Source organism: Acanthopagrus latus, chromosome 23, assembly GCF_904848185.1.
Source record: "Acanthopagrus latus isolate v.2019 chromosome 23, fAcaLat1.1, whole genome shotgun sequence".
Classification (NCBI taxonomy): domain Eukaryota; kingdom Metazoa; phylum Chordata; class Actinopteri; order Spariformes; family Sparidae; genus Acanthopagrus; species Acanthopagrus latus.
The window spans coordinates 5,364,608-5,483,122 of record NC_051061.1 but is presented as its reverse complement, the minus strand read 5'-3'; the positions used below and the strand labels follow the sequence as shown (position 1 = coordinate 5,483,122).

The 118,515-nt window shown below is 43.7% G+C and overlaps 9 protein-coding genes and 1 long non-coding RNA gene across 16 annotated transcripts; 7 read left to right on the top strand and 3 right to left on the bottom strand.

The window, feature by feature from the left end:
• Positions 1-3,986: 3,986 nt before the first annotated feature.
• On the top strand, positions 3,987-12,098 carry tom1 (target of myb1 membrane trafficking protein). 5 transcript variants are annotated; one of them, XM_037090160.1, is made up of 16 exons: positions 3,987-4,182; positions 5,806-5,890; positions 6,032-6,110; positions 6,215-6,364; positions 6,488-6,622; positions 6,726-6,860; positions 7,022-7,138; positions 7,341-7,471; positions 7,555-7,597; positions 7,717-7,834; positions 7,933-7,996; positions 8,702-8,771; positions 9,167-9,232; positions 9,713-9,784; positions 10,457-10,496; positions 11,242-12,098. In XM_037090160.1, the coding sequence occupies exons 1-16, from the start codon at positions 4,131-4,133 to the stop codon at positions 11,334-11,336; spliced, it is 1,452 nt and encodes a 483-aa protein (XP_036946055.1). In that variant the 5' UTR covers positions 3,987-4,130; the 3' UTR covers positions 11,337-12,098. The 5 variants fall into 5 exon arrangements, with proteins under 5 accessions (XP_036946055.1, XP_036946054.1, XP_036946058.1 ...); XM_037090159.1 differs by having other exon boundaries at positions 3,988-4,182; positions 7,338-7,471; XM_037090163.1 differs by lacking the exon at positions 6,726-6,860 and having other exon boundaries at positions 3,988-4,182.
• Positions 12,099-12,957: 859 nt separating this feature from the next.
• Positions 12,958-18,898, top strand: gcat (glycine C-acetyltransferase). Its single transcript, XM_037089964.1, has 9 exons — positions 12,958-13,254; positions 13,990-14,120; positions 14,231-14,332; positions 14,421-14,567; positions 15,612-15,766; positions 16,236-16,318; positions 16,544-16,715; positions 17,514-17,635; positions 18,101-18,898. The coding sequence occupies exons 1-9, from the start codon at positions 13,041-13,043 to the stop codon at positions 18,250-18,252; spliced, it is 1,278 nt and encodes a 425-aa protein (XP_036945859.1). The 5' UTR covers positions 12,958-13,040; the 3' UTR covers positions 18,253-18,898.
• Positions 18,899-19,763: 865 nt separating this feature from the next.
• mcm5 (minichromosome maintenance complex component 5) lies at positions 19,764-25,310 on the top strand. Its single transcript, XM_037089960.1, has 16 exons — positions 19,764-20,086; positions 21,080-21,206; positions 21,289-21,417; positions 21,510-21,682; positions 21,778-21,933; positions 22,042-22,211; positions 22,305-22,476; positions 22,568-22,679; positions 22,773-22,916; positions 23,004-23,069; positions 23,157-23,333; positions 23,423-23,535; positions 23,627-23,755; positions 23,850-23,992; positions 24,511-24,638; positions 24,928-25,310. Exons 1-16 carry the CDS (start codon positions 19,914-19,916, stop codon positions 25,027-25,029), a joined length of 2,214 nt encoding a protein of 737 aa, XP_036945855.1. The 5' UTR covers positions 19,764-19,913; the 3' UTR covers positions 25,030-25,310.
• A 55-nt stretch (positions 25,311-25,365) lies between these two features.
• On the bottom strand, positions 25,366-27,253 carry hmox1a (heme oxygenase 1a). Its single transcript, XM_037089968.1, has 6 exons — positions 27,148-27,253; positions 27,013-27,066; positions 26,804-26,915; positions 26,492-26,707; positions 26,120-26,392; positions 25,366-25,689 (listed from the first exon to the last, which is right to left on the bottom strand). Exons 2-6 carry the CDS (start codon positions 27,051-27,053, stop codon positions 25,531-25,533), a joined length of 801 nt encoding a protein of 266 aa, XP_036945863.1. The 5' UTR covers positions 27,054-27,066; positions 27,148-27,253; the 3' UTR covers positions 25,366-25,530.
• A 1,960-nt stretch (positions 27,254-29,213) lies between these two features.
• On the top strand, positions 29,214-37,801 carry foxred2 (FAD-dependent oxidoreductase domain containing 2). Its single transcript, XM_037089961.1, has 10 exons — positions 29,214-29,380; positions 31,034-31,260; positions 31,364-31,669; positions 31,753-32,004; positions 32,776-33,087; positions 33,217-33,383; positions 33,563-33,728; positions 34,414-34,640; positions 34,727-34,897; positions 36,975-37,801. Exons 2-10 carry the CDS (start codon positions 31,037-31,039, stop codon positions 37,205-37,207), a joined length of 2,058 nt encoding a protein of 685 aa, XP_036945856.1. The 5' UTR covers positions 29,214-29,380; positions 31,034-31,036; the 3' UTR covers positions 37,208-37,801.
• Positions 37,802-37,955: 154 nt separating this feature from the next.
• Positions 37,956-59,470, top strand: ankrd54 (ankyrin repeat domain 54). 2 transcript variants are annotated; one of them, XR_005073024.1, is made up of 9 exons: positions 37,956-38,670; positions 39,177-39,224; positions 39,325-39,423; positions 39,755-39,826; positions 40,081-40,128; positions 41,288-41,412; positions 41,521-41,628; positions 41,808-42,409; positions 59,454-59,470. XR_005073024.1 is itself a non-coding variant. In XM_037089966.1 (8 exons), the coding sequence occupies exons 1-8, from the start codon at positions 38,280-38,282 to the stop codon at positions 41,880-41,882; spliced, it is 966 nt and encodes a 321-aa protein (XP_036945861.1). In that variant the 5' UTR covers positions 37,956-38,279; the 3' UTR covers positions 41,883-43,662. The 2 variants fall into 2 exon arrangements, 1 of the variants encoding a protein (XP_036945861.1); XM_037089966.1 differs by lacking the exon at positions 59,454-59,470 and having other exon boundaries at positions 41,808-43,662.
• hmgxb4a (HMG box domain containing 4a) lies at positions 43,820-48,597 on the top strand. Of its 2 annotated transcripts, none has more exons than XM_037089962.1 (13): positions 43,820-43,929; positions 44,658-44,762; positions 44,870-45,006; positions 45,168-45,243; positions 45,341-45,928; positions 46,023-46,226; positions 46,353-46,531; positions 46,705-46,786; positions 46,880-46,944; positions 47,047-47,143; positions 47,262-47,425; positions 47,566-47,688; positions 47,891-48,597. In XM_037089962.1, the coding sequence occupies exons 2-13, from the start codon at positions 44,726-44,728 to the stop codon at positions 47,933-47,935; spliced, it is 1,797 nt and encodes a 598-aa protein (XP_036945857.1). In that variant the 5' UTR covers positions 43,820-43,929; positions 44,658-44,725; the 3' UTR covers positions 47,936-48,597. The 2 variants fall into 2 exon arrangements, with proteins under 2 accessions (XP_036945857.1, XP_036945858.1); XM_037089963.1 differs by lacking the exon at positions 43,820-43,929 and adding an exon at positions 43,965-44,130.
• si:dkeyp-69e1.8 (uncharacterized protein LOC100001340 homolog) lies at positions 49,430-54,230 on the top strand. The gene is made up of 3 exons (XM_037089965.1): positions 49,430-49,640; positions 50,034-50,182; positions 51,866-54,230. The coding sequence occupies exons 1-3, from the start codon at positions 49,622-49,624 to the stop codon at positions 52,706-52,708; spliced, it is 1,011 nt and encodes a 336-aa protein (XP_036945860.1). The 5' UTR covers positions 49,430-49,621; the 3' UTR covers positions 52,709-54,230.
• Positions 54,640-59,304, bottom strand: LOC119014623. The gene is made up of 3 exons (XR_005073025.1): positions 58,664-59,304; positions 58,350-58,509; positions 54,640-54,739 (listed from the first exon to the last, which is right to left on the bottom strand). It is a non-coding gene; the product is annotated as an uncharacterized LOC119014623 (long non-coding RNA).
• An 18,854-nt stretch (positions 59,471-78,324) lies between the features above and the next one.
• On the bottom strand, positions 78,325-79,662 carry zgc:162612 (forkhead box transcription factor). Its single transcript, XM_037089265.1, has one exon. It carries the CDS (start codon positions 79,518-79,520, stop codon positions 78,573-78,575), a length of 948 nt encoding a protein of 315 aa, XP_036945160.1. The 5' UTR covers positions 79,521-79,662; the 3' UTR covers positions 78,325-78,572.
• Positions 79,663-118,515: the final 38,853 nt, after the last annotated feature.

The following is a 118,515-nucleotide window of genomic DNA, read 5'->3' as shown; positions in this document are numbered from 1 at the left end:
GAGACGTGCACTCTTCCTCCCTGTGCTGTTGTGTCGCCATGCAAGTGTTATTTCATTCACCAGTTAAACACCAGATTCCTGCAGCCTCTCACACGACCAGTACGGATCTTTGAGAGAACGAGAGAGTTGCTCAGGTGTAACAGTGAGAAACTGAAGAACTAATGATTCTAAAAGTCTCGATAGGTTTATCCTTGAATGCTTATTGTAAATAACTCTACCCAAAATATGATTGGTGTCAGATGTCCAGCATGTGTCCGCTGCTGTCTCACAGCAAAAGACTCAGATTTGACCCACAGTTGCCAGCTCTTGAATTGCACAGAATCCGTTTATGTTTTCCAGTTGATGTTTATCAAATTGGCTGCGATGATGCCATCGCCTGTGACATTTCAGCCTATTGGATGAACACCACGCCGACATTTCCACTTCTGCAGGTGGCATGCTGGGTATTATTCATAGCTCTGAAAATATGATAATAAAGCTTGCAGAAAAAAATAAAAAATAAAACATCTTCGTTATTCCTACTAAGACTGTGACAACACGGGAGTGATAAACATGGTCATTTCTGTTTATGACTGAGTCAGTTTGCCCGCTTTATTATGAAAGCCTTCACCGGAAGTGTCCACATGCTATAATGTTAGTTTTAACGCTTGTGCAGGTCAGACTGGTTCATTAGAAAGCTGTGACTGAAACTGTTCTTTGTTAATGTAGTTATGACCAGTACGTGTGTTTTTTTTCTTTTTCTTATTTATATTGACAGCGCCATACTAAAACTTTCAAAATAAAACAACGTGGCAATATAATCACAGAGGAAGTATTGTTGAGCTGTTTATTTGAATGCATCACACAGACGCTTTAGACTGTATAAAATGTAAGCTATGAACACAGGCTCTATTAACATTAGTGTAAACACCCATATTATTACATTGCACTAACAATATGCACTATTATTATCAGTGTCCATAATAATAACAACAATAATAACAGGTAACATATATATCTGTAGTATTCCTACTGAAATGTTAATTGATCATTACATGCATCCTCACACAGTAGCGTAGCAACCACTGTGGTAAACAGACCATATATGCTGCAGCCTTACTGCACAGACAGTACTGATGCTGTTACCGAAGCACAACTATGAAACCATTGCTCACAAGATTAAAAAAGATATTTCATTGCCGTAACCTCAAGCAAGCTGGATTTTTCTTGCGCTGTGGGGAGATCAAACGGTGAACTTTATCAGAGGAAACACGTCTCTATCTTGAGGGAAAGGACGTTATCCGCAATTACAAACCAACCGCATCTTCATCTGCCCTGTGATCACCCACATAAGCAGCGTACGGTTCTGTTTTAATGGGCACAGCTGTATCATCTCTGCTGGTGTAAACACACGAGTGGGTTGTGCATCAGCGGGGACAGGAGAAAGTATATTCTCTGTTGCGTACTGGGCGGTGAGTCACTGCGTCTGAGTCACACATCCACATCACGGCTTTGATCAGACACAAATGTGCCTCCCCACTGTGATTGACAGTTACATTTGAGAAAGTAAAGCGCCTATTATTTCTTGGCAGCTGTAAATGCCGCGGAGGGTGACAATTAGTGATGGAGATAAAACTTCAGGGGCCTTCAAGTTCAGAAGGGAGTGTTTGTTTAGTGTAAGCAGGGCGAGAATGACCTACCTGCCTGAGGCAAAAATAGAGCTACTAACTTTTAACCCCTGCTGGTTTCACTTTGTTTACAATGACAGAGCACAATACTCAAAATACAATGGAGGTTTTGACACAGAAACCCACATGACAAAGCTTCAAGTTCAGGTAAGAAATCAGGAGCCGCCCTGAAGCCCTCTTCATCAGCTTGTTCTGAGCACTGATGTGGTATCTTCCAAATCAAACTGTCAAGTAAATAAGTTCAGACCAGTTGACACAGGGGACCCGGACTCTTGAGGATCTGGGAAAGCTGCTGACTTTGCCTAGACGGGAATAGGGGAGTCAGCAGCAGAAAGCTCTGGGTGGACAACAAGATATTGTGAAATGTGAAATCAAACAGTGCACCCATGTGGCTGAGAACCACACAACACAAGCATTGAGATATGAGGAAAACACCATGAAGGATTGGTTTTGCATATTAAAAAATGATTATTTGCACAAAGAGAGAGAGAGAGAGAGAAAAATCTCTCTATTGACAGTAATAAGATCAACTGAATGAGACTGAGGTGTTTTATGGGGATCATGTGATATTTTTAAGAGCTCCTGAACAAGTGGACTTTATGAGACATCTTTGTCAAGAAATGTTTTTTTCCCCCCCAACAACAAAAAGTAAATCATAAAACAAAAACAAACTTAACAGTATTTAATTGCCTTCACACTTCATGACTTTACCTGGGTTTGTGAGAATATATTTACCCATACGCTCTTGCATAACCTATATAACATGAAACCTAATAGTGCAAGCTCAGTTTGTTAACCACATCAGTACTTTCTACATTGTAGGTGTTAATACGGCCATAACTAACTATTCTTTTACAATTAATCACTAAGACTAAAAAATGTAATAAGAAAAAACAAAAACAAAGACAATCTAAAACATCTCAATCAGCTCATCACAATCTCCCGGAGCTCAACCTGGCCACTTCAAATAGCTTCTTTTGTCCGAACAATAGTCAAAAACCCAAAGACTCTTCATTTATTCTCACACATGACAAAGAAAGACAGCAAATCCTTATGTTTGAGTGGCTTGAACCTATTGCTTAGTAAGGACAATAAGGGTGTAGAGGGGGAAAAAACGTTATTTAAGCAGTTGTCATTGTTTTTTTTACACAGCATGGGGCCGGTGGGGGCGCCATGCAAACAATGAGGATCTGTCTCATTGGGGGTAAAACAAATGAATATAGGCTAAGCAGTATTATGTCTCCGCTGTCATATAGTTCAGCCAGAGTCTAAAAACATATAGCCTACATTTGAAATACAGTATGACAGCATGGGCTTACACTCACTATAGTTGACACACACTGATCAGGCATAACATTATAACCACCTGCCTAATATAGTATTGGTCCCCCTTTTGCTGCCCAAACAGCCCTGACTCGTCGACACATGGACACCACTAGACCCCTGAAGGTGTTCTGTAGTATCTGGTACTAAGATGTCAGCAGCAGATCCTATAAGTCACCGCCTCCGCCGGCTAGCCAATCCCCATCAGACCAGGCCACCTTCTTCCATTGCTCCGCAGTCCAGTTCTGATGCTGACGTGCCCATTGTTGGTGCTTTCGGCGGTGTGGACAGGGGTCAGCATGGGCACCCCGACTGGTCTGCGGCTATGCAACACCCTTACGCAACGAACTGCAATGCACTGTGTATCCTGACACCTCTCCATCAGAACCAGCATCAACTTCTTCAGCAATTTGAGCAACAGAAGCTCAGCTGTTGGACCAGACCACACGGGCCAACCATCGCTCCCCCAGTGCATCAATGACCCAGTCACCGTTTCACCACTGTTCCTTCGTTGACCACTTTTTGATGGATACTGACCACTGCAGACTGGGAAATACCAGTCTGCAGTGGTCGGTATCTATCAAAAGTGGTCCTGCAGTTTTACAGTTTTTGAAATGCTCTGACTCAATTGTCCAGCCATCGCAATTTGGCCCTTGTCAAACAAGCTCCTATCCTCTATGTTTGCCCATTTGTCCTGCTTCCAGCACATCAGCTTTGAGGAGAACAGGCTCACTTGCTGCCTAATATATCCCACTTACTAACAGGTGCCATGACGAAGATTAAATCAGTATTATTCACTTTTTCGCCTGTCAGAGGTCACAGCGTTATGCCTGATGTAGGTGTGTATACAGACAGGTCTGACATCCTGGGAGCACTTTCTTCCCCGGCAGTGAGTGCAGAGATGCCGAGTGCCTGTGTGTGGTGCAGTTACAGCGCCTATGGACCGTGTGCGCTGACTGCGGGCTGCTTTCCCTTTAAAGTGTGACGCAGCTCAACTGGTGCCCCACTTTGTTGTGTGAGCAGCAGCAGCGGCAGCAGCAGCAGCAGCAGCAGGAGGAGGAGCGGGGCTTGTCGTAGCATACGGCTCTGCTGCCCGGGGACGTCGGCGCACTCGCTGGGCCCTCACTCACCGCTCTCAACATGGAGTTCTTACTGGGGAATCCGTTCAGCACGCCGGTGGGACAGCTGATAGGTGAGCCGTGGTGTGACCGACATAAACCACATCTTTTATAACCAAATTTATCCCAGGCAACCTCTCGCTGGAGTCGTGACGCCTCGGACACTCTTCATCCCCCGTCGAGCCGCCGCTTGGTTTTTATCGTTAACAGGGTTTTTAGTGTTTGTTTTTAACTGCGCGACAAAACGCGTACAATAACGTCAATTCATTAAAAATAGTAAATCCAAGATATATTTATTAAGACTGACAGAGTAGGTTGCGGTTTGACTGACGCGTCCGCCCTACAATGATTCGGCAGCGAGGCGGGACTTGGGTGCAGTGACGCTGAGTTGATTGGCTTTTTACCGTGTCCGTGGAAGCTGCCAATAGCTGGGCGGGACACGAGCGGCCGACATCCTCCTGACCTAAATTAAGACGCATATGCGGCTGTAGCCTGATGGCTGCACATGAGCCCCCATTGACTGATGGAAAACTGACAGTGAGGGATTAAAACAATAGATAAGCAGATTTATTTGTGGCAGACGCAGTGTTACTCAAACTAAATCAATTCTGTATCAATAAATGAAATGTATTTACACCTGTTTTTTTAAACTAAAAACGGTAGATTTCACTCTGGAAAGGATTCAGGTTCAAAACAGCTATGTCCATGAACTTGGACACAACGCAGACCAACTGTAGATCGTCAGACACTTGGCCATTTAGGTATTTATGCACATGACTTGTTGGTTGATAGCCATCTTCAACTATTTTACTGATTTGAAAAGCCCTGTACACATACTGATTGTTTAATTGAAACTAAAAAGATATAACATATCATCTTGTACCTGTAGAAAAACAGCTGAAGTGGCAGAAATTGTGTTCAGTTCATGATCATTGATCAAAGCCATAGATAACCTTTTACTGAAACTGACATTATGAATAACTGATAACAATAAAGTTGTTTTTGCATTGGTCTAATTTGGTGACGTTAAGAAATCTGGTCTCAGCAGGTTTATTATTCAAGGCAAATAAAAATGGACAGCCTTTTTTCAAATGTAGTTAAAGTATGTTGTCCACCGTCCATAGACTTAGTTTTGACATTTCTGGATTAAGCATGTTTTCTATGTAACACTACGATGAAGCCAAATCATCAGTATACTGAAAAAGCTTAAAATGAACTGCAGATTTCATATCTATTGCATATGTTAGGATGCATAAGGGTAGCATAACATTGATTGCTGTTGACTGATCCTTTATTTTGTTTGTCAGAACATACAGTATACTGTGAACTATGATTAGTACATCTTCAGGAGCATTTTAAGCCCATCACCAGAGCCATCTCGTCCACATAACAAAAAATCTCACATCAGTCATTTGTTTAGTTCTATCTTGTATGTACATCAGGAGGTGTCAGGGTCCTAAGATTGATCCCTGCGGAACGCTACACACCAAAATTTATTCGTCAGGGTCAGAAAGTTAAGTAAAAGTGTACTGTGAGGTAATGTTTGTCCAATTTAGACAAAGTTGTTATTTATTTTATGAGAAACATGTACTAAGCATTGACAAAATCACAATCATTAAGGCAAAAGCTATAAGATAAAATCCTGACTAAACATCACTCATATTACTCAGCAGCAAATGCTCACTTATTTTTCACAGAGAGTGCGACCAGCTCCAGTCTGCCATCAGAAGACTGGGCTCTCAACATGGAGATCTGTGACATGATCAACTGTGCAGAGGAAGGGTGTGTACAGTGTGTGTGTGTGTGTGTGTGTGTGTGTGTGTGTGTGTGTGTGTGTGTGTGTCTGTTATCTGTTGCCATCAATAACAAACTAGTCCTCTGGAGGAATCATGCCCGTGACTGTTGAAAATTCTCTGGTTACAGACCTAAAGACGCAGTCAGAGCCATAAAGAAAAGGATTGTGGGGAACAAGAACTTCAAGGAGGTCATGCTGGCGCTCACTGTGAGTGTTGTTCACTCTGTTGACTATTTTGTGTTCCCATTACTTGGTTTGAGTGGTGAAGTGTAGCTCTTCTGCTAACACCCCACATCTCCTTCTGATGTCAGGTCCTAGAAACTTGTGTGAAGAACTGCGGCTACAGGTTTCACATCCTGGTGACGACGCGTGATTTTGTAGAGGGGGTTCTGGTCCGGTCGATCATCCCGAGAAACAACCCTCCATTAGTCCTGCATGACAGAGTGCTCAGTATTATACAGGTAAAATAAAACAGGCACATTGCACGTCTGGCAACAGAAGTACAATGGAAAACAAACTAGGTTGTTGTCTTGGCGTTGTCGCATTGCTTGACAATCTGGCATTCATCTGCATCTCTTTTCAAGGCGTGGGCCGATGCATTCCGCAGCTCACCTGACCTGACAGGTGTGGTGTCTGTGTATGAAGATCTAAGAAGGAAAGGTCTTGAGTTCCCCGTGACAGAACTGGATGGTTACTCACCCGTCCAAGCCCCACAGAAGGTACAAACACTGCTGGTGTGCTCACTTTTAATAATTCTGGTGCTGCCTGTCATCTCTGTCGGTCATTTTCCTTTCGGGGCATTTCTGTACCTTTGCTTACCAGACTTTGCCTGGGAACGGGCCTGCTGTCACTACTCTGCCTGCTGTGGTTCTTCCTTCCAAACCTCCGCTCAACCCACCCCAGACTTCTGAGTTCAAACTGGCCCTAGAGGGAACCACTGCCTTCACTCCCAGCCAGGTGATGGCCCGGCTTTTATTTCAGCTGTCTCACCACTCCTTTTTGCATTTGTGTCTCTCAATTGAATTTCTCGCCTCCAGCACTCATGAAATCAATACGTGGCTTTGCACAGAGTTACCACAGCTGTGTGTTCATTTCTGGCCTGTTACTGATATTTCCAGATTAAAAAGCTGAAGAACGAGCTGGGAGTGGTGCGAAGCAACCTGACCATGATGTCAGACATGATGAGTCAGCTGGATCCTGTCACAGTAAAACAAGCAGACATGGAGCTACTGGAGGTAAAAAAAAAAAAAAAAATTAAAAAAGAAAGAAGAAAAGATGGGTTTTTTCACATGAAGCATGAGAAAATTACTTCCATCCATTCGTTCTGAGTAACAAGTGTGTTACCCTTAACTGATCTCGTACGTTATACATTTTGCGTTGCATCTACCCCCTCAATCCCCCACCCACACATTCTTTGTCTGATTGTGTCATTAGCAGTTATACACAGTTTGTAAGGAAATGCAGGAGAGGATAGTGAAGATGGTCCCCAGACTCAGTGAGGAGAAGCTGATTGAAGAGTTGCTGGCAACTAACGATGAGATGAACACTGCCTTTACTCGCTACCAGAGGTTAACTTCACTTATTTTTGTTATGTAATTATATTATTAGAGAGCTATTTCATGATAACATACGCTTGTTTTGCTGCTTAAAGGTTTGAAAGACGAATAGCAAACGGTCCAAATGCAACACAGAAGGTAAAGACCATTAAAATCATTTTTGAAGTGGGTTTTATTCTAACTTCACAACTCAACATTAAGAAATGTATGAAATGGTTGCACTGTGGGCTTTTAATCTATTGCTCTTTGTCTCTCAGAGCCACTCATACGTCAACCTCACAGACCTCGATTTGACAGGTGCTGCGTCACTTACCAACAACATCTCACGCAGCCAGTCAAGAGCTGAGAGCTTGTCCAGCCAGATGGCAAGACTCAGTAAGTACTGCGACAGTCACACGTACTTACACACTGAGCATGTGCAGCGCTGTAGTTTTATTCTACATTTTCTGAACTTGTGGCTGTTCTTCCTGCAGGTACAAGTGAATCAGACGACACATTATCACAGAAAATAAATGTCTCAACTCAACAAAGACCAAGGTACAGGAACGCTACAAACAGAAGTTTGAATGACTCTGGAGACTTCCACAGTAAACATGGTTGCAAAGCCTGTACTTTTCTGGTATAACTGAAACAGTGATTTGCATCGAGAGTACATGCAAAGTAGTCAGCAAGCGATCCGAGAAGTTTAAACTAAAAGCAATGAAGAAGCAGTTGACAGATGATGATGATGATAATAACGAAAAGTTAATAGAGGTAGCTAGAATATGAATAAATGGTGAGCTAAAGTAATTTGTCAATGGTCAGAATATACATAGCAGTACATTATCATTACACAGTAAATGCAAACTTAACCAAACCACATTAAAATGGAACTTTTGACAAATTGTTAATTGTTAATAATACCCTCTTATAGTGGTAAATAATGAATACCATTTGTTCATATGGAACATGGTGGTGTTAATAAAAGGCACTTGAGTCCATCTGTGGGCGTCAGATATTAAAGGGTTAGAAATGTTTGAGTAAAATGGAACGTGAAGCAAATTGTGCTCATTTTTCATAACACAGTGTTACAGTTACAGCCTTACAGAGCCGTCACGCAGCTCTCTTACGAGCAAATTCTCAGGAATAGCATTTGGAAAGATGATCTTTGTAAGTGCCAGTATATCACTGTGTGTTATGATGATATGTTATGTTAGCAGCTTACGTGGCAGTTAACCAACATGCAAATGTTGTGTTTTTCAGCGAGCAGAGTGAAGTTGCAGTGGACGGCCTGGCTCAAGCTCTGGACAGCAGGCTACTAAACACTGGAACGGTAAGCAAACATGCCGTCTAATTCAGGTTCCGCACGGTTTAACAGGATTAGTCACAATAATTATCACATCATTTGTGATGCGACCTGAGGGACTACTGGAAAATTCAGCGTGAAACTTGTGTATTTGGCTTTCGATCAGTTTCTAGCTTTGGAATGAAAACTCCAATGTGTGACAGAGTATCAAGCACACTGAACTGATCTTCATGGTATTGTACAGAATGTCTTAATTGTATTAGTTAAAGGAAGGCATTGAGGGGGCTCGCTGTCAGTGAGTTTAATTAGTTTAGTCAAGAATAAGTACAGAATTACCTGGTCTATAAAAGGCTCTGTGGTTGAGTAAACGTGTCTGTTGCTTTGTCTTCTCCTTCTGAATGAACTCTCTGTCTGTGATGAAGGATGGCAGCCCAGCCTCCACCTGCAGCTCCTCACCTAAGTTAGATTGGATGATTAAAAGGGGAATGGTGGGTTTGTTTCTGAAAATGTGTCCTCATCGGTTTTTCATCGGTTCACCTATCCACAACCTCTGTCTCTTTGTGTTTACCTGGGAGGTTTACTTTACTTTAATTACCTTTGCTTTGGTCTGGATTGCTTTTGTTTGGATCCATTTTTCGGGTTCAGTGTTTGATGTATTGAGTTACAACACATTGGTTTGCATGCTATTTTTAAATATATGGCGAAGATAAATAGTTTTTTGGTTTCTTTTTAGTTTACTTTTGTGCCTACACCCACAGCCGAGGCATGACGCCGTTTGGTCCGCACTGTCCTGATATGCTGCATTGTTTTCATATCTGTCGTACTTTGTGGTTTGCTTGTTGTCGTTTTATTTTATTTTTTTTTTGGTGGTTTGGTTGTTTGAGACCCTTTGTTACATTTTCACAAAGTTTAACCAGTCTTTATATTTTATCGCACTGACCACACTGATGCTCTGCTTTCTTTCTTAGATTCCTATCACCCAGTCTAACCAGCCCGATGTAATGGATGATATTGAGAAGTGGCTAGCATTGGATGATGAGGTAAATGGCTGGATTACTTAATTTAGTCTAAAACACAAAAGTATACTAACTGTATTGTATTGTTTTAATGCTGGACTTGTTTCCTGTTCATTTTTTATTCAGTGAAGGATCATTCTGGTCAATGTGTAATTGACTTTTGAGTTTCACTAGTTTAGGTAACCCAAAGTTCTGCTGCTTAGCACAAACTCAAACCAAAGCACGTTTCTACAGTTGAACCTGAAAACGGAACTATTATATTTATACTGCCTACATGACAAATTCTGATTGTAAGTGGATGTAAGCGGATGTAAGTGTCAGTACTCTGGCTCTGGCTGCCAAGTTTCATGATTTCATGTTTCCTTCAGGATGAATTGTAATGACTTTGGTAATGCCGTCACTTTTCATCTAGCACCATCATTGTGTCAAAATTTCAATTTGGCCACTGCTTCGGTTGAGCCCGAGCTGTAATTTATGTTTAATGCTAATTAGCAAATGTCAGCGTATTGTAGTGCTCTACTAAGATGGCAGACAATGTAAACATATTATTTGTGTGTCAAAAATATCAAGTAATAAATGTTAGTCTAAACTATTCAAAATGTATATTGTATATCGACACAAAGGTATCCTTTAACCGTATTGTCTTGTATCTGCCCACATATGTCATGCAAAATATGTCTGTTCTGTTTGACACAGTATGATGACTTTGAGGACTCAGACGGTGTGACCAGTGAAGGTGAGAGTCCTTACAGTTCACTTTCTCTTCAAGATGAGCACCATTTATTAGCCATTATTTCACTTGGCCTTTATTAACCCCTGCAGCATCAGAAGAGCTGTAGAATGTCATATAGCTAGTGCACACAGCTAGTGGTGACTTTTAAAATTATACTTGGAACTACAGGGTTTTTTTTTTTCTTCATTAAACTCTAATTTCTACGTATCAGTCTCATATCTGCTGCTGGATACTTCTGCATTTGACCTGCAGATGGCACTAGAGGCCTAACTGGACATGTAGTGCCACATGTCACTTCTCTTTAGACCTATTCATTGATAGACAGCTGCCATATTTTTGTTTTTATGTGACAGAACAAATGAAATAATTCCACTGAATAATCAGTCAAGTGCTATTTTACACTGGAACTACTAAGTCCGCTCAACCAATAATTCCCCATTGAGGAATTACTGAGTCAGCTTTTATGTGAAAACTTGTTTGCAAGCTTGCATTGAGGTCTAAACAGTGAGATAAAACTGATGGTGCTGATGATAAGGCACTTGAATTCATCTGACACAAAATTGGATTTAATTTTAAGGTCGTACCTTTAGAATAGTCTCATCTGGTATTTTTCTCTTTATTGTTGATACCCACACCCTTTCATAAACTCCCAACACTGTTTGCATTTTGCTACTTCCTTATCTCATTTCGTAGATTTAATCTAGATAGCTGTGGTTTTATCTCATCTAATCCTTCTCTCCTTCTGCAGAGTTTGACAAGTTTCTGGCAGAAAGAGCAAAAGCGGCCGACCGCCTGCCGTCGCTGAGAGCCTCCTCACAGGATAACAACCACTCCGAGTCTTAAGCTGCACTTTAAACCTGCCAAACTAACACTAGTCCTGAAGCTCCTGCGCCTTCGGCTGAAAAGTGGAGATTTTAGATCAATGGTTGAATGGCACATATGACATGGGAATTACTGCCCATATATGAAGAAGGACATCGTGGCTTTGTATACTGCTTTTACTTGGGAGAAAAGGTGTTTGGTTTTTTAACTGATAAGAAATAATTTTATTTCATGTGAGATGAAGGTTTTTACTTGACATTGTTATAAGTGTTTGTCCATGTGTGGAATGCAAACATTTGCACATTTTATATGGTTACATTCCTGCTGTTGAATGAGAGAGAGGATATTGTTACAAAAACAAATTTTGCAACTTTAGGTTATATGTTATATTGCTGATATATATGTTGTCATCTGAATGATGATGGGTTGCAGATAAATGTCCCTGTTAACGTAGCAAACACTGCAAACTTGTATGTCAGCCTTCTGCATTAAGGAACGCTTTGATACCTCACATCGCTGTTGTTGTAGGATGTCAAAGAAATCTTAATGAGGTTTCCCTCCAACATTCCTGTGTGAAGAAGTCTTACTTGAAATTTAACAGGAAGTCCTGACAGATTGCTGTCATACATTAAACTAAAACGATTAACTGGAAGTCTGGCTGTTATTATTGTAACCTCACAGTGCAGAACATTTTAAGGTTTATTGCTGTATAATCACATTCATGGCTTTGCAGGTGTGTGACCCCTGCAAATCTTTTTAATTCCTGTCTGTTGTGAATTAAATTTGACTCAAATTTCTGTTTTTATTAAATGAAAAATTAGATTTCTAAAGGTGCAATATGTAGCTTTTTTATTTAATTGAAACTCAGCTTTTTCTGATAAACAAAATAACATACTTAAACTTGAAGAAAGTATATATTTTTACCCATATTTAAGAAACCCAACTGTACACCTTCTGAGTCCAAGGACCACTGAGTCCGTCACACCTCATGGCTTAGAACATCTTTTTTTGGTGGCTGTTTTGGTGGAATAAGCATTTGGGGCTCAAGATCAGATTTGATTACATAAGATTTGATTTGATTTATTTACAAAATTGTCTGGGTAGTTTTGCATCGCTCACCAGCCAGAAAACAATGGTGATCTACTGAGTGGCTGGAAGCGTTTGAACAGTAACTTGTGGTTTGGCAGTTGGACAAAAAAAATGGTTAATTTTGCATCATGTGAGCACAACTAATGAAACAATTCACAAAATCACATTACCTCTATGAAAGTATGTGAGTTTAGGTTCTGTTGTAACCTGTAGTCACAATCTCTCTTTGTTTAAAGGGTGCCAGAGGGTAACCAGGGTCAGTGTGTGAGAAGGAGAAAGAAGGACACTCAGGTGTAATGGTACATTCCTATGGACATTTTATTTTTGTATTCATCTATTTATTTATTACAGTTAAAGGTGAAGTATTTTTTAAAGGAAAGAGAACTACAGGGAAGTCAAACATTGTGGCACTAACATTAGGCAACATATTATTACCAAAGTGAATGTGACACAGTAAGCAAATACTCCCTGAAATCTGATTGGACTAAACAAGCCACCTGGCAAATACCCTGATCTCTGATTGGCCTACCACGCGTACGCCTACACTTGTTGCGTGACGCAACCACGCCTCGCCCCCTGGTCTTTACGCTCGGCTCTGCTGCACGTTTGGTACCTCGAGCACACGGATTCGCAGTCATGTCTCTCGGGAAAGCTGTCAGGAGTTTGGTGAGGCCGGCCCGGGTCGTCCTGCGACCCTCGGCCTCGAGCCGGAGCTACGCCGCTGTCGCCGAAGCCAGAGCGGTGCTGGAGGGCGAGCTCGACGGTATCCGAGCCGCGGGGACGTGGAAAGCGGAGAGAATCATTACGTCCAAGCAGGGTCCTCAAATCAACGTGGACGGCAGTCAGAGCAGTGAGTGGTGCCGGGTTACAGTGACAGGGAATACAAATAGGTGGTGGCAAGGAGACCCATGTTTCCTCAAACGCACCACGGAGTACTGTGTTTGTCAGTTGGCGCTCTGCTGTGATGTTATCTGTGGGCTGAACTTGACTTATACATTAACTAAAGTCAAATATATGTTTCAAGCTCATGCCAAACAAGTCCGAACAGTATTACATTGGATATAAAAGGCTCATTATTAACAGTACGCAGTTATACATTCGGCTGTGATGATAAAAGGCAAAGAAAACGCAATTAGATTTGTAATGAATTCAAACATGGCCACAATAGCTGCTAATCTCTGGCCTGTTTGCTGTTCTGCCACTGTTTACTCTTTAGGCTGAACCTGAGCCACAGTTTGACTCTGCTCATTTATGAATGGCCTGCTGCCTTTAAGTCATAACCTCTCTTGTGTGAAAGTGACTGTTCAGTTCATGTGGATGCTAACATCCCAGTTCATTGTTTTTTTTTCTGTTGGTCTTTGTTGTCCAAAAACTACACACAGAATTACTGTTGCAGGCTTGAAGTTGCTGACAGTAGCCATTACTGCTCTTGAGCTGGAAAGTTTTATGACAGACTAGTGTTTTTTTTTTTTTTTTTAACTTTTAAGATGTCCTGTTCTCCACCCAAACTCTCTCTCTCTCTCTCTCTCTCTCTCTCTCTCTCTCTCTCTCTCTCTCTCTCTCTCTCTCTCTCTCTCTCTCTCAGGAATATTGAATTTCTGTGCCAACAACTACCTGGGGCTGTCTAGTCATCCAGAGGTGGTGCAGGCGGGGATCGACGCTCTCAAGACCTATGGTGCTGGACTGAGCTCTGTCAGATTCATCTGTGGCACACAGGTACGGTGAATGACCACTTCACTGCCCAATCAGCCGACTAACACACGGATAAGAATTGTACAGCTAATTGGGATGTGATTGGGGTTAATGAGTTGACTCTGTCTTTGTAGGACCTGCACAAAAACCTGGAGCAGAAGCTCGCAGAGTTTCACGAGAGGGAGGACTGCATCCTCTACGCTAGCTGTTTTGATGCCAACGCTGGACTGTTTGAGGTACGTCTTTGCACCCTACTGTCTCCTGCAGACCGGAAGGATTCCCTCTATTAGGATCCAATAAAGAATCATTCTACTCTTGTACCAGGTTCTGCTGGGCCCAGATGACGCAGTGCTGTCTGACGAGCTGAACCATGCCTCCATCATTGATGGGATCCGTCTGTGCCGAGCGAAGAGGCTGCGCTACAAACACATGGACCTCAGTGATCTGGAGAACAAGCTCAAAGAGTCCCAGGTGTGTGTGTGTGTGTTGTTTCCTAATGTTTTTTTTTTTACTTTTATGCTTTATTGATGTGTATTTAATTAACACTTGCTGCTGATATAATATCTAAATATTTCTAAGGTGCAATATGTAATAATTGGTTAATTCCTGTCAAAAATCCTACTCAAAACAAATAGGGGATAACATATCACCAAAGTACTGAATCTACTCTATGCTTGTTAGCTCAGTTAGCCATGCAGTTAGAGGTTTGGACTGGGATCTATGGGACCGCAGGAGTGTTAGACTGGGACAGAGCCGGGATACTCGGTTAGCATGCTAACTTCAGTTGATATCTCTGCATTACAGTACAAAGAGAGAATGTCAACACTGCTGATTAGTTACTCTGTTGATGATGATATGTCATGTTCTCCATCATGTCCAGAGTGACAATGAAATACTGAAACATGTTAGCAGTGTTAAGGTACCATTTCTTGCAGAGAGTTGTTGACCGTATGTAGTTTGAGTTTTTCCAGATTGCCTTTTGTCCTTGTGGCGCTCGTATTAGCATTATATCAAATATGTAGCCATCAAGCGCATACTGAAAAACTCTTTCACCTGAATCTCCTTTCAAACAAGTAAACCGGTTTATGCTGTGCAGGAACAAAATGATTGAAAGGATTAGGGAACAGTAAACTGTATTCGGAGGAAGGCAGAACCAAAACTGACTATGGCTCAAAGTCATGGGAAAACATGTTTTTTGGTTTTTTTTTCCGTAATTTGGGGTGAATCGACTTTTTTGAAATTCCTCTTTCCTGTATCAAGTGAAGCAACCAAGAACCTGATACTGGTAAGACATGTCAGCAATAATGATAAACACTCGCCACATTATTCCTCATCTGAGACAGCATTTTTTTGGACTCAGAGTTCACTGAGGTCGATCTCAAAGCATGTCCATTTGAGTTTCATGGCGCATTAACCCCATAATTCTGTGAGTCAGGGTCAGGGAAGGGTTACAGTATTGATTAGACTGTGACAGGACCTCCACTGATGAGCAGGACTCTGTTTTGTCCTCCTCAGTCATCTCGTATGCGCCTTGTGGTGACAGACGGAGTCTTCTCCATGGATGGAGACGTGGCTCCTTTAAAAGGAATCTGTGACCTGGCCGAGCAGTACGGAGCCATGGTGTTTATAGATGAGTGCCACGCCACCGGCTTCCTGGGGGCTCGGGGCAGGTGGGTGAGATGCTGATGGACCCAGAAATAAAATAAAGATGTATTGCCTTTTAATTTAGCTTGTCAACCTCCTTTCTTTCCTTTTTCTAAGACTCATTGGTTGATTAGTATTGAATAAGACTATTAAACCTGTCAAAGTTGAACATGTTTAAACCTTTAACAGTTACAAGCAGGTTTACATGATACTGCTGTGCTTTCAGCTGCTGACTCAAGGCGTCATCAATATCAGTTAAAACATCTTAAACACTGAATCACTTTTTTGTTCACTGATAGTAATGATAACGACCAGGTGTTGAAAATTATGATAACTTTAAAATTATTTCAGTGTTATGAAATTTTGTTGGTTTTGTAACAGTGTCTTTTGTTGATGCGGCCAGTAGGTGTCGCCAAAATGAGAAGTCCTGCACACCTGCATGAGTTAAGTCAGCTGTGTCTCTAAACTAATGGCACTCTTGTCTGTGGTTGACAGAGGAACAGATGAGCTCCTGGGAGTGATGGACAGGGTTCACATTGTAAACTCCACCCTGGGTAAAGCCCTGGGAGGAGCAGCTGGTATGTCTCCATCCCTCCCATCATTTTGATAAAACACAAGTTGTACAAATAAAACTTTCCCAATTTCCAATCTTTATGCTAAGCTAACTGTCTCCTAATGTTTCTTTTATTCTCATCTGACTCTCAGCAAGACAGTGTTGAACAGTTGTTTTAACAGATTACTGTTACAGTATTAATACAATGCCAATTCAGCCTTCTTCTGTTTTGTTAAACATTCTCTCTCAGGCGGCTACACAGTTGGTCCTAAGCCTCTCATCGACCTGCTGAGGCAGCGCTCGCGGCCCTACCTGTTCTCCAACTCCCTCCCCCCTCCAGTGGTGGGCTGCGCCACCAAGGCTGTGGAGCTGCTGCTCGCATCTAATGAGATTGCACAGAGCATGACGGCCAAAACCATGAGGTGCGTTCATTCTATGGAGTAGCCAAGGTCATCTGCAATTCTATAAAAAAAAAAGAAAAATTGAAAAGTAAACTTTTTTATGCATATCATGTCAATATTTTGACCTTGTCAGCATCATAGTTCTGAATCAGGACCTACACCCCGAAAAAAAACATTTTCTAGGGAACAGATAAGCCTTTGATAGAGCAGACAAGCCTTTGACCAAACAGATAAGCCTTTTTCTTAAATTTTCAAAAATCTACATGAATTATATTTGCTGATGGAAATGAAACAGCAAACACCCAGGAGGGGGAACAGTGCTGCATCTCAGTCTAATGAATAGGAATGCAACGTTAAAAGTCAAAGGGATGTTCCTGCTGCTGTCCCCGAGCCAAAATCTGAAGATTGAATCGCCAACAAAGTCTCATAATTTATGACTCGAAGAAAAACGTATCTTGGTGTTCTTGAACAGTAACCACATGAGCTAATATTAGCACAGGCAGCACGGTTGGTAAATGGATGCATTTCCCATCTTGTTTCTCAACCTTGTGCAGTAACGCCCACATGCTGCCTTTAGGCCATGTTATGCAATGGTGAGATACATTCTACACAAAGTACACATACATGCAGTGCACATGGTAGCTCACCAAATATTAAAGAAAAAACAAAGGCAGCCTTAGCTATTTTTTACCTTTGATGTCACTGGTATGGCTCTCAGTTGTACCCAAGGGACAAGAACACAAGCCTCTGCCTGCTGTGTTAATTATGCTGTCTTGTAATATTGAGACTAATAATTTTCTCTCTCTGCTGTCCAATCAGGTTCAGGAACAATATGACACAGGCCGGCTTCACCATCGCAGGCTCGGCTCACCCCATCTGTCCTGTGATGCTGGGCGATGCTCGGCTGGCCTCTCTGATGTCTGATGATATGCTGAAGCTTGGTGAGACCGCAGTGAAGACACGATGCTGATTGAAATGCATAATGGAATTAGCCACATTTACACCAACCCTTTTCAGTCAGCTGTACTCTCCCTGTGTCCTGATTTGACTGAACCACACTACATCTACACTGAGTAGTAAGATCAGTGCATTAGCTCTGGTTAGATAAAGAGTGGTACTTGTACCCCAGGCTCCTCCAAAAGCTTTTACACTCCTCATCTCTGATGTGCTTTTAAGGGGTTGGAAAGCCCTCCATAATGGTAGAGAGGATATGGTTTCTAGGTCACAAGAACAGAAAGGACAGGCGGAAGAACAAGTTAGCAGAATAAAAAGCTTCCCAAATATTGTGCCAAATGGGCTAGCTTTGTCTCGCCTGAGGGATCAGATGAGCCTGAATCAGCTGATGACTCCACGCATGTTTCACATTATTTGACACTTAACATTTTGCACGTCTCTTCTCTCCACAGGAGTGTACGTGATCGGATTCTCCTACCCAGTGGTACCAAAGGGCAAAGCCAGAATCCGCGTTCAGATCTCAGCCGCCCACACAGACGAAGACATCGACCAGTGCGTCGATGCTTTCATCCAGACCGGCAGAAAACATGGAGTCATCTCATGAGCAGGACAAAGAAGCAGGAATCGGAAGGATTCAGCGATCAGCGTGAATCACTGAACGACGTTCAGTCGCTTGTTCTTGCGGATCGATCAGCCCGTTACCTAGGAGACCTATGAGTGATGTTGATGGAAATATTAGTTACATTATTAGGTCAGCGGAGATGAATGTTGTTGTTGTTTGCTAGCTGAATAAAGCGCTTTTGCTAACATTTATAGATGTTTGTATTTTGGCAAAAATGACTGTTAACAAAACTTATTATCAGCAGATTTACTTTGATGATTGTGGGAATAATCTTAATATCTTTAGTCATGCAGTCAGTCATGACCTCACAGTATCAGCATTGATTAGAATCAACATTCAACCCATTTCAAAACTAGTGAAAGAACTGTGGCTCTTTGTTAATGTTTACTAGTGAGAGATATTGTGAGTCATGAGGGAAAACCTGCTCCTTCACAAACTCTGACACTACGGGCTTTAATGATGTTTCAGCAGCCAAAGGTCATGTGCTCTCTCTGAGTACACGCTCTCCCCAGGAGGAGAGCTGCTTTGCCTTTTTTCCCCTCAGGACATACAATAGCACATTTGCAGATTGTTGATATGCAGTAGTGTAAAATACAGTGTCAAATATTAAATTCTCTCAACTCAGAAATGCATGTTGCTTTTGTTTTACTTCACTTGGATGTTTGAGTGTCAGGCTGCAGGATGTCATACACTAGAAGCTTGTTTTGACATTTCACTGCTCAATTTCCTCCGTGCTCACCTTAAATCTCAGCTACGATGCGTGTTTGCAAGCGGGACATCACCACTAAATTGGAAGGAAATGGGGGTTCAGCAGAAAACTTACAAGAGTGGCATTTGAAATCCTCCAGTGCACATACAGAGAATGGAGCTTTCAGAAAAGTAAGGCAGATATTGTGTAAGTCACCTTTTAGATCTGAATATTTTGATGCAAGGGAAGGTATGTCTTCACAAAACATTCATATAAAACTATTTTTAATGCATCATAAAACATGCCTGGAGGGTTTTGTGAAAATGGTACCATATTGGTGGAAAGCTTTGTTAGTTTTGATCAGCAGTATCTATGGTCACCCCACCTATTATTAGTCATCAAAGAAATATGATGCATAGAAGCCTCTGAAACTGACCTATTTCACTGTTGGTGAACTAAACTATGTCCATTGTAAATACAGATAAATCCTTCCAGACAGAAAGCTCCTCTAAAAACATCATTAACATTTGATAAATATGATAAAAACGTGTTTTTGTTCAGCTGTGGTCGCAGTTTGCACTTTAATCTGCTCCTGTATTCATTCCTCTTTGTTGCCCCGTCCTGCCCCTCGTGCTTCTCCTCCTCCTCCTCCTCCTCTTGTCTTTTTCGCGCCATCACTGCTCACTAGTTCCACCTCTAAATCAAGCACACTCCTCCGTGAAACCGCTTCGACCAATAGCGACGGGCGCTCGTCGCTCCCGGCCAATCAGAGGACGGGAGAGGGGCGCTGCGAGGAGCGAGTCGCGGGAAACGGACAGGAAGGAGTTGAGTTTTTGCCGCGAAACAGTCACCGGGAGCAGCTGCGTGTGTGTGCACACAGAGAGTTTTCCTGTTGACCCAGAGAGAAAACCAGTCCGCAGTTATCCAGACTCTCTGTCCTCCGGCCTGCTTCAGGATGTCTGGCTTCGACGACCCGGGAGTGTACTACAGCGACAGCTTCGGAGGAGGAGAGGGGCCCGGCGCGGATGAAGGCGGACAGAAGAGGACCCACATCAAGAAGCGGTTCCGTGAGTTCCTCCGCCAGTTCAGAGTGGGGACCGACCGGACCGGGTTCACTTATAAATACAGGTGAGCGAGTTGATCACGACCGGAGCAGGACTGTGTGAAGGTGACTGTGGTGAGGAGGAGCTGAGGCTTATCAGCTATGTAGAAACACAAAAGAAGTGGGTGCCTGTAATCTGAGAGCTTGTGGGTGAGCCTCGTGAACAGACGCTGATATCAAAGGGACATTCAGAGAGTTTTCCATATAAAGTTTGTTCATCTTTAGCTGTACTGCTCAGCCTGTGGAAATAACTTTTTATAATGTGGATCTGAAGGGAGATTTAGCAAATTAGAAAAAAATGACCCTGATGATGTCATCAAGGTCATCACAATGACCAGTTTTACTGTGTTACACATTTTGGACTGTGGATTATTTGGGAGCAAGGGGGGTCTGAATGTCTAAAGGCTGTTGAGTTGCATGATGGGAAATGTAGTGCATCTGGAACTCGACCTGCACTAGCTAGAATACCCCCGTTTCCTACACTTCTATTGTGACCATCATGTCTTCAGTCAGTGTGAGACAGGAAGTCACTCCAGTGTACCTGTTTAGCTGACAGCAGCTCACCGATCTGGCATTAAGATGGTCATCAACTAATACTCGGTCTGCAGCGAAGTTATTTTACCTGCAGAAGTTTAGTTTATAAAATGTCAGAAAAAATTGGTTGATCTGTGTTTCCAAAAGACCCAGATGATGTCCTCACATGTGCTGTTTTGTCCAAAGTCCAAGGATATGCATTTTGTAGTCACAGAGGAGTAAAGAACCCAGAAAATATTCACATTTAAGTAGCTGCAGTCTGTTTTTCTCCAAAAAATTGTAATGAATTCAGTGGTTGACGGCTAATTGTTGATGCTCCAACTAGTACAGTGTCAGCAGTATGTGTGATGTGTTTCTCCCTATTTCTCCATAATCTTTGCTTCATGGTCAGTTAACTCACTTGCTTGTTTGTCTTGTGGATGTGCTAGCAATAGTGCTGCAATGCCACATTTATATATTTACTCTCTGTTTGTCTTTTAAATTAGAGATGAGCTCAAGAGACACTACACCCTGGGGGAGTACTGGGTGGAGGTGGAGATGGAGGACCTCGCCAGCTTTGACGAGGATCTGTCGGACTGCCTCTACAAGCTGCCCACCGAGAACCTGCCGCTGGTGAGTCTGAGACTAACCTTCACCTGAATCTGAAGCTGTCAGCTGGCTCGGTCCCCCGGTAACAATTTGGTCTCATTTGCAGCTGGAGGAAGCCGCTAAGGATGTAGCCGATGAAGTGACCCGTCCCCGACCGGTAGGGGAGGAGACGGTCCAGGATATCCAGGTCATGCTGAAGAGCGACGCACATCACACCTCCATCCGCGGCCTCAAGGTACCTGCAGTGCACACCTCTATTCTGTGTCGCGCTCTCTTCGTTGTCGTCGACTATTTGATCTCATCTTGGCGTTCCCTCCCCCTCCGCAGTCCGAGCAGGTGTCTCGCCTGGTGAAGGTGCACGGCATCATCATCTCGGCCACGGCTGTGAAGGCGAAGGCCACCAAGGTGTGTCTGCAGTGTCGCGGCTGCCGCGGCGTCATCAACAACATCCAGCTGCCTCCCGGCCTGCAGGGCTACGCTCTGCCGCGCAAGTGCAACAAGTGAGTGCGACATCTGTAACTCGGCAGGTCTGACTGGGTCACGCTGTTTAGTTTTGTTTTTTCTATCGCATCCAACAACTTTTCTCTCCCCTCAGTGATAATCCCGGAAGGGTGAAGTGTCCCGTGGATCCTTACTTCATCATCCCCGACCGCTGCGCTTGCGTCGACTTCCAGACGCTCCGGCTGCAGGAGTCTCCAGACGCCGTGCCTCATGGAGAGATGCCGCGCCACCTGCAGCTCTACTCTGACCGGTGAGGAGCTCATTGTCAGCGAGATCTAATAAATTCAATTTTTTTCTTCTCGCTGCTCATTAAAAAAAAACGTTTCTAATCAGCTTCACCTCCTCCTCCTCCCCTCAGGTACCTGTGTGACCGTGTGGTCCCAGGCAACAGAGTGACCATCATGGGTATCTACTCCATCAAGAAGGTGGCTGCTGCGAAGGCCAAAGGGAGAGAGAAGAGTGCCGGCGTGGGCATTCGTGCGTCCTACCTGCGGGTGGTCGGCATCCAGATGGACACAGAAGGGGCAGGTAAAGATCAGCGTCTTCATTAAAACACACAGCGTGTAGAAGGAGAGTTACAGGACTTGGTTTGATGGGGGTTTTTTTTTTTCCTCCTTCCAGGTCGTGGTGCCACTGGCTCAGTGTCTCCACAGGAAGAGGAGGAGCTGAGAGCTCTGGCTGCCACTCCTAACGTCTACGCCTCTCTGGCGCGCTCCTTGGCTCCGTCCATCTACGGCAGCGACGATCTGAAAAAGGCCATCACCTGTCTGTTGTTCGGAGGCTCGAGGAAGAGGTGGGGCTGTCAGATTTGATCACAGCACAGATGAGTGTGCTACTTGTCCTCACACGTGTAGCATCTCTTATTTTTTTCCTGTCTTTTTCAGGCTGCCCGATGGTCTCACCCGCAGGGGGGACATCAACCTGCTCATGCTGGGAGATCCAGGCACAGCCAAGTCTCAGCTGCTCAAGTTTGTGGAGAGATGCTCGCCTATCGGGGTAGATACTTATTCTCCTTGGTTGATGGAAGTGTTACTGCAGTCCCTTTTTTAATGCTAGCATTCTAACTGAGCCTTCATTATGTGCCGTCAGGTTTACACCTCAGGTAAGGGCAGCAGTGCAGCTGGTCTGACTGCCTCCGTGTTGAGGGACCCCGCCACCCGTGGATTCATCATGGAGGGAGGAGCCATGGTGCTGGCCGACGGAGGAGTCGTCTGCATCGACGAGTTCGACAAGGTACAAGAATTCTGTGTCGCGGGAGACCCGTGTTCATCTGAATTTGTCTCCCGGGGTTAAAAACAAACCTGCCTTTTTGTTGTTCAGATGCGAGAGGACGACAGAGTGGCCATCCACGAAGCCATGGAGCAGCAGACCATCTCCATCGCCAAGGTATCAGCCACATCTGTAAAACCCGATTCTGTCACTGCGCTAACGCAGCCGACAGAGCAGAAACTGACATCTTGACTCCCCCTGCAGGCCGGCATCACCACCACCCTGAACTCCCGCTGCTCAGTGCTGGCTGCAGCTAACTCCGTGTTTGGCCGCTGGGACGACACAAAGGGGGAGGACAACATCGACTTCATGCCCACCATTTTGTCCCGTTTTGATATGATCTTCATCATTAAAGACCAACACGACCAGCAGAGGGACATGGTAAGGAGGAGCGTGACTGACTGGCTGACTTTAAATCATTGACAGTGAGTGGAAAAACTGGATGATAATGAATATTCTGGTGTTTGCAGACCCTGGCTCGCCACGTGATGAACGTTCACCTGAGCGCTCAGACGCAGACGGAGGGCGTCGAGGGCGAGATTCCGCTGGCCACCTTCAAGAAATACATCGCCTACGCCAGAGCGTGAGTTTGCGGCAGAAACGAGACTCTTTCCTTTCTCTCGTTCACTTACTCTTGTGTGCTCATTAGCGTGACTTTGCCTGAATGTTCGCAGTAAGTGTGGCCCTCGGCTGTCTGCTGCCGCTGCGGAGAAGCTGAAGAACAGATACGTGGTGATGAGGAGCGGAGCAAAGGAGCACGAAAGGGAGACGGACAAGAGGCCCTCCATCCCCATCACCGTCAGGTACATTTTATAAGCCGTCTCTGACATATACACATTTAGCTCTAATACCAGTTTTTGGTGCCCAAGCTAATCAGTGCTCTCTCTGCTCCATCAGGCAGCTGGAGGCCATCGTGCGTATCGCGGAGTCGCTGGCCAAGATGAAGCTGCAGGCCGTGGCCGGAGAGGAGGAGGTGGACGAGGCCCTCAGACTCTTCCAGGTCTCCACACTGGACGCCGCTCTGTCCGGCAGCCTCTCAGGTGTGTGTTGGCGTGCAGAGATTGCGACGGTTCTTGAACACACTAGCATCTCGGGTAGTTTGATTTTAGTCCGTTGGCAAGTGAAACTACGTAGATGAGTGTCTGCAGCGTGCTGGCTCAAAGTAAGAATCACTGCTGTTGCCGTGGTTTTTAAAATCTACAGGTCGTCAACGTCAGTGTCTCCCAACCAGCGATACATAGACACCAAAGGGTGCTTCTGTAGGTGCAAGGGAGATGGTCAACACAAAAAAAAGACAATAAATGATGGCTAATAGTACTGTAATGAATAAATGGCTAAAATGGTGGTCTGTGGGTTACACATCAGCACCCACATGGCTAATTTAAGATAATGGATAAATGGTTAGAACTGTATAAACGGCTGAAACTGTTGACTATAAGGTAAAAATAAAGGTTCCTGTCCACCCTGAATGTATACTCTCGGTTCAGCACGCTTTTTGACTGGACAATAATCAATGTTGTTTTTAAACTTTTCTCCGACTACACTGTGTTTTTTATAGGAGTGGAGGGCTTCACTTCTGCGGAGGACCAGGAAATGATCTCGCGCATTGAGAAGCAGATGAAGAGACGCTTCGCCATCGGCTCCCAGGTGTCCGAGCACAGCATCGTCGGAGACTTCACCAAACAGGTCAGTGTGACCAAATCAGAGTAGAGGGTTACATGCTCCCCCATACACAGGTTTAAAGCCATCATTCATTTTATGTAGTATATTTAGTGGCATGTGTGTCCATTGAGTCACAAGGGAAAAACGGGGTCTTTACCGCTCACATAACACAGAAAAACTTGTAAAGCAATATTTACATTGGCATCATGGCTTGTGTGACTATCACCCTTAAGGTGAGCCAGTATCATTAAAAAAAGACAGTTTTCTATCTACTTCTATAAGTAATCTCTCCGGTTTGTTCCTCCTGTTGCAGAAATATCCGGAGCACGCCATCTACAAAGTCCTCCACCTGATGCTGAGGCGGGGCGAGCTGCAGCACCGCATGCAGAGGAAAGTGCTCTACAGAGTCAAGTAGAGCCCACGGCGCTCCAGCATGTATACATATTGTCATTGTAAATAGTTTTTGGTCTGCTCCTTTTTGTGGCGCTCTGTGACAGCCGATGGAATCATTTCTGATCCAAGTCCTGGTGAAAACTGTTTGATTGCTACAGGATCTGGATTTAGAGCTGATTAATGCATCAGAATTTATACAAAAAATGATTTAGAAAAAAAAAACTGTTTAGGGTGTCTCTGTTACACAAAGATGTTATCACTTGTCCACATGATGTGTAAAGAATTAAAGTATTTGAAATCCTCTTCGGTCTTACAGGTTTTCATGTGCGACACAAGGACGAGTTAAGGAGACGTTGTGTTCACAGTGTAGCGTCGTTTAATGAAGTTCATACAAATTACAACAAGTCAAGAGAATCACTGTGTCAGCTGTGATCAAACATTTAGTCTTGATTTCATCTGTTGCGTCAGGCGATCAGTAAAGTGCTGCTAGTGCGGATCGATTGCAGGTGCCGGTGATAAAATCCTACAGGGCGTACATCCCCACGCCAAGGGTGGTCAGGGCGACGCACAGTCCCACGGTGAAATGCATGATGGGCAAGGACGGGAACACGGACGTTTTGCTCTCCGACTGGTCGGCCGGCTGTGCTGTGATGCTCAACATTTTCTGCAAGTCATCAAAAACCTGCAGGAAGAGGCAGAAGGAGGAGTTGCTTACACTGCATGTATTAGAAACGTTCACTTCCTCTTTCTGTCAGTTTCAGTGTGGGTTTTTCTTTTCTTTCTAGAAACTCTTGATGGCATTATTGGTCACTTGACGACACAGTAAAGGTGCACTACACTGTTTTAGATACATTTTAATCAATCAGAAAGGCCAAATAAACCAACCCTCTTTGTTTCCATGAAGCACAACATGATTTCATATGGTTTTACTTTGTTTATATGTGGCGGACCCTGCCACTTTTTTAGCTTCAGACGGTGTTCTGGGATCTTATTTTCTTCCGAGAACAGCTTCTTTATTCAGTTATGGGAAACAAAAAATTTGAGTTTTTATTTCTTCTCCAAAACCACAGAGTGCCCCTTTAAATCAGCCCGTCGACCCCCTCCACTCTCACCTGGATGTTGAGCTCGAAGGCGTCCACGGCCTCCTGCAGCGCCGCCTTCCTCTGCTCCTCCGTCAGCTCGATGCTGTTCATCCTGCTCCGGTACAGCTGCTTGAAGCGGTTGGGGCTGCTCACGCCGGGGAAGGAGAAAAAGGAAAGCCCCTCTTTGCTGCTCAGCCCCAGAGATTTCTGGGTAATCTTCCCCAGCACCTGACCTCCGGATAGATCGCCCAGATAACGGGTGTAGGCGTGGGCCACCAGCAGCTCCGGGCTCTCTCTGCCAATCTGAAATATTTTGGAGTTTTTTTTTTTTGAAACACTGTAATTTCCCACAGAGCCAACGCAGAAAGTGACTTTTAATATCATGACTTCCTCTTTGCTCACCTTGCGTAGTCTCTGTTCATATCTGTGTGTGGCTGCAGGGACGATCACCCTCTTCCTCCAGTCTGAACCAAAGAAATGCTCCAGGTCTCTCTCCAGGGACTCCAGGCGGGCGAGTTCCTGAGGGAAGTATATTGGTGCAACGGCTGGATGGGAGGAATTCCTGTCCAGCTCCTCCTCCAGCACCTTGTAGATCTCATAGAGGGAGCACAACAGGACCTGAGGAAAGCATAAACGTAATTAAACACTATTCAGGACAACATACATAGAGCCCATAAATGTGCTGACTGGAGGGCGTTGGTGTGTGGAGTTCACCTTGTACTGTGGCAGAGTGATCTGGCCCTTCTGGTAGCTCAGCATCAGCTGTGTGTTCTCAGCTCGGACGTGGTTGTCCTTCGTGGCTGCTTTGATCTGCTCTGATAGATCACTGGCGGCAAAAAATAAGGACAGAATGAATCAGAAGAAACTTTTAAAGCACAAAACATGCAGTTCTTTGAAAAGTCTTTGAAAGAATCAGTCAGTACCTGCCAACGTCTCCTGTGTCATTCTTCCTGGCACTCTTCATGGTCTCCACCTGACTGCAATGAATCGACTTGGTTTAATTAAACAGTTTTAATGTGAATAAGAATGTGTATAGAATATGAATATACATAACATACCTGTGATGAACTGCAGTCTTTATGCTGATCGGTCCTCTGGCGGTCGTCACTCGGCTGAGTTAAGGCTCTGCTGTGGCCTCTCAGCTCCGTCCTGACTCTTTTATACAGGCTGGATGTGCCCAAAGGGGAAGTGTGACTGCTGAGTCACATCACTCAGAGCACTGAGGCTTAGCATGACAGAGCACATGAGTGACTGCAGTCGACAAATCTGAAAACATGACAGGGCAGAAATAAACAGCTCTGTTGGAGCCAGGATTTGTACTCATTCTGATAAAAGACTGCTCAACGGTGAAATGTAACGCAGTGCGTCTACTCGAGTACTGTGGTCAAGTTCAACTTTGAGCTACTAGATTCATTTCATACTTTCCTCCACTTTTCAACCACGTTTTTTTGTTTTGTTTTGTTTGTTTAGCTGTCACTCAAACTCAGATCATATGAGTTAGTTACATATGACGCAGTCTGATCCCAAGTGGAGTACATAGACGAGCATGGAGTAGCTAAATTAGACACTTACTTAGTATGTAATGAAGATACAATGCTGGATTATATGAATAGAAAATAAATGTTTATTTAGACTGTAAGATTGTAATATGACTAACCTAAAATAACAGTGAGTAACACTAACATGCATAGTAACATGTGGTGACTGTGGAAAGGACTGTTTCATGACAATTTAAATATTAATACTAAAAAAAAGTCATATCTTGAAAATGTGCATGTGTGCTTGCAGCTGAAAACTTGCAGCTGAGACAGTGAAAATTGTTTGAATACAGAAACAGCTGTGGTGAGTTATGAATACTAAAAGAAGCTGAAGTGGGAGTAGAGGTGGACGTGCTGAGGGAAGCACACGTTTCAGTTTAAAGGAGCTCTGTGCAACAACTTTTGGAGTGACTCAGATTTTCATGCGACCGCCCAAAAAGGATGTGACTCTGCATGTTTTTGAGTGCCTCGACTCAGTACATCTCTCTGCTGCGGAACAGAATCAGGGCCAGGGCTGAGAGAACAACATGAGTGGAGGACATTTTTTTTTTTCGTTATGCACTTTCAGAAAAAAGTCGAAATGCCGAGAATAAAGTCAACTCTCCTGGTCCCTCAAACCCAGTCAGGAGAGCAACTGACAGCTGTGTGAGCTGCCGGAGCATCTGGTCTGATTCGTTACTACATCCTCTCAATTCCAGCTGGCACAGATGCGGCACACCTCTGCCATGGTCGTGTGGTTTTTCCTTCTAGATAGAGTTTTCGACACAGTCTCTCCAAAGACCTAATACTGACAACTACACTGTGTTAACGAGCTAAAAGAGAAATAATGTCTTTGTTACTGAAACTAAACTCTGAAGCACAGTTTCACCACTTCATCTGCACAAGGCGTTTTGTTGAGGCCGTCATGCACGTTGTTTGATGCAGTCTCAAAAGGTCGACTGTAATCTTGACATGTCGGATTTATTCTTGACATTTAGACTTTTTTCCTGAAGCGCACGATGAAAACAACAACAACAAAAAACTCCCTCCTGATAATACTCCATATTAATACTAATACTCTTCCAGTGTCGTCGCTGCACCAACAGTGGCTAACTTTAGTTTAGGAACAGAGTCCGCTAACAGAAACTACCAACCGGCTGAAAGAAGCGGATGTTACCTTTAAAGCCACTAAAGCTGAGGATGGTAGCTTAATCACAGAGTGACATCACTGGAGGCAATTTCTCAGATTACATTCAGCCTCTAAAGGATTTCTATGACTTTTTTTTACACATATGCAGCAGTACTCCCCCAAACCTTTTAATACATTTAATGTGTAAAATTGGTGGAGTTACCCTTTAAGTTGAAAAAAAAAAATGAAAAAAGAAATGGTGCACAATAATCACAACAACTATACTGTGCTTACTGATGACCAAGTTATTGTGATTATTGTCCACCTTTTCTTTTTATTATTATTAAATCATTACTTTTTAATAACCCCTTCTAGCCTACTGTATTCTATGATGTTCTCTAGCCACGCCCCCTTATGCAAGCAGCCCTCCATTGGGTTTTTGTTCCCGGGGAGGGGAGGGGGTTGAGCTTGTGGATTTTCCAAGGGGATCGCACACAGACGCACACTCACACACACACACACACACGCTACGACGAGCCTGGAACATGCCGAGCAGTAAACATGTAGGAGTCTCCACAGGTCTGCTGCGTGCCGAGCCCCAGATGTTGCTCGCCAGGGATCGACTGATGTAAAAAGGAAACAAAGGTACCGTGGTAACCTCCATGTTGTTGTGTCCCGTTGTGTCACATCTGGTTTCGGCGGGCGATGGCAGCCGCCGCATCCCCGGCACGGCGTTCCAACGTCGGCCGAAGAGTTCGCGGAGCGCCGGGGAGGTGAAGGAGGAGGGGGGAGGTGGAGGGGGGTTACCGTCCGGAGCTCAGCCCGCTGACTTTACTCACATTTCACATCGGTGAACTACCAGTGGACGAGTTAGCTGTTTGTTAGTCACCTTTTAGTGAATCACTCGGGATGGATTTATAACATGGAGTCTGTCTGCAAGCAGAGCGCCGAGCACAGCAGCTAGACAATGTGCTGCCAGTTGCCTAATGGCCCAGATGCCCAGACAGGCAGAAGTAAAGTGAGGAGAGAGAAAAAAAACCTGTGTTGTAACAGAATGATCAGACAGTTTATGAACCAGAAAACACAACTGGATGAGTAAATGTTGACATATTCTAACCAGAATGTTTCCAAGAAGTTGCTCTCAATGTTTTAAAAAAGAGAAAAAATATACAATTATAAATTAAAGTACAGATTGGCAACAAGATTTAAAGTGAACAGAGACAGCTCAACACAAACATGTAACTATGATGTGAGCACACTGAGTGTGAAGGAACTCAGAATCGGAAATACTTTATTGAAATCGCCTGTGTTACAGTTGCCCCCATTCTAAAGTCTGAGAAACTAAAAACTATACTTAAGCAAGAATAATACAAATATAAGAAATGTACATTCTACTGGAAATGTGTGTTTGTATGTGTGTGTCTATATATATATATATATATATATATATATATATATATATATATATATATATATATATATATATATATAGTGTAATAAATAATGTTACAGTTAAATGAGTCAGTGTTTATGAATAACTACTAAAAGTGGAACAGTGAACAGTGGTGCAGAGAATGCTGGACTGAATACTGAATAAGTGATGTAATAGATAGAGTAACATAAGTCTATACACAGGTCTGTTTATACTGTACTGCATGCATGGATGGACACCTTACTGTACCCATACCAGCCACACATGCTGCTCTGACCATGATATTAACGGGTATAAGAAAGCTACTAATTCAACAACATGGTGCAGTGGTGTTGAACTGGACTGTGTCATAGTGAGAGGTATTTGTCGCTTCACTTATCTGCAGTTTGGTGGAATATATAATAACATATTGGTGTACATTTGCAGCAGCTATTGGCATTCCCAACCATGATATTTATATGCACATGTTAAAGAAGTGTGTGTTCAAACTATTGGATATATTTCTGTCTTGTTTTTTTTATTTGGGCGCCCCCTCAGCCACTCCTGAGGTAGAAGCTGTTCTTCAAGTAAAAATGACATCGCATATAATATAAAACATTAAAAAGCACAAGGAATCAAAACAAATGCACCAAGAAAACATGAATTCAACATAATATGATTTATTATATAATAATATGTAATATATATGTTTGGTCATTTTGCCTTATATCCCCAAATTGTATGTCTTAGCAGCAGAATGTTAAAAGCAGTCAAGGTTTTTATAGTACTACAATATTCTAAATGTAATGTGGATTTTAATTATGTATATATTTTCTCCTGATTATTACTGACACACCTTTATCTTACTGGCTCTTGTCTCTTAACAGGTTATGGATTCGAGCTCTCCTTGTTTAATCCTCCTCATCCTGATTGGCTGTGTTGAATGCTCCTTTGAAAACCACCACCATCTCCACCACAATGGCACCCGCCGCTATGATTACTGTGTTCTTGGAGCCGGGCCTGCGGGGCTGCAGATGGGGTATTTCCTCTCCAAGGCTAAAAGAGACTACATCATCCTGGAGAGGAACTCAGGGCCGGGCAGCTTCTTTAACAAGTAGGAGACATTCTCAAAGCATCTCGAGAAAAATTGCACTTGCCTTTCCTCCCGATTGACCCGTGACACATGCTTCCTCTGCTCTGTTTGTTGGTGTGATCAGGTATCCCAGGCACAGAAAGCTCATCAGCATTAATAAGATCCACACGGGGAGGCAGAACCGAGAGTTCAACCTGCGCCATGACTGGAACTCACTGCTGAGCGACAAACCTGACCTCCTGTTCCAGAGAGTGAGCGGTGAGTTTTACCCTCCAGCTGATGCCTTCCCGCTCTATCTGTCCATGTATGTGAAGGAGCTCGGGCTGAAGGTCCAGTACGGCGTGGACATCGGGAGGATCAGGGCTGTGCCGTCAGCCGCTGGCAGGAGCTACATCCTGACTGATCAGCACGCATCGGACTACACATGCAGGTATTTTCAGAGCCAGGGGTGAGCATTTCACGTTTGTCTGGGTTGTGGATGCATCACGTTGTACCCGTTTCTCTCGCCCTCAGCGTCCTCCTGGTAGCCACGGGGTTGTGGGTCCCTCAGAAGGTAGAGTTCGTCGGTTCTGACCTGGTTGAGGGCTACGAGTCCATCTCCACTAATCCCGAGGACTACAGGAACCAGGCCGTACTCATTCTGGGCAAGGGGAACTCGGCTTTTGAAACAGCCCAGAGCATCATGGGAAGAGCGAGTCGGGTGCACATGCTCAGCTCCAGCCCCGTTCGACTGGCGTGGCAAACGCATTACGTTGGAGACCTCAGGTAGTGCTTTCCTTTTCTTGTCAGTCTGTGATTCTGCTGTAGGCCTCTTTCAGTGGCTCCCAACCTGGATTGTTTTTCTTTAGATGTAGCTGTGACAGCGCTGTTAGATTAATTCCAGTAACCAGTAACACCATCAGTCATGCTCCTGATGCACTTATTTAAACTAAACTATTCCAACTATTTTTTCATAAGGCTATGTTTAGCTAACTGTTTCTACCATGTATTCATTAAGTTTCACCAACCGCTTAAACCATTTATTAATTAGGCACTGTAAGCTAACTGTTTTAACCACTTATTTATTTGTTTACTTTAAGCTAACTGTTTCTACCATTTATTGATTAGGCTACTTTAAGCTAACTGTTTCAAACATTTATTGATTAGGCTACTTTAAGCTAACTGTTTCAAACATTTATTAATTAGGCTACTTCAGCTAACTATTTCAACTTTTTATCCATCAATTTTAACTTACTGTTAAAACTTTTCTCCTCGCTTGCTAGCTAGTAAGCTACTTTGACACTTAATACCACAGTTTGAACATGTGGTGTTAAATTATTAGAGCTTGGCTTGTATTTTTCCAAATCAGTCGAGTTTCTCCACATTTCCAAGCTCTCCCTGGAAACTGCAGAAGCACCTAGTGGGTACAGTGACCCCGTAATCAGACATTAATGTTCCGCAGTGATTACTGGCATAAGTCAATCTCACCAGCTGTTCTGTATCAAAGTAATCAGCACTGTACACCTAACTAAACATACGTTTTTTTTTGTATTTCAGAGCTGTTAATAATGAGCTCATAGACACATATCAGCTCAAGTCCCTCGACGGGTTGGTGGAGGCACGGCTGGAGAAAATAGTTATCGCTCAACGAAAGGAGAACGGCGTGAGGAGATCAGGTGGAAGGAAGACGGAGAGGAAGGGGCAGCTGTATGTGACTTTAAACAAGTACACACAGGAAGAGAAGAACAGCTCTGACGTGACAGGAGAAGAACTGCCAGGGTACCACATCGACAACTTCTCCATGCGAAAGCCTTACGACCGCGTGATTCGATGCCTTGGATTCAGATTCAACTTCAGCATATTTGACAGGTAATACATTTTGACTTACTGCATCGCCTCAAAATCTGCGTGTTAATGACAAATGATGTTCTATCCACTGAATCCTCTTGTATCTAATACCATTAATGTTCATGTTTCTTGAAAATCGAATCTCCCTAGCTCTAGCTGTCCCCCGAACAGTGAAAATGCCAAAGGGAGGTTGCCGGGGGTGACAGCCTGGTATGAAGGAAAGGACACCCCTGGCTTGTTTGTGCTGGGAACTGCTGCTCACTCCAGAGACTACCGCTCATCTGCTGGCGGCTTCGTCCATGGGTTCCGTTACACAGGTGATGGTCTAATTACAAATGCAGAGCATGCAGTTGAAAACACAAATATGTGGACCACAGTAGCAGTGGCAGTAGGAATGCAGATTATTGTAGTTTGACAGTCGTGCAGTCCCTTTGTGTCAATTTGAGATGTATTCGAGGTGATATTTAAATAACCTGTTCGTATTTTTCTGCCACAGCTAGAGCTGTACATCATGTACTTGAACAGCGTTACCATAGCAACTGGTGGCCATCGACTAAACTGTTGACAACGCAGCTTCAGTCCTGGATTCTAAAGCGGGTCGGCGAGGCCTCTGGGCCGTACCAAATGTTCGAGGTGCTGGGGGATGTGATACTTCTTCGAGGGTAAGTAGATGTTATTTTGTCATCATGAGTCAGAACTTTTTCCAACTGTGCTCATTTGTTGATGAGATCTACCCACTGTCCCTTTAAAGTTACATGTCCTGGTGAAGTGCTGTGGCCCAGCAGTTTGTTTTGACTGCTCCTGGTGAGATGTAGTTGCTCCTAAATGCCCCGGTGCTGCCCAGGGACTCCCTCTCTGCTGGTTTTGTCCAAAACACCTTTGAATGGATGTGGCCACTGGCCAGGAGGCATTACACACTAAAACCAACTTAACTGGCTCCTTTTAATTAATGTGAAAGGGCAGTGTACAGATGCCAAGGGAGCTAAATCCTCAGTGAGAAGTCTTGACAGAATACATCTGCTTTATAAAAGCATCATTCTCCAGAATCACCTATCAAGTGTTTCTCTGTCAGGACATTTATTTGACCTACTTTAGCGTAATGATGTGTGTATGAGGGACATCTCAAAATAAGAATTGTTTGAACTGCAATATTAGGTTATTAATTCATTCTGTGAAGTACTTATCACTGCCTGTGTATAGTCAATACATAGAATGCTGTCCTTCACAGGCATTAATTATGATGCATTAAATGATTGAATTACTGACTTTTTACACAGTAACAAGAGAACCCATTAATCCCGATATGCTCATCATATGTTGGTCCTATCTTCTCTCATTGACTCGAAGCTCCCACTGTGAATATATGGAAGAGTTTCCAATCCAGGCTTTGCCTCAGTTCTCCTCTCTCTCGGGCCATGAGATCTCCAGCCATGGACTGATTGTCCTGGTCATGCAGTATGGGAAGAACAAGATAGACTATCTGGGTCGGGGCAGGGCTCAAACAGACTGGACCAAAGCTTGGAAGTCTAACTTTCTGCACCCTGTTTTATACTACTATGACAAACTTCCTACAGGTGAGTAGAAATGCTGCAGTTGTTAAGTAAATTTACTTCTTATGAATAAAATTGCTGCTGTTTTACAAAATGAACTTTTTTTCCAGAGGAAGAAATGAAGCTGCGTCCCCACGGCTGGCCTTTACCGAGGCCCAAGGCAATTCATCACATGGTTGAGGACTTCCTCACGGAATGGGAAGGTCCAATCTCCCACATCCAGCCGCTGCGGCGCTTCCTGGAGCACTGTGTGCAGACTGACCTCAGGGCCTTCTATGCAGGTAAAGTTGCATCTTGTTCCTGATCTGTTTCTAGCTCTAAAGTGAGGAGAATAAAATGTTACAGAATACACGTTCACATAACAGTTTCCACATTTATTTATTTTTATATGTATTAAGTTTGTATTTCATTATTAAAACGGTGAAGGTTGTCCAACCCAACCAGGTACAACACATGTATTAGTCATTTACAGCCTCCGTACAAAGGCAGGTAAGAGTAACTACAGAAATAATACAGAGGTAGATGTTTTCAAACTGGCCTCCAAACCGTATAACAGAGAGAAGTTGTTATGCCTTTACAATAAGCATTACTTCACCTCTGCTTAAAAGGCATTGTTTCCTCTTGCTGTGTCTGCCGTGCGTGATATGCACTGATAGGTTTAAAAAAAAATCAGTCTTGGGATGTGGACAAGCAGGTTTGCAGGGGTGGGAAAATAAAAATCAGCAATAATTACCCTCAAATGAATTAAATCTAAAATAGCAAGGGCCTGTTTTGAAAATGTCAGAATCAGAATCAGAATCAGAAAAAGCTTTATTGCCAAGTACGATTTTACACATACGAGGAACTTGTTGTGGAGATGTTGGTGCATGCATCAAATAACTATTAAGTGAAAATATAACAAATTAACAATATAAACTATTTAAAGAATAGAAAATATAACAAATTAACAATATAAACTATTTTAAAAAGTAGAAAATATAACTATACAATATAAATATATATATACACACAATCTGTTTTTTGGGTAAAAGGATAAAAGGAGCAGACCAGCTGGCAGTGAACAATTACAAGAAATGATGTGCAAATGAAAATGCGCAAATGGATAGGAAGTTCAAGCTGAGCGTTAATGTAACGCATAAAGTTATGGTGCTGTCAGTGTGACAGTAGAGTCAGAGGTAGAGGTGGAGTGTGAGGAGTGTCAGGGGGGATTCAGGCCTTGTTGATAAGGCTGACAGCAGACGGGAAGAAACTGTTCTTGTGGCGTGAGGTTTTGGTCCTGATGGACCGCAGCCTCCTGCCAGAGGGGAGTGTCTCAAAGAGTTTGTGACCGGGATGGGAGGGATCAGCAAAATGCGCACCAACACACACCGAGGCAGCCGTCCGCGGCGCCATCTTGATGTTAGATCAGGAGTAGAACGTACAGGTATGTATGTTAAAGTGCAGGGACTAAAAGTAAAGAGTTGTCAGAAAAAGAAATACTCAAGAAAGATACAGATACCTGAAGTATGTGTACTTTGTTGCTTGCCATCTCATCTTTTAATAAAACTAAATGCACCAAATAACATGGATTCAAATATAGAGTCAAAAGCTAAGTCGGCAGTTACTGTTCCTCTGCCATGTTAATGATGAGATTTAGCTTCTGCCCCATGAGACAGGCAAGTTTGGAATTACCAGGACATCTGTTCAATTCATTTGATGTTTTTCAATCAGAAAAAATATATTTACATTGACTTTTAGATGGGACTTATGGTGACTATCTCTTCAGGTAGCTTGATATAGCTCTCTTGTTGTGGCTGAGTGGCTGCTGGTGCCTCTGTGGAGCTCTGTGACTGTATGTTTTTCACTGATATTATATTTTAAATAGCATATTAATAATCATATATGGTAAAAAAGGTGTCGAATCTCATTCTGGTCCGAACAAACGTGCCGACTGTACACTGGCAGTGTGTATGTTCCCACGGTGCTGTGAAAAGGTCAGGCCAAAAGAAAAATGCTGCCAAACAACAAAGTGAACCAGGAAATACAAGATATAATAGGCCACATTAGTCATGACTCCAACATCCTTGTTGACGAGCTCGTATCAGTTAAAGCTGAAGATGAGAGGAGATGAAGTGCCCACATTTAATAAACCGGGTAACTTTTCTGTACATTGACCCACACAGTCATGAAATCCCTTCTATAACATGATAACTACATCTTCTTTTCTGTCTGCCACTGTATTCAAATAAGCACGATTAGGATTCAGTTGCAGATTTCTATCAGTTTTACCCCGACTCTGAATCTCCGGGCAGGCGACTGACGAGGACATCGCTGACCGTGGTAGTCTGATTCATTGCTGTGTTCTCTCGTGTCTTTTAGAATCATGTTTCCGTGCATCCCTCACCCATCGCACGCCGCCGCTGTTTTGTCAGCAAGGATACTTGAAGCAGCAGGGCCTCTCCCACAACGGTCAGCTGCGGCAGCACGTTCTCGATGCTGGACTGACGCCCACTGAGCAAGATGCAGGAAAATCCGGGGCCGACCCCACTTTTCCCAACTACCTGGCACAAGCTGGAGCCTCTGTGTCTTCAGGACTGAAAATTGACTTCTGATTGTTTTTGAGTGTGTTAAAGCAATGCCTATGATGCTGTTTAAGTCCCTCAGACTTGCTACCTCCTGCACCCATTATAAATGCCTCTTCAAGCCCAAATATGTTTGGTATGCCACCCTGCAGATCAGTGGATCCCTGACCTGTTAGGCTTCTGACTCCTTTGAATTGAGCATTTATTCTTGCAATCACCTCGTCACTTGATGAAAATATCGAACACTTTACTATTTTAGCCAAAGAGAGATTTCCCTCCCTTTATTTTAATTTTTTGAGGGTAAAATAAGGTAAGATTATCCAGTAATGCATAAAAAAACAAGGCATACATTAGAGGAAAGTGAGTAAATATGCATATTTCCTATTCTGGACCCACATATTTCATTATCATGGTAACTACTGTTTATCCCTGGAGAGGTACCTTGTCATTTAAAAGCTTCCTTCTTGTTTCCTCACAAAATATTTATATATATTATTATATACAATTTTCATATCATGGAAATCTATATTAAATAAGGCTATATTGGTGGAGGGTTACTGAATGATTATGCATTACACATTTTACACGATGTTACCGAAATAAACATACATTACATAAAAAAAAGATAGATGAAGTCTTTCTTTCGTTCTCATCTGATATACGCATGCGTAGTGCAATCTAACAATTGGGGCTGTTTGATTGGCTACACGTTTGCGTAGATCCTATTGGACGGTAACTAATGAACAACACAGTATCTGATTGGTCGTGGCCGCTCTGGGGCTGTTGACTGCACAATGGGTGTGACTCTTACTACTCCAGTACGATGAAATGGAAAATGTGAAATAGGGGACATTTTGGTGCCGTGAAAGAAGAGTGCTGACAAAATACTGCAAATTACCCGGGCTGGAAAGATTCTAATGGGGGAGTTTGAGAGCTGACGTGCCGTGCAATGACCCCAGGCGACGCTGACGGAGCGGATACCGTATTCAAAGTGGATTCCCGATATTAATGACGGCTGTTTCCTTTTTGCTTTGGCTGGAGCAGCGAGGACCGTGTGCAGCGAGTGTAGTATAAACACAGCATCCATATGTCACGATAAAGTATGGACGGCTGGAGCCCAATCGTTGCAACAGCCTCGGACAATGACCGCTCCAGCTCCGAGGGGGAGTACATGCTGGAGCCCGGAGCCGAAGACGGGACCCAGGAGGCGGTGGACGGAGAGCAGCGGGGTAACGTGGAGGGGATGGACGACGGGGGTACAGCCGCCGTCGGGTTCGGGATAAGCGGCACCGGGGAGGGAAAGGTGGTGTTGGGTCGAGTGGGACAGAGGGACGACAAGGAACTCAGGTACCTGCACTTGTTGTGGGAGCCGGGACGAGCCGAGCTTGGCTCCGGTGTGGTGGCGAGCAAGCTGGGGAAGATGACGGGGAGCAGGGCCAGGCGGCAGCACAGGGTGGTGCGGAACCTCGGTCCTATTGGCAAAGATATTTATGGTAAGGGGCTGTTATATTGTGTGTTAATGCGTAAAGTAAACAAAGGTGTGTGTGTGTGTGTGTGTGTGTGTGTGTGTGTGTGTGTGTGTGTTTGTATAGCTAGGCGTTTGTTATATTTGTAAGTTCAGCTTCAAAAATCCATGCTAACTTTTGTAATAACGTAGTTTTTATTGGTATCTCAATTTGTTTATGTGACGTCATGCTAGGTGTATGAGAACGTGGTGCTTTTTTTTTTTTTTTTTTACAATATTAAGGGTAAGCTACCTTTTAACGGACAGGTAAAGGTGATGAAGGTCTGTCACAGTGTAATGCAGCCAGTCAGCTCCAGTGTCCCCTCTTAATATCACTGCCATGTGTCTGTTCAACAAGTACCTCTCTGTAAAGTTGAGCTGGTGTTCTTGTGACTGATGCCTTTGTTGATCTGACGCCATGCAACCTGACCGTCCTTCAGTCATAAAGCTGAATTTACATACCTGTTGGTCACTTTGAATGTTTTATCTCCACAGCTGTGAAAAGACTGAGGGAGGCGGCCAACAGCAACGACATTGACACAGGTACGGGCCGTGATGGGATGCAATGAAACCGCCTCACACGTGGGGTGAGTTAAGGATGATTTGTGGCTGTGTTTTGCTAATAAAAGCTGTGTTCTTCCAGTCCGAAAGCTCCTGCAAGATGACATTGACCCGTGTGCAGCCGATGACAAGGGAAGGACAGCCCTCCATTTCTCTTCCTGCAATGGCAATGAGAGCATCGGTAGGTTGGTGATAAGAACGGGATGACAGTATCATGGGAAATTATGTACAATGCAGCTGGATGGTTGGAGAGAGAGCATCATGCAGTTTGAAGATTAGGGTGTAAGCCACCATGCTAGCTGCAGTCCATCCGGTTCTAGCATCACTGAATGATGAAGATATTAGTCAAGCAGTCATGCACTTCCCACATTTAAATTAGAACCATAGATTTAGTCCTTCCTTGGTGAAGTTATTGTTTTCAATTGCAGCAGTTGTACTTCCTACACTTCCCGTCATCGCAACTGCATTTTAGAAGATATCCTTGTTTCAAATATCTCTTTTTATGACCGTAGTGCAACTGTTGCTGAGCCACGGCGCTGACCCCAACCAGCGAGACAGTCTGGGCAATACCCCCCTACATCTGGGTAAGAGAAAACAATCGCCATGCTGTGAAACTTGTAGCGCTGTGGTCAGTATTGCATGTGAGTGTGGTTTCACTTTGACACATAAGAGTGCAGCTGCTTGACGCTCACATGCGTTTAAATGATCAGGTATACTGCAGAATAAGATGAAGCAACATTTCAGTGAAGTTTTCTTTCCCATGCAACAAGTGTTTTAAGGCAGTTCTGTTCTTGTGTTTTGTGTTGCAACGTGCCCATTTTACCTTGTGTCTCTGCAGCGGCCTGTACCAACCATGTGCCTGTGATCACCACATTGCTGAGAGGAGGTGAGACCACTGTAGTGTTGGAATACTTTGTGTATACATGTTTCACAGTCTTCCATTACAGGAGAGCTCTTTTGAGTTAGTTGAAAATAAAGTGGAGCAATTATTCTTTTCACTTTGGAGTTATGCATTTAAACACTGAGCATAGGTGTAAAGCGTAATGCATAAAGGAGGGTAATCCTTTGCACCAAATTTCCAAAACAGACTTCTCATGTAAGGTTACCCTACCTGTGCCATGGTGTCTTGCCAAAAACTTGCCAAGAACCCAGGATACTTTTTAAAAGTAAGTTTTAAGTTTTAAAATTTTTAATGATTCAAAATTACATTTTAAAAAATGCAGGCCACAACAAGCACTGATTGAGAATGGTGATTAAACATTTGAGATGCTTTTTTTTTTTTTTCAGTGTCCTAGTATATATTCCGATTGGATGTCAGCCAATCAGAAAAAAACTTCTTCTGTGGCTCTGGTAAAATTCCAATAACTCCCGATTCCCTGCGCGGCTTACAAAAGACAGACGTTTGCTTTAAAGTAAATTATAACACTCCCGTCAAAATATTGTTCAGGTGCAGGACTGTAACCACATAATGTTCTGGAGCTAGTCTATATGTTACACTTTAAAAATACATTTATATTTCAAAAGATTTTGAATGATGTTCCTAATTTATAACATCACTGAGTCACCCATCAGAGTCAAAGAAACAGTATGGAACCTCTTTTACCTTAAATTGACAACTCCAAAATCATGTTGATGGTTCAGTGTCTTGTAGTAGAGTGAACGGCGTCTCTGTCTCAGCCACCCCATCACTTGTTTTTGCACTTTTACCCTCAGAGAGAGTGTGGGATCACAGCATTAGATACGTTTACTTCAACCTAAGTTTTCAATTTAAAACATTGTTAGGACGTAATGAGTGTTGTTTTTGTAGTTAGCACCTATGTTACAGCTGACAAAATATTACAGACCTGGGATTTCTACTTGCGACAGCGGTGTTGTACTCAAACTGTGGGGGTTGCCTGATTTCACCAAAAAACAATTTCAACATGGTGTTGCTTTAATAAACTCCATAGAGTATGATTGTTGTTCAGTAACAGTTGACAATCTATTGAGACCACTTAATAAATATGTGTTACTCAGAGATTTGTGCTGTTATTGTCTCTGTTAAGGAGCCCGTGTGGACGCCCTCGACCGCGCTGGAAGGACCCCTCTGCATCTGGCGCGCTCCAAGCTTAATATTCTGCAGGAGGGAGATTCACGCAGCTTAGAAACCCTGAGAGGGGAAGTCACACAGGTAGATAATTAACTTGCCTGGCTTAGTGAGTCAAGACTCTGGGGTTTTGGATGGATCCAAATTGTTGTAGGAATGCTGAAGGTTTTTATGCCCGACTTTCCCTTTCAGATCATTCAAATGCTGAGGGAATACCTGAATTTAATGGGTCAGAGTGAAGCTAAAGAGAGGCTGGAGCATATTTCCACACGGCTGCAGCACACACGCACCAAAGAGCAGGTGAGACCCACATACTCACTTTTAATGTTTATCAGATTGACATGCATAAAAACAGAAACGTAGGTGAAAGTAAATTTAAATGTGTGTTTTTAGACTTGCATGCAATAAATATGTAATTGTAATTTCACTGTAATTAATTAATACATGGTTGTATGTATTTTTTCTTTTTTTTTCTTCAGGTGGACGAGGTGACAGATTTGTTGGCCAGTTTTACATCACTCAGTTTACAGAAACAGAATTTGGGGGATAGGTAGTGTATAGGGGAAGTGTACAGAGAGCTGAAGTCCTGCTCCTTCTAAAAGGAAGTTTCTGCTCCAGTTACCTTGGCAGGACGAGCAAACGCTAAACTATATTGCTGGGAGGTTTTCTGTCCATATTCCAAATTAAATATTTATCTGCGGAGCTCCTGCACCGGAAAGTAAGACTTAATCACCTTATCATCTCAACCAAGAAAAGATGATGAGCATCCTGTTAGCATTTACATCTCTGATGAGGTTTTGATAGTGTTACTGCGGCTTAGACCAATTTGCTTAAAATGCTCACAAATATGTTGTTGGTTAGAATGAAAAGCTGCCCAAATTCTAAAGCCAATTACTGTTTTGTGGTAGGTATTCCTTTAGCCTATGGACAGATCACACATAAGCTCTTCGGAAAAATTATGAAAGTAACCCCTAAGGGAAAAATATACAGGAAGAAAATCCTGAGGTCAAGTGGGACCTCGGCTCTCTACCGTGTGTGTGTGTGTGTGTGTGTGTGTGTGTGTGTGTGTGTGTGTGTGTGTGTGAGAAAAAGAGAATATGGCCTTTTTCACACAGAGACTCTGCATTATGGCTGCAACGAATGCTCGCCTTTATGCCGCCTTTGTTTGTTCGCACTGAACCCAAGCCGTTCCAGTGTGTCTTTTCACACAGGACTGCAGGAATCAAAATAGGCATGACGTACACATCATGACAGCGTGTTCTCTCGGTTTCCACCTGTTAATCTAAACATGTATCGGCTGACTCTTTTATACATTTTGATGCAGTTATAATATGTCGTGATTGAGATCCTGGCCCACCATGTGTCCCGGAAAATGACATGGTAACGTTTTTTGCTCTAAATTGCATAATGACATTATCGCCATCAGTAGATAAGGGACCATGTCCGGCTTACACTCGTGGGGAGGGCTGACTGTTTTTCAATACAAGTCGCCAGAGACATTAACTACAACAACACAATAGTGGAAAGCGACAAAGACATGGTCAGTTAAAGTTATTTGCTCTAAATTGCATCACATAATCACTGGCATCCAACTGCGGGAATTGCCTGGCTCTGCTGCCAGGGATAGACCCTGTTTTTCAGGCAGAAATGTCCCACTGACAAGAGTCAGTAGGACAGACAGGATGACAGAGGCTTTTCCATGTATGGATATTTTTGTCCTCATAAGTTGCCAAAGACACTACCAGTTACCACATTACTGTTTGGTCCTGTAATGTTGCTTTGTGGGTTGAAGTGTTGGACATTTCTCTTTTATTTGTTTAGTGAAGGATCTGTTAAGTTGTCAATCTGTGAACAACATAAGGCCGACACCCTTATTCTGCGCTACCAGCCTTTCCATTCACACAGACGTCGGCTGCGGCTCTGATACTACCTCCGGAGGCGGATCAGAGCAACAGCGAAACTGTCCACCCTCTCCGCATCGGAAACTTGAAAGGCAGAGTATTGGCATATGATTACCGCATTGTAAGGGCAGTGTGAATGGGGCTATTGTGAGTGTGTGTTTGTGTGTGTGGGTCACATAGTGTGCTGATATCATGTTCTTTGCCTGCCATCATTTGCTAAGTTCTGAGATAATTATGAGAAAATTCTCCAAAACGATTAAACAGTTTTCACTGTTGTATTTTCTGTTTTCTTATCAACAGCATCTTGGTATCTTGTTGCCTTCATTTCTTGTACTGCATGTTATGTTTGTATGTGAACTGTACTGTAAAACATGATTTGGCTGTCTTTGGAAATGGATGTATGTGAATCAATAAATCAGTATGTTTGGCTATATTTGTGAAATGTAGTCTTTCATGAATGGTGAATTAATATACTTATTTACTATCAACATATTCAGTGAGAGGGCCCTGGGCAGTTGTATCTTGGATAGTAGGATCGGAGTTAGCGAATGTGCTGCTAATATGGCTACGTTTCCTCTGCTGATCCTGCACGCTGATTGGCTGTATTACCAAAGCCCCTCCCCTGCGTGGACACGTATTGTTGTATTGCCGATAATAAAAGATGGCGGCCGGACCCGCGTAAATTGGAGACCCCATAGAGGTAGTAATATCTAATAAACACATTTTTTTTCTCTCCTCCTGGTCTTCGTGAACTACACATGCTACCACCCACATGGGAGGAAGACATGAGCAGAGTTGAATGCATGTAGACCACAGTGTTATGTGCATTTGAGGCGACCGCGGCCTGGCTGTGGGTGAAAGCCTCGGCCTTTCCTCGCCCGGCTTCACCGGCGAGCTGAGGGTACGCGCGGCGAGACGGATTCGGGTGCTGGAAATGTTGGGAAAGCTAGGGACTCCAACTAAATGGAGAGGGGGTGTGTTTGTGTATCTTTATGAAAGTAGGCGGGAATTTGTTTTGCTATCAGGTTATCGTACTCCAATGTAGATGACGGAGAACTTTGTTTATTATTGTAATATAACGCAAGTGGCACTTTTCGCGAGGAAGCAGCCAAACATGGAGCACTTCTCCACTTTGAGTCGCGTTATGTGAAGCTTACCTGCAGATCCAGTGCTGCTTAGCCTGCTCAGTACAGGACTTAGCATGATTACTTGTAGCATTATAGTAACTAAGTACCTGTTAAAGTGTAATTACCTTGTTTTTGATGGAAACGTGTGATGAGATGCGGGAAAATGGCCAAGCTTTTTACTTCATTGTCATTGTGTTGCATTGAACTGATCTCAGTTGTTTTCACCAGAATGAATAATTTCTATTTTCGTCACTTTAAACTGCATTTAAATTTTTTTTTTCTCTTGGGGTTGACATTACAGGTCAGTATCCTGCCTAATGTTGTCAGTGACAGACTGTGACAGCTATACGTGTTGACAAAGGAGGGGCCATGGCTTTTGAGGAGATCAAGAGTAAAGGAGGAATGGGTAATGGCATGTGAAGTGCATGTAATTGCATTTCCGATGTACAGGCTTGGTTAATCCCAATTTTGCTTTTGAAGCTAGGATTATAAATTGCATTTCGTGTGTTCTAGATATGGGGATGGAAGGAGACAGGGGCCTTGTGGCTGGTCGCAGCCAGAGAGAGAAGAGGAGGTCATACAAGGACCTGTTAAGGGAGGAAGAAGAGATCGCTGCTCAGGTCCGAAAGTCTTCCAAGAAACGGCCTAAGGTGAGATTTCACTCTGCATTAGCCTGACATTATGGAAATGATATCACAGAAAGCTTCAAGATATTATGCTGCTGATCATGTTGTTATTACACATTTGAATATGTTAGACATATGTGTCTGTGAATTTGTTAATTGAAAATATTTTTGTCATTCCAAATCAGGATTCAGAGCTTTTTATGCTTGGAGGGGAGTCACACAAGAAGAAGAAGAAACATAGTGATGACTACTATTACAGAGGTGAGAATGTTGATATGTTGTAATGAACATATGTTGTCACAAAGGATGACACTGCATTTGTATTTATCTATCTTTTCCTTTATCGTCCCTGTGTCAGACCACGATGGTTCAGGTCCACCTCCCCACAAGAAAAAGCACAAGTCTGCAGACCGCTCCCCTACTCTCTCCTCCCCGTCCTCCTCCCACCCGACAGATACAGCGATGGGTCTCCTGCAGGCTATCACCTCTCCTCTGGCCACAGGTTCAGACCCCAGTCCCCACTTGCACAAGAAGCCCTCGTACCCCTCCTTCTCATCGCACTCTTCCAAGGACCGCAAACGAGAGAACAGCAGCGGTGGTGGAAGCAAAGGGAGCCAATCCTTCTCTCACTCCCGCCCCATGTCCTCATCGTCATCCTCCTCCAAGAAGCACTCCTCGTCCTCCTCCAAGTCGTCCCTTTTCCACGGCGGAGCTCCCAAAGAGGAGCCCTTGACGTTGCGTGAGGCGGATGGCCTGAAGATGAAGCTCATCATGTCGCCAGAGAAAGAGGAGGGAGAGAGCTTCCCGTTCACGCCCCACTCTTCCAAAGGAAGTGTGAAGAAAGAGAAGGATAGAGACAGGTTGCAGATGTCAAAGATGCCCAAGAAGAAACTGCAGCAGAGTCGAGATCCGCTGCCTGTAGTGGGGAAGGAGGTGGAGGTGGAAGGTAGGATTGCCCTAAATTGGATTCCATGTAGTGTAGCTATTATTGGTGCGCCTGGTTTTTATTGATATCCACTGTTGTGTTCTCTTTCATACAGGCCATTATGGAGGTGGCATGGGGGATGACAGCTCCTCGTCTGGGGGTGAACTTGAGGCTGGCGAGCTGGTTATAGATGATTCGTACACACACCTGTCAAAAAAGAAGAAGAAGAGCAAAAAGAGCAAGAAGAAAAAAGACAAAGAGAAAGACAGAGACAAGGAGAAGAGTGGAAAGGACAAGAAGCACAGCAAAGGATTTAGTGGTGAGTTTACTGTTTGCTGACATCTTGTAGTTGTACCGAAAAATTGATTTTACTGATCCATGAGCTGATTGTGTCCATAGAATAGTTGATTACCACTGTTTTGTCCTTGAATGTCACTCTCACCAGACTCATCTAGAGGCCACAGCCACTCCCACCCCACTGTCACTCACAGCGCTGTTGGTCCAATGTATGCCATGGGCACACCCGTCCCTCCACACCACCATCAAGGCAGTGATGGAGTGACAGAGAAGAAGAAGAAGAAAGAGGAGAAAGACAGAGAAAAGCATGACAAGGGAAAAGACAAGGTATGATACTGCTCAGTCTTATTTCTTGTAAAAGTCAACCTGGAAAAATGAGGTTTGAGTGCCAGAGATCTGAAGTAATACTTCAGTCACTCCTGCAGATGCTGCCTTTGGAGTTAAATAAAGATAAAAGTGCATTCTGCATTATTGGTGTTTTTTTCTTTGTCCCCTTTTAGCCCAAGAAGAAGAACACATCAGCGTACCAGGTGTTTTGTAAGGAGTACAGAGTCAACATAAATGCTGAACAGCCCGGACTAGGTGGGTAGCACTAAGCACTGATTAGCGTATCAGGCTCTTAAATATCACCAAAATACAAATTTTAAACAATATGCTTTTGTGTCTAATCCGCAGTGTTTGGTGAGCTAAGCAAGAAGTTGGCAGAGGTGTGGAAGGCGATGCCCGAGAAAGACAAATTAGTATGTTTTTGCCTTACTTGTAATTAGTCCTGGTCAAGCTTTTGAGTATCACTGTTTGTGCTTTCAGTTGTGGTGGTTCAATAACTGTTGTGTGTTCTGCAGGTTTGGAGGCAGAAAGCTCAGTATCTGCAGCACAAACAGAACAAAGCTGAGGCCACCACAGTCAAACACAAGAGCGCCAGTGAGACCAAAAGCAAAGGTAACGTTGAGCGTAATATGAAGGTTTGCAAATCACTGATGAAGATTTACTGATTCTCAACTCCTCATCCTCTCACTACTGATTTCCGTTGTCTCTCAATTATGTTTCGTCATGACAGTTGTAGGAACAGCAACAGGGATGGTGTCACCAAACAGAGCGCCCAGCACAGTGTCCCTATCCCCGGCTCGAGTACCAGATGTGGATCCCATTGATGCAGCAGCTCACCTGCAGCTCCTGGGAGAGTCCCTGTCTCTGATTGGGCATCGGCTACAGGAAACAGAGGTACGTTTCAACAGGCATGCATGCACATACTGTGTTTACAGGCCAGTTTACAGTGTGTCTGTGTTTTAAGTGTAATACAGAGATGTTTCATGACATTGCACTGGAATTTGACTCATGTGACTGATGTTTCTTTGTGTTAGGGGATGGTGGCAGTGTCCGGGAGTCTGTCTGTCCTTCTGGACTCCATCTTATGTGCGCTGGGACCACTGACCTGTCTCACAGCACAGATACCACAGTTAAACGGATGCCCTCGAAACGTCCTGGTATAGTATAAGCATATATAATTAATGTTTGAATTATATAACTGTGGGTGTTTTCAGCTTTAGAACTTGTCTACCTCACAATAATAATAATAGCAAGTTTCCTCTGTATAGACTACATTTTCTTTGCACACATTCAGGTGTTGTATATGTAAACCAGTGCCATTTTCTGACAAAACGCTCTCTCTCGCTCTTCTTCCGTCAGTCGAATACATTGGACAACATTGCCTACATCATGCCTGGGCTGTGAGTGAAGACGGAGTGATTTGCAAGTCAACATGTTTGGCAGGAGTGACCCTTGGACTTTAATTTAAGCCACTGCTTGGCATCTGAAAACCAGATATTTCTAGCGTCAACTTGTTTTTAAAGTATTTTTTTAAAGACCTTGTTCTCTTAATTTTCTAATTGTTATATTTTTAAAGGAAACATTTTACTGAACACGTTAATCCTTTCTTGGCATGTCAGCTTAGTTTTACTGTTACTGTGCAGTGTGCAGTTGTATGATTGAGTGTATGCTTGTATGTACAATATTGAATGTATGTGTTTATTTAGCTGTGAAGTGGGACTGACTGTTGGTGTAAGAGATGGATGACTGTTCTTTTTTTTTAAAAAGGAAATGTACAGGAACATTTAAGTCGTTGACTTTTGGTCGTCATCATCAACATAATGTAATATATTTGGCACCTGCTAAGTTTTTCTTTTACCATGTAACAAGTGCTGCCATGCCTTACTGTTTTTTACATTTGATATTTTGCTGTGCATACAGTGTTTAGATTTTGACTGTACTGTAGAATTTCAAAAGTGATCAAAAACACCTTTAGGTGCTACCTTGTTGTAATCAGGAGCTGTTTAAACGAATCAGTGTCGGACATTTAACGAAATGGCAGCATTAAATTATGACCTGTTCCCTAATTCAGCTTCTGCGCTTTTATTAGCCATGTTAGCAGCTTGGCTGTGGGGATCAAAATGCTGGTTGGTAGTTTCATCCCTTTTGGTGCACACTAAAGTGTTTCACCAACTATCTGGATGGATCACCGTGTCATTTTATAGACATACTTGGTGGTCAGAGGTTGAATAGCTGCTGACTCCTTTCCTCTCCAGTCTGTGTCATGGTAATTATCAAATGTTTGCAGGCTTACATGCCCAATTTAGAATATGGTTAACATCGGCATGTAGAATTGTTATTCTTTAGCTCATAATGCAGCCTTAGTACAGCTAACAGAGCTGCTAGCATGGTTGTACAGTCTGGTGTCATGTCTTCAGTGGTCCAAAGTACATTTACACAAGAACTATCAGCTTTAGTTACTGCTTACTTGCCAGACAAAACAAACAAAGCTTATAAAATATGTTTTGGTATAAATAAAAGAAGGAAATTGGCTACTACTTTCTTAATTGTCAAAATTTAATTTTTCTGGTTAAAACATTTCATGGTGCATTTTTGGGAAATCTTGGAAATACTGTCACATTTCTCATCAAAGTTCACAATAAGCTTCACCCCAACCAACTATAACAGAGAAGTGCTCCTCTTAGACCGATGCTAAGGTCATAATGTAATGCTACATTAGCCTCGGGGCCACTTCACTGAAGAGGCTACTTTGAATATCTAAGTACATTTTCCTCGTTTCGGGATGACATACATTGACTCTAAGAGAACATTTTCAACGTAGCTATTTATTTGTTACGTATCCGTGTGTTTGCTGCGTGCTCGGAATTTATCATACTGCAATATGAAGTATAACTGAACACAAGTGGACTGGAAAGTAAAGAAAAGTGTTGAGTCACTTCAGGGTCCGCGCGCCTCTGCTTTAGCGGCCCCACAGCAGCCCTGAGTCCAGAGCAGCGGGGACAGACCGGGCTGAGTCAGCCCGCAGGAACCAGGAAGTCAACCCATCCCTGGTTCAGCAGTAAACACGTACAGCAGCGAGCAGGAGCAGTCATGTCAGCTTCACAACCAGGTAGGCTGGCAAGTCTCTATAACATGTCGTTTTTAATAGCTGTGTTTGTGAGGTTTATATATAAGAGGAGATAAAGTCAGGAGGGGCGGTTCTCATCTGCGTGTTGTCGGTATGCGGTGCGGACTGAGGGGGGAGAGCAGCTGCAAAGGGCGCTGCCACAGTTTGGAAGCGTGATGGTGCCATGATAGCGTTTATATCTTCTGACAGCTGTCACCAAGCAGAGAGCACAACACTTTTACATGCGTGACACAAGAATTATCATGATAAAATGACACCATTGCGTTTGAAAACTTCCTTAAACACACATACACATAGCACGCCTCCTGTAGCAACATGGAGCTGGATCCACAGCTGTTCTCATGTCTCCACCGCTGGGTGTCTCCTCTCGGGCAGAGCTGAGGCTGGTGGTGCTCGGCCGGACGGGGGCAGGGAAGGCGTCAGCGGTCTCCGCCATCCTGGGCCTGCAGGACACCCAGCAGGGCCCAGAAGCCGCCGTCACCCAGGAGTGCAGCAAACACAGAGGAGAGGCTGCAGGCAGGCAGGTAGGGGTGAAATGCACACAGCACAAGGCTTTATGGCTCCAGGGAGAAGGTATTTCTTTAAAACTCTTCTTTTAAGGTTCTTTTTAAAGTTAACCTCTAGAATATGAAGCAGCAAAGGCAAGGGAATATCAAAAGATACATAATAATTAAGTGTAAAGGGGCATTACATAGTGAAACTCAAAGTTTTTGCTAAGGATAAAGAATCTGATTTTTTTTTTTTACATAAGAGAATAAACAAGCTGTTCTCAGCGGAAAATAAGGCCCGCAGAACACTGTTGTAAGTTAGAAAGGTGGCAGGGTCTGCCACACGTAAACAAAGTAAAACAGAATGAAATTGTGTTCTTTACGGTCAGTTTGTGTGTTCATTTTATTCAGTCATGGAAACAAAGAGAGTTTGATTATTTAGTCTGTTCAGACACTCCTCTGATTCACATGTCTTTCCCAGTAGTGCACTTCTATAATCCAAGTATCACACAGTTTATTGTCATCATCAAGTTAATATGCCACAACATTCACTTCATCCCTTATCCAAGGATGTAATCTTTAGTGGAGGGTTCTTAGTTCATGCTGATTTAGCATCACCTGTGGTTGCTGGTGGTAACACTATAATCATAATGATGATACATTTCCCTGAGGTCTGCTTACAGTTGCATGTTTATCAATCTCTGTCTAACATTCAAAAGAACACTAAAAAAACATGTTGTTTATAACTCTGGATAGCTCTGCCAACACAAACGTGCCTGTTTTAAAACTCTCGTAGTGCTCTTGGGACCGGCTGTTTCACGGCCTCAGGTTACATCATACGCACCTTTAATGTGCGCTTGCGCAATCTCTTGTCTACCAAATTTAATTCAGTAAGTGCGTGCATCATTTCCTGTGGATCATGTGCGCATTTCCAGACCAGCACAGGAATGCTGGACCCTACTGCTAACTATACAAACTGAGTAAAGTAATACAAACTGCTATATAGAGAGGTAACTAAAGAGTGTAAACTAATTCAGAATAAAGGACAACACAATTTCATTCTGTTTCACTTTGTTTATATGTGGCGGACCCAGCCACCTTTCTAGCTTCAAACAGTGTCCTGGAACCTTATGAGAATAGCTTGTTTATTCTCTAATTCAAAAATACTTGTATTTTTACCTCATTGATATTAAAAATATATTAAAACAACAAAACAACTTTAATAAAGGCTCATAATGTCCAAATCACATCTCATGAATGGGAAAAGTAATGTTTCTGCATATTAATACATGTTCTTGTTTTCATGATTAATAGGTGATTGACATTTATCTTTAGACAAAGACAAAAGTTAGTAAATTAAATATATACACATATTTTTATATACATACTTGCTTCCATCCACATACTTCAGCCCTTGTTCAGGCATGAAACAAGCTCAGAGACACACCTTACCTGTGCAAAGGGGTCACCTGAAAGGTTAATGACTGCAAAAATACAAGAAAAACATGAAATATGAGACCTGACAAAAACAACTGACATGTAAATATACGTGTAATGTAACCTGACTGCTCCAGCAGTCAGCAAAAGTGAAAAAAAAACAAAAAAACCCCCCCAGAAATACAACACTATTCTGTGACAGTGACAATCATTTGTAGCATTAACATGCCTCAAAAGCAAGAAAAACAACCTTCATTTGATGCTTGTGTCACTCCTCTACAGGTGGTGGTAGTCTCGAGTCCAGCCTGGTTCGACTCACACTGCGACCCAGCAGAAAGAAGAAGACACATATCTTCCTTTATCTCCTTATCCACTCCTGGTCCACATGCCTTCCTGCTGTGTGTCCCTGTGAACCAGCCAGCTGATGGAGAGGCCAAGGCGCTGGATGTCCTGACGGAGCTGTTCGGCCCCTCCGCGGTCAGAACGCACACCATCATACTCTTCACCCACACCGAGGAGCTGGACGAGGACGAGAGGCTGGAGGATTACCTCGTGGCCTGGCGGAAGGACCTCGGGGAGCTGGTGGAGAGATGCGGCGACCGCTACCACACCCTGGAGACCTGCAGCGGAGGAGCGGCGGTGGGGAAACTTGTGGAGGAGCTGCTGGAGAAGGTGGAGCAGGCTGTGGCGGAGAGCGGGACGCAACACTTCAGCTGCCCTCTGTACCAGGAGGCCGAGGAGAGAGTGAGGGGAAGGCAGGTGGAGATGGTGAGGCAGAGGAGAGGAAAGGAGGAGTCCCCACCGGAGGACGACGTGACAGAGGAGGAAATGGAAGCAGCACGGGAGGAGGCGGAGATGAGCGTCGATGACCTGGATGTGGATGTGGATAGGATCTTCCCCTCCGCCGGCGTCTCTCCTTCCTCCGCCGCTCCCTCGTTTCTGTGGGTCTTGTGGGAGAAGCTGACGTGCTGGACCAAGTGGCTGCCCTCCTTTGTGAGAAGGGAGGCCCTGCTGGGAGCCCTGGTGGGCCTGTTTGTGGGAGGGCCATTCGGAGGTATGATGGGGGCCACTGTGGGATCGGTGGCTACTGAGGTGAAGAGAAGACACACACAGAAAACTAAATGAGGGATAGTCTGGTGTTTATGCATTAGGTTGCACTTTAAAGTCCTTCCACTGTATTCAGCACACCCACCAGTGTATTCCTGAGCTATTAGCTTGCCAGCTAGCAATTCCTGAAACAATATTTATGTTTGACCACCAAGCACCAGTTTTCTACTTCTAGATGTGCACCACTTTCTAGTGAAGCAAGCTGTATGAACTGTATTATCTAATGGCTTGTTAATAATTAATAAAGCATGCTTCATAGATCAGTAATAAGTCTTTATTAGAGCAACAGATGGGTTGCCAGGTTTGAAAATCCCTTTTGGCTGGTGTGTAAGTTCCTCTAGCTCTTTTCAGTTAGCTTAGTTATTCATCTTGACAGCTGAACTTATTCGGAACATGTTCTAAATGCAAATGATTAATCAAGTCGTGTTCTGCTACAGTGCTCCATTATGTCCGCAGATGTCAACCTGCTATTTTGGGTTTTTGGCCACTTGGGAGCAGCAGAAACAAGCTTTGTAAAACACCCCACTGACATTACACCGTCCTTTATGGTGATAATACAAACTTGTCAGTGAGCTGTCACCTTTTTTAACTGACCATAGACGAGGGTTAGGGTCTTTTTTTTTTTTTTTTTTTTTTTGCTTTAAAGCTGCTGTCAGTGATATTTTTATTACAATAATTGTTAAATAGCTCTTTATTCTGACATTAATCACTGTCAGTGTTGGGTCAGTGACCTTTGTCTCTCCTTATACAGTAGAAGAGAAAAGATATTTTCTGCTATCCCCGCCCACTTTATCCAATCAGGACAGAGATCTCCACAGGGAGGCGCTCCTGTCTGCTTGTGAAAGTGCAGAGTTTGCTGCTGTGTCATCTGCATCATAAAACACCATCAGCGTTTCGATCAGTTGCCTATAAACCCTGCTTTACTATGCAAATTCAAGTTGTCTGTTTCCTCTTATCTGGCCATCTGATTAACACGGGTCCAGATTAACTCCCGGTTTTAGCTCTACACCAACCTGTGAGAGGGAACCAATAGAATAAAGTTGGGGGTCCGGAAATAAACTAAAAAACAAAACAATGGGCTGAAAAACACTAAACAAAGCTCCACAGAGCTGAGAGGAACTGCTGAAACAGGCAATACTTGTGTGTGGGTTTGTCATTATTAGAAAGCTCTTTCACATAAAAGTGGAGAGTTTATCCACTGCTAAAAATTATCGAGTAACTAAAAACTAAAACTGTACACCAGCCAAAAAGACTCTTCAGAACATGGCAACACACAAGTTGTCCTTATAGGCGGGTTATTAGATCTGTAAGTACACAATACATTATTTATCAACCACTGAAATCTTATCAGTATCAACCTTTCAAACCTATTTTAGACTGTTTACAAAGTGGAAAAAAAACTTTTATAAAGAGGTAATACCATGAAGCATCCACAGGGGGGAGCCATTGACCCTTACATCAGAGTTTACACGTATGAGCTGAATTGAAAGATAATTATTTACTGCCTCCCAAGCAAATAAAAGCTGGTGTTTTAAGTACATTCCACTGTTTTTTTTTCTTTCCTTCTTTCTTCTCCGAGATGTTTTAATTCTAGAAAGCAGATTTTTGGAAAAATGCGTCTTAATTTAAAAGTGCCCAGCATTCACTAAAAGCAGGTCTCTGAGCATGTGAATTTAGTGATTTTTTTTTTTGTTTTTTTTTGTGCGTTGCAGTCTGAAGTCAGTGGACAAAGTTAGCTGTGGTGCAGAAAACAACGGTGCGGGACTGGTGCTGCGTTTAAACTCAGCCGAGGCTGTAAGGCAGCCGCCTCTCTCTCTCTCTCTCTCTCTCCCAGGCTCTGTCCTCCTTCACACACAATGGCAGGTTATGGCTTTGACATTGATGTAATTGATACTCTGCTAAAACCGTCAGTCATAACCCATCCTTACATCTCTCTTCCCTTGTCGCTGTCTCTCTCTCTCTCTCTCTCTCTCTCTCTCTCTAAACTGCCGCCGGCTCTGCCTCAGGAACAGCTAGGCGTTTCCGAATGTGGGTGGTCCGGCGGCCGGGCTGGGAGGGAGGGAGGGGAGGCAGAGAGAGAGAGAGGGAGAGAGAGAGAGAATTAGCCCAGCGCTCATGTTTCCCAAAAAGAGAGTGGAGGGGAGGGAGAGACACGAGAAAGAGAGAGTTGGGAGAGAGTGAGTGAGAAGCAGTGAATGCCAGGGAGAGGAGAGAGAGAGAGAGAGAGAGAGAGAGAGAGAGAGGGAGTCAAAGGCAGAGAATAAGCTTTTGGGACTACATCTGTCTTCCAGATGTGGCCTCCACAGTTGTCTGAAACAGGGGGGGAAAAAGGTTTTAAAAGTAAAGGAAAATTAGTGCTAAACAGTTTTTTATTGTCAGGGATTACACATACAGTATAGGCTACAGTATACAGTGCCGGTTTAACAATCCACCAGCCGGGATATGCTGCTTTTTTTTCTTCTTCTCTCTCTCTTTATGAAACTGCAGTGAAACGGCACACTGGCCCCCTTGAAGTTAATGTATATGAGAGAACACCTGTCCAAATATTATTCAGTCTTAGCGGATACACATCGCTTATGAAGACGGGAGGGAGAAGCGATAGAGTCGGCATTACAGGGAGAAATTAATGAGAATTTCTTTGGAGGTGAATTTGTTTCTTCAGGAGGAGACGGGACGCGAAAAGTATCCTGAGATCAGGAGTAGCACAGATCTGAGGCCAGCAGAAAGAGAAAAGAGTGTCGGCAGCAGCCAATATCAGTTCTGGAAGATGAGACACCATCAGGACGGAGGGAGAGAGAGAGAGAAGGGAAAAAAAAGGGAGTTGATTTGTGCCTGTGTGTATAAGCAGAGCCAAAATCTGAACAAACATGTGAGGGAATCACCAGTGAGCCACCATTAACACACAGGCTGTAACTCCTGCTCCTCTCCCTCGCAGCAAAAATGTTGTTCCAGGGGCCTTTGTGGTCCCTCGCCGGATTGGAGGGGCCGTCCACTGTGAGGACGTGGACGCCGCAATATTTTTCTGTTATCATCGCGCCCTATGGGCTGGAAAAGACAGCGAACCAAAGGAAAATAAACAAGATGACACAGTTTTTCCTTAACAGCACAGGGGCCGTTTCCTCTCGCTGCTGGTTTTACATGGACATCACACTTTATCATTGCGTGCCTTCACACTGATGATAGTTCTGGACATTTTTTTCTTTTTCTTTTTTTTTTTTACTGACTTTGAGCATTCATTATTTCTCATCTGTGCATTTAAACTCAATTTTTGAATCAGTTTGATTAATTCAAACAAGTCAGAACTGTTAAGAACTCCTAACAAAAGAGCAGAATCAGGACTTTTTAAGTAGTAAAAGGACAATAATATGCTCCAAGTTATCTCATAATTTGAAAAAATGATTTGCAATTGATTTATAATTTTTAGACATTTAAATTGTGCTGAAAATTGCAGCAGTATGTTAAGTTAGGAATGCAGCAGTTGCAAGAATAAACTGCGTGCACCAAACGGGTAGAACTGAAGGCACCGAGATCCACGAGAGAGAAATTAAAATAACCCACGAACGCCACAGAGATCAAATGTATAATATTCACCCTCGCAATCCGAGCGGACTTAGTTAACAGTGTGACCTCAGGCAGCGGTCTTCATATCTGATCCCAGGCTGTCAGGGTTGTGCCAGCAGGGCTGAGGCGGCGGTGTCCAACAGCCGACTCTCTGCTCCTCCGTCTGGGTGTGCTCGCTGTGAGCCCTCTCATCTTTTTCCCATTAGTGCTGTTTTCATGGCGTGAGCGTGTGTGGCTGCAATTGTTTATGAAGCAATGCTTGCCCCATCCGACCGTGTGTTTGTGTACATCTGTCTGTCTGTCTGTGCGTGTGTGTGTGTGTGTGTGTTTCCAACATGGATTTATATGACAAATTGCTGAGGATGTCATAGAAAACAAAATACAATGAAAGTATGACTCATTGTATTTATTATTTACTTAGTGTAGTTATTGTACTCCACAAGAAGTCATAAATAAATTGTCCAAATGTATTTGAAAATAATTGTTAATACTTAGAGAGTCAGAATATTTTTAGACATACACCTCTTCAGCACCGTTAGAAGAAGTGAGGTGCTCTTAATAAACACCAGTCATGTTCCAAATCTGTGCTTATGAACTAATGTCAAACTGGATGATATTTAAGACTGTGAACTATATAACCAGGGATATTGTTTCATACAGTTTGGATGTCAGCTTGGTTCTGTCCAGTTTGCATTGTAACTAGTAGCAGTATAGATGTCAGATGTCAGCTCCTCAGCTTGATCTCAGAAGTGTCCAAACCTTTAAACAAACCTAAAACTTTAAAATGGACCACAGGCCAAACACACACACACCTCCTGTATTGTGATGTTAAGCTGCAAAATGGTACGATATAGAAGCCCTGAGAGGAAAGTGTGATTTAACTTTTCTCTCCTGTGTTGATGACTTAAGGAACAATTGACAGAATAATCTCTGGCTCTCATGGTTTCAGTAGTTGTTGGACCCCGATTTCCTTTAATTGACTTCCTGCACACATAAATAATCATAATTAGGGGCCCTACATATTTAAATAGCATTTTAGCTCACAATAAAACCAACATTATCAGCAATTCCTTTTATAGTTTATATTATTATTATTATTATTATTATTATTATTATTATTATTATTATTATTATTATTTATTTCTCTCTGTAGAATGTAGAATCAGTCCTCACTGTGGGTCATCTTTGTCCCACAGGCCCCACTTTGAGCAGCCCTGATGTCACCATCTTTTGACCATTCATCTATTACTTTTAACTACTTCACCTGTTCATCTGTTAATATTAACTAACTTTTAATAACTTATCCAGACAGTTTCAACCATTTAGCCATTTTTTAAAATGATACTAATGTTTTTTACGGTTTTACTTTTACTGTATTATTTATTTATTTATTTTAGATTTCAACCGTTTTCAACCACCTTTTAAATAGGCTAATAATAATCAATAATCTTGAACTTTTGGCTTATATTTTCAATAATCAGCCATTACTTATAGCTAACTTATTCAGCTATTTATCCTTAACTTTTTAAGCCAAAAGCACTGTGTAAATTTGTTGAAGATAATAGATTTTAACCACTTAAACATTACTTTTAAGCTAAAACTTATATTTAAGTGGTTGAAAGTGCTCACTAAAGGTTTTAGCAAGCGTTTACAACCATTTGTACATTACTTTAAAGCTAAAACTAATGTATATGTGGTTGAAAATGCTAACTAAAACTTTTAGCAAACACTTTTAACTATTGCTTAAAAACTGCTTTTAGAAAATGATTTTAAAAACCACTTGTCCTCTTCTTCGGGCTAACTTCATATTAGCCGCCTCTGCTAGCTCGCTAACTGGTTTTCCCAGCATGCAGCCTGTGGTGTTGAGTGTCGCAGCTGCCTCAGTACATCCTTTAATTCAATCATAAATTCAAAACAGTTGACTGATTTACAATCGATCCTCAGACCCTGAGGAAACTGGGGAAGAAGCCCCTGGAGTACACATTCTTGTGTTTGGGCAATCACTAATGTCTAGTAAAAGTATTTTTTTTAAAAAAGCGATTGGCAGAAATCGCACTGATTTATAGAATAAGTTAACTTTATCCTAATTCATTCTTACCAAACAGGCATGAGCGCGTCTCCTGACTAACAGAAGCTCGGAGAGAAGCTGCAGATGATGGTGTCAGATACTGAAGCACTGCAGCAGCTGACAGGATCCATGATCCGACCGGAACACGGAGCAAGGTGTCAGGACGGTGAGAGAACAAGTAAAAAAGAATCTGAACAGGAAAGAAGCCCCCAGACAACATGAATACAAAATTACACACAGCTGCTGAGCTTGGGGTTGCAATGGACACGCATGCACACACACACACACACACACACACACACACACACACACACACACACACACACACACACACACTCATGTACCAGCAGCTGTGGCGCTTTTGGGGAGAGGACAGGACCGAGGTGCGCTGGGTGAACCGGCCAGCAGGAGAGTCACCCTTCATCCCCTCACGCCGGGTCGGCCTGATGAGCCCTGTCCAGATGTGCGGGAGGAAGTCCTCTCATGGACGGAGACATTAAGGGAAGAAGAAGAAGAAGAAGAAGAGGAAGAAGAAAAAGAAGAAGAAGACAAAGGAGGAGGAGGAGGAGAGGAGAGGCTCGGGTAATGTTGTGTGGTCTGGTTCAGGTTTGCACGCCCTGCCGTCATCGTGCCTGTTTAAAAGGGAAAACTCTAAATATGGTCGCCACATTTGTGTCATTCCATTTTCAGCCTTACAAACCTTAACACACGTTCTGTCACTTGGATACAAAAAAAAAAATGAAAGAAAGCAAAAGAAATTGTGGCCCCCTGGTGAGACGTCAGAATCAGACGACACCAAATGAGTTCCAGTCGGACTCGGGTCTGCGCGCACGGAGCGGGAGGGTCTTTAAGGCCCCCGTGTGTGTCTAACAGCCTACTGTGGGGCTGTAAACAGCGAGTGTACGGGGGGGAGCCGGGCTGGTGTGGACGGACGAGGGTGGCAATTACATTAGGAAGAGGAAGGAGCGAGCTGTTGGGGAGCTTAACGCGCGGGATCCGCGGGAGGATGCGGAGGTAACCCGGCGAGAAGAGAGAGACGCAGAGCCGGAGCTGTGTTTGTGTGACAGCTCCGAGGAGTTAGCGGTCTCACACCACACCTCCTGCAACAGATGGGCTTTGAGCGCAGTAGGGGAGGTGTGTGTGTGTGTGTGTGTGTGTGTGTGTGTGTGTGTGTGTATGTGGGGGGTGGTGTTGGGGGGGATACTGAAGACAGCTTACTACTCGTGGAGCTGTGGTGCGAGCGCTGGATGGCCCCTGATCTCGCCATAATTGATGAATGGTGTGGTCCACATTAAGTGACATGCGCCGTTGGCTGTAAGTGGGTGCGATGATTTCTTTCTTGTTGTTTGGTGGGTGGGGGGTTGGGGGGGACTGTTTGAAGCTGGGGGCATGGTGCTGTGTTTGAACCGTCAGCAGAGACCCCTCTTCTCTGTAAGGGACACCAGCCTGTGGTTTGGTCGCACACACGCACGCACACGCAAACAATCACACGCATGCACACTCTCGCTCTTCAGCTCTGTTACAGGGTTTCTTTTTTAAGGGGGGGGTGTATTATTCCTGCTGCAACACTGCCTTAACTCAATGCAGATCTTGACCCGGGCTCGTTCTCCTCCACTTGTGCTCCATTGGATCAAGTCTTAATCCTGCGCTCGCCACATGAATGGGAGACGCGGAGAGGAGCTGCACTCGGCTCCTGCCGCACACATCAGACGTCACTCAGGTCCACATGCTGTCACGCAGCTTCTGACGGGGATCGCCGTGTCATATGAAAGCCGAGGGGAGCTTAATGGAGGCCTAGGGGGGAAAAAAAAAAGAAAGACCGGAGCTGGAGACAGACGAGCGGGGGAGATTGGAGCCACGTCTCCTGCGCAGATACAGCGCATGTGTCCTCAACCTGGAACTGATCTCGTGTCTGCCCTGTTGTTTTCGCAGATCCACACATCATCCGCCAGGAAAGCCGAGGGGGAGCTGACCCGTGACACCACTTCAGAGCCGCAGCGCGCAAAACAATCTCTAAATAGGAGCGTCTTAGGGAGACACTTTGCAGTAAAGCTCTGACTAACAAACCCAAAGCACCTCAAAACAACGCTGGGACGCGTCCAACCCTCCATCGCAGCAACACGAGCTCCCGCTCTCAGCCAGACACATAATAACTCCCGCTCAAGGGCCCGCTGTTGTCATATCTTTTCAAAGGATGCCAAACCCAAAACACACGCTCCGCTCACACACGACCTTGAGCTAACAAGGGGATGCAGGCGAAGCTTTCAGGGCTTTTCCGACGACTTGCGCGCACCAGACACGCACATCGCGGGACAGAGGCGGTTGCGGCGGGGCCTCGATGTTTGGTGTGTGTCACGGTCCAGCTCCGGCGCGGTGGAAACACAGGGGGCCCCCCGGGTGCCACTGAGAGGCCCCCCCCCCCCGCCCTTCAATCTCCCGTCTGAAATGAGAGACAGGCCATCGGTGCACTGGGATGGGCCCCTGATTTGTTCTGTGGTCCCTTTGAAACCACGCGTCCTGCAGCAGAGAGGAGAGACGGGAACATCCCGCGAACATGACGCGCAGGATGAAGCAGGAACGAGATGAAGACGTGCAGCTGCAGTGGAATCAACGGGGTGGTGTCAGAAAGTGGAAGGTTTTTTTTGTCTGTTTTTTTTTTTTTTTAAATAAAAGCTCAAACATCATTATCTGTAACAGAGAAATCAGTGTGGCGGGGATGTTAAAGTCAGTCAAGAGAGGGAATCACAAACGGCCCGAACACGAGAAATCTGGGTTCGGATCCGCCGTCAGACTCTCAGTGATCAAAGCTCATGTCCGATCCCTCCCACTAACAGCGTCCTACTACACAATGTGTTTCGGTTTGTGCATGGTTTTGCGCACGGGCGTGGGCCGGAGAGAGACGGAGTGTGTGAGAGACAAATCGTGAGAGAAACAGACAGATTGCGGTCGGCTTTGATGCGAGGCTCGGAGCCCGGGCCCTCAGAATAGATACTAGGTGGAAAAAAAAGAAAAGGAAAAAGAAAAAAGAAAAGGCAATATCACAGGACAAATATCTGTCTGCAAACCACTACAGTAGAAGCGTGTGTGTGTGTTTAACTCGCAAATGGCTTGCACACACACTCATTCATGTGTGCAGACGATCGAGATGTCAATCACCGGGAGTGATGAAGTAGAAAGGGGGTTTTTTCTCCCCCTATATCCTCAAGCGTAGCAGACAACTGACACGCCTTTAAAGGGAAACAAAACAGCCTCGACCACATCTAAATCGTGTTGTATTCTCTTCCCCTCAGAGGAAACTTGTGTGTGATCAGAAGTCTGCCACCAATGTGCTCCCCATATGTCCACATAACTGCGCTCTTTCTGTCTTTTTTTTTTTTTTTTTTTTTTGGTTTGGAGAATTTTTCTTGTATGCTTTCGGGCACAGATCTATGTATCTGTGCTGCCCTGCATGTTACGGTGGGGAAGGCAGAGTCTGAGTCTAGCTGACAGCCCGTCACTTAGCGCTGACTTGATGGCTTTTTTATCAATAGCACACACTAACACACACACACACACACACACACACACACACACACACACACACACACGCTAACGCACACACACAGCAGCAGCAGCAGCATGAAGGAGAAGTATCAGAGGCTCCCAGCCTTGACGCGTGACGCATGACGCACACTCCCAGCACTGTCAGATGAACCTCCATCAACAGGACTTACAATGTACATTTCATATCACTACTTTTATTTTCATATATCAGCTGTCAGTGCTCTGGTGTTCAGGATTTCAGCCATTTATCCATTCTTCTTTACATTATCTAAATCATTTATCTGCTACTTTCAGTCCAATCCATTAACTGAGGCTAATTTGTCATTTTAAGCGACAGTTTCAGCTAACATTTTTAGCTGTTAATACCTTTAGCTACCTGTTATTGTTATGTTTGTCTGGTAGCAAAAATGTTCAACCTGTTAATCCATCAGTTAATCCACTACTTTTAGCGAATTGTCTTTGTAAACATAAGCCTAGTTTCATATTTTTAAATTCTTGTGTTTTAACAAAGGACCTTATAACCGTGTAGCTGTTGGCCTAATATGTTACTTTTAATGTAACATTTTTGACTGTTAATAGCTTACAGGTGGTTTTAAGCAATGATATTATCCTTTTAGCTAACTGTTTTAACCATTAGCCTGATACGTTCATTTAGCTAGAGTTTTAGCTAACTTTATTAACTCTTTAATATTTTTAGCTAACTGTTTTCATTGTACACTTTTCCTGTAGCTAAATGTTCTATCTGTTAATCCATTAGGCTAAGTGCTAACTGTTTTTGTTAACCATTTAAGCATTGACATGCTAAATGGTTTAGTCAAGTGTAAATAGAAGGTCTAAAACAAAGACCTATTTTTTTTTTTTAACCCCTGTGGTGAAGTAGTCCTGCTTGGGAACCATTGGTCTATATCAGTCAAACACTCGGAGGACTCATGATTTAGCCGCGCAAACAGATCCGGCAGATATGAGACACATCAAGCACACGTCAATGTTTTTTCAATATAAAATCTGAGATTACTTCACTTTGGAGCATGGTGCCAGACCCCAGTCACAGCCAACATCTGAATACACCATCACTCACTGAAATATTACAGACATCAGAAACTCACAAAGCAGTGGGGATTTGAGAAATGAATCCACATATTCACACGACCCGGCTAATAATTAACGGATGCTATGACTCAACATGGTCACAGCACCGTAATTATCCGCGGAGGCTGTCATATTTATTTAACTAGGAAGCTAAGACTGCTGAAGTCCAGCCATGTCGTATGTTAGATCGTGTCAGATTGAAACCATGCCACATTAAGCTGATTATTTTCCCCCCGTTCTCTCTCTCTCTCTGTTGAGGCAGGGTGGTCCCCACTCTGCAGTGTGTGTGTGTATGTGTGTGTGCGTGAGACTGTCACAACAACATGACCCCCAGAAAATCTCTAACACACACACACACACACACACACACACACCGTAATTCCACTCAGACACGCACGACGACACCAGAGACCATGCATCCACACGTGCGCCCACACACACCAAACTGTGTCCCGTCTGCAGGGACAGAAACAACAAGGCTGCCATTGACACTGACCCTAACCTCCATCCCATCCCTCCATCCCCCGGCCCTCATCACCCTCCCACGTTGCCCCGGGGCCTGGCATTGGCCACAGGGCCCGAGAATGCGGTTCAGGTGCAGGACTCTGCTGTTTCCAATTAGCGGGGTATAAATTAGCATCACTCTCTCCTGTCCTCTCTCTAAACATTGCTGTCTCTTCATCCTTGTCGACCCTCCACACTTCACTCTGCCTCTGACCTCCCGCCTGTATTGCTCCGACACATAAATCCCCCTCCTTTATGGCTGTTGTCGGCAACCTCTGCACTCCTCTAACTCATGCTCTGTGCTGTTAATGTGCAGCGCATTTGGTATAAAACCCTCTATTTCAGTCAATGAGAGTATAAATCCGTTCTCACATATCTGACTTTGAAAGGAATATAACTTCTGTTTTTTTTACTGTACAGTCTGGTTACTGTAACACAGATATTTCACAGGAGACAAGGACATAACCTGACACATGCGGAGCACATTGCGGCAAGGCGAGCGCTGATAAGGTTACACCGAGACTCAATTACTCCCCGGGAGGAAATGTAGCCTTATTCGCGGGCTTATTAACCGGTGTGTTTGCGAGCCTTCTCCTCCACAGGTCAGTCTGTTAAACTGAGTGTTATTTTTCCAGGGCGGAGAGATCAGCTGCAGTGTAGCCAAGTAGGACCTGAGGTCACCCTGGCACTGAGAGTTCACATCTGTTCAAATAAATCCTCCACTGTGCCATCAGCAGTAAAAACACACACACACACACACATACACACACACACACACACACACACACACACACACATACACACACACACACACACACACACACACACACATACACACACACACACACACACACACACACACACACACGTTTGAATGCAGTGGTGGAATGTAACTATCTACTCATTACTGCACTTGAATACAAATTTGAGGTACTTTTATCATGCTAGGCTACTTTATACCAAACAAGTATAGTACATTTAACTCACAGCATACGAGCTTGAGCTTCAGTTATTATTTACTTTTCAGATTAACATTCACTGTTCACATAAAATTGTATGCACTGTTATATATATGTATATTAAATATAGATTAAATTACATGTATAATAGATTATGGATAAGATCAATTTCTAAAAATAAAAAAACACAATTAATTATGATAAGAAATTTCACAACACTGAGCCAGCTGTAACACATGGACACTGTGCCCTATATTGTATTACTCCTGAAAATAAAAATTAGCCAGCAAGCATTAAAGTTTAAATGTAATGTTGAATGTTTTTTGGTACGTAAAAGTAAAAGCAGCAGAAGTGATGGATGAATGGTTACAACAGCAAAAATATTATGTACCTTTTGAAATAACTGAAATTAATAGATAGTGTAAAAAGTTGTCTGGCTATTCGTTTTGGATAATCTTTTGGAATAGCGTAGATAAATGGTCGACAGAAGTAATGTACAAAATTAGTAGTGTGTTAAAAGCCGCTTGTCAGCTGCTTAGAGCCAAGTGCAGAGTCAGACCTTCTGGAGGAATAAACAGCTGGAGTCACATCAGATCTACCTCGGTGTGTGCCACCTCTCCAGCTCACGTCTAGTTTACAGTGTTTGGGGTGAATAAGCACAAATGATCCTGCGATCAAACTCGCTTTGCTGGTGTTGAATACATCATTAAACAACGACCATGTCTGATAAAACCCAAGCACCAGTGTTCACAGACAGGGTAATGCTTTAAAATTGTATTCACATTAAGTTTAATCTTGTCCACCAACCTCCCAATACTTGAATTTGCATTGGCTGACCAGTGTCTTTGGTAAACTTGTGGATTTCTCTGGGTTTGAATATTTTCTGGGAACATCTAGAATACTGCTTGCCAAAGGTCAAGTCATTTTTAGACATTCGACAATAGAATTCGCACATATTATATCTCTATTTGTAAGATATCCTATTTGTAAGATAATCAATCTTTGAATCTCACTCCAAATCCATCAGATACATTAGATAGCATCAATAACAACAACAATGAGTTCAAATGAATACACAAGGAAGATGATTGGTGTGTTGATGGAGGGGTTAAATTAGTCCGAGCCAATAGTAAGTCAGTTAAAATTAGCTTCACTCTGACCTACTGCAGCAGCAAATCAGGCAATAATACATAACAGTACAACACAACACAAACCACTGGAGCCTTTATTCATGCCTTTTATTTTACTTAACACATTAAATACATTTTGATAATTATATATATTTTTTTACATTGCATTCCTGCTTTACCTAGACCTCCCTCCAGCTCTGCACAGAGACTCGCAGAGACGCCAACATACACACTCCGACACTTCAACACAAGTTCTCTCACAAAAGCAAACACGCCATCAAAAAAAAAGAAAGAAAAAAAGTAACAAATGCCACGGCAATATTTCATCATTCCCTTTTTTTCACATTCCAGACTCTGGCACCTGTCATGACTGCGGTTTTTTCTTTCTTTCTTTTTTTTTTTTTTACAAGCTCGGGCTGCTGTTACAGAGAACACAGCACACGGGAGGGGAAATTTACAGAGCGTGTCCTCCCCAGGCCGTGCAGTGTTCACAGGGATCAAATACTCCCAAGGTGTAGTGTGTGTGTGTGTGTGTGTGTGTGCGTGTGTGTGTGTGTGTACAACTCTATATTCCTCTCGGCCACTGCTACCACCACCGGAGCTGCAGCCACGGCTTTTTTTTTTTTTTTTTTTTTTACAGAGCCCAGGACCTCGGTGTGCCCTCGGAGTTTTCTCTTTATGAGCTCTAGCTCATCCCCTCGACTTGTAGAGAAAACAAGAGCAGAGCAGGCTTTTATAGGACTCCTGGGGAAAACACAAAGAAGGAGGGCAGAAAAAAAAAAATAAGAGGGAATGTTTTGAGGAGTTAGTTTAAGGCTCCTGCTCCCTGACGGACTGCAGGAGAGGGGAGGGGGGGGGCTGATGGATGAGGTCAGAGGGGTCAGCGAGAGGATCAGACCCTTCTGCTGCCTGCCAGAGGCTTTTCAGAAGAAATGCTTCGAAGAGGAGTGAAACAAATGAAGACGAAGAGGAACGGAGAGCCGGCACAGGGCGGGTGTGAACTTTCCCCCACCGACACGAGCTCACTTATGTGGGCTCCCTCCTCCACGGGAGTCCTCGGAGGATCAACACGGCTGTTCGTTTAACATCTTTCACCTCCGCTGCTGACCTCACTTCATCCCTCCTTGTTCACCATCATGTCCATCCTCCTCCACCCCCCCACCCTCTCTCTCTTTCTCGAGAAAACCCTCTATCATTCCACCCTCCTTGTTATTTCCTTTCTCTCTGTCTTTCTCTCTCTCCCTCTGTCCAGATGTTTGGCCCGGCAGCAGCAGCAGCAGCGGCAGCAGCAGACGGCAGTGAGAGGAGAGAAGGACCTGGGGGCTAAAAGCGCTGGAGATCTCCAGCGTGGACTGGAATGCCGACCCCTCCATCCATCTCCATCAGCGGAGGCGCATTTGTTTGACTTGAGATGTGATTGTGTTTTCTCTTCCCCACACCTGCAGCTTCCTCTGAACCATGTTTCCCCCCCCCCCCCCCACACCCACCCACCGCCTTCTCTCTTTCTCTGGACTCTCACTGATCAATTGCTCTAACTTGGAAAAACACTCATCCAGCTGCTACTGCTTTCCCCCCGTCATGCGCTGCGAGGAAGAGCTGCAGTTCATCTCGGCGGCGGGGGGAAGTATGGGAGTGAAATGAAGTCGTGAGATGAAGCAGGCGCGCTCGGTCCACTGACAGCTCCTGTCTCTCTCCGCTGTTTGTTGTCACTTGTGCTCTGATTGACTGCTGCGAGAGCGATCCTCCGGTGGGGGCGATGGGGAGGGGGAGTAGCGTCCTTATCGGAGGCAGCTCATGTGGGATCTGCGTACAAATAATAACCCTCCTCCTTGTGTCCTGATGCTGTTCTCTCCTGGCATTGTGACTCTCAACAAACTGCGGTTTGGTGCGGATCAAACATCCCCCCACCCCCGACCCACCCCACCCCGCCTCCGTTTTTTGGGGATTTATCACGCAGCGAACCCGCCCTCATTAGTCAATGGCACTCAGCAAGTTGTAAGCGTCTAATTCTGCGGGGCTGCCCAAACTTATCACCCTTCATTTCAACATGGTGGGCCGAAACCCCTCTCAAGCTGTTCCAGACATCTGACAACAGCCACATTTATTTATTGACTTCATTTCGCTCACGGGGCGAGCCTTTACAGCTCCCCCGAGTGATGCAGACTTAATGTAGAACTGTTCATTGCACTGCGAGTGTTTTTTCACTCCTCCTCCTCCTCCTTCTCCTCTCCCTCCTTTTTAAACTGTTCTTAAGTGTTTAAACACTCGGGTAATGACGTGCTGTTGTGGAAGCGAAAAACCATGTGGGATAAAAAAAAAAAAAAAAGAAAAAAAGAGGAAAGGAAAAAAAGAAAAACATCCATGTGGGCTTTCTCTCCCCGAGGAGAGAGAGAGAGAGAGAGAGAGAGAGAGAGAACCACCAAGGATGGGATGAGGGTGAGGAAGGCCCCTGTTAATCAAAATGAATGAGCGCCTCTCAGGGCCCTCGTGTCGACGAGGCCACAGAGGATCCTCCATCACCCCCCCTCCATCACCCCCCCCTGCTTTGGGAACATGGAGCTCTGGGTGTAAAGAGAGATCCAGACGCTCTCCTGCACATATGAGCCCTCAGCAAACCCCCGACCGCCCCGCTGCAGATATTCCATCATTTACTTCCTGTTTGCTCATCTTTCCCACATCATGCAGACAGTAGGTCAGCATCACTGACACCAATACTGCATTTCTATTTTTAATGTCGGCTTCATATCAGTGACACGAGCTTTTGTGTCAGAGTTAATCCAGTCATTCGTCCTGTGTGCCTTTGAGATGATTTCGAAAATGGATGTCAGTTAAATCCAATTACTATATAAACATAGATATTGTTTCATTTCTTTTCACTCAGTTTGACAGTCGATGTTTTAGTCAAGTTTGCAGTTTCTAACACTTTTATTGTGGCTAACTGTGTGGATTTCTCTGATAATTTGCTGACTAGTGTCACACACTCTCAGCCACAACATATATGTGCAGGTGTTACAGTGTACTTGATTTATGATATCTTTTCACATTTGCATCGATATTATGGTAATTTGTCTGGAGTACCTTTGAAAATAAAAATGACTCAGGTGATGGTCAGAGTGAGCCTCCCGGCACAATGACAATGACGTCTGAGCGGTTTTACTCTGGTTACAAATCCCGACACTCTACAATAAACAGTTTGACGTGTGGCGACACAGCACTGATGAACTCAAACACAACAAATCACTATAATCACGATGAAAAGATGGTGGAAACAAACCTTCCCCTGACTTGTGTGTGAAATAAAAAGAGTTCATCAGGTTCGTATGTGCTGCTTAAAGGACTGGTGTGCAGGGTGTAGTGGCACCCTGGGGGAGCTGCAGATCGCAACCAACTGAATACACCTGGTCTCACCCTCGCCTTAAAGGTGTGCAGAGGAATCTTTGTTGGCTGCTAATAAGCGAAAAACACAAAAGGCTCTCTCTAGAGTCAGTGATTGGTTTGTCCATTCTGGGCTTCTGTAGAAACATGGAGGTGCACCATTGCGGACTCTATGGAAGAAGACCTGCTCCCTCAGTAGATGTAAAACACTCAGTCTAAGGTAACAAAACACGGTAAATACATGAATTAACAAAATCATTTTTGCTACCACCAGCAGAAGGCTAACTTAGCTACACATAATTACTAGAAACAAGGAGAAACAACAGCATCTCTGAAGCTAACTAAATAACACGTTATATTTATTTGTTTAATCTTGTAAAAAAAAACAAAAAAACCTTAAGTTTTAAAATCAAGTCCTGGCTAGACGTTTTCCTGCGTTAGCCTAAGCTAACTCATGTTACTGATTTTGTCGCCTAACTCATAATACTCGTCCACCACTAATTTTCAAAACAATGGGTGGACAGCATTAACACTAGAGAAACCGCTAACTACTGCTAATTGTAGCTTCCATTAGGTAGGTTTCTCAGTTAGCTGCACAGCTAGCAACTAGGAACTCAGAGCACTGGGGGAGTGTTGATGTTAGCACTGCTAATACAGGAGCTAGCTGGTTAGGATGCTAACGTCACCAAAAATCTCTGCAACACAATATATCACAACACCAGAACTGTCATTTCTTCACGTCCTCATGATAATTCGAGTTCATTCTTTAGCTCTTACAGGTAAAATTCTTACATGACGCATTTTAAAAGAATGACATTAATCAAGCCAAATACCTTTCATAACAGCTAGAATTATATTCACATCATTAATCACACTGTATATATGGATATTTTTCTAGGAGAATGGGCATTCTTATATTTTTGTTCATTTTTTATTATTCTTGCTTATTTCTTGCATATTTTCTAGGACTTTTGAATGGGAGCAGCTGTAACAATAGCTGTAGCAATTTCCCCTCTGGGATCAATAAAGTATTTCTGACTCTGTTTCTGATTGTGATTGTCCACAGGCTTAGCATTACAACACAACTGCCTAGTTTGATCTGCACTCAGTGCCATTTCGACATTAATGAGTTGTAACTGCCAAATATTAAAGGTGGGCTGTAGTTTGTGAAGTTCACCACCGAGACAAGAGCAGTTACACACAAACAATGACTGTTTTTCTGCACATGTGCAGAACTCTGCGGCACTCCTTCATTGAGCCACTTTGAACTGTGCCCACTGACTTTCCATGACCTGAGTCTTACCTGAGAGATAACCTGACTACTTGTCATTAAACAGCCTTTAGAAGCATTCAGCTGTTTTTTTGTTTTTTCTTTTACAGATGGCTTTTTTTTTTTTTTTTGGCAACCGGCTGACAGCTGGAGAGTAAACCTAAAGCACAATAAAAATGCGAGTGTTTTCATAGGCTACACACATCACATCGACTTTAAGTAGAAGCGGCGACATTATAGCCATAACTTCATTAACATAATTATTGCTGGCTGCGACTTGCGTTGCCCAACAGTTATAATTTGCATTGCTGTCTTCAGAGGCTGATGATGTTTTTGCCGTTTTTCCTTTTCAACTGATTGATTTTAGGGCCTTTCTCTTTCTTTCCCTCTCTCTCTCTCTCTCTCTCTGTCTCTCACTCTCCCCTTCCCACTGTTGCTCCTACCGCCTCTCACAGAACGCCTTCAACCCAGCAGCTTTTTCAAATTTGGGGCTTGCGACACTCAGCCAAAAGCCGCAAATTACCCCCCTCTAGCAGCAGCGAATTAGGAACAATTTTGTGTTAGCTATAAAAAAGAGAGAGAGAGAGAGCGAAGTGAGGGGAAAATATAGCTTACACCAGGGACCACCAACAGAGGCAACATGGGATGAACGGCTCGTTGGCCGACAGTTTGGGTGGCAGGGCGGTGCTAGAAAGCAGCCTCAGAGATCTGCAGAGCAATCAATCCTATCATATCACATCTACATAGTATGGCACAACATCCATTACCAAACACAAAGGCCTGAATTAGTGGATTTATGTTGCTGTTACAGGATGTTTGCAGGCCTATGAATTGGCTTTACAGTTCCCTGAGCACACAGAGACCTGCAGCACTGATAAAAAGGCAGGCCTGTCCTCTGACACCGACGGCGTTATTCACTCGGGTGACACCGATTCGTATGAGGTGACAATTCACCGGCTGAAATATTCATTCCCTCTTTTTGCGAAGAGGGTGGGATTCTTGATTTCCCCCCGCTATGCGGTTGGTCCTTAACTCCGAGCATTAATGTAAAAAGGGTCTTTTACTTGTTTCTTACAAAGCGTGAGGTTTGGCATGCCCACTTAATCTGCTTCCACTGAGCCAATCCATGTTTTTCCCATTCTGGCACCCCTTCCTCTAACTCCCTTTTAAAATCCATTTCCAAGTTGTAATATGCCACTGCAGACGTTATTGGGGGGGGGAAGAAGAAACCCAAATGTAATGGGGGAGAGAGGTGGAGAGAGAGAATGCAGATGGAGAGAGGGAGAGGTAGAGAGTGAACGGGGAGAGAGAGGTTTCCAGCCATGACCTGGCGACTTCTCAAAAACGTCCCCGGCTCTCCGCGGCGGTGCCTGGTGTGGAAGGCAGACCACTTTGTCTTCCTCGGAGATCAGTCGGTGCGGGCGGGCCGCAGCCAGGTTGGGGTTACTGACTCTCATTAGGCCGTACACCGACCGCCAGGCCCCAGACTGTACAACTGTAATAAGAGCCCGCACGGTTGTAGCCTGACCCCTCTCTGACACATGTTGGCCCAGATGTTAATTGTGCTTCCTGCTCCCCTTTTGATTAAATGACAGAGGGTTTTAAGTCTTTGTTTGTATGGCTAATGGCTCTCATTTAGTGCAATAAGTGGTTTTCGGGGCTGCCGTGGGTGACATCACACTCCCGCCGCCTTTGATCGGAGGCCTGGGAAGGGTGAGCTTTTTCTCTCGGCGGTCGGAGGCCCCTTCTACCTGCACGTGGTAGTAAACACACACACACACACACACACACACACACACACAAAACCTGGAGAAGGTAATGCCAAGCTTCACGGGCAGGCATGAGGGCATGATGTTGCCAGCTGCAGAACAGTAGGGCACCCGGAAGATTGAAAATAAAGAGCAGCAAGAGGGGAGGGAGGTCAAGACGGAGTGCCACCCAGTGGCAAACACTGATTGGCTGCTTCACAGGCTCTTGGAGAAACAGATGTCGTAAAGAGGAGGATCTATCTGCTGTAAAGTTTTGAATGCAACGTAAGGCCCTAATGGAGCGGTGCATTTCCTCCAGCGCTTGGCAGGCAGAAGCAAAGCCACGATCTGAGGGTAAGAATAGAATATCTGAGAGGTTTAACATAGTTTGGTTTATTTGGAAATTATTAGAACACGATGTTCGAGTTGAGCACGTAACCTAAAGTATTCAAAGAAGTCGCTGACTCTCTCCTGCAGCGTCATCAGACCGCTTGCTTGCTTTTTAAGCGCTTTTCAGTTGGTGGTGTTTGTTGTTTTTCCTTTCCACCTTTTCGTTTCTCCATCCTTCCCTCTTTTCATCTTAATTTTATTGTCCCCTCTGCCCCCAGCTGCAGATCTCACTCCCCTCTCCCTCTATTTTCTCCCACTCCCTCTGAGCGCGTGGCTGAGGTGTGAGATCATTCTCCTTCTGGGTGGCTTTCCTGCTATATGTCACTGTCATCTGTTGGCACTGAGGCTTGAGGGGGGGTCCCTTTTCCAAAAACACACCGCACTCCGCTTCACCACCCTGAGCATAATAAATTCTTGGGCACGAGACTGGAGAGGGGTGCACCAACGGAGCAGCATGTTTTACTGGGCTTGGCAGGGTAACACAGACCGGTGAGAGAGAGAAAACAGAGAGAGAGAGAAAGAGAGAGAGAGAGAGAGAGAGCGCAAGGAGTGCAGCAAAAGAAGGGTGGAAGATTTATAATTGAATAACTCCCTGAAGCAGGGCAGCGAGGATTGGCCCTGCCAGGAAAAGCAAACGCCAAGGAGCGAGCGAGGCCCGTGGAAGTCAGCCATTAAAGTGAGAGGAGAGAAAACCTCAGCTGTGATCTGCCTCAGCAGAAAGGTGCGAGATTTACTAATGATAACTGAAAAACCACAACACCTAAGCCATTATATTCACCCGGCTCTCATTTTGTTGCTGCACAAACGGCCCTCTGGAAATACTGAAACAGACGTAAATCAGTGCCTGGCACAGAGGCCTTCACTTACACACTAAATATCACTGGGTCAAAACAATGCAAGCACACAGCACCAGTGGCTTAGGATGCAGTACAATATGATACGGTGCAACGCGATAGGAAATAGGATAACAATTGATGCAATATAACACCATATAACATGATACAACTGGATCATGTGCGATACAACCCCATGTGCTAATATATGCTAAAATATGACACTTTGCTATTTGATACGATACCATACGATACGATACCATACGATACGATACCATACGATACGATACGATACGTTATGATATGATTCGATATGCAACAACACAATACTGACAATCAGATGTTGAGTTGCACACTAAATATCACTGAGTAAAAACAATGCAAGTGCACAGCACCAGTGGGTTATGATGCAGTACATTACGATATGGTATGATGTGACATGATAGAAAAACATATAATATGATACAAAACCATACAACATGATACGACAGGATGTTCTACAACACCATGTGCTAATATACGCTACAATACGAAACAATATCATATGATGCGATGGGTTTTGTATGTTACGTTGCGTTGAGTTACGTTACGTAATGATACGATACGATACGATGCAATAAGCAACAACACAATACCAGCAATCTGTTGTTCTGTTACACACTGAGTCAAAACAATAAAGGGGTTCCTTTACACAGCAGCTATTGGATGATATGATACACTACAATATACATTGTTGTCCTCATAGGGAAATTTGTCTGACTCAAGTACTGTGCACACATAACATAACTACATCTGATCCCATCTGATAATTTGATCTGGTGTTCACGTCATTTTGTTTAATTATTTTTATCCAGTGTTAGACACAAGTTCAAGTTTTTATCTTGAGTCTGTCACAAATGTGTTGTTGGTTTTGCAAATCGACATTAAAAACCACAGATTTAGACATTTTTCAGTAACAAATAGTGAAATGTAAATTTTAAAAGAGCTCAGTGATCATAGATCATAGCAGTTTGAAAACATAGCATATTTTGGTTTGGATAAATGACCCGACAGTAATATAAAAATAAGACTAACACTGGTGGTACTTTTGAACTGTGTTAAAAAAAACGTACCCAGTATCCATGTGTGGAAAACCACACCAAGACAAGGTGTTATTCTGATCCCATACCACAACAACAATATTTAAAAATAACACAAACACTGGGTTAACCCATTGTTCTGGGCTTTCATGTACTGGGGTGGGGAAGTTAACTCAGCACACATAGCTTACAAGACACAAGTATACACATTCAGTACTGCTGCCTTCGTGCTGTATTGAACCAAAGATCTTTGGAAGCAGCCTCAAAACTCATATGAATAGAAAGCAGCGGGCTATACGGTCAGAAAAATATTTGAAGTGAATTTATTCCAAATTATGCATTTCAAACCCTCTGCAACAACATAGACGCATTGTTTTTCCTGTCCTGACTGAACTTGCGGGGGTTATCCCAGAATGCATCGCTCTCCCCACTTGGACTCTGGGTCTCTGCTGTGGAAGCAGAAGGAGTGAAGGCAGCGAGGCGGGGTGCTCGAGGAATGAGTTTATCTTGCCTGTTTGGCTTGGCGTTTGCGAGTGGAGAATGAAAGCGCGGTGCGGCGGTGCTGTTAGGCATGAATGGCGCTCTGACTGACTCCACTCACTTTTCCCAGAGAAAACGAGCTCCACATCAGAGAGAAGTTGCGACTCTCGATAACTGGGAACTGATAATCCACGTGGAACTGAGCAGAAACGCTGCAGTGGTGCAACATGGCATGCCCCATTGACAGGTTGTCCCATAAACGTCCATTTATCACGTCCACTTATGTGATGAATCACCCTAATACGACTCTGAGTAAAGTCCTCTGCGGTGGCATATTCAATTTAAGACACAATCCCCTTGTGTCAGATTCCAACTCGACTTGGAGGCGACGCACAAAAGACACGTTGGAAAAAAGTATGGCTGAAAACAGGAAAATCTTGCCGCTAATCATTAAAAAAAAAAAAGAAGCTTTCGCTCATAACACAAGTGAGGATTTAATAAGCCGTGTCACACTCAATGACGCACAAAGGAAAAAGGAAAGTAAAAAGCAGTGTACTGGCAACTTTTACCTCCTTCAGGATGGAAAACTGATGTGAAGTCTCAGCTACACACACACACACACACACACACACACACACACCCACACACACACACACCAGCCAGGGGTGTCTGACTTGCTTATTTTATCAGGTGCACCGGCCTCCCCCCGCCCCCCCTCCTCTCTAAAACACTGACCCTGACTCTCCCTCCCCGGCCTGCAAATCAGTCTGTGCGACAGACAGCGTTCGTCTGCTTCAGTTTCTCTTCTCTTGGCCGACCCACCGGCAAGGAAAAGAGCTCATTTTCACGACAAAGGTTTCTTCTCCTGGTGCCTTTTAAGGGTTATTAACATTGTTGTGCGTTACTCATACCTAAACATGATGCTGAACCACATCAAGCCTGCACTGGAACATCCTGTTTATGTGTGGAGAAGGTGCGCGATGACTTACCGCCTGCTGGATCACACGCAGACACAGACAGGACGGTTGCCTGTCTCACTTCTTCATGAGTTACAGCCTCTCTGTGCTGCATCTTTAGATTTAGTTTGGACTGAGGCTGCCAAAACTGGGGCGCAATTTTTCCCAGCCAGATGTTCTAGTAAGAGATTAGAAATAAAAATGAATGGAAAAAATGTTTTATTTGTGAGGGAGAAATGCTCTTTGAATATATGAAGGATGATTTTTTTTTTAATAATCTGAGCATGGCGAGCAGAGTCACGCTTCAGTCAGGAAGTCTGGATCCCAGTATCATGTTAAATCTTAATACAAATAAATGAAATAGGTGTTTGCTTCCGGCATGTGGCCCACCTTTAAGTTTTAGTTTTGGCCCCTCCAAGGGGAAAAAAAGGCACCTCAGGTTTTGATAATCTTACAAGCAAAGCTTTGACACTGCAAGGAGAAAAAAAAAAGAAAAAAAAAAATCAGTCCAGCTGTATATTTGGCTTCCCAATCAGATAAGTTTTCTAATAGCAGAAGTGCTGTGGCGTACGATATGAATCTAATGCCGGATTCAGTTTAACCACAGCTCCTCGCCGCACTGTTTAATATTAGCAGCACAAATATATTAGACGTTCGGTTATGACAAAAAAGAGAGAAAACCTCGAGCGAAATTGGATTAAATCTAGGAAACAAAAAATGGGCCCATATGTAAAAATTTTTCTGAATGGAGCAAAGAAAAAAAAAATAAAAAAAAAGGAGCCCCGGTGGGAGAGGAAAGAGGGGGGAAATCAACGAGGAAAGTGTGCTCTTCTTTAAGGAGTGGGCATCTGAACAGCCCACCATCAGGTAACAATCTTTTTATTTGTTTCAGACCCTCACTTGGGTGCCAAAAGTCTGCTAAAGGACCAAGGCGTGTGGTGTGATCCGTCAGCCCCGTCCAAGAGCCTCAGCGTAGTAATCCATCTAAACCAGACTCAGAATAGAATTAAATAAATACTTCCATGCTCGGCAACCTAGAATTATTTTACTTCTGTCACTCTCGCTGTAAAGCAGAGCGGCGCGGAGCTAAATGAGAGAAGAAAGGGCAAATAAATCAGATAATCTGAATTAGTGGCATGGAGGAATGGGGCGGAAAAGGGTTTTTTTTTTTGTTGGGGGGGTGGATTCAGTAATCCCGTTGCTGATTTATGATGTGTGGATCTCCAGGTTTAAATATGTCTGATTAGAGCTTATTTGCGTTGGGGTTAGGTTATAGATTCCAGTTTGATTTAATCATGCTGACACTGATCCACCAGAACATTCGGACGGGAGCCTGCGAGAGGGAGAAGAAGAAGAAGAAAATAACCAGTGATAAGTCAGACTGCTGGCGTTGCCTCCAGCGAGTACTGACAATTTCTAGGCAACAAAAACACTTTGTAATTATTATTTCAGTGTTGGATTATTTAGAGGGGAAAAAATGTATATTAAATGTATGCTTGTAGCGTCAATTCACAACAAACACAACCTTTTTCTGGGTTCCATTATTTACATAAGGATTTTACCTTTTTAAAACTTATCATTTATTGCTTAATAAGGAATATTAGGACATTTCTAATGAGGCCAAATAAGCTAGAATTAGAATCAATGAAAATCAGAATAATGATTGTAATTGTTTTAATCAAAAGGCTTCATCATGGGAGCATTTGGGTGGTAAAAGAGCAGAAAGCGGCTTTGTGACTGAACACATTTGATTTTTCTTTTTTCCTTCTTTCTTTTCTTTTTTTTTTTTAAACATGAAAATGTGTTGTACAGATTTGCTCCCAGGAACAGGCGGACAAGTGTGTGTGTGTGTGTGTGTGTGTGTGTGTGTGTGGCCCTGCAAAATAATAAGGCAATTACAGACATTCATATTTCCAGCGTTATGTCCATGAACACTGTATACACAGGCGTTCAGACACACACACACACACACACACACACACACACACACACACACACACACACACACACACACACACACACACACACACATTACAGGTCTGCGCATTAATATAAGTGAGGGACTTAGACTTTGTGATCCTACACGGTGCGTAAAGTTGCTTTTCCCGTCACTTTTTTACGCACGAGATAAAATCATTTTACAAGCTATTTTCTACATTATTCTGTGGTGCTTCATTATCATAAATAATTCTCTGAGTATTTTAATTACTCAAATCACCATTTGGACTAAATACGCCCACAGAGAACGTACTTTTCAGGATTACATTATTTGTTTGTTTGTTTGTTTTTTTTTTTTTACATTATTTATCGGTGATTTGCAGCAGTGAATAGTGAGTCACTTTATCCTTCACCATTATTTTTTTCCAAATCACGTTTAATCTGTTTCTCCTCATCTAAGAAACAAACCGTCACTTCTTCACATTTACACAAGTATAATTGCGTTTTAATTGTTATTATTAAGAATTATGGACTCAGCGCAGAAATAGACAAAGTCCAGAAACTGGGATTAAAAGCAAGTGAACACATGACATTTGTAAAATAAATCCCCTCACACTAACACACGGATATCTGCACAAAATACACCTGAACGCAAAAGTTTAAATATTCACTTTTTATTTCTTTCCAAAAGAAGAATGAGAAACTCGTCATTTAAATATTCCAACCAAAGAAGATAATTCATGATCAAAATTAAAAATTAAAAAAGGCGTCTGCTAATTTTTTTTCTTTTTTTTTTGTTTTTGCCATGAAGGTGAGAAGGAGGGAGAGTTTATTTTTAACAACATATCTACAACATTCTTTTTAAAGCAGATTCGTCACATCTCTGGAGAAACGACGACCTTCTGCTTGAACTGTCTCTGTTACCTGAGAAAACACGAGCTCAAAGTCCGCTTATCTGTTTATTCATTGTGAGCAGTGCTGATGTGTTTGAGCAGGTCCACGGTGCCGCGCTGAGTCTGTATTTTCTGGTACTCCTGGTGTAAACTGAGGAAGTGCGGGGAGGCTGCGGGGTGGAAGAGCGCGGGGGACGCGTAGGCGACGCTGGAGGTCAGGGGAGAGGAGTACGCGGCGCACTGCGCCGGGGAGAAGGCTTCGATGCCGGGCTGCGCCTGGAGGAAAGCCTTGGCGGTGAGTGCGCTGCGGGAGAAGAAGCTGGAGAGAGCCGGCAGGATGCTGCTGACAGGTGGGATGGTGGCGGAGCCGCACGGTGACGGTGCGTGGTGATGGAGGTAGGGGTAGAGCTCCAGGCTGGGCAGCTGCAGAGCCGCCGCGCCGAGCCCGTACGCGCCGTGCGGGAAGCCGTGCAGTCCGCTGGGCTCCAGGTGCTGCTCCTTCAGCGGGTCGAAGCGGAAATGTTGCCGCTTGAAGCGCTTCCTCCGCCGCAGAAAACTCCCGTTCTCGAACATGTCCGAGGAGTTGGGATCCAGAGTCCAGTAGTTGCCCTTCCCAGGGTTCCCTGGCTCTCTGGGCATCTTTACAAAGCAGTCATTGAGCGACAGATTGTGTCTGATAGAGTTCTGCCAGGCGGGGAACTTCTCCCGGTAATAAGCGAAGCGGTGGCTGATAAAGTCACAGATCTCGCTCAGGGTGAGCCGCTTCTTTGGGCTCTGCAGGATGGCCATCGTTATCAGAGCGATGTAAGAGTACGGAGGCTTCACAGACGTGGGACCTTTGGTTTTAGAGGGACACTCGGCGTCTCTCCCCTGGCTGCTGGACGTGTCGGTGCTGCGCTCCTGCTCGCTCCCGGACTCATCCAGAGGTAAGAGCTGCTCCTCTCCGCTGTCTTTGAGTCCTTCCCCTACCACGTCGATCACAATATCCTCCATGATTTCCAAACCCAATGTCATAGTAGATATCCGCGGGCAAAGCCAACACCACCTGCCAACAGGTGGGAGAGTGACAGCTCTTCTCTGAAATGTGGTCAGCAGATTTTTACGCGCGACTCATCTCCATTCAGGAAAGGAAAAAAAAAAAAAAAAAAAAAAAAAAAACACACATCCGAGCCGAGACCTCCTCCAACTTTTTCAAGAAGCAGACTCTCCAAAACCGCAACACATCAGCTGCTGATATCCGTTTTATTTTGGTGCCTGGAAGCGCAAAAGAGCGGTCAGCGAGCGATTGTGCGTAAAGCGTAAAAAAGCGTGTGCGTCCTCCGAGATGTCCAGCATCCTCTGTAATCTCTGTTGCTTTCCTGTGGGTCTGGTGGATGTGATGTCACGGCGAGGCACGAGGAAGAGGATCCTGACCAATGGAAACGAAGCAAAAGGTACCAAAGAAGGCCTGTACCAGCCTCCCCGCGCGCCTCTCATCATCAGCGCATCAGTGCCAAGTAAACGCCGACGTTAGAGATCCATTCAGAGAAAACGTCCTCATGAGACGGGAATCAGAGGGGGGCTATTTATAGAGAGGAATTCTCCTTTTTGAAAAAAAGAATATCAGGATGTTTATTTCAGAGTTGCGACAAAAAAATCTGAATGAAATTAAGACACAACAAGAAAAAGACGAAGACTAAAAGCGCCGTTTCGCTTTTTTTGGTTAGCTGCTGCTGAACTAACAGTTACAATTGTGAGTCATTATCAAGAATGATTCGTTTTTATTCTCTTCGCCCTTAAAAAAACAAAACAAACAAAACACACACACAAAAAAAAAACAGCCAGTCTTCTATTAAGAAATTGACAGAAAATTCTGCGTAAAATAACGACACATTTTGCTGAAACACATTGTTTTTTCATTTGATATCGAGCAATATTAAAAAATAATAATAATAAGGAAAGGAAACTAGGAATCGACATATAAAATCAGACTGTCCTCTGGATGCGCAGCGGGGCTGGGGAGTGATGAATGAACATATCTTTAATTTCCGAGTAAGACGAGCGACACATCACATCCCCACATCCCTGAGTCTGAGGACTGTCTGAGAGGGGAAAATCCCCAAACACTTCACTACGTGAGGCAGGGACTTAAGCCCTAATCCCCCTCGAGGGCTCCTGCAGCCGCTCTTTACGCACACACTTAACGCACAATTACATGTTTTCAGACGTACAACAGAGGATAAAACTGGGGGAATGACTGATTGTGTGCTGCCGCGTAAAATAATAATTTGCCGGCTGCCTGCGCGGGGACACCTCTGGATAAACTGATAAGGGCTGCGCGTCCGTTTTCCCTCTCAAAGGCTTCGGGTATTGATAAACACCGCCATGTGTGAAACGGAGCAGGAATAATATTTGATGTACAGACTGTCTAACCTGAGAACACTCTCTGTTCACCATTTGCGCGCAGACCTGCCAAAGTCCGCGGTAACCCCCGTCAGATTATCTTCTTTAATAATAGGCCACTGGGAGCAGGACGGTCAGACTGGGGATGAAAGTAATAGATTTTCACTTGCTCAGACATGAAAGAGGAGTCAGGAGAGCAGGGCGCTGTCGGTATTGTTGGGAGGCCTCTGGTTGTTTGTGTTTAATGATGGAGCCCTTTGTTGGGGATTCCCACATTTCCTGCCTCTAATCGTATTGATACCTCGGGGCACAGGGGGACCGGGTCCGGGCTGGGTGGGCTATACGGTACCAGCAAAGCTGCAGATGATTTCCCCAAATTCATCACGCATGTCCCCAGATTGGAAACAGGCCCGCGCGCGTTGTGTGGTTTCAATAAGGCGCGAGAGGGAGAGCGTCAAATCACTGAAAGAAAAAAAAAGAGAAGAAGAAGAAGAAGAAGAAGAAGAAGAAGAAGAAGAAGAAGAAGAAGAAGAAGAAGAAGAAGAAGAAGAAGGTATGGCACCGAGGTAAACATCTCCAACATCCTGTGACAGCAGGAGCCGCGTGTTGGGGGGACAGTGGTGGATGCGTCAAAACTGCGGAGGTCCGCTGAACGCTTCCCGATGTCACATTTACACATCCACTTTTGTTTTTTATTATCTCTGGTCATTTTTTTCGTCTTCTTCTAAGAAGTCTCCTCATAAAAGCAACGCAACATTAAATTGTGGACTCGTAAACTGTTTTCTGACAATAAAAACGTGGAAACGTTGGAATCGAAACGCTTCTTTCAAGCCCAGGAGACACATTACGCACACTTTTCACCAGGAAATCTGACAAAAACGGCCATTGTGCTGATCTTATTTGCTTTGTATAGCAGCTGAAGAAGAGAGAGAGAGAGAGAGAGAGAGAGAGAGAGAGCAGCCACCGAGGATTCTGTGGAATAACATCATTTGGCAGGAACCAAACAGGCCTGGGGGGGATCTCACCGGATCACTGTGGATAAATGAACCTCTATCCGTGCGGGTCAGAATCAGGGCTTAGATGAAGCTGTTACGGGCTACTTCAGTTGAAATGTTTTCTTATCTCGGTGAAAGAGAGAAAAAAAATTCTCCAGGCCGTTCGCATGATTCAGAGAGTGATAAAAAAAAGGGGCAGAGCGTGGTTTTCATTGGGAGAGCTTGAAGCGGCTTCAAAGAGCCGAGCTTGTTTTCACATAATGCCCCCCTCTCTCATCTTGATTCCCTTAAAATCTTGGCAGCGCGCTGGACAATAATATAACGTGTAATTTAAGGTATCATGAATCATAATAAGTGCATGAAACGAAGACAACGGAGGAGGTGCTGAGCCAAACACATGTCTGGGGCGCGCACACGGAGTTTCGGGGAGGATACGTGTAAATTTCACGAGCTGAGCCGGTCATTAACGCAGTATTTATGGGCTGCCGAGCTGCTCAGGAACACGGAGTCATGCAGCCTGTTCCCGTCCAGCTCTCCTCTCTGACTCCCCTCAACGGTCGCGCGTGATGTGCGGAGCCATTTACGAGGAATGACAATGACACATCTGTCACATCTGTATCTGAGGCCCCATCAATCACAGAGCAGGGGCACAGTCTGACTGTGTGGCGCCATCTTGTGGTGTAAAAGTGAGAGCGACTGTAGCACGTTTATGATAAAGGTACAAATCATACTTGTATAGATCATTACAGACTGACATGGGATGAAAAAAAAAAAATACAAATTCTGCTTGAGTATATATGATAATGATTATTATAAATCAGAATCAGAATTGCAGAGAATGGCATTACAATCAACAATAATAATATATTAAAAATTAAATAATAAATGAAATGTTAAGAAATAGAAATAGACTCGTATATACATAATATTGTACAATATGAACTGTGTTAACCTTCGAAATGAAAACACCTTTCAGTATTTAATGAGATGGAGCTGGACATCAACACACGTACAGTCCCAAAAATAATAAACACGTCTTTTTATGAAGCGGTCAATATATTGTGGTAAAGTATCACTTTGGTAAAAGTGAAAGTCGCTTATACAAAAAGAGTAAAAGTCAGTTCATCTGATATCAAATGTATTTCAGTGTCAACACTAAAAGTAAGTTACACAGATATTAACAGGTCGACTGATAACTGGATCCAACATAAAGCACTTTTCTGATTATCGGAACAAGTTTTTTAAAAAATAAAATAAAATAAATGTATTAAATAATGCACCACTCTGGCTCTGATGCAGCCTGCAACCTTTAAAGTAACATGTAATTAAAGTTACCAAATAAATGTAGTGGGGTATAAAATACGATGTTTCCAGCAAAAATGAAATAGAAGTAAATGGAAATATTTAAGTAAAGTACAAGTACCTCAGAACTGTACTCAGATACATTGCTGGAGTAATTGTACTTAGTTACATTCCATCAGTGTTCATAACATGGCTGTTGTATTAACCTACATTATTTAAGTTTGCTGTGCTGAGCTGACACCTGAGTGCATTTTGGAGTGTATCATTGAAGAGTTTAACAAGGTTACAGCTATGAATCAAAGTGTTTTCAAAGCATTTCAACCTGATTTATCAGGTAAAGTTTGTGAAGAAGGTTCTTTATTCAGCTGACTGAACAGTGTAGGCTGCTGTGTGCTGGGTGAGTGACTGAGTACAGTGTTCGGACCTACACTGATAACATCTCTCAGTTGAATTATTGGATTGGATATGATTCATCTGATTTAAAAAAAAAAAATCTGCAGCGGGCCTGTTAGAAAAGTATAATAAATGACGTCATAAAATGTAGTTTTTGTTCAAAAAGCTTTACATTCATGTGGAATCTGCAGGTTAATTTATGAGTGTAACAGGTTAAAACTAATCCTAAATAAAAGATTAGCCAGATTCTGGCTTGTTTTGAATATAAAAGAATGACAAACTATGAACTTTGCTGGACTGAAAACAATAAGCTGCCCTTTTATTTTCAGGTTTCAGGTTTTTACTGAGTCCTGGCCACACAGTTTGTTACGGAGCAAACGTAAAACAAAACCGTAACACAGCAGTAAACAGCTAGAACAGATTCGCGGCACAAGCTAAGTCATTCAATTAGAGCAGTGTGGAGAAACACTCCTAGTGTTCATGCTACCTTTGTTTTATCAATCTGCAACCACAGTGTGAGTTTAGATGGATGATTAATTTAATACTTTTGCAAATATTTTTTTGTTTTCAACAGTATTTTTGTTTTTACACTGAAACAGAAAACATATTGATCACACAGGCAATTATCATCACATGATGTACACAGCCTCTGGTGTCTTTGCAGATCTTTACACAGAAACTCTGAGATTGAATGTAGTTACAAAGCAAAAGCAGTGATATTCAGTGTGTCAGCAGAGCTTCCTCACACAGTGGAACTTGTCAGACCAGGAACAACAGGTTTAATTAACAACGTTTATCACGGACACATTCCACTTGTGTGGTGGTTTCAGGTGGCTGGCACTCTGCATGCTGACTCACTGTCATGCCCTGAAAGGTCACATAAAATGATTTGTTGTTGTCGTTTCAACTCTCTATTTGTCACATGTGGAAACCAAAGGCCATGCACAATGATTTTACTCGCGCTGCTAACAGACTCTCTCTCCTGTTTTATTTACACTGTATAGTATGTTGCCAAAATGCACAGCGAAAAACAAAAACACAAAAAACACAGGACTCAGGATCAGATAAGACTCGATACAACTCGTGAACATGCTGATCTGCTGAATAACATCCTGATAATTCTCCTTTGGCTGAAATATAGAAGGAGAGAGCCACCGAGGAGGAGGAGGAGAAACAACCTCTACATGAGGACACAAACAAAAAGCAGTGAGTTGATCACACAGTTCCTTTAAATGATGCAGTTGGAATAGAATTTACAACCGAGCTATCACAGTTTGACCCCATCTCCTCTTTCCTGCTGGGTTCACTGACTGCTGTGAGGAAATGTAAATACTTCCTGACTGCTTCCAACAGGGGGAGCTCTCATATCAACTATTCACTTTGTCTGGCTTCTTTAGAAACTTGAATTCTTTCCATTTCTGAGTATAGAAACTGACCTGACACAGGTCTCTTCTACACACCACATGTACTGGCCTGGGTATATATATAGATAGTGTCCAGTGTCTGCTGTGGAGTTCCCTACAGATGCAGACATGCTCCAGGAGGGAACTGAAAAACACCACGCCAGACACTGTTAACACACTGCACTTGTGAGAACACCTCGGCGCTCTGCTGACCTCACTGAGCATTTTTTTCTGCGTGCCTTGACACCGAGAGCTACAACAACACGCCAAGTGCTTGTGGAACGCACGGCAAAAATATTTCCAGCGTTATTTTCTATTAGGAGTGACAGCGGCGGTTTGCCTGCCGTGTCGTGTTCGGCCCCCCGAGCCGCTGTCGGACGGGCCCTGAGGATGGAAGGAATGCAGATGTTGTGTTTTAGGGGCTGGGAGTGTACCATGTAGTCTGACTGTCAGGGGTTAGGGGCGCTGGCTGCAGTGACTGTGCATGGCCTTTAAACCACAGGGTGCACTGACAAGTTACAGAAGGTTCAAGGCCGGGTGGGTTGATGGAGTGATTAGGTGACACAGATTTCAACCGACCGCAGTGATTTGCAGCGATGCAAACACTGGAGTTCTGCTCAGAGCCCTTTCACTTCCTGTCTACTCGGCGCTGCAGCGTCAGTGGGGCGCTTATCACCCAATGCCATCATCTTGACTGGCACGGTTTAGAGAGCATGCTACAACTCGTCCAAAAGGGACACAGTGGCATCTCACAGAGAAACGGTTCCCAAGAGAGGTATAATGTTTGGACGAGGATCCTCCAGAGGAATGAGGAAAAAAAGGACAAAATCTCTGCGGGGTGAGCGGGAAGATGGTGGTGACGGTCTGGGCGACGATTCTGTAGAATCCAGCGTATAAACACACCCATCAGGGGTGCAGCCACACGCTTTCTTTCATGAGGCTTTTCATGAGTTTGGATGTCAGAAATCTCAGAAGTCAGTGGGAAAGGACCACCTGGTTCTGGTAATCCTCGAAAAAACAGAACTTTGAGATGGTTTGCTTGGACCGAAACAAACTGAGCACGACTTTCCATCCAGCTGTGAGAAACACGAGAAACCTCCAAATGTTTTCAAATTAGAGCTCTGAGTGCATACGCTTCACTCTAATTATGAGGGTTTTTTAAACTCTTTTAATCTGCATACTGAGCAACTTATTCACACACACTCTCTCTCCCTCCTGAGACGGAGGTGTAACATTTGTCATGGCGGTTGGTGTGACATGAAAGCGCCGCAGTAAATTATCCCCCGACGTCTGAAGCAAGTGGCACAGTCACATGCTCTGACCCCGCTGCCCCCTCATGAGGACAGAGGGCCCGCGCAGCAACTGGTCCCAGGACGCCCCGGGGTCACGGCCCCTGGGTGCTCGGGTGTGTGTTCAGAGGTCAGACCGCCACATTGAGAGCCTGGTGCTCTTCCAATACGGGCCCCTCCATAATCCATCAACACCCCTCTGACGGAGGGACACATGTGAACACTTGCACACGCAGAGAAAGCAGTCCTTTTATTTAAAGGTGCACTGCGTAAGGATTTAAGTTTATATAAGAATATGAACAACAGTTCTGACGTTGTGAGGTCGTATATTGTGCTGCTGAGCAAGCTAAAAAAACAGTCATGCACCTTTGCTAACACCTGCCAGCAGTTAGCAGTAACTGTAAAGATATGCTGCCTCTAGTTTATTTCAAATAGGAATTTGACAGGTGGCCAATTCTTACATACTGCACCTTTAAATCTCCTTTATTTTCAAAATATTAGAGTCTCTTTATTTTGAAATGATCACATATAATCAGGCAATGTTTTATGTTTGACAGTTCAATCGTACCTTTTTTGGTTTCATCGTCAAAACCGACTACTACCATCTCTCAAACGCTCGCACTGACACATGCGTGCACACACACAGGCTGAGGTGCCATGTTACAGGTTGGAGCAGGGGGGAAATGTGTATTTGCATCTACACACACCAAACTCTGCCAACTGATGCCTGACGCCTTCAGCTGTGACATTCCAGGGGTTATTCCCACCAGACAAGTTCAACGCTGACACGGATCCATTCCCCCGCTGGCGTGCCCTCGGTGAACCCACCTGGTCTCTCTTTCAGCTTCCACGTGTCGTTCCACGTCGCAAAACTTCGCAGCCACCCCGTGACCTTTCTGACGCCCTGGGACAGCAGTGGAGCACAGGTGGAGCTGGATGGATCTACAGAGGGATCATTTATATTTGTTTCATATGCGGTTTGAATTGTGCCCACACTGCTGTTTTTTTTTTCATAGCTAATGTCTTGAGCATGTATTTTTGTTGGAGCGGGTCTGTTTACTCTGGAAATACGTGGGCGGCGCTGTATGACAGATGACATTTGGATCCAACTTTTCATTCTGCTCTCTGGTGAATTCATGCAAACCGGCGCGTACAGTACTGCACCGAAGTATCTCCCACGGCTGGAGGTGCACATTACACGGACAATATACGATGTCATGCAGACTGGCCTGCGTTGCTGCAGATCTGGTGCTCAGGCTAATAGCATCATGTTGACAGACTGATGTTAGTGGGTGTGCAGTGTTCTCACAGGGAGGGATGCAGATTTCCTCACTTTGGTGTAGATATGTTACATAACGCCAGGACACAGCTTAGCTGTACGTAATCTATATCAAATGTTGTGAAATGTTGTTTCTCTCTCTGTTACATTCCATTTTCATTACACCCTCAACGCAGCCACCGATGCTGTTTTCTCTTCCCGCTCATCCTTTTTGTTTTGTCACCAAGTTTTTTTTCCGTGATTGTATATAGGCCCGAGTCCATCATTAAACGTGAGAACATTGCTTTGTGTCACTTATCACTCTTGCTGCTTCCTAGAAACCTAACTCCTGAGGGCTGACCCAATATCTGATGAAATAGTGAATCACAACATCAAAACAATTTGTTTGGCAATTTGCTGTTTGCTGGACCTCACCCACTTAGTCACATTTGCTACGCTACGTTGCAAGCCTTTCACTGTCATGCAGCGTAATACAGTGATGACGGTAGCAGGCGGATTGCTTCACAGTCTTTGTAATATTTTTTTAACAATGGGTCCTTAATTTCAGACACAAGTTGGTCCAAAAAAGGCAGCTTCAAATTTCTAGCCGGTTAACAGCTATTTTTCTAGCTAACACCAATCGGTGCTACCAGAATTTGTCAGCTGTAGCTAGCTAACGTTAGCTAAATAAGTCGACAAAGTCTGTGCGCATGACATGGAAATAACAAAACAAACAAACAAACAACAACAACAACAACAACAGAACAGCTTTGCTCTTGTATCACACTTTAGATTGTATTACTATGAAGAGGAATAAATAAAAATCATATTCTAGCACAAGCCTGTTTGGCTGCTTAGCTAGCATAGCTCATTCAGAAAAGGAGGAAGCTGGATACTGCATTGCTAGGTTTTTGTGTTTGTTTGTTTTACACAGTATTTTGAACTTTTAACATCACAACAAGAAAATACTTTTAGTGTGAGGACAAAAAAAAAGTTTGGCTGGTGTTGCTGGAGGGTAAAGGACAGAACCGCCAATTAGCCAATATGCCACGATACAGTAATACACAGTGAATGTGTTGGTCTTAAATCAAATATTTATGTGATTTGTAACCTCACAAACAAAATACTATCTTGTGAAATGGTCCTTGTCTGGTTTCTGCTGTACGCTAGTTAGCCGGACATGCTAACATTAGAGCAGACCCATGTACTTCTGACCCACTGTGGCTTGTTACTGTCGCTAAGCTATTTGTTTGGGGAGGACATTTATGCTGACACTTTTCCTCAACTTTCCAACTTTACCATCTGACTTTTATAATGTCATTGTTTTTAAATCTGAGGATGTGACTTTGGGGACATTATTTCTGTCGGAGGAAAAAACTGTGCGCCGCAAATATCATGTGAACACTTACCGCAGGTGGCCCGGAGCAGAGCGCTTCCCAACAAATCATTTGATGTGTGTGCGCAGTGGTTACGGCCTGTCACGGTGCTGATGATCAGTGATGGGTATCTATGCTTGTCTGACCCACAGCTTCCCTTCCTCCTTCCTGGGGATGAGTGTCCTCCTGTGATGGGAAATCCAGGTCACCTGCCCACTCGGGCCCCCTACGCAAACCTGAATGTAGTCACACACGTAGCCACACACAAACACATGTGTACTGGCTCACACAGCTGTAACTGCTGGACTCACGAGAATCTGAGGGGCCTATGAACGTGTCCAGAAAGGCTTAAACCCAGAGGGCGGATCCACTCATCAGTCAATAGACACGGCAATCATAATCTGTTACTGTGACAAAGGGCATACGGGTTCTGACAGGCCCTGCGTGTTGGCATAATGACATAACATTGTTTACGGGATACCACAGGAACTTTTCCAACTGTCTTCAGCGGGAGAGAAACGATTTATGAGCAGCTATGACAGCTTATTGACTCTAGGCTTTGGAGGCTGAATTCCTTTCATTCGCGTGTGTGTGTGTGTGAGAAAAATAGTGAACTTGGCCACGAAAATGACCAAAGATATGCCAATTATGAAGAGTGCCTTTCCCAACGGCTCGGGTGTCCAAACTCACTGCTGCTTGGTCCAACCGACTGACGGGCCAAGAAAAACAGGAACGAAAGGGAAGAGCGCTTATCTTTTTCGTGTCTTCGCCTTTTTCAGATGTGAAATCATCTGGCAGTCCAACGGATTGTTTTTTTTTTTGTTGGTTTTTTTGAAGGATAACGTCTTTATTGCTTTTGGCTTTACATGACAGTTTCATCCACGTAATGGGGGGAAAGTCAAGTCTAGAGGCCGACTGTTCGTGTAAAATTCACAGGAACAGACACACACACATACACACGCGCACACACACACCCACACACACCCACACACACACACACACACACACACACACACACACACACACACACACACATTTATTTGACTTTGCATTATGTGATCTCTACTGTTATCATGTTCAGCCCTGTTTTACAAGGTGCAATATTTATGACGATGGAAGCGTTGCACCACTGGCACAAAAAAAACTAATTTGTCTTCATTTTTTTTGTCCTAACGGATAAGTAGTCACATTTTTTTTAACAGTGTCATTTAACTCTCTCAACTCTGATATGTGAAAGTATTTAATTGTGATTGTTCTACGTGCTCTCTGAATGTATGTGTGCATGTGTCTGGTTTGCCCTTTTAATCCCTTCAGAAAGGGGGATTGCCCCGTTCACCTCCTTCACCCAGGACCGCAGCACACGTGTTCACAGCACAATGAGGACATTGAGTGGAGCGCCCTCAGTGTTCATAAATCTTCCCGTTGGATCTGAGGAGGATTCGTGCAGACAGTCTGGACCTCACTCTGATCTAATCATATTTGGCCTAAACACTGACACACTAACACACACCCACTCACGCTGACACACATACTACCAGCACACAGTCATCTTACCCCTGCCCTCATGATGACTTCTTTGGAAGTTCGAGCCCTGAGAAGAAAAAAAAAAGAAGTAGAAGAAGAAGAAGGAACTGTTCATGTTAACAGTTGGAGCAAATGTTGACAATAAAGATGTCAGGCAGGACCAGAGCTGAGATAAATCATCTTAAAAAGGAGACGATGGCGATGCACACAATGTGTGAAGCTGTCCGGCCCGTTCAAGTGGTCACGGGCTGTAATGGATTTTTACCAGGCGGCTCTCAGCTGCGAGTGGAGAAAGACACAAATCAATCCAAGCTCAAACAAAACCAACTCTATTTCATCTGTCCTCAAGATACACACTCTTTTAGACACGCTGAACACGTGCAGCCACACACACAAGCACACACACACACACAACCAAAGAAAATCTGTGCTTTTAGCCTCCTGCCCCCTCTGTGCTTGGCAGCAAAGCCTCAATCACACGATACCAAAATCCCTCACACGCTGCTCCAGCTATATGGGATCTACATCTTTTTCGACAGGATTCTTTTCTTTTGTGCAACTCGAGCTTTGTGAAAAAGCCACAAAGTCTTTCTTTTTTTTTTTTTTTCCTTCCACGTCTTTTTAAGCCCTGGACTTTATGAGAAGAGTCATGTGAAAGGGAAGTAAAACAGACCACAAGTTCAAATAAACCAGATCTGTTTGAAGTCTGAGTGGCTATATTTCACCTATGTCAATGCAAAATACTTTCTCTGACCACAGCTCAGTGACATGCAGTAAGTGATGTTTCAATCCCAGGGGTCCATTTAAAGGTCTGCACTCTGCCTCTGCTCAGAGGGATGTGTTATTAAAGAGGTACAAATTCAGCCTGTGGGGTTAGCAGGAATGTGTAAATGTGTGTGTGTATCTGTGTGCTGTGTACATATGGCGAGTATTCAGCATTAAGGCCTGGTGACTCCAGAAAGTGGCACAGTAAAACTCAAAACGTCAGATATTTAGTTCAAGAGGCTCGGTGACATCAGCCCATTTAATAAACAGGGGTCCCTCTGTCAACAACAAACACACACCGTAACACTGAACCAAACAGTGTAGGCATGATGCTGATGACGAGGTAGAACAACAACATTCACACCTTGAACAGGACGTGTCCAAGGAGCTGTGGTGACCGCTCTCAACGCTGCTTGACAGACTGCTAGCATGCTAGAGGGCCAGATGAGCATAACTTGGTCAAAATTCCTTTCCTGAGCGTCTTTGTTATATTCTCTGCATGAGCGCGACATTTTATCCAGCGTTTTATTCAGTGAAGATTAGCGTTGTGGAGGGAAAACAGTTTATTTAAGACTTCTTTGTAGCATACCATTGCCGTCTCATAGCGGTCTCCAAAACACTGCTCTTAAGTTTATACTCCAACACAGGAGGTTGAATCAAAGTTTTCACTACTGTTTGAAATTGATGTTTTCATGTTTTAATTTGGTGTATTAATGTAAAAGTAGGATATTAGTGGCTAAACTAATAAGTATGAGTAGTTAACTTTTTCTTAGGAATTTTTAGTACTGTATGCACATTTGTGTTCTGTATATTAATCTATTAAATAAAATCTGTAATCTACCAAAGTGTCCTCCTTTTTGGACTCTGTTGGACCTTCCCCTCAGGTGGCGCGCTATTGGTTTACAGATTGCCAAGTCAAAGTACACCAGAGTTAAACTCAAAATCTCCAAGTTTACATACCGTTTGTTACCTGACTAATTGCAGAGATTCTAGTGGAATTGACTCACTGCCAAGGCCACATTATGTAGAAATTGGCATTTTGTGTGATTTGGCGACCCCCCACAGTGCAAAACCCCTGTCTGTAGTAATTTGTCAGATGTAATGTAGGTGCTAACCGCTAACAGCACTCATTACGTCATAATAATATAATGTCTGGAAAACCAGCCGCTCACCTTATCACAGACGCTGTACTGTCAGTTATTGAGGTCAAAAAGTGACATAATGTTGCTTTAACGGTTTTCAATGCTGGCATGACCAAACCCATAGTATTTTACTGTGCCTTATATTCATCTCTCATGTCTTTACTATACAAAATAGTGTTTTCAGGGCGTACTGTGAATGCTGCTGTGTTTCATTGTACAAGCATGTACAGTATAGGCCTATACTTTTTGGTCCATATGTGAGTGAGGCGACTGTGATTAGAGGGTGGCACTGCAGTGTTCCCCTCGGGCCAGTTCACCCTGTTATTTTCCCCTCATCAGCCCGTGCCCTCAATGGGGAGGGTGGGTCCGTGACCTCCCTCCCACGCACAACCACGGGAGAGGGAGGCGCCCTCTTAACACACCACCTCTTAAGTGCAGCTGAGCTCTCAGGCCACCTCAGGCCTCCGCAGCCCCCAGCAGAACTCCGGCTATAATAGACCGTATTCACACGCCGGCCATTTTCCCCTCACGTCACTCTCGGGGAGGGAAACTCAAACCTTGTACGCTTTGCCCCAGGTTGCAAGTCATAAAAACGTCAGGAATGTGACAAGTCCCTATCGTTTCACAGCTTCCCAAATGATTGGCAACCATACAGTCAGTGGTTAATAAAAATCTAGAGAGACATTGGGCCAAATTTCAAAGTATAACAACAAAACAAGACACGAAACCCATTAGCTAACGTTAGCATTCAGCCACTTCCTGACTCACATTAACAATGATTACATCTATATGTTTCACTACCAGATGTGTATCATTATTTTTTAATTCATTTCTTATTGTGTCACTTAACACTAAAATTAACACTGTTAGCTGAATTCTAACATTAGCTAATGTTGTTTTACCTTGATACCTCTCTAGATTTTTACTAACCAGTATCTTTGCTGTTGCCGGTCAATCTGGAAGCTGCGAAATAAGAAGGACTTGTGACATTCCCAGCATTCAGCGTTCAAATACGTCCTAGCTAACATTACCACTTGATTGGGTTGCATGATACAATAAGAAAGGTGTAAAATGATTCAAACACAATATCAACACACCTCTTAACTACATTTATTTCAGCATGGAAGTGATACACCAGGATGTAATCAATGTTAATGTTAGCCAGGAAGAGGTCTAATGCTAATGTTAGCTAACGGGTTATCTAATATGTTGTTTAAACTTGAAATGTGGCCTATTGTCCCTCCAGATTTTCACTATCCATCATCTTTTCAGTTGCGGATCAATTGGGAAGCAGTGAGATTAGAAGAATTTGTCAGAGTTCCTGTGTTTAATGACTTTCAACTTGGAAAAAACTGCATAACATTCCTGCATTAAAGATTCCCACCCTGAGGAAAACAGCCGTCTTGTGAATATGGTCTATAAAACAGTACTGACGGCCCTCAGACCGAATCCTCCGCTCTCTCCTCCTCACTGCCACACAGACAGTTAACATCCTCTCGTCACTGTCCTCCATCTGGATTCATGGAAGCCATCAAAAACGATGAACCGTGACACCGCGGCAGGGTCGAGGCAAAATGTTCCCTTTAACTGCAGCAGATAAATTAAAGCGATAAAGAGGGGCCAAGTGGTGACACGAGCAATATGTCACAGCTTTCTTTGGCATCCTCTCTTCCTCTTGCTCCCACTTTTTTTTTTTAACCCTCCTTTCGTCTCTTTTTTCCCACTTCCTTCGCTCCCTGCTTCCCACCCACAGAATTCAGAAACCCTGAAAGGGAAGGCACCACCATAAAACAAACAGCCCAGGGCCTTGCTTAGCAGGGGCGCCTGGGCGAAGTCGGAGAACCATCTGATGGCGGAAGAGGGAACGAGAGAAACGATAATGAGATTGCGGTCGGGATGCACACAGTGGACTGTGCTGTGCTGAAAAGTCTGAGGTTTGGGTTCATTAAGCTTTAAAGGCAGTTACAACAATAGTGGACAGCAGAGAGACTGTGCTCAACGGCAGCACAATGACTGGCAAACAACCCTGCAGCCCTGCTGTCTGCTCTTGGAGGTCTGATGCTTCACTGACGTTAAGGCAACATTCAGAGTTTTGGTGGGCAGGGACCAGAAACAGTAGAGTCAGGACTGGCAGTACACCAGACTGGCTTAGACAGAACAAAGCAACGCATGTGGCCGACCTGACAGTGCTGATCAGGACATTTCTGCCTGTGCTTTACAGGATAATCTGGGATCAGAGTTAAGATAAACATCTATGTTCAGTAGTCGGCCGTTTGTCATTCATCAGATGGCTTTCATGACAGTTTAAAGACACCAACCAAGAGCAACAATCTGCAGTGTCATGGTGAGCACTGATGTCACAATATAAAATATGTTTAGCACTAAGCATGATAAAATATACACTATCAAAGATCTAAAGACAAGTTTGTTAAAGCAGTAATACTCCCTACGGGAGCCAACCTGCACTTAACGCATCAGATCAGATTCACAGGGTTTCTATTTTAGTTCAGAGGGACTGATTCACCCCCTGCAGTCAGAGTGCATTACCATACTAAATGTAGGGGTTTTCACCTTCAGGCGTGATGGCCTCACCACAGGATATTAAGGTCTGTGCCCTTCAGTGAAGTCATCAGCTGCAGCCACCACAGTTGTACCACAGTCATCCAGTAGGGATGATGTGAAAATCACATTTTTAAGCCTTTTAGATCACATTTGTGCACACACCTAACAATATATGTGAAAAGGAATTATTATATATATTTTATATAGGCTCGAACCAAACAATTTGAACCAATATGACGACATCCATCCATCAACCAGTCTTTTAGCTTTTAGTGGCTCTGAGTGAATATTCAGCAGTATGGTGTTTGTTGCATTGTTTTGCCAAAATGCCACAGTAGCTGTGACAACTCCAGATTTTGCTCAAGGCTTTTTTTTTTTTTTTTTTTTTTAATGCGGACTGTTTCAGTCGCTGCATGTGGCGCACTGTGAGCTTTGTTTCACTCCTCCTGACGGCGGCTGCTTTCCTGTCAGTGTAAACCACTGGGGCCTCACTTATTTAGAAAGTAACTGCTTTTAGACACAACCACCCTCAAATGGTCAAATATAAATTCCTCCAAGCATCATGTCCAGTTTCATTTGGAGGATGTAACAATACGGGAGCTAGATACTCTTGAAATGCTGTTTCATCAGAACTGTCTTGGTAAATGTGTTGGATTATTTAAAGACAATTTAAGATGCACTAATTAAATTCTACATTAAAGATGAATCAATATTCTTTTTTGAAGAGAGATTACATGAGCATGTTTAATGTGAAAGAATCCACTCACTGTAATGGACACACAGAAAATCAGACTAGATTAGATTATTTTAGATCAGACAAAATTGGAACAGATACTGTAGCTCCTCCAGTTACAGACTATCGATGTGCTTCAGCTCAGTGTTGTGGTCTTATGGCCCACTGCTGTTTTGGTTCACTCTCACTGCTCTCATGACCTCATTTCCAGCAGCAGGCATAAGTAAAGAAACATTTCGGATGAAGTAAAGAACAAAAAGAAGCAGACACCTACTCTTTAAATGGTTGTCAGCATAATAGTATATTAGTGTTAGCATGGGATGGCATAATGGGCAAGATGATTTGAAACGTATTCCACTTTTAATCTGAAAAATGTATGGAATAGATTCATGGAAAATATTCCTCAAATCTGTGAAATGAATGAACACCGAGCCATCTTTGGTCACATCCGACATTTATTCAAACACAGGGCCCACGGTCAGTCCAAACATTCCTGCCGCAACGGTTCCCAGACTCCCACTGCTCCACACAACTGCAAAACATCATAGGAAACACTAAAATCCTCACGGAAAACACTTTAAAAAACACTCCTCCCACTTGGCTGTCTGGGAAAGACACCAAGCGCGCTGACGAGGGAGATGAAGATGACACATTACTTAATTCTTTTGTGAGCGACCATCAGAGAGGGAGCCTGCATTTTAGCATTTCTGGCGGCTCTCATGCAGAAACAAAGAGTTGTCGACTTGAACCGTCAAACAAACTCACACGGCATTCAGGCAGCAGCAGGTGGGTTCGGGTTAGCAGTGGGAAATTAACAACAGAAAGAAAAAGAAGAAGAAAAAAAAAAGATCTAACACATCATCTACGTGTAAAGCGAAAAACAACATTGGGCGTCAGTCTCGGCACCTCCAGAAAAAAAACCACAGCGCAAAGCTGGCACACTGTCTGCCTTCTGACTATGAGATTGTGGCTGAAAGCTGATGTGCGACTAAAGCTGAGAGAGTTATCTGGGTCAAACCTCACCCCGCGCTGCTCGTGCCCCACGCTCTCTGCAAACAAGATCAGAAAACAAAGGGGGCTTTAACCATGCTCACTGTTGTGATTACCTGCAATCTCAGTTTTAGGTGGCAGATTTGAATGCTGCTAGATTTACCAGAATTCACAGGCGCTCCAGATCACTGCAGTGTCACCTCTTAGTTGTCAGGTGTCATTCAGCGCTGGACGTATGAAGCCGTGGCCGTTTTGGCGCTCAACTTCCCACAGTATGTTGTAATAACAGCCCCCCCCAGACATCAGTTCCTAATGTAGTTTGTTGGGTTTAGCTGGAGGCATTTATGGGTTGTTTTAAGTAGGAAACAAGGGGCCTGTTAACATCATAGATGATGGGAATCCAAACACACCAGAGAGGCAACGTGTTACATCACCGCAGAGAGCCAGTAAAGAGCATAGATTTCATATTTTGACGCCATTCTGACCAAAGTTCTGTTTCTTGTTCTCTGTGAGCTGATAACTCACTGTTCCCCCACAGACGGAGGCCCCAGTAATCTCTGCGACAGACATTCATCAAGTGAAGTTTATTTAAGAATGTAATCCCCATATTTAGTGTGTGTGTGAGAGTAGTTTCTCCTGTCCTGTTATACGGCTTGTGATTAACTATGACACAAGACAGAAGAAGTGATAGTGAGGGGGGAAAGTCCCTGCAGGAGGAGGAACACGACTTTTGCAGATAGCTGACTTATCTTATCAGGAATCACGTGCTCTGTTTAGTATCTCCGGCAAGAAATGCAGAAGCCAGGTTTACAGTAAACTGGGGAGCCCTAAAGCCAGCCATGCACTCTCATACCTGTCAGGCCCACTGATCTAAACGCTATCACAGTGATTCCCAAACATTTACCTTTGGGAGCACCAGCTCAGCTTAACTGAAAAAAAAAAACAAATAAAATTGAAATTATGACTAAATGAACATAGTGATTCAGTTCTAACACCTGAACACTATCGTTTTGTGACTGTGGGAATGTGTGAAAACTAGAGAGCAAGTGAGCACAGAGGTCCTCACTGTTTACATGGTTTGAAAGTGAAAAGTGAAAATAGCTGAAAAGTGCTGGGTATACGGTTGAAACAGTGAGCAAATACTGGAAAACTGTTGTCTTAGTTAGCTACACTTAACAGTTGAAATTGATTAGAAGTGTTGTTCTCACTCTGTCGATAATCTAAGTTAATTACATAGTGCACCTCACAGTTGCACAGCCTGCTATTTGCGGTCTATCATGGTATGAATCTCCTAGACATCAGCTTCTCAGAACTACAGAGAGCTGTTCTTGCTAATCAGCGCAGCGCTCGTGATCTTCGACAGACATATAACGCCATCACACCGCGGCTTTAATGAGACGGCAGATGCATCAGCTGTTGAGCTGGTTATGCGCCCATGAGTTTCCAGTTAGAGACGCTTGGGTGGCATCTCTGACAGACAAGCGGATACCACCAGCTCACCACAGGCCCCAGCAGAGCTAGCAGGGCATGGTGAGGGTATCTGTGTCCCGTAATATCTTTAAGCAGGAAAAGTAAACGTTCTCATGAAGACAGATGGGTAAAGATAGTTACCGAGATCATTTTCCACCGTGCCTCATTTATTTGAAGGGGAGATTTAAGATCATCACATCAATGAGACACAACCCCTCCATACACATACACACACACACACACACACATATATATACTTCCTTTAAGACTCAAGCATCAGGAATGTGACTGCAGCAATAAAAGGGTGTGCAGTAAACTAACACATGGTGAAATCTGAAAAGTACATTCTTCGCCTTCGGAAAGTGGTAATTAAAAGCTGATGAGTGCATTAAAAACATTATCTCTTCAGATAATCGCAAAAAAAAAAAAATAAATAAAAAATGCCAACTTTTGGTCATGAACAGGAAGGTGAGTGATGATGATGCTTTTTTGGCCGGGGCAACGCTCGAGTAATAACAACAGTCAATGAGGGCAGTGATGAGGGATTCCTCAGGGCTCAGCCTCCAGAGGTGAACCAGGACACTCTCACTTTCAAGAGCACCCTGAGAGAGACGGACAGGGAGAAAAGGAAAGACAGACGGATGGACCCAGTCAGAGTAAATAGACGGCGAATGACAGAAAAGAATCAGTTGTTCCATCTCCATGGCGTTGGACGGACCTGGCCCTGAGCCTGTCCAAACACCCCTCCGTCTGTGCCTTCCACCGACCCTGCAACCCTTCCCCTTAACCCCCAGAAGTCACACAAGGCCACAGCTGCTTCCCAAACGAGGAAAAGAGTGTGGTGAAGGCAAGAGGTGGAGAAGACTGGCCGAGGAGGGACGTTGTTTCCTTTTTTGTCTCCTTAACAGGCAGAGAAACAAGCGCAGTGTCTCTACCCCCCTGTTGTCCTTTGGCCCTTCTTCTTAGAGGGAGGCGGGGGAGCACGAGGGTTGGATCGAGTTTATATCTACAGCTGGGAGGTCGGCTTTCCTCTGGGACAATGTGAGGATATGAGTGTTTGATGACAAGTAACGATAAGGGGCTCAGTGTGTGTATATGTGGGGGAGGTGTAGGGTAATGGGCACAAGGGCAGCCAATCTTCTATTTTCACTCCCATTTTTCTGGAGACTGTTGCCAGTCATTGCATTTAAGTAACGGAGGTGTGGAAGGAGGTCGCAGCCTTATATCTGCAAATTGATCGGTTGATAAAGTGATGACATGAGCATGAGTGCATGTCTCATTTGTCCACAGGAAAGACTAAATAATGACTATGTCACTATTTTAGTCTATACCACTCCGACACCCTCTGACTTCTCTGTGTCATGAGTTGAAAGAGTACAACTGAAAGTGAATCCAGGTGAAATGCTGGGAAATAATCTGCCTTTTCACAGGAAAACCCTCGGATGTGCATAAACACTGCAAGAACCAGGAAGTCAGTCAGTAGGATGAGCTGGAAAATTACACTGAAACAGTGAGTACATCTGGACACAGCGCTGCATGCAGACGCAGCGACCGATAGCTCCTTTAGATTTTGCAACATGTTCCCGTTTTTTTGTGACACTGTTAATTTATCGGCTTTTTGCTGAAACATGTGTTGCCTATGACAGAAATCAATTCATCAGCTCTGAGGAAGAAAGTGCAGGTTTTGGATTGAGAGCAGTGAACTTTGAGACCAATCACTGCTGCTATTTAATGACCAGTACATCAGCTTGAAGTCTTTATTTTCTCTACCAAACACATTCGACCAACCTGGATGTTTATTTTTTTTTACAACCTGTGCGATTGTCTGACCACTGATGCTCATTGCACCAGGACCTATTTAGCTATTTTGCCAGAATGTTTCAAGATTTAAGAATTATGTTAGCTAAATGTTAACACCATTAAACTAAGCTGCACAAGGTGTGGTTGTAATATACAGAATAGAAGAAGTTATACCAGTTGTTTGCTCACCAGCAATAAGCCTGAAAGAAGAACAAGACTATGAATGTTCACCATATGACAATATAGGAAAAGGTCAGGGGATCACCAAAGTCATAAGGTTTCAGCCTCTGGGGACCATGAATTTCTGTACAGCAATTGTTGAGATGTTTCACTCTAGACCAAACTGTTCAGCTCGGCATGTGTAGTTGTTGGTCACGCTGACCTTTAGGGACTGAGACAATGAGCGGCGCCACAAATAGAACTGAAGACAGTGGACGGTGAAGGAGTAAACAGTTTCCTCTGCGGCTGAGCCCGGGCTCTTTGTGTCTCGCTCACACTGAAAATAACATAATAAAGAGTGATGACAGGATCGAGCCTGTCCAACAGTTTCAAAGGTGACTTGTTAGCGCTGGAATGCATCACACGACTGGAAACAAACTGGTGTACGGACAGTTTACGAGCTTTCTTCTGAACTCTCCTTGTGCCCGGTTGACCTCAGGCCACAGTTTACTCACTGTGGCTTCCACATGTACACCAAGCCTCCGCAAATGAAATCATTTTAGGATCTGCGTGGTGCTGTTGCAGGCATGATTCAATCGGACAACCCCGGACCAATCTGCTGGGATTTTTTGGGGGGGGGGGTTACGGTATGTACCTGCCCTGTTTCCTGTGCGATCAGAGGAAATGAAGAGGGCTCATCAGTGGTCAGCGAGGCCATGTGTTTCCTGAGCTCCTCTCAGTAATGAGCAAACACACATCCTCCTGCAGGCATTTTATCTGCTCCCCGAGCCCACATCAAGGCCTTGGACTGTCCCCCAAACAATGGGCTCAGGAATCCCGCTCTCTGCACCACAACAAATCAGGCAGTCATTTAGATAACTCTATCTATCTGTCTAGACACACGAGGTATGTCAGCGGTATCACTTCTTGTAACAATGCAGTGTTAATTACAATTCAAGTGAATGTGAGTTAAACAACAAACACTAACCAGAGACGGGAATTTAAACATTGTTTACAGGGATTTGGAGGTTAAACCTCTGATTACTGGTGTTTGCTCTCTACTACGTCTCAGATCTGGAGATCTTGGTACAAAACATTTTTTACTCTGAGGCAAAGAATGTGAGTCAGGCAGAGACAGAAACAGAAAGGACTTCCATCCTCTGGCTTCTGTCACGGGGGGGATTTTTGGGATCAAATGTATCATTGCTGAAATCTCACCGGTCAAGGGACACCCACGCCATTCCAGCCCTTCACGGGCGACGCAAGACCAGTAAATAATGACTTCCTGTGAAAATGCAATGCCAGAAGTGTTACCACTTCCTTTCATTTTCCCTCTCATCTTTCATCTATACTTGGAAGAATCCCAGTGGACGACGTTCGAAAGCCCAAACCGAGCAGCGTTTTTTTTTTTTTTTTCTTGGTCACAAGTTGAACTCTTTGGGCAAGTCCAAACAGCAGAGACGTAGAATGAGGCGGGAGGTGTGGGTGGAGGAGGTTAAAACTGGGCCTTCTGCGAAGAATAGTTATTTTCGAGCCATGTTGTCCAGGGTGGGTAATTCGAAGGTCCTCTCCTTTGCTGTAATTTTTTGCAGAGTGAGAAGCCTTATGTGGTTAACCGCCCATTACCATCTGCTGCCCTTGACACAAACCAGGCAGACGAAAGGCAGAGAAAAAAAGGCCTTTTTTGCCGTAACTTTGTATTGCTCGCTTGAAACTGTAAAATGGGAACAAAAACAGCTGAAATTATTTGTGAAATTGTGCCGGTTGAAGTACATATGCAAATAAGTTCACTGTAAACATGTGATGAAAGGATACATGTACGAAAGAAACATTTGCATCAAGGAGGAAATGACTCGTGGCTTACAGTAACAGCCCTTAGTTTATTCTTCATCAAGGCGACATAGTAAGTCCTTGACGAGTAAACAATACATTCAAACATCCATCAGTCACCCACGTGCTATAAAAAGTCCTGGAGAAGGACCAAATTTCCTGCAGTGATGCAACTTGTTGTCCAAGATGCAGACACCCTCTCAAAACAAGTACAACAAGGACTGAAAACAGTGAAGTCATGGGAAAACAAACGCACCCGCCCTCCTCAGAGTGGAGCACAGCGACGACGGCGATGCTGTTCACGTGTCTGCTCCGCGGCCTGCGGGGCCAGGAAAAAGCTAACGAGTGGCCCCGACACTGGAATTCCCACACAATGACAGCAGACACGAAGGCTCCGGCTGTGACAGAGAATGTGACAAGAGGCAGAAGTGTGAACTAGCTTTTTAACTGCTCGAGTACTTGTGCTCGGATAGGCAACGAGGAAAAAGGTGGTGGGAGAGAGGGCGACGTCAAGTAAAAAGGTTCAAGCATCATGCACTTCTGGATATGTTAGTTTAAAGAATGTCACTTTGTGCAATGGAAAAAAGTTAGAAGGCTGGCATATCTGTCACACTGTGAGACTGACTGAGCTACAATGTTATGACCTGCGCCAGTGCTCTGGAGGGAAAAAGAAAAGAAAAGCATGTTGTGTTTGAAAATGGCCAAAGACCGACAGAGTGGCACAGTGTGGGGGAGTTTCTGTAACAGACCGCAGATTTAGCCTGTCAAATGAAAATAACATTTTACGGATCGTATGAAAAACAAATAATCAACACATCATGTCTTCATCCACTCTGATGTGTTTTTGATCTCATAACGTTCCCATGTTAACGCCTGTCATCCGCATTACTTTGCATTTCAGAACTTTGCGAAGTGCTGCTGGATCTGTTTTAGTGAAGAAACACTCTGGGGTTGGATCTGAATGTGGATGGGCAGTGAACTCGGATGGGAGACTTTTGGAAACAGTGAGGCAAGACACCCATGGGTGCTGACTGACCTGGTTTTGTCATCAGTGTTGGGGGTAAAGCGTCACACAAGGCCAGCGTGTGTTTGATATAGCCGAGCATGTAAGTTCTTTATTAAGTCTCTGTGTGACTTCGTGATTTCGTAGGCCTGATGACGAGGCATCATCCTCTGAGCGCTCTTTAATTTGCATTCTTGAATCACACACGTCAACAAATTCTTTGTTCTGTGGACTAAAATAAAAGATATATAAAAGGAACTAAAAAGCAACTAAAAAGATATTATTAAATAATGTATGACAACGCAGACAGCAATATTGTAATGCAATATATTACTTAACCCAAAACTTTTGGTGCAGCTTTTGTGCAATTATAATCCCACTGTTTCAGGGTCAGTAAGGTAAATAATGTTGTCCTTTATGCTTTCCTATAATTTTTTGGTTAGCTGCCATACTGTCGGATTAGCCAAGTTAGCTTGGCTTAGCTTCCTGCTTTATCAGCTCTTTGTTATTAGCTTGTGGGCTGTTGTCGGCTCCACTATTCCTGTATTCTAATGTCCCTGATGCTCTGTTTGATTTGTATCTAACCAGTTCTCCTCTGGTTTATGGTTACGCACAATTACTGTATGAGAAAATCATAGTCAAATGAGTCTAAATATGACAATCTTCTTGCTGCCCTTGGAAATGCTGCAGGTTAACCTTCACATGCAGTCTGTGCAGTGTATTAATACAGGATGGAGTCACTGTTTTGGTGACAAATACTAACATGCAGTGCATTTACTGTAGTCTGCAGGAAATGGGTTTTCATGGGAAAAATCTCCAACATGATGGGCAAAGAGGAAATGCATCAAATGGGAGAAATAACAGGAAACTTGAGTCGATAAAGCTGAGTGTTTGGTGGCCCCTACACATGAAGAGGATAAATAGCCTGACATTCTGGTCATAGAACCTGCTGACGTTGGCTTATCTAACACGCTATCTTACAGGGATTCCCTGAGGGAAAGGTGGTTGTTTTTTCTGTTTTCAAAAAGTTCTCACCGTTTATTGTTCACATGGGTTTTGTCTGAGCTAACATTCAAAGGTTGCGCAACAAAGAGAGAAAAGTGAGCACGGTTGAGCTCTGAACCACTGCCCTCATCTCTTAAAAACCTGTTGGTCAGTGCAGGGTTTTACAAAGGTTTTTTTTTTTTTACTCTGTCAAAATGTAACCACTCACTGGTGCGTGCCTCAGAGCGCAGACTGCATTATCTGGAAACACATGTCGCATTTCTTGTTTCCAGTGTCCTGTGCACAGGGCTGCAGTCTGAAGGTGTTCACACATTTTTCAGAAGCACAAATGAGAGCCAAAGTGAGAGCGAGGGTGAGAACACAAGTACAAGGTTGAAGTGCTATGTCTTGTGGTGTGCAACACTTGCTCCACCCAAAAAAAAAGGACCTTGTTCTGTCAAGTTGAATTATCACTATTACGGTATTTATCTACAGCTTGCAAAAGCATGTATATGCACCAGTCCTTGGTGGAGTACACATGCATTACTTTTAAAGGCACTGGGAAACAACAGAGAATGCTGCCAAATGACCTGACTCCCTAATTTTTGTTTCAAGCCATGATATTAGCCTCAACAATTATTTCTTGATCCCTTCAATCAGCCTGACTCATCTGCTTAGACCTGTTTGATCGACCTGGAGTCCGTAAACCACAGGAAAGACACGTGCTGATGTGGTGAGCAGGAAACAAGAGCATCGCCACCGTAAGACAGGGTATCTGCCTGGTCCACAGCTGCTGCACAGTGTAAATAGTTCACCCCTCATCAAAATAATCTCCCTTTTTTTTTTTTTACTGGCACAAAGACAAGCTGAAAGTCTGAAAAAACAAATCCTCTCTTTGTTTCCCGTCAGCAGCCCAGTTCGCATAGCTCTCAGCCCTTTCATTTGCCAGGTGTGCCTGCCATTAGACATTTCAGTCCAATATTTGTCTCTGTGCTATTGTCTGTGCTCACTGCTGCAGCAATGACACCAGTTTGTGACTCAATGGCAATTAACAGAGTCTGTCTGGGACTAACTGCGTGTTTCTGTGTTTTGTTTTTTTTTTGTGTGTGTGTCTGTGTGTGTGTGTGTGTGTGTGGGGGGGGGTGTCGCTGAAGACCCACAAAGTCAGTTTGACACTTCTTCTATCCTTCAACGTATCATGGATGAAGCAGATGATAAAGGCAGCAATGACAGATTCATTTGTGAACAATTAATAGTCATCTAATAGTAGGTCATGAATGAATTGAAAGTGAATTCAAAATGTGTGACAGTGATAAAATGTGTGTCACGAGAAGGAAGCATTTTTTTCTGAAAAAAGCTGTGGTGTGGAAGTGTTTTTGTTTTTTTGTTTCCGTCCAGTTTACCGAAACACACAGACGAGCAAAGTGTAAAACCACGGGTAACAGAACCGGGCCACCCTCAGACTCTCTCTGCCACAGCTTCCTGAGGAAATACCCACGTCACAACTCATCAGAGGAGTTTATAGTTTTCTATAGAAGTGTGAGCTTTTCTCCAGCAGAGGCATTTGAATGACTGTCCTTGTGCATCAAACTGTATCATTACTTCCTCCATGTCACTTATTCATGTTTTGGTCCACAGTGGGGAAATCAGAGACTTTTAATTACACTGCATACTTCAAATTAGACATTTTTGTAGCTGAAAAATACTAGTGTTGTATGATGTCATTCGCCCAATTCACCCAATTCAGAATAATTTAGCAAGCAAACATGAAGGAGCTGCCTGAAATAGGCAGATGTGACCTCACCAGTGGATTCCCTATAGTAAAATTTGCTTTTTTGTACTCTGCCAGGAAGTATTTGTTATTCAAAAATGTGAGAATGAGCGCATAGGCAATAACAAAAGCACACTTGTGCCTGTGAACAGTAGTGCTTTAAACAGGTTGCTACAGTCAGCACGCTAACAAGCTCGCAACGTCAAAACTATGATGGGAAATCATGCATCCAATGTTAACTGTGATTTTAGAAAGTCAGCATGCTAATATTCACTAATTAGCAAAACACAAAGTACAGCTAAAGGTGAGAGGAATGTCATTGATTTAGCACGGGTTTGGTGATCGTAGCCCCCATAGGTATCACATGAAGGGACAAGCAGAAGGGTCCACTACCTCGTCTTGTATGTAAATGAAAAAAACATGCAAAATGTCAAGACAGGTGATATATTTTCACCCATTCTCCCTAACTAAACAGAAAAATCCACCTTTTGAAATCAAGTTGATCTCTTTTCCTTAGCTTAGCGCTAACTTGGCATAAATTAAATAAAACTCACCAAAACAGCCTCGGTTTGTCTCTCCACACTGGTTAGGCCCAAATATATCCACAAATAAATGAGCAAGATGTGAAAATACTTGAGCTCTACACCCCTGATGCCCAACTCCCCCTCACTCCTCTGCTAGCTTATAGCAGCGAGCTACAGCCAAGGACAGCTAGCAAGCAGCAGCAGCGGCAGCAGTTGTCGGTTACTCTGGTGATGTGCTGCCCCATATATCTTTGGCACTGTCTTCAAATTCTGGCCACATTTCCGCCTACAAATCACACTTTCAATAAATGAGATGTCCTGGTAGGTGGATGTATCACCTTCAGACTGAGCCAGGCTAGCTATGTATGCTTTATCTACTTAGCATACTCTTTAAGTTAAGCTAAAGTAGCCAGCTCCGTGCCGTAGCTTCGTGTTTACCGTACGCGTTTGAGACTGGTATCGACCTTTTCATCTAACTCGCAGCAAGAAAATGAACATGCGTATGTCACAACTATTTCAGTAGAGTTACAGCAAAAATGAAGCTCGACTTGCGGGATTAACCTAACATACATGCGGCGGAAAAAGTCCCCCCCTCTGCAAATACATTTAGATGGGCTGGATATCCTCAAAAGAGTCGAAGCATTACTTCAAACTCTCTCGTACCTACAGTATTTCAGTCACTCAGTCACAGCTGATTTACAGATTTAATGACTCCTTTGACAAGCCACATCGTACAACATTAATTACCCAGCGGCTCATTTCCTACCACGGATACCAAGTGATGTCACAGGGATATATAGTCCTAAGAACATGAAAAAGCAAGTGGGTCGAATATTTATAGAGCAGCGTGGAGGGGAAGAGCTCGCTGTGTGTGTGGTAAACAGTCTTGGGAGAATCATGACCGATGACCCGCGTACTCCGAAGACCTTGTGCATCGACAGAGCGGGCTACTTTTTTTCTCCGGGAGGGGCTACATATGCTGTCCAGACACTTTCTGTTGTCGGCCGGAATACTTAAATCCTAACAGCGCACACATGGAAGCGGGGGACTGACTGGGCTGGCTGGAGGCAGGATCATCTCATTAAAACCGCTGGTATCCAAACAAAAGTAAAAACCCGGCTCCCCATCCTTCCTGCTCGGCTCAATCAGCCCCCTCATAAGATTTCCAGTAAAAACCTCGCATTTAACCAAAGCCCAATCCATCTGATCTGTAAACCTCCTTCATCTCCAAAGCTGAAACGATCTGTTTGTAGTGATTACGGGCGGCATCTGCCTAAAACTGGTGAGAGAACCATGCATAAACATGTGACTCACAGCGAGGACAGTGGGAAAGGGATTTGGGGGGATAATTGGCCTGAATTGAAACAAGACGAGGACACCGGAGCCGTTTCCAAAGACGATCGGACTAAAGAGCGCGGAATCTCAAAGGCTAATCACGATGATAACAGCAACCATGTGTTCAAATAAATGATCCTCTGTAACAATGACACAGTCCTCCATTCAGCTCATCACAAATAAATGGTGTAGTGGGATGACACTGTTCAGAAAGGCCGAATTTTCCAGGGAATATCAACAAAAATGTAACTCAATATGATTGCTTGGAGCCATGACTCATCTATATGAAAGTGTCCAGATGAGGCAGGTTTTAGAGAGTTTCGGCTCTCTGGGAACACACAAAGGTGTGTAACTGCAAGCGCTCTCATGCAGAGGCTACAGTTACCCAGCCCCAGGGGTCTGGAAAAGGCTGGAAAGAATATACTCCTTGTCTCCTGGAAGGGTTTTACAGTGGAATACCTCGCATAACTTTGCAGTCCACAGTAACACAGCCAGCACTCAGGACAGCAGGGTGCCGGGGTCCCCTGGTCGCCATGTGCTGGGCCCCGTCACCGCTATACTGCCCGGAGTTACATGCAGACATGCCGTTATTCACGGCAGCTGGAGCCCCACATCTGTCTCATACCTGCTGCTTAAATGATACATCATCAGAGAGTGACAGGCCAGCAGTCGTGACAGTCAGTCGGAGGACAAGGTCTACAAAGCAGATCTGCTATCAGATTCTGCTTAAAGTTATTTTGATATATGTTACACATTTTAAAAAGGGATCATAAGACGGTCTCAACCAGCTCTAAGTTTTAAGCCAGCATGTAGAATAAGATGTTTATGGATATGGCCATGGCAAGATTTTAAATGGTGACATTTTTAAGTTAATTCCAGTGGAGCCACCACAAACTGTGAGTTCACTCTCTGGGGCAAAGTAAGTCCATGTAAATGTTTCTGTAGAATCGATCTTTGGAGACGTTTGACCTGTGAATATGCTGTGACGCAGTGCTGATCTCTGATGGTACAAATATGTTCTTCTTACGTCTTTACCTCACAATTAGCATGCTCATGTCAGGCGTGTTAGCAGTTAGCTCGCCAGCTAGGGCTGACAACTAATTTCAGGCCTTTACAGCCAAATATTTTTCGACACTCAGTAACTTCCTAAAACAGTTGGGCACTGTGGTCTTTTTATCAAACGCTACTCAAACAGAGGGAAATGGTACATTTTACACATTTATATCAATAATAACATTAATACACATTTCTCGTGCATGTTTACATTTATAACAAAAAAATAAATAATCCGACTTATTCAAAAAACCTTAATAAGACTGTGGTTCAGCTTGATGTTTAGCCTGTTTTGAGTCATACTTTCTTTCACCAATGAGCAAAGTAACAGAATATATTTTGCCAAGATGCCTGTGAGCTGTTAGCAGTTAAGACACTTACCCCTGTCACTTCTCACATGGCTTGATTTCAAGTGTCTCGGGCCCAGAGAGGTCAATTTAACCAATATATGATGAAAAGGCCGGTTATAACGTAGTAAAAACAAGCTCCATCTTCAGTCTACGTCAGTGAAATGCCGCTGTGTTGGAATTTTTCACACATGTAAAGAACCTGAGTGTTTCATCCACCTCTGTATTATCAAATCTGCACAGATCACACAGTCTACGGCTTAGTCATACACACCACGAGCATAATGGGTATTTTCCTTTACAAATTAGTAGGCATCCAGCCTAGTATGTGGGTGTGAGATTTGAGTTGGGTGTTCTGCAGATCAGCGGCAAGAGCACTGATGTAAGCCCTGTGACACATGGTGTGTTTCAGTGCGTGTATACAGTATGTGTGATCCTGTGAGCATGCACACTTTATGATTATGTGTGTAAGTGCGACTGTGCGCCAGGCCGGGCTGGTTTTAATAGGTTCCAGAGGTTGGACATGTGTCAGCCAGTAAAAACACGAGAACCTACAAAACATTGAGCAATTCACTTCCTGTAGCAATGGGTTTATCACCGCCACGAGTGCCAAAGACAAATGACCTGTTCTGCTGGTTGCATGCACCAGGTTATTCTACTGCGATTACACTTTCGCACACATTTCTTGGTCCAGCCACAGGAAATGACATAGCAGGGGGAGACTCGGTGCACCAAAACATAGAGCTAAAAATTACCCCTGATCCAAAAAACCCTCAGGCCGGAGGAAAAAATCCCCAGCTACAACCCAATAATTAAGAAAATCATTCTCATTTTTTCCTCATAACAGTGATTAGACCGATGAGACACTTCACATGGTTCAGAGTGAAGCGCAAAGACATTTCAAATCCATCCGACGTGCCTCCAAATGGGCCAGTGTTCACTCTTTCTCTCTTCCTTTCAAGACAGACACACATGAAACCAGAGAGGGGACTAACAATACTTTTGGTTTCAGTTAAGTACAGGATCAGTGAAACATATCCAGTCTGGTCTCTGTGATGGTCTGGGTGAGCCAAACAGCCGGCTGGTTTCCCTCTGCATGGGCCCACGCCATGCTCACAGAGCGCGCTCGTAATGAAGGGTTTCTGCTCCGCTGTTTTTGGAACCACTACGGAACAATGTACAGATTATATTTACCTCACGAAAATGTGCCTCGAGTATACGCAGTGAGGCACGGACGAGAGGGGAGGAAGCTGGACTTTACGGTGTCGGTGTGAGCTCATACTCGCACAGTTTTTTTATTCTTGTTACATTACAGAGCTTCTGCTTGGGAGGTCTCTTTTAAGGTCGGCGAGTCAAAAAACAGTTCTCCAAATTCACTACATAACACTGACAAATGATTATATAGTAATATTTTGTTTGTCTGTCTGCACTGAAATAGATATGTATCAAAGGCTCATAAAACTCACATCACATGTAATTGGCTTTCTCCACAGCAAGGCGCCAAGTAAACACATATAATGCAATGCAGTCACTGAAAATATTAAACTGATTAATCATAGGTTGCAGCATCTGTGTTTATTTATGCGGTGTGGAGCTCTGAGCAGTCCCAAAATATATGACGGTCCCATAGGAGTGGAATTCACCGTAGTATCAGGAAAACAGAGCCAAGGTCTGTCCATTTGCTACGCCTCGTCGTCTTCAGTTAATGTTGCCTCACTTGTCAGACCTCGTGTCAGCGCGCTGCACAGAATGCAGCAAACATTCATATTAGAGAGGCGACATTCAAAGTCATTTTTCAAGCAGTGGTTTTTGCGAGTTTAGACACACATAAACAAAAGTAGGTTCTTGTTTCCAGCTGGCCAGCATCAACAAAACCACTGAAAATACAACTGTTTAATCACCTAAAGCTAACCAGCAAATTAAGTTAATGTACAATTCATTTGGTTGCAATATGATGATACTATATGTAAAATTTCAGCATTAAAATCTAAATAAAAACAAAAAAATGACGAGACCTTTGCTGTGTATTTTCTTGTGTACCTACAACAGTAGTACTCCAAGCTGTCAGGAGTATGAATTTGAAAGATGTGTGAGCCTCCTTTCATATCAAACAGAGGGGGAACAGTATCTGACAGTAGTATTCCAAGCTGTCAGGATGCGTTCCCACTGTTTTAAATGGTCAAATTGAATGGTATCGGCCTGAAAATCACAGGACTTATCTGTTGTGGGGAAGGAAGTTAGGAGTAAACATGGTTCTCACTGAAAACTTGGATGGCCATGGCTTTCCAGGACATACCACTGCCTGTTCTGGCAAGTTCCGTGATTCAACCAACACTATGACTGCATGTTGTTTTCCAGTATTTTGTGTATTTGACCTCACATCTCTGTGCATGGACAGTGATTGTCTGCCTTGCAAGACTGTTTGGGTGGTTTTGGAAAAGTTTTCTGAAGGAAAACCTTTAGGAAATCAGGTGATATGGGACCACTGAACTTGAACTTTTAGACTAAGTGAATTTATTGTCTTGAGTCATCTAAAACACATATTTTCAGTTTTGTTAAAAATATCACAGTTTGGATTAAAATAGTCAACGCTCAAAAGACTTTGAGGATGAGGACTTAACGTAAGTTATGTTTTGCTAAAGTAACGCTTTCTCGTGTTGCTCCAGAGGGGTGTAGTGCTCCCCATATCTAATAAATAAGCACAATCGATGCTAATTGATATGCTACCGTTGAACAGGACTTTTGATGTGAAGTGGTTTTAACATAGGATTGAACAAACTACAGTGCCTGCTTACTGTTGGAGAGTTATGATACAACCACAGATCTGGGGGAGAGCATGTAGCAATCTGTCCACTCTGTCTACGGGTTCATTTAACCCTGATAAACAGTACATTTTATGAAGTTATCTTCAGCTACAACAGACTAAATAAGGCAAAATGTGCGACAAGGGGTCTGTCAATACAAAAAGCATTATTTTAAGGGGTCACAACCTGAAAAGTTGGACGACCGTCAGAGATAAAGAATAAACTTGATTAGGCCAACTGTAGTCTACCCAATATGGTTGTGCCTTTTAACCTTATCAGCCCTCTTGCCTTTTGCTGTATTTTTCATAGGAAAGCTTTCCTGATAGGAAATCTGTCTCTCCAGTCTGGCCAGTGTGATTTACAGCCTTATTTTCATTGGAGGTGAAACGCATATACAACCGTGCAGTGAATAGAAACGTGTGTGTGGCGATTGGCCAGTGGGAGTGTTTGCAGAAAGGTACAGCTATTGAACTGGGACAATGGAGTGCTGTAAGAGGGTATTTTTAACCACCATGTTAAGTACCCTAAAGTCACTTTTGCCTCATTTTCTATGGCACTGACAGACTCATTTGAGATCCTTCCGTCTGACTGATATCTGTGACATTTCCTGAATGCTTTTCAGATTGGCTATTGTATTACTAATCTGCCCCTACCTGTTCGCCGCCTGGCTTCCTTTATATACAGCTATGCAGCCTTTCATTCACCGACTAACACCCTGGTGGAAATAATTTATAACTTTGTCCTGGGAAAAAGTGGCAAATAAAACCTTGCGACTGTGGTTGTGGTTTTCTAACAATACAACTCACTACGGCAAAGTACAGCACATTTTCCACATGATGCATCCGGTGTTTGATTCTCCTCTGACTTGTAATATGAGGTACCTGAAACCCAGGCGTAGACCAAGTTTCAGTCTCCGAGTGGAATGCTAAAATTCCCCCAACATCGTCATCACACTAGAGGAGCTGTTTATGACTTTATTCCCCAGTGTTAACTACCCACGCTCCCTCTGTGTGGACGTGAGGGGAGCTCTTCCGAGAATCTGACCTCCAACAATGAGCCCTGGTGGGCTCTTGGCGTGTTAGTAATTGAATAAAGTTTGAATAAATTTCACAGAGGCCGCTTACTAATTCTCATGACTCACCCCCACCATGCAGTCCGTCACACATCCCCTCTCTGCCCACACCCACACCCTCTTCCCCCCATCCCCCTCTCCCCCCGACATGGGAACGCTCTTTTGCTCTTTCTTCCATTCTGTCCTCCAAGATGAACTCATCCCAAACCGCCAGAGTACGAACAAAACAAGCTTTCATGAAAACCGCCCATTCACATCTCACCCCCCGAACAGCTAATGTGGAAAAAAAGACATATGTATGAAAGTATGAGCTAGCCTGTCAGTGACCACTGCAGGGCAGCCAGTGAATTGTAAATGACAGTCTCTGTGGAGGATACTGTCACTGTGGAAACCTTCTAGGGATAACGGAAACTTTCCAGATTGACCATAAGGCCCATACCTAGTTTGGTTTGGAGACCGGCGTGTTATCCTTACATGAAAATGACCAAAACATACAAAGCTTTTTTTTCCAAGCAGTGAGTACTTACATTTTACTCTCATTGAGAAACCCAATTAGAAAAGAATGCGTCTTTATCAAGGTTGACCCGGTGACTTTTTGGGGTTTATCAGTGAATGTAGGACTGGGAGAGGCTAAAAGGTGGAAGGTTAAATGTTAAAATGTGGGAATGTGGAGACAGAGAGTGGAAAATGTCTGAAATATTCAGCCAAACATGAGGTGAAACAAAGCCTCCATTGGTTTGTCAAAAAGAAAAGAGGACCGTATAGCAGACAACACTGACACACTGTGAGCTGCTAACGTTTGGTTTTTGAGCGTATTTATTCAATGAGGACAAAACACAGACAAGAATGAAAACGGGTGATTTTGAAGGAAATGTTTAACATTTTGGGTGTTAGATAGGAAGATGGATACCACAATCATGACAGAAGCCAGGGGGCTTAGTTTAGCACAAGGACAGGAGACAGGAAACAGCTAGCATGGCTCTGGTTACATGCAGAAGAAAAAAATGCAAAGCACACGATTCGAGGTTTGAATTAATGTGGTTTAAAATGAATGATAGATGGTTCGGTTACAGTGGTTTGGATAGATCCTGGCTAGATGTTTCTCTGTTTACAGTCTATCTGCTAAGCTAAGCTAACCAGCGGCTAGCCTAAGCCTCGTGTTTAGTGTCCTCACTGAGTGTGGTATCAATTTTCTCGTCTTAATCTCGACAAGCAAATTTCCCAAAACACCAAATTAGTCTTTTGATGGATTGATATGAGATTTACTTGACCTTCACATATTTTCCAAATTGCTGAGCTAGCTCGCTGAGGAAAAAAAGCTCCTGAGGGCCTCGTAAAAAGTCAACACAAACAGAACGAAATACAAAGACATTTCAACATGTCATGCCAGTAAAGATGACTAAAGCAAATTAAGTGAAACTCAAGTGGTAGAACCAGTGGCTGCCTGACTAATGAGGTTGAACAGTTTGCATCAACAAGGCTGATTGAGCGATCTCACTTTAATAATACACACAGCGCTGACTTCCTCTGTCTGCTCTCTTTTCAGGCCAACAAAGCCCGGTGGTCAACCTAACGCACAGCCCCGTTAAATAAAACCTGCAGGATTCAATGTCAGTGATGCCATCTTGGATTTTAATAAACACAGCTGCAAGTGAACTGAGAGCAAGTCATGAATATGCAGAAAACGACTAAACAGCCATTCATCCGCAGTGTGGGAACTGCACGGCAGCAGCCCGAGCAGCTTGCCAACTTCAGAGTGCAAACTGGTGAAAGGTTTACGTAGGAAATGAGGATGTTTGTGTTTGTGTATAGACACAACTGACACTCACATATGCTCCATTTACGTCTAATCAAAGTGGTCCCGAATGGCAGCCTCTTCCTGTGTTTATTTGTACCAGGAAATCCCCGCCGACTTTAGCAACTTCAATAATGCGTTTTTGTTTTTTTTTTTGTTTTTTTTTCCCTGACTCCTGCAAAAAAACGAGTGCTTTTTTTTAATGTTTAAATCTGGGAAATAAATTAGTGCATTTTATTGTGGGGAGCCTCTCTACAAAGACTGTCTGGCTTTGAAACAAACAAAAAACTTCAAGTGTGTTTTCCCTTGTAAAAGCACGAGGCCTGGATCAGAGCTCGCTCTGGTGAAGGAATTGACACATTCCACAGACCCGCCACATAAAGCACACTGTATGTAAATGCCGCTTTTTACAGCAAAGCGGAGGCCCTTTGCATCTGTTTGCATGATAGAGAAAACACAAGCAAATGAGAGGCAGCAGAAGAAGCGATGGATCAAACCGTGCTGTGCCCTTGTCTGGGTTTTTAGTTTAGAGGTTGTAGATGCAATCTGATCTGAATTTGAATGCTTTCACTGCGAGGCACTGAGTCCTGCTGGAGAAGAAAAGAAGGGACAACAAACATGCAGACTGAGCAGCTGGAGACTGGAGACTAGAGGGGAGAGTCCGGTACCTTAGCTCGCCTCACAGGCCGGACACTATAGAGGCAATGGAAAGGAAAGACACCCAACATTTACATATGCTCTCCCCATTTCCCCTTATTAGGAGCTGGGACTGAGGTTGCTGCCCAGCACAGCTGCACATGAAACAGTGTGACAGACTTTGGACTTTGACAAAGGCGAGCTATTTCTAGGATTCCCATAAATCTCTGGCAGCCACTCCAGCACTGGACACTACATTAGAGTTCCTGTGTGTTCCTCTTTTTTTTTTTTTTTCTTTTTAACAGACTCTGCTGGAGCATTTTTTTTTTCTCAGCATCCTCGTCTCTCTTACACACAAACATTCAGGAGGAGCAAAAAGAAATCATGACCTCAGGTTACCCTTCACTGACCTTTATAGCCATCAAATACTTTCCAAAAGCAAAATGCCCTTCTGTGAGTCCACAGTCACGGTGAACGCCTCAATCCAAATGTTCCTTCTTTAAGAGTTTCCTGGTGTAAAAGCTGCCCAAATAACAAAGCAGCAGGCATATGAAACTGTCTGGGTTAAAAAAAAGCACACCCTGTCTCTATATTAAAAAATCTAAACACCATTAAAGGAGTAACTCTACAGTAGTGTTGCCCTGGTCTGTGCACATATTTGGCAAATCCATAAAAAATATGTAACTTCACAAGATTGTGGACGGTTGCACTGGTCCTCTGGGGAAAAACTATAACCATTAGCTCTGGAAAATGTCATTTAGTTAGCTTTATGCTCTCTGCATTGATTTTAGACCATTTAGCTTAGATGGGGCTACCTTTGAACAGAGCTACGCAAAGTGCTAACGGCCTTTAAGCTAAACTAAGACAAGCAACCTCTGGCTACAGCTTAATTTTAATGGAGAGTTTTGTAGGTTTTCTCAATGAACTCTCAGCAAGAAGGTGGATAACCATGTTTCCTGAAGAGATGTCAAACTTTACCTTCATTTAAGCATTTTCTTGTAGAATAAACAAAAGCAGCTAGCTCATAGCAGCTTGCAACCAAGCTGCTAGCAAAGTGCCTTAGGGTTCACATTCAAAGATTTGAAAAAAAAAGGCATTAACAACTGATTGTTTGAAATAGAAAGGTGTGAACAGTTTGTAGTGTACCTGTGAAATAACATTTAGCAGTGAAGCCATGTGTTTTGAACCGTTAGCGAGAGGCAAGGCTCAGTTTGAGGTGTGAGTTTGCATTATATGGGCCAACATGCAGTAACACCTCAGTGCGGAGGAACGCAGGTGATGCTAGCCTGTAAAACAGGCGTCATGAGTGTGTGAATTGAACCTAGCGCGCTCTTATAAGTCGTATTTATTTTATTTATTTCAAGTAGCAGCACAGGACCAAGGCGCGCACATGACCTGTCAGCCCTGTCCCAAGAACAGAACAACACAGCCAGTCCCCTTCAGGATTATTTACTCCAACATCTCATCAGTCACTGACAAGCAGCAGCCAGGCGAGGAGCGGGTAAGGAGACGACACAAGCAGCAGTAAATCTAAAGCTGGCTATCATGACAAAAGCAGGGCCGACTGACTTCCGTTCTCCAGGCGCATTAACGTCACAGGAAAAGTCACCCAGAGCCAGGAGCGTAGGACAGAACAAACTGGATACAGAAGAACTCCCCCTCCTCCACAACAACAGCCCCAGGGCAGCGAGAGGACTGGGTGGGTCCGGACTGGTCAGCCTGTTCTAAAGGCCTGTCTCATGGCCTGAGGGAAGAAGCAGTGACGGAGCGGATCCCCGCTGTGCGAGGCAAAAAAAAAAAGACAGAGCAGGGGGCCCTGCTGTCATGTCTCTGTGTGTTAACTACTCAAGAGGTAGCACACTGAGAGCCTGTCACAGTGACACTGCAGGGGGTTAACAGCCTCTTTGCTGACATGGTTATCACCTGGGTGGGCCTCGGGGAGCGCAGGGGAAGGCAGAAGGAGATGAGTCAGGGAGCAGCGACAGCAGAGACCGAGTGGCAATCACTTAAAGAGGACAGAAAACTGGTCCAGGACAAGCAGGTGTGCTGAGAGGGGCTAAAATAAGAACAGCTCTGAAAAACAACAACTATTTAGAGGAGCTTGAATTCTGAAACAAAAGTGAAGACCATCACGGGAGAACGGCCTGCCCATTAAACACATTTAGTCAGATCTTCCACTAACGCCGGCTGTGGAAGTGAGCAACTTGTTGACTATGTGTGTGTGTCTAAGTGTTTGTTGCACGTCACGTTGTAGTCACAGCTTCCCCCCCCCATCCCGTGTGTCAGTTCCTACCAGTGACCTCATCTGTGTTTTTCTCAAGGATATCCCTCTCCTTTCTAGGCACAATGAGGCAGCTTCCTGTTTAGAGAAAAAGGGTCCAGTCCAGCCTTCACTCAGCCAAACCCTCACCTTACGTAATTTCCCTCGTCCGTTCTGCCGCCGTCCCCGGCACCACTGTCGCATCACTGACGCGGGGGGGTGATTCTCACTTTCAGCCTCGATCACTACAGTGCCGTCGAGCAAAATGAAACATAAATAAATACATAAATGAAATAAAACTGAATTAAAGTTAAATGTATCTATCTGTGTGTTATTACTGAGGCGTCCAGCAGAGCCTCGACTTCAATTCTCGGACCAGGTAGAGCAGATTCAAAGTGAAAAGAGCTTTCAGTTTCTTTTTTTCACAAGCTTCAGGGGCTAAAACAGCACGCGGGAAACTCATTACAGTCCTCGAGTCATGTCGTCCGCAATGACTTTCTCTTGATCAATTTGTATTTTAAGTCTGTGTGAGCAATAGTGAAAATAACGTCCATCTTGGTTTTTTCCTGAGCACACGGAGACGTCTTCAAATGTCTTGTTGTGTCCAGCTCACAGCTACAATTCTAAATATATTCAGTTTATATTCAGCTTTAACTTCAGTTTAGACACAAAGCCTGACAAGCTTTGTGTCAGATTTCTACACTGAATATATTTGGAATTATAGTATATTGTATAGTAGAACAAGAGCATGTTTGGACTTTTGTTTGACTTAAAACATGTTAAATTAAATTAAATTAAATTAAATTAAATTAAATTAAATTAAATTAAATTAAATTAAACAATGGTATGGCCTCTTTTAAAAGACTAAATAATGACTCCATTCATCTTTTTTTATCTGAATAGAATAAAAAAGAAAAAAAAGATTGATGGATTTATTAGTCAGTCTTTTAAACGAGACTGTGTTGTCATGAGGACTTGCTGGTTTTTTTTTCAAATTCAAATGTACAGATTTTTTTATTTTATTTTTTTATAATGAAACGTGGCTAAACCAT

Bases quoted from the DNA above. Each gene is read 5' to 3' on its own strand.
- tom1 (XM_037090159.1), top strand. From the start codon at position 4,131: ATGGAGTTCTTACTGGGGAATCCGTTCAGCACGCCGGTGGGACAGCTG. The intron at 7,139-7,337 runs GTAAAAAAAAAA...TTGTGTCATTAG, and splicing joins CAGACATGGAGCTACTGGAG to CAGTTATACACAGTTTGTAA. The intron at 7,997-8,701 runs GTACAGGAACGC...TGTGTTTTTCAG, and splicing joins TCAACTCAACAAAGACCAAG to CGAGCAGAGTGAAGTTGCAG.
- gcat (XM_037089964.1), top strand. From the start codon at position 13,041: ATGTCTCTCGGGAAAGCTGTCAGGAGTTTGGTGAGGCCGGCCCGGGTC. The intron at 14,333-14,420 runs GTACGTCTTTGC...CTCTTGTACCAG, and splicing joins CCAACGCTGGACTGTTTGAG to GTTCTGCTGGGCCCAGATGA. The intron at 16,319-16,543 runs GTATGTCTCCAT...ATTCTCTCTCAG, and splicing joins AGCCCTGGGAGGAGCAGCTG to GCGGCTACACAGTTGGTCCT.
- mcm5 (XM_037089960.1), top strand. From the start codon at position 19,914: ATGTCTGGCTTCGACGACCCGGGAGTGTACTACAGCGACAGCTTCGGA. The intron at 21,418-21,509 runs GTACCTGCAGTG...CCCCCTCCGCAG, and splicing joins CCTCCATCCGCGGCCTCAAG to TCCGAGCAGGTGTCTCGCCT. The intron at 23,536-23,626 runs GTGAGTTTGCGG...GAATGTTCGCAG, and splicing joins TACATCGCCTACGCCAGAGC to TAAGTGTGGCCCTCGGCTGT.
- hmox1a (XM_037089968.1), bottom strand. From the start codon at position 27,053: ATGAAGAGTGCCAGGAAGAATGACACAGGAGACGTTGGCAG. The intron at 26,708-26,803 runs GTGAACTCCACA...TGCTTTCCTCAG, and splicing joins TCACTCTGCCACAGTACAAG to GTCCTGTTGTGCTCCCTCTA. The intron at 26,393-26,491 runs GTGAGCAAAGAG...AAAATATTTCAG, and splicing joins ATGAACAGAGACTACGCAAG to ATTGGCAGAGAGAGCCCGGA.
- foxred2 (XM_037089961.1), top strand. From the start codon at position 31,037: ATGGATTCGAGCTCTCCTTGTTTAATCCTCCTCATCCTGATTGGCTGT. The intron at 32,005-32,775 runs GTAGTGCTTTCC...TTTGTATTTCAG, and splicing joins CATTACGTTGGAGACCTCAG to AGCTGTTAATAATGAGCTCA. The intron at 33,384-33,562 runs GTGATGGTCTAA...TTTCTGCCACAG, and splicing joins CCATGGGTTCCGTTACACAG to CTAGAGCTGTACATCATGTA.
- ankrd54 (XM_037089966.1), top strand. From the start codon at position 38,280: ATGGACGGCTGGAGCCCAATCGTTGCAACAGCCTCGGACAATGACCGC. The intron at 39,225-39,324 runs GTACGGGCCGTG...GTGTTCTTCCAG, and splicing joins CAGCAACGACATTGACACAG to TCCGAAAGCTCCTGCAAGAT. The intron at 40,129-41,287 runs GTGAGACCACTG...GTCTCTGTTAAG, and splicing joins CACCACATTGCTGAGAGGAG to GAGCCCGTGTGGACGCCCTC.
- hmgxb4a (XM_037089962.1), top strand. From the start codon at position 44,726: ATGGCTTTTGAGGAGATCAAGAGTAAAGGAGGAATGG. The intron at 46,532-46,704 runs GTATGATACTGC...GTCCCCTTTTAG, and splicing joins ATGACAAGGGAAAAGACAAG to CCCAAGAAGAAGAACACATC. The intron at 46,787-46,879 runs GTGGGTAGCACT...TCTAATCCGCAG, and splicing joins TGCTGAACAGCCCGGACTAG to TGTTTGGTGAGCTAAGCAAG.
- si:dkeyp-69e1.8 (XM_037089965.1), top strand. The intron at 50,183-51,865 runs GTAGGGGTGAAA...ACTCCTCTACAG, and splicing joins GAGAGGCTGCAGGCAGGCAG to GTGGTGGTAGTCTCGAGTCC.
- zgc:162612 (XM_037089265.1), bottom strand. From the start codon at position 79,520: ATGACATTGGGTTTGGAAATCATGGAGGATATTGTGATCGACGTGGTA.